The 129,383-nt window shown below is 40.3% G+C and overlaps 1 protein-coding gene across 1 annotated transcript; it reads left to right on the forward strand.

The window, feature by feature from the left end:
- The first annotated feature begins 21,592 nt into the window (after nt 1-21,592).
- Nucleotides 21,593-116,169, forward strand: LOC139446526 (guanylate cyclase soluble subunit beta-2-like). The gene is made up of 17 exons (XM_071227829.1): nt 21,593-21,692; nt 22,151-22,240; nt 23,614-23,687; nt 44,293-44,366; nt 45,955-46,108; nt 51,939-51,995; nt 91,242-91,315; nt 96,910-97,010; nt 97,630-97,813; nt 99,093-99,169; nt 101,411-101,911; nt 102,951-103,125; nt 107,901-108,046; nt 109,952-110,100; nt 113,421-113,567; nt 114,469-114,623; nt 115,869-116,169. The coding sequence occupies exons 1-17, from the start codon at nt 21,593-21,595 to the stop codon at nt 116,167-116,169; spliced, it is 2,559 nt and encodes an 852-aa protein (XP_071083930.1).
- The last annotated feature ends 13,214 nt before the right edge of the window (nt 116,170-129,383 follow it).

Genomic DNA, 129,383 nt, shown 5'->3' on the forward strand with positions numbered 1-129,383 from the left:
TACGGAAATAACCTTTTTAAAGTGATAAGAAAACTGAAGGTAAAGTACTGATGTTCCTAGACATTCATGTACTAACAAGTGAATTATTGTGGAGAGTTTGTTTTTTCACAACAAAGGACAGCGCGAATGGGATATCTATCATGGGGTGTTCTTGTAACAAATGACTGTTGTTCAGTAACTGTTAAAAAGCGTTACTTCTTTCAGATTTGTCTGTAAATATATAGGACTCGACGGGACACTCCAGTGATCTATATTGTGAGCAACGATTCACCCCGTTCGGGTACGATGACATGAACTGAGCCTGATCTTTTTGGTCGTCTTCTACAACGAGCAAAGGTAGCTTGGTTATAATTCTAGCCCGAATCCCCACGTGGTCGAGTCTTACGACCAGCATATGTTGCTGGGGACCCATTCCAACCCGGAATCTTCACGTGGTGGAGTCTTACAACCAGCATATGTTGTTGGGGACCCATTCAACCCGGGATCTTCACGTGGTGGAGTCTTCCGACCAGCATATGTTGCTGGGGACCCATTCCAACCCGGGATCTTCACGTGGTGGAGTCTTCCGACCAGCATATGTTGGTGGGGACCCATTCCAACCCGGAATCTTCACGTGGTGGAGTCTTCCGACTAGCAGATGTTGGTGGGTACCCATTCCAACCCGGAATCTTCACGTGGTGGAGTCTTACGACCAGCATATGTTGCTGGGGACCGATTCCAACCCGGAATCTTCACGTGGTGGAGTCTTACAACCAGCATATGTTGCTGGGGACCCATTCCAAACCGGAATCTTCACGTGGTGGAGTCTTACGACCAGCATATGTTGCTGGGGACCCATTCCAACCCGGAATCTTCACGTGGTGGAGTCTTGTGACCAGCACAGGTTGCTTTTTTTCGAACCCTTTTTCTAACCCGGAATAGGCGACTATGCCTGTCGTGCGAGGCGACTAACGGAATCGCGTGGTCAGGCTCGCTAACTTGGTTGATGCATGTCATCGATCCCAATTGCGTGGATCCATGCTCATGATATCAATCACTGGATTGTCTGGTCTTGACTCGATTATTCACAGACCGCGCATATAGCTGGAATATTGATTATTGCGGCGTTAAACAACAAACAAACCAAACCAAATTTAACCCAGAATAACCGAACTCCTGCTAGCCGGACAGACACTCTATACACCACGAGGCGGGTTTTAGAGGAAGCGATAGGAGTTAATTTAAGGAATCCTTTAGGAAACTCTATCCACTTGACCAAAGACGTGGTTAGGAAATAGTTAAACCTTAGATATTATTTCAACATTCAAGGTACATAATTAATTTTTCTTGTAATCAATGTTAATTCTACCCAAGTTTATTGACGACTCAGCGTTAAAAGCTGTAGGTTAAACTACTTGACTAGACAGCGCTTCAACCACTGAGATACCTTGGTAGAGGATTTAAACCACAAGGCTAGCCCACTAGATAGAGGAGCTTACGCGTAAACCTCAAGGATAGCGCAGTATAGGAGCCAGCGCTTAAACTCATGGTTAGCCTTCAAGAGGAGCCAACACTTAAACCAATAGCATTGTCGCACTATAGGAGCCAAAGCTTAAAAAAACAGAATACCGCACAAATTAAGCCAAAACCTAAACCACTAGGATACCCCACTCAAGGAGCCAACACTTAAACTACAAGGCTACCCCACTAGAGGAGCCAAGACTTAAATCACTAGGATACCCCATTAAAGTAGCCAACACTTAAACTAATTGGATACCCCACTAAAGGAGCCAACACTTAAACTACAAGGCTAGCCAACAAGAGGAGGCAACATTTAAACCACTAGGATACCCCATTAAAGGTGCCAACACTTAAACCACTAGGATATCCCAATAAAGTAGCCAACACTTAAACTACAAGGCTAACCCACAAGAGGAGTCAACATTTAAACCACTAGGATACCCCAGTAAAGGTGCCAACACTTGAACTACAAGGCTAGCACACTAGAGGAGCCAACATTTAAACCAATAGGATTGCCGTACTATAGGAGCCAAAGCTTAAAAACAACAGAATACCGCACAAAATAAGCCAAAACCTAAGCCACTAGGATACCCCACTCAAGGAGCCAACACTTAAACTACAAGGCTACCCCACTAGAGGAGCCAACACTTAAACCACTAGGATACCCCAGTAAAGGTGCCAACACTTGGACTACAAGGCTAGCACACTAGAGGAGCCAACACTTAAACCAATAGGATTGCCGTACTATAGGAGCCAAAGCTTAAAAACAACAGAATACCGCACAAAATAAGCCAAAGCTTAAACCACTAGGACACCCCACTAGAGGAGTCAATACTTAAACCACTACCATACCCAACTAAAGGCGCCAACACTTAAACTGCTAGACTAGCCCACTAGAGGAGGCAACACTTAAACCAATAGGATTGCCGGACTATAGAAGCCGAAGCTTAAATCCCCAGAATACCGCACAAAAGGAGCCAACACTGAAATCACTAGGATACCCCATTAAAGTAGCCAACACTAAAACTAATTGGATACCCCACTAAAGGAGCCAACACTTAAACTACAAGGCTAGCCAACAAGAGGAGGCAACATTTAAACCACTAGGATACCCCATTAAAGGTGCCAACACTTAAACAACTAGGATATCCCAATAAAGTAGCCAACACTTAAACTAATTGGATACCCCACTAAAGGAGCCAACACTTAAACTACAAGGCTAGCCAACAAGAGGAGGCAACACTTAAACCACTAGGATACCCCATTAAAGGTGCCAACACTTAAACCACTAGGATATCCCAATAAAGTAGCCATCACTTAAACTAATTGGATACCCCACTAAAGGAGCCAACACTTAAACTACAAGGCTAGCCAACAAGAGGAGTCAGCATTTAAACCACTAGGACACCCCATTAAAGGTGCCAACACTTAAACCACTAGGATATCCCAATAAAGGAGCCAACACTTAAACTACAAGGCTAGCCAACAAGAGGAGGCAACATTTAAACCACTAGGATACCCCATTAAAGGTGCCAACACTTAAACAACTAGGATATCCCAATAAAGTAGCCAACACTTAAACTAATTGGATACCCCACTAAAGGAGCCAACACTTAAACTACAAGGCTAGCCAACAAGAGGAGGCAACACTTAAACCACTAGGATACCCCATTAAAGGTGCCAACACTTAAACCACTAGGATATCCCAATAAAGTAGCCATCACTTAAACTAATTGGATACCCCACTAAAGGAGCCAACACTTAAACTACAAGGCTAGCCAACAAGAGGAGTCAGCATTTAAACCACTAGGACACCCCATTAAAGGTGCCAACACTTAAACCACTAGGATATCCCAATAAAGGAGCCAACACTTAAACTACAAGGCTAGCCAACAAGAGGAGTTAACATTTAAACCACTAGGATACCCCATTAAAGGAGCCAACGCTTAAACCACCAGTGGCAGGATACCCCACAGAAGGTGACAACGCTCAAACCACTAAACTACCCGACCAGAGGATGAAATAAAACGTAATTCGAGGAAATACAATTGTAAACTTGAGGTTTGATATGCCTAATTACAGGCCAAACAGGCAACCATTTATTATCTGGACGTTCATTAACCATGTTAAGTGTGTCTGGCATCTCGTGAACATATCATATAGACGTTATTTTGTACGAAGACTGCAACTACCAACAAGACATAAAAACTCAAAAGGATATTTAATTGAGAGAGTAAAATGTCAAAAAAGACAATTCCATTAGATCGTCTGAACAACGATTAAACAAATTAGTTTAAGTCCATATGTTGCTCTCTAACCATGAATCTTGACCCTTTAAAGGGACGTAACAACCATTAAAAAAGTAAAGCCGATCTCTTATTTGTTCTAATAAATGTTTCGTCTGTATGAAACAGAACATTCATCAATGATGTCTTTTTCAAAATTTATGTGATTTCATTATTTTCCATTGGATATAATAAGCGTTGAACGTCTTTGACATAACATTTTAAAATACATTAAATAGCAAAGCTTTTTCCGATTGTTCTCAAAGCTATTCGAGCAGCAGCAGCTACGTTTGAAGCGACTGCCACATTTGATTGATTGGTTCCACAGGGTCGGCAGAAATAAAACAACCTCCTCTTTTTATCATTAAACTCTTCTTTTTTTAAATTCCCTCTGTGACTCGAATGATGGCCGTAAGAAGATTGGACATGGTTTCATCAAATGACAGATTAGGAATTCCAGAATTCCAGAATTCTAATTATCTGTTAAGGGTCAATAGTATTTCCAAAAGATTTACAATACGTCTTGGCTTCGTCAGTATATTACTAAAATTACTAAATTACTTAATACGTCTGTCGCAAACTGTAATTGGAAGAAGTACTACTGTTGTAATCTTATTAAACATTTAGGGGGTAGGGATGGTGGAGGGAGCGGGGGGCTTTAGTGATGGGGATAGGGGGAGGGATGATAATATAGGGAGAGTCAGCTTTTTAGAATAAAACTGAGATTGCATAACTTTTGTTTTTTTTATCTAAATCATCCATTCAATCAGCAGGTTTAAAATATTAAACATTTCATTTTATATATTGGTATAGCTGGAATCAATGGAAGCTGCTTCTAGCAGAGATTTCGTATAATTATTGAAAGTGTTTCGTCGCTATTCTACATGTATTATAACCTCACGTGAACAGCAGATGAAAAAACATTAATTAAAACAAATAGTATCTGCTTTTCAACTAATGGCATTTCGATCTTGAACTATATATTCCCTTCAAGTACAAACATTGGGGAATATATAAATTGCCGAAGGAAAGTGTTTAGAGTGAGTATGGTTTTACGCCGCTTTTAGCAATATTCAAGCTTCACAATGGGCTTCACATTGTACCCATGTCGGGTGTCGAACAGGTGTCCTCGGCGTGACGCGCGAACGCTTTAACCACTAGGCTACCCGACCGCCCCCATGTTAAATTAGAGGGAAACATAGAACCCTTAAGTAGCGTTTGGTGATCGCTCAAACCTACTTAGCTTGAAGAATGTTCAGTCTTTTTTTTCGCCGTTAACGACTCAAAGGTCGAGGTTACCCCTAAACGTAATAATTACAAAATGAGTTCGCAAATATTTTTTTTCTTTCACATTGAACAACATGGGGAGCACTTTTTCCTTTCTTTAATTTCTTGTAGTATATGATAATTTCACAGTTGTGGAATTAACACCAATGAAATGTCTTCACTAGTCTGTGATTGCACCCCTCCAGAAATATGTGTATTACAATGTACTATTGTTCTTACTTGCTTTCTCTCTACTTCATGTGCCATTAACATGTGAGTTTTGAGATATTAACATATATGTTTAACAGTCCCTATGTTGACAACACACGCGTAAAAACGACGTTCATAAAGATATTGACGTTACGTGTTGTATGAGTGGCGTGTTTACTTTCACTAATTGTGTTTTCAAACCAAACACTGCAGTCTCTCCTTTCTCCTTGTCGCATATATTGCGCTCATTAAACCTCGGGAGATCGGGTCGTTGATATCTTACCATCCTCCTCATAAAAACTCCCGCTAATGTCCACAGAGTATGCCCATAGCACCGCTCGATACGGTCTGATTTTATATGACGCGGAGGTTAGAATTTCAACATCAGCTGCTGTGTGGTCATTGACGAATGACGAAAACCATGTGTAATATGCTTCCTTAACTCATGAAACAGCAAAAATGGTTTTGCAGTTTGAGAGGGTCTGAAAATTAATAAGCAAGAGCTGACAGATGAATTTTAGGTTAATGCATATCAGTAGGAATGGAAATTATGTCACTTCTTCTTTGCCCAGTGTATCTGGTTTATAACATATTTTGGGATTGGGTAAAGGTTCTACAACTTTGGACACCTTCTCCCAGATATTTACACCATTGATTTACAGCGTGTACTTAACATGAACAAAAGTTCTTTGTATTACGTATATAACTCTGTACATAACCGATTTCTTTAGTGTACCTTGTTCTGGTTAAGCCCCTTTTCCATTGAATATCAAAATAGGATTAGTCGGTGTATTTTCGGCTACACTGCTTATATTTGTGAATAAAACGGTCTCTTTCCTCATTTCACAAGTCACATTCAAATAGGGGGCACGGGTGGCCCAGTCGTCTAAAGCGCCGCGATTCGCTGTGCAGAGTTGCGTCCCTTGGGCATGCCAGAAACATATGAATGTGGGTTCGAATCCCGGTTCGCGCCGATTATGTTTCTAGGTTTGTCAGCACCATACCCGTGCTCGTGGGTTTCACCGAAGTGGTAAACGTCTGAGACCTGCATCACTTCGGGCTTTCCTCCCACATTAAGCTGACAGGCCGTGATATGACTGGAATACTGTTAAAAGCGGCGTTAAACTCACTCACTCACATTCAAAGAGAAAATGATATGCATTTTCACATTTACTACCACATAAACATTCTGCCGTGTCTTTAAATTCTATTCTTCGTAAATCATAATTTAAGTTATTAACCTCTTTTCTTAGCTTAGTGTGTATAATAATATGTTTTCTATGCCCAAAAGAGAAGTACAATGGGGCCTGTTTGTCATGAAGAGTCTATCCCACAACCGTCAGTGCATGGCGTTGAGGACAAACCAGCTTCAAATCACTTATGGGTAATGTGACGTGGCATTGACGTTGTTCCAAATGATACACAGCCCACTGTTTAAGAGCTACTTCTCTTCAAGCTATAAATGATACTGTTTATGTTAGAGCACGGAAACGAAGCTTCTCTTTGTAGTTACAAGATTGTTCCACTTACCAACGAAATGCCCCTGAAAATCCCTCGATGTTGCCACTAGCGTTAATCCCGGAAGGCTCATCTGGAATTAGCAGGACTCAAACTTACCCCCAAAGGTCACAGAATGTTCGTTTGCATCCATTTTTAGCATCAAGGACATCTGGATTTCTGCCTAACTCTGACTTCACAGGATGGATATATTTTGCCGTTTTGTTATTTGCGATGAAATGCTAGGGAAGTATAGCGTGATAATCAACATAAATGTCCGCGTTATGAAGAGTTCCTTCCATTAATTTAACAATTATGATTTAACATTTCATTAACAAGTCATGTTTGTAGTATTCAGTAGTTGTCAATTTAGACATGGGTGTGCATCAGTTGCTTGCGTTATCCACTGTCTTCACCAGCTCTAATGCTTAAATGAACTTGTCACTACACGTTTACCAGGGCCCACTTCCACAAAGCGATCGTAGCGCTAAGATGATCGTACCTCACATTCTTAAAACAATAGGCATATGGAAGTCGTTGCGCTACGATTGCTTTGTAGAACGGGTCCTGCTCTGGATGAGTTGTGACCAACAACAAAGCAAAAAGTGAAGGTGCAACTAAAATTGTCACAAATGTTGATTTTGGAGGGTTTTTCTCAGAAATTTGAAACTTTTTAACCCTACTTGATATTCATGAGATGTTGGTAAAAAAAACAGTATGAACATGAGGGTGAAAATACTTCTGCTGTTGACTTTTTTGAAATTGTACAGACATAAACATTAACTTTCACCAGAATACTTCACCCGAAAAATGCGACACTTCATGTGGAACAAAAGGTGTACATATTCTACGTCGCCTAATTCAAGAATATTGAACAAACGTTTGTGTACATGTGTACTTTGTCTGTATGTTTATGCATTTGTATAGCATTATGCTGTATGTTATGTTCTTAATGTGTATACAATTGATTATTAATGTCTGAATCTGTGTCTAAGGCATATGGCTGATATATTGCCAATGTGACTATAAATCTTAACTCACTTACTCACTGTGTCTATTGGAGTATTACAGCGTTACTTTATTACAAACAAACCCCATGTTACCTGCTTGGCCATTCGTTTTCTTCAAATAGTCTCAATCGTCTCAACGCCCCGTCATTAATTAAACGATCGGCGTTGTTTATGGACTAAAGAGAGAACAGATACCGCCTGTTCTATCCCTGCCTTATCTCTCTTAAACAGAGTAAGAAGGAAATGTTTCTATATAAACTAGCCCCAAGAATTCGAACAAACTGTGTTCAACAAATATGTTAAATAATTGCCAGTTAGAATCACGTCATTACGAGAGACACAGACAAGTTTGAGAAGAATCCAACAGGTATGCAAGGGGCCACATTGTGTGACGTCACGGACAATGGAACGATCACAGGTAAAACCATAGTTGTATACACCAGATCATCCGGGCCACCAGTTTCTTTCCTGTTTGAAAAGACCATTCTTTGGACATAAGGTGGATAATATATAGATGTAAACTTCTTCATTTTGAGATACACAACGTTTCGGAATAAATGTTTACTGCTTTATCAGGTGGTGAAGGAGTAAGCATATACTCCGAAACGTTGTGTTCCTCATAATAAAGAAGCTGACATCCATATAGTCTCTTCCTTATGTGTATCGCTACTAAATGCCTTTCAAAGACCTCATCCTTTGGACATTCCATCGTTCAGCAAATGAAACATCTCAGAACCAACAATTGCGAATTACCACAGAAAGACCATTTCATTACTGATGTAACATATACTAAAAGACAACTACTTCGGGGCATTCATTTGTAACGATGCCAGCACAGGACTGGAAAACAGTTCAAGGTATGACGTGTATAGAACTTTTAAGAAGCTTACTCAGACAGGAAAATACGTATCTATATTAACATCAAGAACGTCCAGGTATTCAGTTTAGTCTGGATTGTTAGGTCTCATGATAAATGAAGGAAGACATATATCCACTGAAACATCGAAGAGAAAATAAGAAGATGAAATATACAAAATGAAATTCATTTACTTTTGTATGTCCTTACTGTTGTGATCTAAGTTTATACCAGAACTTTATTATCCTGTACCTGCTTTTATTTCTCTTTTCTCTTCAAAGAGATGATGCTGTCAAATTAAAACTGGCTATATATGTTAAAAAACGCAATTTCTCTCAGAAAAGAATGTTAAACATTAGTATATATCCAAATATGTAAAACTAATTAAAAATAAATCATTTGTATATGGGCCGGAGGCTTTACATGCAATAAATATCTTTGACTTTGACTCGTGTCACCCATCTCCGCAACAGGCATCGTGCCACCATGACCACTGGTAAGCTCTGAACCGCCTACAGCAGCATGACATTCGACCACAATGCCCACAATGTCTGAGCTGAAGCCACGTCCGACAGCCCATAGTCTGATGAATGCCGTTTCAGCATTTCTCGCAGTGACGTCCGTCACCGCGTTTTTAGACGTTGCACCTAAGCAACTTTCCTTTTCTTTAGTTAGTATAGTTGCATTTGTACATGAAGCCTGAATACACTGCAGACACATGAGACATATTTCTCTGTTTCTATCGTAATCGATATATCACAAACCAAGAAAAATGAGATCATTTGAAACAGATTCACCCACGATGAATCAGCAACCATTAAGCCTCGGAATATAATGTTTGACAGAAATTGCAAATAAGACGCCGACACTGATCTTTAACGTGGAACTCTATGTCCAAGTGTCTGTCAAATCTATGATTACCTTAGAAGCATGTATGTTGAGGTGACCCAGGTCTCTGTTCCTGAAGGGCAAAGGTCCACAATTACGCGAATACTTATAGGTTCTCTTGAATTCAACAGGCAAACGGATCGTACACAATTATTATGTCATGACTGTTTACTTGTTTGGGGAAATAATGCATCCCATTGAATATTTTAGAATGTTTGAATGCAATTTTCATTCCATTTCTCTTTCTCTGTTTTACCATAAAGTTCATTAATAAATGTTACAAAATGTGTTAAAAAGTTAAAACTAATTTTGCCACACGCACACACACATTATGCTTGTTCAAGTAAAAAAATGGCACAAAAAAGGGTGGTATTCAATATACTCCGGACCAGTGAAGATTCCGGGATAGAATAGGTCTTCGGCAACCCATGCTTGTCGTAAAAGGTGATTATGCTTGTCGTAAAAGGCGACTAACGGGATCGGGTGGTCAGGCTCGCTGACTTGGTTGATGAATGTCATCGATCCCAATTGCGTGGATCGATGCTCATGATATCAATCACTGAATTGTCTAGTCCAGACTCGATTATTTACAGACCGCCGTCATATAGCTGGAATATTGCTGAGTGCGGCGTTAAACAACAAACGAACCAACCAACCTTGTGTCTTACGACAAGAATAAATTGATGGGTACCTTTATTCTTACCATGCTCATGATGTCAATCACTGAAATGTTTGGTCCAGACTCGATTATTTACTGACTCGACTTATATTTAATGGTGATATTTAGTGAGTAATAAACACTGCTTATGATAATTTTATAGTCGGCTTCGTATAAAGGACGCTCATTTCCGTTGAGATTTCTTAGGATTTTGGAAATGGTTTTATCGCAAGTATTTCATGATACACACACACACACACACAAAATAGCTCACGGCGGTCCGTGTTTAATAATGTTCACTGCGGACTAGCTCGATGCCACACAATTCGCCATTTCACACAATTTAACCATCCGATCCCCCCGTCATAAGGCTTCTTGTATACTTGTATATATAACAAAGATAGCAGCAGCAATAATAATAACAACAATAATAATAATAATAATAAAATAATAATAATAATACTAATACAATAATAATAATAATAATAATAATAATAATAATAATAATAATAATAATAATAATAATGTTTATAATATCACGCTAAATTCAATACGTGTATAATAAAAACAATTATACCCTAGCCAGGGCAACATCTTGTAATTCATGATTTTCATTCTCAGCCTTCTGGATAGTATACAGTATACTACCGATGAATATTACGGATTTATTTATTCATCTATCTTTCCATATATAGATCCACCAATATCCATTTTCTTTTTATCACTATAACGACTATTGATAGATGGTGTTTACTTCACATCAAACTTATACAGACCCCAAAAGGAAACATAGAACAATTACCGATTCATTGAACGACATTGGAAACAAATGGTTTTCACGAAGGAAGAAAGTAATTCATTCAATCTCAATAATAACAATAAACAACAAATGCCATGACGGTACCTACCTATCCTTTCCCACATGTCCTTGACGATACAGTCACAAACATCCAAGCATTGCACATCTGATCGGAACAGTGAGTCGTGTCTCTCGCCTCTAGCGTCCTTAAAGCTTCCGTCTCTCGGCAGGGGTGCAACCGAACAACTGGTTCCCAAGCGTGACGTCCATATACGTACGATGTCTCTGCCTTCTTCAAATATATATGCGCGTTTCATTAACATTTACTGTGGCAACAAGTACGACTATCCATCAATACACGATCCGTGTTGGCGTGGGGAATAACGTCCAAGACAGACCCTCCGTGAAATAGTCTTGAGCACGTTGAGCTTAGTCGTTGAAATGAACTAATCGTCTCCGACCAGAGTATATGTCCCTCGTTATCCTCCCCATGCAAACATCCAGCTGTTTGTACTGATGGACACACAGTACCTGGCACTGGGACGTTATTATCACGTTGTCATACTCTGTTCGTCATTTACCTTATGATTAATATGGCGTGTACCCGATGATTAACGTGGCTTAAAGTCGGGTGAAGAACACTAGAATCAAGCAATATTTCAGACAAATCATCTCCTCTTCCAATATGCCCTTTGTAAAATTGCCGTTGAGCCTGGCTACCGTTCCCCTTGTGGGCGTCTGTTGTTACGGAGACGCGTACGGCAAATGACGTGCACGTGTGTGGACGCGTGTGAATCTTGTGCCATGGTTTCAGTCGCCTACTCTGGTTGATACATTTATATTTTTAATTGATGCTATCACATTATAGAGGAAAAACATGACGTGAAAGGTCGATAAACGGAAAAAAAACAAAAGTAATATTCATGTGTAAATTGATGTAATAACTCTGAGAAAAGGCCGTGGTATGATGTGTACAACAGAGTAATGAAAATGGCTTAACGCCGCGTTTAGCAATGTTCCAACATTACAATGGCAATGGACACCAAAAGTGACTCCACACATTGTATCAATGTTTGGAATCGAACCTGGGCCGTCGGAATGACCGTTTTAACAACGGGATTACCCTACAACACACATGTAGACCTATTCTAACCCGGAATCTTCACGGGACGGCCAAATAGTGAACAAAAATATTAAGTGGGGTCGGTAACCAATATTGTTGTGATAGTAAAGAAAATATGAAAACATGAAGCCATTGTGTAATACGTACAACGCGACCTGGTTAATCAGGACAAAGTGTATAATGACCATGTTTTTAAAGCCCTAGCTCCCTAGGTGCACGTGTCATTTAGCCGGCACATTTAGCCGGTATCCAAATATTTATTCATGTGATGAAAATTGTAACATTTAACAAAAACGAAAATACGACCGAATTAAGTATTCTACTTTGACAGAAGAATGTAATTATTCGGACTTAATTTCAAGCGACCATTCACAAACAACGAAGATATTAAACCGAGTTGCCACCTCATAAACGGAAATGAAATAGATGTGGGGACCGCATACAGTGCAAAAATTGATGATATGATTGATAACGAAACAGAAAATAATGATGTTTTGTCGAATTGTTAAAAGTTGTATATCGTGTATGAGGAAACCCGTTTAATCCGCACGTCGTAATTCCAAATTCATTACCTTACTATGGCATCCTGATGTGAAAACATTTTACCTCGCCAATAATCCCTGGGAAAGGTTTGTTCATGCTGATGTAGCGTTACACAATAATCACACACCACTCCAGCAGCAACAGTTTGTCGGGAAAGAATATGTGTTAATGTTGTTGTAACAAGTGTAGTTGTTAAGTTAGTTGTTTGTTTGTTGTTTAACGCCGCACTCAGCAATATTCCAGCTAGATGACGGGGGTCTGTAAATAATCGAGTCTGGACAAGACAATCCAGTGATTGATATCATGAACATCGATCCACGCAATTGGGAAACGATGACATGCAACATCCAAGTCAGCGAGCCTGATCACCCGATGCCATAAGTCGCCTCTTACGACAAGCATAGTCGCCTTTTACGGCAAGCATGGGTTGCTGAAGACCTATTCTACCCAGGATCTTGATATACCTTGATGCCGTACTGTTCCAAAGCGAGTGATGGAGTGTCTGGGCGAGTGAGAGTGTGAATGACTGAGTGAGCGGGCGAGTAGAGCTTTTCACCACTAACACCAACACCGGCGCACCAGAAATTGGCTCATTTATTGCCCCCATGTAGGGATTGGAACACGGGGTTTCGGCATGACGAGCGAACCCTTTAACAACAAGGCTACCCAACTCCCCTCTTAATGTTACAGGGGCGGTCGGGTAGCCTAGTGGTTAAAGCGTTCGATCGTCACGCCGAAGATCCGGGTTCGATTCCCGACATGGGTACAATGTGAGAAGCCCATTTCTGGTGTCCCCCGCCGTGATATTGCTGGAATATTGCTACAAGCGGCGTAAAACCATATTCACTCACTCACTTAATGTTACAGATCAGTCTAAGGATTGCCTAGCACACGTTACACACTGCCGTAGCACAAAATCAATGGGAGCTAGGATATTAGCGTTGGTGATATATATAGCCGGAATAGGTCGCATACAGACTTTCGTCTTCCACAACCGGATGACGTCCCGAGCGATCCTTCTAATCTTTGGTGATGGTGACGTCGAGTCTGATCTGGCCTTCGATCGCCGGCCGCGCCACACCAATAGACGGTCTAGAGGGGACTTGCTGTTGCCCTGCCTGGCGCTCGGCATTAGGCAACGTTGGAAATACCTGCCTGCCTGACCGTCAGAGACATGCTATTTTCGTCTCGGGCAACTTTTAGAAAATATAAGCCCTATTCTCGTGTTGATTTTTAAAACGAATATATAAGCTTGTGGATATAAATTTGTTTGAAATTCATGACAGGTGACACGTAAACTGCAAATACAGCTCAGCGACTCATATGTTACTCACGAAATCTTACTGTAACCAATGTTAGCGTTTGGGAAAAATGCGTGAATCTCTTGGGTGGACTGCTACAACTCCTCAACAGTTCGTTGTACGCGTATGGCATGGCAATAGCGAGGCCGACAAAATGTTGTGTTGATATTGAACCATTTAACCTGACTGTGATTGTATTACTACGCCTCAAAGTGAGATTGACCAATCAGAGAGCAGAACTAGTCAATATGAGCCCGTATACCGTAAGTAGAAGTCGAAGGTGGTTGACACTGACCTCATATGAGACCGTATTTCGTCAGTAACAGCCATTTTGGATTTTCCAATACCCACTTCGCATATTTCGCGTGCAAATTCTCGTACAGAAATTCGTTAGTCGACACCGTTTGTTGTCTAACATAATTAACTATGAGGTGCAAAAACATTAATTTTTAAAGAAACCATGTTTGTGACTTTATTTATAAAAAAATGAAGAGAATGGCGGTCAATGATTTACAAATAGAAACGTCATAGAACTATAGGAAGACGTAACAGACAAGAAACGTGACACAAATGACGTCACATAGCAATAGAATAAATAGCACCCCCTCGTTAGGGAAAGGCGGACTGCTGTCGAGTTATAGTCCTGCACCATGACCGTGAAATATATTTATTTTATGAAAAAATAATAATCTAGAAATACATACAAAAGCAAGTCTGGCCAGCTCAAGCTAGCTCTATTCCACAGCACAGGGAATTGTTTTAATTTTTAGAGTCAAGAAGGATATTGTGTAATATAAGATTTTAGAGACTAAATGTTAGTTTAGTCGGGTTACAGTGATCCGTTGTATCGGAAACATATGTTCTGGCCCTGTCAGTTATACCGGTTTAAAGTGTCTAGTTTTCAATTTGACATGTGCGATAAAGATACCAGATAGTGTCAACTTTTCGGCTTAATAAATTCGTTACGGTGTCTTTAGTTGCTGTATACGGTTGTCTGCTTACTTAACATGGTACCATAAAACGGCAACTAAGACACTACTACTAATATTGTTTGCATAGATTTGATTCCATAAATTTACAAAATTTCGCCTGGCAACTTTCTTTACTTTCGTGAGTTGCCAGTCCGACTGTCTGTGACATATTGTGAATAGTCAACATTGCATGTATTTAGGTGATAAGGACTTGTCGACTTTGATTCAGTGTTCTCTGTCTGAGTGGGGTATCTATGTTAAACTGGGGCATGGTTTATCAGTGGGCGAGTAGTATAGAATAAATTAGTCGGGACTGGTATACGTCTGGCCTAGCTACTCACGAACACTTCATCTACTCCGCATCAAGAATAAGGTACCCAATTGGATATATGGTCGTGTGATCTTGGTCTAACAGTTTATTTGAGTCATGCACGTCGTCTACAAGCTAGGAGATTGGACTCTCATAGTAGGTGGGTAATCCTGAGCTGGTGTGTAAGTGTGTTGAGGGGGTGGTGGTAAGATTCTCACCAATAACATCTTTCTTTGAGTGATCTGACAATGTAATGTAATAAGACCTTTCGCATTATAACAGGAAATGCACACCCTGTAACACATGAGTATTTGAATTGTTTAGTTTGCAGTGACACAAAAGGAATGGGTAGCGAAATACGTGTCAATTATGAAATATGTGAGGATGCTCATTTGTGCTTTTTTCAGGGGCAAGTGTACATGTTTTGACAAAACTAGCCAATGAATGAAGGTTGCATGGAATACAATTCTTTGAGCCAAACCTCAGAATAAAACAATATTTTATTTTTGAAACTTCCCGTGAAGCGACATACCTAGATTGGAGGTATAAATATGAGAAGATTGATAGTAGATATGTATGTTTGTAGTACACAACCGATATTGTTACTCGTGTTTCAGAATTGTCATCCCCTGATAGTCTATACAAAGAAAAATTACTATCAAGAAGACCCGTGAAGATCCAGAGTAGAATAGGTCTTCAGCAACCCATGCTTGCCGTAAAAGGCGACTATGCTTGACGTAAGAGGCGACTACCGGGATCGGGTTGTCAGGCTCGCTGACTTGGTTATTGCATGTCATCGTATCCCAATTGTGTGGATCGATGCTCGTGATATCAATCACTGAATTGTCTGGTCCAGACTCGATTATTTACAGACCGCAGTCATATAGCTGGAGTATTGCTGAGTGCGGCGTTGAACAACAAACAAACAAACAAACAAAAACTGTTGTCTTTGTGTTGTTTAACGCTGTACTCATGAGTACCATTTTTACTCCTATTGGGATGACTCGGCCAGGGGATCTCTTCTGATAGACGCTCTACACACAAGACCACAGAGGCGTTCACAATCAATTGCGATGCAAACCACCAAACCACCAGGCTAGATCACCCATCTATTTAGTTGGATCTTACTAAAAGCACACATGTAGGATGCTGGAGACCCTTTCTCTTACCGGTGTCCACGCGAGGTAGTTGACGGGTACAAAAGCAGCTGATGAAAAGGTGCATTTAATTGGTATCTATGTATTGGAAATTGATTACAGTGGGTGACTGAATGTTTTACGCTACAAACAGGAGTAGTGAGCGAGTTGGTTTAAACGCTACTTTTAACAGTATTTCAGTTATATCGCGGCGTGTAAGCATACTGTGGGAGGAAACCCCGTAGTGATGCAAGTCTCAAACGTTTTTTCTTTGGTGAAACCAACGAGCACCGGTAGGATGCTGACAAACCTAGAAACATAATCGGAACGAACCTGGATTCTGGCGTGCCCAAGGGACGCAACTTTGCACAGCGAAAAACGGCGACTGGTTTGTGTTTGTTTTCCTTAATTGTGTGTGCTCTGAAATAGATTTCATCATGTTTGATAAGCAGTTGTTCTGATATTGAACGCAAACATTTCTAATGGGTTATTATCAGCAATTGTAATAACCATTGATGCGTAGGCTGTCCATATATCGATGGACGATTTCAAAAGTACATTTTGTGTGCGAAAAAGGCTTAATTGAAAAGAGGTATCAATAAGAAAAAGCAAACCTCTTTTTAACCAATCAGAACCAAACATTCTTCAATGTCATGGTAGAATTCACATGGGATTGCCACACGTATTCATTAATGATGAGAACACATTTTTCTATGGTAGAAACCATGCTGTCTAGGACGTCTTGAGTGTGTTAGGCGATTGGACACACACACGAATTAGCCAACGAAACAACAACTTTACGAACAGTTTAAGAATGCTTCAAATAACATTTCCCACATCACATTATCGAACCAGACTAAAATTTGTATGCTTCAACTGTCCAGATAGAATGTAAAAATGTAGTTGCTTTTGGGAACCCATCGCTGCCTGAGATTATCAATATTTTGCCTGCCATGCCACTTTCATGCGCATCTATTTAACAAGGCGTCAAATTCATGTTCACTTTCTTTACAAACTACACATGGTTTCGGAATAGAGTTTAATCTTCATAATAATATTTCAAAGAGTTGAGCTGGGAGGAAATATCTGTCAAGCCATGGAACTCCATTCATACCTACAAATACCTTTTCATACAAATGCCACACTTCACTAAAATGATAGTTGGGTTTCTTTTTAAAAAAATGCCTCTGTATGACCTGTCGTCAGATCTGCTAAAACGGTGTCATTAGTGGAATTCCTTAAGTGTCAAATTGTGACGGTCTTACACAGCAACAGGTCAGATTTGTAGACAAAGCCAAAGTTATACCTAGCTCCTCCTCCTTTTGGTTGTAAATCCTCACTGATACCTCAAAATATACTCACACGCAAAAGAAAGGCAAGCGGTTTTAAGCAAATAGGTAACACACTCGGAACTATAAATTGATACGAGTTTTAGCATGTAGTGAAGCCTGATGGTGTTATCCATATTTTTGGTTGCATTTTGGAAGCCCCGAGTAAAAACGCAACATAAAAAACGAATCGCCAAAAGGCACCATTTCAATGAATATGTGGGTATCATGCACCCATTTCTCGCAAAATCGAAAATGCGCGAACTGTCACGAACTGTAGTGGGTATAAAACTGTGGCCGATTCTTGGACCTACCACTCCTTGGTCAACAATGCCACGCTTAACTCAAATTCAGAGAAACCAGGCTATCGACGTTTGGAAGCTCCAGAGTCTGTCCGAGATGTTGACCGTCATTTTATTGTCAATATGACCACAATTTACCGTCTCCTTCATCGATACAATGCTACACAGACCACAGATTACCTTCCTCGGAGCGGTCACCACACCTCGACAAGATCGGCAGATTACCCGTCAACACCAGCGACATCCGATCCTAACTGCAAGTGAAAGTGCTCGACAGACCATAAGGAACATATAATCGACACATTAGCCGGGACACTGTGATCCGACGTCTCCGTTCCAACAACCTCACATGTCGCCGACCAGCACGTCGTCCTGTTCTCCAACCACAGCATCGACAAGCACGACTTCAGTGGGCACAGGGTCATCACAATTGGCGTCATCGTGAGTGGAAGCGTATCATCTTCTCTGATGAAAGTCACTTTTGTGTCTCCCATGCCGACGGAAGAGTCAGAAATTGGCGGCGTCGAGGTGATCGTTTCGCTGACAGAAACGTTGTGGAAAGGGATCCATGGGGTTGACCTAGCGTCATGATATGGGCAGGAATTGGACTTAATGCGAGACTTGGACCCATGTGCTTTCTGAATGTTGGTCAAGGTCGGGGACACGACGTCACCGCTCAGCGGTATATCGACCAAGTGATCAGACCCCACGTTGTTCCATTTTTTGCACAACATGAACAACACACTTTCCAGCAGGACAACGCTCGTCCCCATGTTGCCAGAGATACCATGGCCTTTCTGCAACAACACAACATCCGTGTTTTACCGTGGCCAGCCCTCAGCCCTGATCTGAACACCATCGAACACTTGTGGGATGAGGTTTAAAGGCGTCTGCACACTGTGCGCCCAGTCCCTACAACTGCCGATGACCTACGCACAGCTACTCTGGATGTGTTCAGGAGGATCCCTAGGGCCTTCACAAATCGCCTGATCCACTAAATGTACAGGAGATGTGTGGCAGTGATCAATGCTTATGGTGGCCACGCCAGGTATTGGCATTTTGGGTATTGACCCGAGTGAGTGAGTGAGTTGGGTTTAACGCCGCTTTTAACATTATTCCAGTTATATCACGGCATATCAGCTTAATGTGGGAGGAAAGCCCGAAGTGATGCAGGTATCGGTGAAACCCACCGGTATGGTGCTGACAAACCTAGAAACATAATCTGGATGAACCGGAATTCGAACCCACAATCATAGGTTTCTGGTGTGTCCAGGGGACGCAACTCTGCACAGCGAATCGCGGCATCTTTTTTCAATCTTGCCCTATTAGTATTTCTTGTCTTTACTGTTAAAAATAAATAACATGTATACTGCATACTCGATTTGCGTTTCTTTTGCGTGTGAGTATACAATAAAATACAAGGTTGACACCTCTAAACTTTTAAGGTTTTAATGTCTCAAATACAATGTAAGTTTACTTCTTTCCTTGATAGGGTGATCACTTGTGATTTTAACAGGCTACAATATCACATGTGTCCTCAACGGGATGACGAGGATGGGATCTGTTCATGTATGAGAAACAGACAGACAATAGTTTACTACTGTCTCACTTCTCTACATACATAAAACAGCTTTGTACAACTTGACATAGATAGAATGTACAGAACCATTCAATAGAATTATGAGAGACAAATTATCAAGATTTATACACAATTGCTATAAAGATGATACAGTAAAACGTCATGTACATAAAAGATGCTTTCTACGATTAATAATTAAAAAGCAGACTTTGGCAAGTATAAAACACATACTGGAATCACTGAAAATTAAACAAAGTTTGTCGATATCAGGTATTTCTAAAAGATTCTAAATTTAGCAATACATTCATTAGTTGCCCTGTATCGTCATATAATACGCAGTGAAACAAAACATAGACCTCGTCTACTACGCTGTGATAACAGTGAAAACATGTTCCATCATCGACAGGTATACCTTCGTACCGACCAGTATCCTCTCGAAAAAGATATAGTTTCCGGGCATCTTATTTGAAACATTGTATTCTGTCCCATATACTTGCTTGTAACATCGGTACATTCTCAATTTATTTAGCCAATTTCGCCCCTCTTCTTTTCTTAACATATTAACTGGTAACATATTCATTCATACGCCATTGTTCCACCTGTGTACAAACAGAAAATTCATCTGTAACGCTTGTTGTAACACAGATGTCCTAAATCCATATCACTAAACCTCTTTCTTACCCTACCATTCCAAATTTTACAACCATTTACAGCGAATCTATCAGCCCAGTTAAACACATTTTTTTTTAACCTTCTTGACACATTGAAATGGCATTGAAATGGATTGACAAATCAACTATTTGAACAACTTTGAAGGAATAACCAACTGTACCTTCTATGGATGATGGTACAATCTGACACATCATTTGAAACGACCATGATAACATTCCACTGCTTCTCTCAAGTTATAAATGACATGAACTCCTCCACACGTATATCGACCAAAATGAGCCAGACCACCACACACGCCAAATTATCCAGTGACGTGACAGGAACCAATCTGTAGAAATAATTGGTTGAATAAGTGAGACATTTTCAATTGTAGATTATACATGCATTCGGGGCATACATCACTGTCAGATAAAGCCCAGCAAGAGGTATCAGACTGCATTAGAGCTGAAATGTGGCACTTTATTACAATTGACACGCAGGTGCATTTTTCTTTATTGTTGTTGCTACATGTCTGTCTCTGACTGACATGTAATAGTTGTTCTGCCCTTATCAAGCATAGTTTGACCTCTTGTATTGCTTGTGAAGTGAACAATTACCTAATGGTACAGATAAATGATGTGCTACACTGATGTTAGGACAGGTGGCTAATCACAGAATAACGAGTCATGGTGAATCACGGACTGAATGTCACGGGAGGAGACTGTTCTTCAATCCATTGCATGAATAAGTATTAAGCGAAGTGTCATCTCTGTGGTCTTGTGGTAGAGCGTCCGCCTGAAATTCATGGGTTCAATCCCCGGTCGCGTCGTACCAAAAGACTTCAAACGATGGTACTTATTGTTACCCTAAAGGGCTAAAACAAGGACCTGTCGGCTTGGAGTCAGAATACTGTGTCTGAGTGGGGTATTCATGTTAAACTGCGGCATGGTATCTCAATTGGCTATCACTATAAAATCCATACACACACACATACACACGTTCACACACACGTGCACATGCACGTCGCTACATAAGTGCAATAATCATGGACCATAAATCCTATTTCATTTCACTTTTGTGTATTGGGCAGGCTTGAACATAATCGTTTGGAAGTAATCGCTAAAAACAGTAACCTTATTTTCAATTTTCATTGTATCTTCAAGTTTAATTAATTCAAAATTCAGTTTGTTTTATGTCCAAAATTTAAGTTTGTTGTATTTGTAAAGTGGAAAGACGTTCTTGGCAGTTAAAGGTTGTATTTCTCTGGTTCAGCAAACTGAATTAGTGGAAATGTTACTTTTCAATGGCAAATAACTGACACGTTTCTTCATTCCATATTGCATCATCAAATACAGTGAAAGGGTGTGAGACACCGAGAAATGGAACAGGACAGAGATATGGCCGGGGTATGCGGCAGAGACTGGGGCAGGGGAAGGGACAGAGACAGAGATAGAGTCGGGGACACAGACAGGGGAAGGGGTAGGGACAAGGAGAGAGACAGGAACAGAAGCGGGGACAGGGACAGAAACTTACAGTGAGTGAGTTTGTTAAAATTTAACGTCGCATTGGCATTATTTCAGCCATATAGCGACGAGAACAAGTTCATATGTACACGAACGTGTCAGGAATACAAAGACACATTAAAAAATAAATAAATTATAAAACATATTTGGGCGTAACGATGTAATTTCTACATATCTTAAAACACAGGCTATAGGCCCCCAGTAACCAAAGCTTGGCAACCTCGCTGGGGATCATGGTAACTGACGGTGCCTCTGCTTCCTGCATGATACCCCAGCATGATTTACGTATCACTTTAGCCACTGGTGGTTGTGCAAAATACTTGCCAATATTAAAAGATGCTCAGCAATAAATGGGCTTAAAATACTGGTCAATGATGGTTACATAGATTATGATAGAGATTACGTGTCACACAGGAGAAGACGTAGACAGACACAAGGATGCGGGGACAGGGACAGGGGCAGAGATAGAGGCGGGGGCACGGACAGGGGAAGGGATGGGGAAAGGTACGGGAACATATAGAGAGACAGGGACAGGGACAGAGGCAGAGAGAAATATAGATACAGGGACTTGACAGGGGCGGGGGCAGGGACTGAGACAAGTGCAGTTTAGGACAGCCGGTTTGTAAGTTTCGATGCACGCTCCCACCACCTAACTGGTTCCATGTGAGTAACTGTATAACCCTGAGATCGTTCTGCGTAAGCTGTCAGTTATCTGTCCCTCCCTTTGTACCATAAAATACAGACTGACATGTGATGGGCTGAAGAAGTGCTGAAGAAATGCCAACTCCTGAGCCAAGGCCCAAGCACTGGTATATACCCAAACTCCTGTTGACATAGAAACCACCAATCTAGTAAAAGTCAGAATGAGGAGCTGTCTCTGGCCGTGTCTGGAACCTAAGAAAGTTCTAACCCAACCCCTCTCCCCCCCCTCACCACCCCCCCCCCCTCCCCCGCACATTCCTGAACAATTACATAACCTCTAGCTGCCCCTAAGTCATACATCGTCGTGGGGTTGGCCGGCAGATCACTGTTGACCCCTGGGTGTTTCATTTTACAGCTTTTAGCTAATTGATGCCCATGTCTACATCGAACGTCTTTCCCCTGCCACGAGAGATGCCGCCTTTGTTCCCAATATAATTGAATCAATCCATTTATCATGGCGGGGATGCGGGCAGGTCTCGATCTCGCTGTGCCATGGAAGTCGACGAGCTAAATTGATTAGTGTGAATCTTGGTAAAAGCTGGCTGATTGCTGTAAACACCTAACGTAATATCTTACATTGGTGCTGCAGTCGTCGGCAATCTTGGTTGGATTTGCAAATCAAACACGGATACGTTTGCACACCATATCTGGTCATCTAGATGGCCACTTACATCCGGACTGGGTATGCAATGCAGGCTTTCTGTCTCAGTGCCTGTTTGTTTGTTGCCATACTCAATATTCCACCTAAACCCATGTTTGATGGTGGCTAAAAATGAAACAATCAAGAAATCCTTATTCGATGGTGTATTTGATCCGGATATCATAGGCGACATTACATGCATTATATCAAAGAGCATCTCACAACTGGTTTCATTCTCAAGGGACATGGGGGTCGCAATGTCACAGTACACAGAAATGAGCAAAGTGAAGTATATACTTTCAAGTGCATACTTTCTTTTTACCCGGCTATTGATATGACGACAATCTGTGAAAATCGACTATGGACTCGTGATTGACAGTGATTTGTGATCATAATCTGATACGTAATTACAGGCAATTACATAATGAGCCAATGTAGGGATTCGAACCTGGGACGTCACCAGGAATAGCAAGCGTTGACGACTCAGTCCTGAAAAAGAGTTTTCGTGATGAAGGCGTAAACTATTTTTGTCCAGACTCAGAGACGTTCATTCAGTTTGAATCTGGAGCTAAGACAAATTCAACAGAAGTACGTCTGCATGTTGTTGAGGTATGTCTATCATGGCATTATCGTACACAATGTGGACTGTCATGATCAGTGACCAACAGGAAATTGATCATTGCTCACACCGTCGACCACTGGTTTGTCTGGTGCAAGCAGTATTGCAGGCAGCAGTGATTTTGAGGAAACCATTTTTTTCCTACACACCTGCGGATGAGAAACCCATTTGATATAATTGGTATCAAACATATGTCTGCGATCCAATTCCAGGTCCGTGACTGGCTGCCTACTCCATGGTTCTGACCTGAGGATTATCCCTGATCTCTGAGAAGTTTTTCGCACTTCGGCCGAATTCACCCATGTCTGTGTCGAAACTTTAAAGTTTTCGAATGCGCTCTTATCTTATCTAATTTGCATTATCATCATCGCCTTGATAATCCAGATATAACGAAAAACAATTTGTTGAAGAATCACACTAGGTATAAGTAGTTAACAGTAAGCCGGATGATGTCACTCATGACCGTCGTGTTACGTATTAATGCACAACTGCAATCATGAGAATAGACCAAAAATGCATTCGATGCTAAAATGGTTTTGTTTGGTGTGTTTGTTGCTTAACGCACTCAGCAATATTCAAGCTATATGACGACGGTCTGTAAAAATAACAGAGTCTGGACCAGACAATCCAGTGATTGACATCATGAATATCGATCCACTCAATTGGGATACGATGACACCAATGAATGAACCAAGTCAGCGAGCCTAACCACCCGATCATGTTAGTCGCCTCTTAATGCAAGCATAGTCGCCTTTTACGGCAAGCATGGGTTGCAGAAGACCTATTCTACCCCGTATATTCACAGGTCTCGATGCTAAAATGGTGCCATGTCAGGGTGTGTAAGAAACAGATAACTGCACTCGTACCTGTCAAATGCCACGCACCATCCGATCAAATTAGTCGCTTCTTAAGACAAGCATAAGTTGCTGAAGATCAATTCTCCAAGCAATTTAATTCATGGAAAAGATTGTCCCGAGCCTCTGTGCACTTCTGATTCATGACCTTTATAATGAATATCGTAAGATTTCTGTTTAAGCACTCTGGGTTTAGGCTTGGAAGGTTAAACCTATTTTTTCAATATGGTCTAATCGTTTTTGTCTTTCTTCCATGCATTGAATAGTCGTAACACCCGTACGCTTTTGCATTATTTATTTGGAGAATAAGCATAGTCGCATAAGGATTTCATCAACGATTCTGAAACGGGATTGCAGATTCAAAATTCTCGTTCGGGATTTACATCAAATGGTACAGGGCCTTTGACATCCTTGCCAGGAATGTTAAAACTACGTGACTTGAAAGCAATATCAGAGCATGTGTTAAGGAGACATTCCTCTATAACCTGCATGGCATCATTAGTGCAGTATCCCGTTCATCAAATAGGGACACATATTGTCGCAAAGGTCTTCTTTCTTGTCTCCTTTGTTTCTGGATGATTTAACTTCCGTATGGTCTCAACGTAAACTTCAAGGGAAATGTGGAAATGACATTGTGTAAGAAATACGTCATAAGCATTGTCCATTATACCATGGCATAGAATCGTCGTGTAGCTCTCGCAAATAACTTTTCTTAAGTCAGATCCGTACATGTGTCGGTGTCTTTGTTTCAGATGTCTTGGAGCATTCATGTCCTTGGAGGAGCATTCAAGTTGTTTTATGGTGGACATGTTGAGGCGTTTCCTGATTTGGCGCATTGGTGAGAAAAGTGGTGTCCGGTGCGGGGCTCACGTTTTCGTTGTGCCGTATGTTCCTATGTTGTTTTTGGTGAGCGATTGTCTTTACCTTTTCGTGTGTTTGTAGGGGAGGCCGAAATTAGAGCTGGATAAGTTCTTTTCGCCAACACCTGGGGCAAAGACTTATTCATTTTGACTCAAACACATGCTTACTGAATTAGTCGTAATCGGAGAATGGATTCTGCCTTCAGTTGAGATTTCACAGTATAATGGACATTTCATTTTCGCTTTAATTTAAGCAGTGTCACGAGATTGAGGAAGTATGTTGCTCATAAAATAATATAGACTATATGGACAGATGTCACAGCCACACCGAACCAACCCAATCTCCCCCTCCCCCAATTCCACACACAAACCCTTATCAAGGTCTCGCAATGTGATGTAATTGAAATTATGTTACAAACAGAGGCATTAAGCCCTACTCGCTCACTCACTCGACTGCGACAACTACAATTGACCATATCTGAATGAACAATAATCCACGTTTGCATTAATGATAAAAGGTAAGGTGAAAGCAAATATTTTTCACAATAGTTCATGTTTGTTGGAAGATTAACTTGAAAAACAGTTGCTGCAAATAAAATAATCAATGTCTTGGATGTATAGTTGAAAGGTATTCAGAACGCTGGAACTGTTTTGTTGTATGGTTAATGACAGGTAACTGTCTTTCGCACCAGGTAGTGCGCCGTACTCTCGACAACATCAATCAAGTCATTAAACCATCTCCTCATGATTCTCAAGTGAATTCATTTCCTCATTAGTCTCAAGTGACTTCATTTAGAAGCATTTAGAAGTTGGTATGATCAAGGGATCTGAACAACGGAGATAGTTCTATGGATATGCAACTTCGATATTACAATGTATGTCCGAGGTTTTGGTGTAGATCCCAACACCGTTATCAAGCAAGTGATGAATGGAAATGTTAAGTAGGAAGGGTGTTATCCACATGTATGTAACACACGACAGATAATAACCAGCCTCGATTTTTAAACGAAAGTGATTGAGTTAAAATTTATAGTCACCTCAGCAATATTCCAGCCATAACGTGACTGGAAAGTATTATACATAAATAACATCTTAAAACCTAAAATAAGTACAATGTCACAAAGTCGTAAATAAAACTAGTAGTAGACCATTAAAAGGTCATAACCATAACTCTCAGTACATTACAAAACAAAGTCGCCAGTAACTGAAGGTGGATAACCATACGAGGGACTATGGGGGCAGTACAATTGTTACCTCATTGGACACCAGAAGGATTTGCATATTCCCTTCAGGTGTTGGTGAGTATTGACTAATTTAGGCGAACATTAAATAAACACATAAGATAATACGACTTTGAATGACGTTTTTTACATATCCACACCTGGGGACAATCATTTCACACTAAATCAATCTCAGTTGTCAAATATCTTTTATTTTAATACACAAAACACATAAATCAATCAAAAGTTACCAAAGAATGTATTTTGCTTTGAAAAACAAATAATGATATGAATGCTGACCTATTTGATAATATCCCTTGAAGGTGTTGATTTGAATACTTATCCTTTGTGATGGACTAATCAACACAATCAAGCAGGTCATGCAGGACGGTGATTTCCTAGTCATAAGGGATACAGTATATCGGCTATGGCCAATACGACATCGTAGTAAAATGACCTCTGTAAATCTGGACTGACAACCCATGTTGTAACCGACAGTTTGTTTAATTTCATGTAATCTATGTATACCCACCTGGGTGTCCCACTTCTTGTGCATTAAATCTCGTCACCGGCTTGTAATCGCTGTTTAGGATCAGATGTCACAGATGTTCTGAAAGGTGCTTTAGCTGCAACATCAGCCATTGTGTTACCTATGATTCTAACATGCCTGGGTAACCAACAAACCCGATGTCATGTTGGCCAGTAGCAAGGTCAAAAGTGGATTTTTGCAAAACTGATTTGTAGCAGATGAAGAACAAGAAAGGGAGTCTGGAAATATAATAACTTGATTATATTTTGATTATTTACAAATGTGTTCTAATGCTCTTCGTTGACTCGGACGTACAAAATTGAATAGTAAAATAAATTAGGTGATCTGTTTCAGATTTCTAAAGCATAGGTAATGTTACCTAAACCTCTGGCTTTACTAACTGCCATGGTTTGAGAAGACAAAAGCTTTATTTTCAAGATTTATTCTAGAAGCAGAAATATCAGATTTTATTCTTATTCTTTATTTTTTATTCAAAGTGGCGAAATAAGATATGTTTTGCTATTGCAGAGTTCCTCGTAAAGAGGATTAAAAACACAGTCATACGCTGGATTGGATTCAGTAGAATGCAATTTAGAAATCAACTGCAACGATAATGTAATGCAACGTTGTTTAGGAGACGGATCACCGGCCTCCACATACAGGCTGTGAATCGGCGAACTTTTGAAGGCTGCAAGAAAAGCCTTAGGCCTTGGTGATGAACAAAATCGTGATTTTTTTTTCAAATTACCTTTCCAAGCCTCACAATAAATAATGAATGATGGAGCCGTAATCACGTTTAGAGCGGATCAGTTCTCTGTAGAATCGGAGGAGGGTTTTCTGATTCCCCCATTCCTTTGAATTTGAAACAACCATCAATAAATCAAGTGCCTTCAAGCATTTAATCTTTAAGTATTTTTTGTGGGACAAGAAAGGTCAAATGGTGATCGAAAATAATACCCTGAAACTTGGCTTCTTTTACAACTTTAAGTTCCGGATCTTTGTGCTTTTTATATTTTCTACAAAAATGTGTACATAGTTTCTCTTTAAATCCGTTTCCGTTGCAAACTCAGCTGGTCAATGAAATAGGTCAATTATTGGCGGAATCAGTATAATTACGTCCAGGTGTAGGTTCAGTTGTAGCATCTCGCCATGAAGGAAATTCTTCTGACGTCCAGATTTCGTCAAATATTATCAAAAGGGTTTCTGAACATAATTGCGGTAAACATTTGATTATGTATCTTATCAAACCCTGAAGCAGTATATACCATGGGGCATGACCACGGACTTTTAATTATGGAACTCATGAATGGAACATATTTGATCATAATCTTTTTCATTTCTTGCTGTTGTTTGTATTTTCAGGTATATTTATCAGTTAACAATTGAACTCCATTTTTAAGTTGGATGCCAGATGTACTTCCCTTACCTTAAATTTTCTGAATCATGTGCCCTACTTTGGACCAAGGTCTACGTGAATTTATTTCGGAAACATTTTTATGCAAAGACTAGCATTTGTTTTCTTGAAAATTACCGCAGGACTTTAGCATTTAAAATTCGGAACCTATTTAGATTATGTGGCATTTAATGGCTACTGTTCAGCCTCTTTCCTGCAATCATTAATAACGTTAAGCCATGGTTTACGTGTGTGAGCATTCGCAGAGGACTTCGGAATACATCCATCGGTTAGTTAGGATCATCAATACAAATATCATGTTTCTACTTGCTAGTTCAAACAAATTCATGTAAAACCCATTTGGCTAGAGTAAAAACCCATTAAGATGAAGGTGGAACATCAGATGTCGTTACAGATGGAGTGACCATTCTTAATCATTTAGTAAATAAGAAGAATCTTCAACTGACAAGTAAGTGTCAGTTGCAGGATGTAGATATGTGTGAGAACTTTCATTAAAAATTCATAAATCGTTATTTAAGAAAAACGCATCTGGTAATATATTCTTTGTATTGCCGACTGCTGACATTACTACCCCAAAGTGGGTTATGGCCATTCAAATCTCACATGATAAGGAGCTGGTCATAAAGCGCCTGGAGATAAGAATATCAAAGAGAATTTATCGGAGAAATACATAATACACTTAAAGTAAACGCAATGTTCAATGTTACAAATACTGTTCTCCGTGTGGTATTCAATATACACCGGACCCGTGAAGATCCGGGGTACAATAGGTCTTCAGCAACCCATGCTTGCCGTAAAAGGTTCCTATACTTGTCGTAAAAGGCGACTAACGGGATCAGGTCGGTCAGGTTCGCGGACTTAGTTGATGCGTGCCCAAGGGGCGCAACTCTGCACAGCGAATCGCGGCGTCTTACACGACTTGTTTGTGTTTGTTTTCCTTAATTGTGTGTGCTCTGAAATAGATTTCATCATGTTTGATAAACAGTTGTTCTGATATTGAAAACAAACAATCCTAATGGGTTATTATCAGCTACTGTAATAACCATTGATGCGTAGGCTGTCCATATATCAATGGACGATTTCAAACGTACATTTTTTGTGCGAAAAAGGCTGACTTTAAAAGAAGTATCAATAAGAAAAAGCATACCTCTTTTTAACAAATCAGAACCAAACATTCTTCAATGTCATGGTAGTATTCACATGGGATTGCCATACGTATTCACCAATGATGAGAACACGTTTTTCTTTGGTGGAAACCATGCTGTCTAGGACGTCTTGAGTGTGTTAGGCGATTGAACACACACACGAATTAGCCAACGAAACAACAACTTTACGAACAGTTTAAGAATGCTTCAAATGACATTTCCCACATCACATAATCGAACCAGTCTAAAATTTGTATGCTTCAACTGTCCAGATAGAATGTAAAAATGTAGTTGCTTTTGGGAACCCATCGCTGCCTGAGATTATCAATATTTTGCCTGTCATGCCAGTTCCATACGCATATGTTTTACAAGGCGTCAAATTCATATTCACTTTCTCTACAAACTACACATGGTTTCGGAAAAGACTTTAATCTTCATAATAATTTTTCAAGGAGTTGAGCTGGGAGGAAATATCTGTCAAGCATTGGAATAAAATTATGAGAGACAAATTATCATAAGATTAATACACAAATGCTATAAATATGATATATTAAAACGTTATCCACATAAAATATGCTTTCTACGATTAATAATTAAAAAGCAGTCTTTGGCAAGTATAAAACACATACTGGATTCACTGAAAATTAAACAAAGTTTGTCGATATCAGGTATTTCTAAAAGATTCTAAATTTAGCAATACATTCATTAAAAAGAGTTGCCCTGTATCGTCATATAATACGCATTGAAACAAAACATGGACCTCGTCTACTACGCTGTGATAACAGTGAAAACGTGTTCTATCATGGACAGGTATACCTTCGTACCGACCAGTATCCTCTCGAAAAAGATATAGTTTCCGGGCATCTTATTTGAAACATTGTATTCTGTCCCATATACTTGCTTGTAACATCGGTACATTCTCAATTTATTTAGCCAATTTCGCCCCTCTTCTTTTCTTAACATATTAACTGGTAACATATTCATTCATACGCCATTGTTCCACCTGTGTACAAACAGAAAAGTCATCTGTAACGCTTGTTGTAACACAGATGTCCTAAATCCATATCACTAAACCTCTTTCTTACCCTACCATTCCAAATTTTACAACCATTTACAGCGAATCTATCAGCCCAGTTAAACACGTTTGTTTAACCTTCTTGACACATTGAAATGACATTGAAATGGATTGACAAATCAACTATTTGAACAACTTTATAGGAATGACCATCTCCGTCTGAAATTCATGGGTTCAATCCCCGGTCGCGTCATAACAAAAGACTTTAAACGATGGTACTTATTGTTACCCTAAAGGGCTAAAACAAGGACCTGTCGGCTTGGAGTCAGTATATTGTGTCTGAGTGGGGTATTCATGTTAAACAGCGGCATGGTATCTCATTTGGCTATCACTATGAAATCAATACACACACACACACACATACACACGTTCACACCGAGAAAGGGAACAGGACAGAGATATGGCCGGGGTATGCGGCAGAGACTGGGACAGGGGCAGGTACAGAGACAGAGTTAAAGTCGGGGACACAGACAGGGGAAGGGGTAGGGACAAGGAGAGAGACAGGAACAGAAGCGGGGATGGGGACAGAAACTTACAGTGAGTGAGTTTGTTAAATTTAACATTGCAATTTGCATAATTTCAGCCATATTGCGACGAGAACAAGTTCATATGTACACGAACGTATCAGGAATACAAAGACACATTAAAAAAAATAAAATTATAAAACATATTTGGGCGTAACAATGTAATTTGTACATCTAGGCCCCCAGAACCAAAGCTTGGCAACCTCGCTGGGGATCATGGTAACTGACGGTGCCTCTGCTTCCTGCATGATACCCCAGCATGATTTACGTCATCACTTTAGCAACTGGTGGTTGTGCAAAATACTTGCCAATATTAAAAGATGCTCAGCAATAAATGGGCTTAAAATACTGGTCAATGATGGTTACATAGATTATGATAGAGATTACGTGTCACACAGGAGAAGACGTAGACAGACACAAGGAGAGGGACACAGGCAGGGATAAATGCGGGGACAGAGACAGGGGCAGAGATAGAGGCGGGGGCACGCACAGGGGAAGGGATGGGGAAAGGTACGGGAACATATAGAGAGACAGGGACAGGGACAGAGGCAGAGAGAAATATAGATACAGGGACTTGACAGGGGCGGGGGCAGGGACTGAGACAAGTGCAGTTTAGGACAGCCGGTTTGTAAGTTTCGATGCACGCTCCCACCACCTAACTGGTTCCATGTGAGTAACTGTATAAACCTGAGATCGTTCTGCGTAAGCTGTCAGTTATCTTTCCCTCCCTTTGTAACATACAATACAGACTGACATGTGATGGACTGAAGAAGTGCTGAAGAAATGCCAACTCCCGAGCCAAGCCCCAAGCACTGGTATATACCCAAACTCCTGTTGACATAAAAACCACCAATCTAGTAAAAGTCTGGCTGGTAACAACAGCCGTGTCTGGAACCTAAGAAAGTTCTCACCCAACCCCTCCCCCCCCATCCCCCCCCCCCCCCCCATCCCCCCACCCCCCGCGCCCCTCCTTCCCCCGCACATTCCTGAACAATTACATAACCTCTAGCTGCCCCTAAGTCATACATCGTCGTGGGGTTGGCCGGCAGATCACTGTTGACCCCTGGGTGTTTCATTTTACAGCTTTTAGCTAATTGATGCCCATGTCTACATCGAACGTCTTTCCCCTGCCACGAGAGATGCCGCCTTTGTTCCCAATATAATTGAATCAATCCATTTATCATGGCTGGGATGCGGGCAGGTCTCGATCTCGCTGTGCCATGGAAGTCGACGAGCTAAATTGATTAGTGTGAATCTTGTAAAAGCTGGCTGATTGCTGTAAACACCTAACGTAATATCTTACATTGGTGCTGCAGTCGTCGGCAATCTTGGTTGGATTTGCAAATCAAACACGGATACGTTTGCACACCATATCTGGTCATCTAGATGGCCACTTACATCCGGACTGGGTATGCAATGCAGGCTTTCTGTCTCAGTGCCTGTTTGTTTGTTGCCATACTCAATATTCCAGCTAAACCCATGTTTGATGGTGGCTAAAAATGAAACAATCAAGAAATCCTTATTCGATGGTGTATTTGATCCGGATATCATAGGCGACATTACAAGCATTATATCAAAGAGCATCTCACAACTGGTCTCGTTCGCATGACGTCTAAAGAGACATGGGGGTTGCAATGTCACAGTACACAGAAATGAGCACAGTGAAGTATGTACTTTCATGTGCATACTTTCTTTTTACCCGACTATTGATATGACAACAGTCTGTGAAAATCGAGTTTGGGCTAGTGATTGACAGTGATTTGTGATCATAATCTGATACGTACAATAGGCATTTACATATTAATGAGCCAATGTAGGAATCGAACCTGGGACGTCACCAGGAATAGTAAGCGTGCTGACGACTCAGTCCTGAGTTTTCGTGATGGCGTAAACTACTTTTGTCCAGACTCAGAGACGTTCATTCAATTTGAATCTGGAGCTAAGACAAATTCAACAGAAGTATGTCTGCGTGATGATGAGGTATGTCTATCATGGCATTATCGTACACAATGTGGATTGTTCAGGATCAGTGACCAACATGAAATTGATCATTGCTCACACCGTCGACCACTGGTTTGTCTGGTGCAAGCAGTATTGCAGGCAGCAGTGATTTTGTGGAAACCATTTTTTCCTACACACCTGCGAATGAGAAACCCATTTGAGATAACTGGTATCAAACATATGTGTGCGATCGAATTCCAGGTCCGTGACTGGCTGCCTACTCCATGGTTCTGACCTGAGGATTATCCCTGATCGCTGAGATAAGTTTCTCGCACTTCGGCCGAATTCACACCCATGTTCGGCCGAAACTTTAAAGTTTTCGAATGCGCTCTTATCTTATCTAATTTGCATTATCATCATCGCCTTGATAATCCAGATATAACGAAAAACAATTTGTTGAAGAATCACACTAGGTATAAGTAGTTAACATTAAGCCGGATGACGTCACTCACGACCGTCGTGTTACGTATTAATGCACCACTGCAATCATGAGAATAGACCAAAAATGCATTCGATGCTAAAATGGTTTTGTTTGGTGTGTTTGTTGCTTAACGCACTCAGCAATATTCAAGCTATATGACGACGGTCTGTAAAAATAACCGAGTCTGGACCAGATAATCCAGTGATTGACATCATGAATATCGATCCACTCAATTGGGATACGATGACACCAATGAATGAACCAATTCAGCGAGCCTAACCACCCGATCATGTTAGTCGCCTCTTAATGCAAGCATAGTCGCCTTTTACGGCAAGCATCGGTTGCGGAAGACCTATTCTACCCCGTATATTCACAGGTCTCGATGCTAAAATGGTGCCATGTCAGGGTGTGTAAGAAACAGATAACTGCACTCGTACCTGTCAAATGCCACGCACCAACCGATCATATTAGTCGCCTCTTACGACAAGCATAAGTTGCTGAAGATCAATTCTCCAAGCAATGTAATTCATGGAAAAGATTGTCCCGAGCCTTTGTGCACTTCTGATTCATGACCTTTGTAATGAATATCGTAAGATTTCTGTTTAAGGCACTCTGGGTTTAGGCTTGGAAGGTTGTACCTATTTTTTCAATATGGTCTAATCGTTTTTGTCTTTCTTCCATGCATTGAATAGTCGTAACACCCGTACGCTTTTGCATTATTTATTTGGAGAATAAGCATAGTCGCATAAGGATTTCATCAACGATTCTGAAACGGGATTGCAGATTCAAAATTCTCGTTCGGGATTTACATCAAATGGTACAGGGCCTTTGACATCCTTGCCAGGAATGTTAAAACTACGTGACTTGAAATCAATGTCAGAGCATGTGTTAAGGAGACATTCCTCTATAACCTGCATGGCATCATTAGTGCAGTATCCCGTTCATCAAAAAGGGACACATATTGTCGCAAAGGTCTTCTTTCTTGTCTCCTTTGTTTCTGGATGATTTAACTTCCGTATGGTCTCAACGTAAACTTCAAGGGAAATGTGGAAATGACATTGTGTAAGAAATACGTCATAAGCATTGTCCATTATACCATGGCATGGCTTTCGCAAATAACTTTTCCTAAGTCAGATCCGTACATGTGTCGGTGTCTTTGTTTCAAATGTCTTGCAGCATTCATGTCCTCAGAGGAGCATTCAAGTGGTTTTATGGTGGACATGTTGGGGCGTTTCCTGATTTTGCGCATTGGTGAGAAAATTGGTGTCCGGTGCGGGGCTCACGTTTTCGTTGTGCCGTATGTTCCCATGTTGTTTTTGGTGAGCGATTGTCTTACCTTTCCGTGTGTTTGTAGGGGAGGCCGAAGGTAGAGCTGGATAAGTTCTTTTCGCCAACACCTGGTGCCAAGACTTTTTCATTATGACTCAAACACAGGCTTACTGAATTTGTCGTAATCGGAGAATGGATTCTGCCTTCAGTTGAGATTTCACAGTATAATGGACATTTCATTTTCGCTTTAATTTAAGCAGTGTCATGAGATTGAGGAGTTATGTTACTCATAAAATAGGATAGACTATATGGACAGATGTCACAAACACACCCAACCAGACCAACCTCCCCCTCCCCCCATCCCACACACAAACCTTCATCAAGATCTCGCATTGTGATGTAAGTGAAATTATGTTACAAACAGAGTCATTAAGCCCTACTCGCTCACTCACTCGACTGCGACAACTACAATTGACCATATCTGAATGAACAATAATCCACGTTTGCATTAATGATAAAAGGTAAGGTGAAAGCAAATATTTTCCACAATTGTCCATGTTTGTTGGAAGATTAACTTGAAAAACAGTTGCTGCAAATAAAATAATCAATGTCTTAGATGTATAGTTGAAAGGTATGCAGAACGCTGGAACTGTTTTGTTGCATGGTTAATGACAGGTAACTGTCTTTCGCACCAGGTAGTGCGTCATACTCTCGACAACATCAATCAAGTCATTCAACTATCTCCTCATTATTCTCAAGTGACTTCATTTCCTCATTAGTCTCAAGTGACTTCATTTAGAGGCATTTAGAAGTTGGTATGATCAAGGATCTGAACAAAGGAGATAGTTCTATGGATATGCAACTTCGTTATTACAATGTATATCCGAGGTTTCGGTGTAGATCCCAACACCGTTATCAAGCAAGTGATGAATGGAAATGTTAAGTAGGAAGGGTGTTATCCACATGTATGTAACACACGACAGATAATAATCAGCCTCGATTATTCAACGAAAGTGATTAAGTTAAAATTTATAGTCACCTCAGCAATATTTCAGCCGTAGCGTGACTGGAAAATATTATACATAAATAATATCTTAAAACCTAAAATACGTACAATATCACAAAGTCGTATATAAAACTAGTAGTATACCATTAAAAGGTCATAACCATAACTCACAGTACATTACAAAACAAAGTCACCAGTAGCTGAAGGTGGATAACCATACGAGGGACTATGGGGGCAGTACAATTGTTACCTCATTGGACACCAGAAGGATTTGCACATTCCCTTCAGGTGTTGGTGAGTATTGACTAATTTAGGCGAACATTAAATAAACACATAACATATTATATGATAAGGAAAGTGGCAGTAATATAACGACTTTGAATGACGTTGTTTTACATATCCACATCAGGGGACAATCATTTCACACTAAATCAATCTCAGTTGTCAAATATCTTTTATTTTAATACACAAAACACATAAATCAATCAAAAGTTACCAAAGAATTTATTTTCCTCTGAAAAACAAATAATGATATGAATGCTGACCTATTTAATAATATCCCTTGAAGGTGTTGTTTTGAATACTCATCCCTTGTGATGGACTAATCAACACAATCAAGCAGGTCATGCAGGACGGTGATTCTCTAGTCATAAGGGATACAGTATATCGGCTATGGCCAATACGACATCGTGGTAAAATGACCTCTGTAAATCTGGACTGACAACCAAAGTTGTAACCGACAGTTTGTTTAATTTCATGTAATCTATGTATACCCACCTGGGTGTCCCACTTCTTGTGCATTAAATCTCGTCACCAGCTTGTAATCGCTGTTTAGGATCAGATGCCACAGATGTTCTGAAAGGTGCTTTAGCTGCAACATCAGCCATTTTGTTACCTATGATTCTAACATGCCTGGGTAACCAACAAACCCGATGTCATGTTGGCCAGTAGCAAGGTCAAAAGTGGATTTTTGCAAAACTGATTTTTAGCAGCCTGAAGAACAAGAAAGGGAGTCTGGAAATATAATAACTTGATTATATTTTGATTATTTACAAATGTGTTCTAATGCTCTTCGTTGACTCGGACGTACAAAATGGAATAGTAATCTGGTAATCTTGATGACATCGTCCTGGATCCAATGATAGTGTTGCTGGCTACGGCGTCCCCATCTTTAGATGCATCTGTAAATATTGATTTGTATGTATTGTAAAAGCTTCTAAACTGATTACATTTTTGTTGATAAATTAGTTGATCTGTTTCAGATTTCTAAAGCATAGGTAATGTTACCTAAACCTCTGGCTTTTCTAACTGCCATGGTGGAGAAGATAAAAGCTATATTTTCAAGATTTATTCTAGAAGCATAAATATCAGATTTTATTCTTATTCAAAGTGGCGAAATAAGATATGTTTTGCTATTGCAGAGTTCCTCGTAAAGAGGATTAAAAACACAGTCATACGCTGGATTGGATTCAGTAGAATGCAATTTAGAAATCAACTGCAACGATAATGTAATGCAACGTTGTTTAGGAGACGGATCACCGGCCTCCACATACAGACTGTGAATCGGCGAACTTTTGAAGGCTGCAAGAAAAGCCTTAGGCCTTGGTGATGAACAAAATCGAGATTTTTTTTTCAAATTACCTTTCCAAGCCTCACAATAAATAATGAACGATGGAGCCGTAATCACGTTTAGAGCGGATCAGTTCTCTGTAGAATCGGAGGAGGGTTTTCTGATCCCCCCATTCCTTTGAATTTGAAACAACCATCAATAAATCAAGTGCCTTCAAGCATTTAATCTTTAAGTATTTTTTGTGGGACAAGAAAGGTCAAATGGTGATCGAAAATAATACCCTGAAACTTGGCTTCTTTTACAACTTTAAGTTCTGGATCTTTGTGCTTTTTATATTTTCTACAAAAATGTATATAGTTTGTCTTTAAATCCATTTCCGTTGCAAACTCAGCTGGTCAATGAAATAGGTCAATTATTGGCGGAATTACGTCCCGGTGTAGGTTCAGTTGTAGGATCGTCGCCATGAAGGAAATTCTTCTGACGTCTAGATTTCATCAAATATTATCAAAAAGGTTTCTGAACATAATTGCTGTAAAACATTTGATTTTGTATCTTATCAAACCCTGAAGCAGTATATACCATGGGGCATGACCACGGACTTTTAATTATGGAACTCATGAATGGAACATATTTGATCATAATCTTTTCATTTCTTGCTGTTGTTTGTATTTTCAGGTATATTTATCAGTTAACAATTGAACTCCATTTTTAAGTTGGATGCCAGATGTACTTTCCTTACCTTAAATTTTCTGAATCATGTGCCCTACTTTGGACAAAGGTCTACGTGAATTTATTTCGGAGACATTTTTATGCAAAGACTAGCATTTGTTTTCTTGAAAATTACCGCAGGACTTTAGCATTTAAAATTCGGAACCTATTTAGATTATGTGGCATTTGAAGGCTACTGTTCAGCCTCTTTCCTGCAATCATTAATAACGTTAAGCCATGGTTTACGTGTGTGAACATTCGCAAAGGACTTCGGAATACATCCATCGGTTAGTTAGGATCATCAATACAAATATCATGTTTCTACTTGCTAGTTCAAACAAATTCATGTAAAACCGATTTGGCTTGAGTAAAAACCCATTAAGATGAAGGTGGAACATCAGATGTCGTTACAGATGGAGTGACCATTCTTAATCATTTAGTAAATAAGAAGAATCTTCAACTGACAAGTAAGTGTCAGTTGCAGGATGTAGATATGTGTGAGAACTTTCATTAAAATTCATAAATCGTTATTTAAGAAAAACGCATCTGGTAATATATTCTTTGTATTGCCGACTGCTGACATTACTACCCCAAAGTGGGTAATGGCCATTCAAATCTCACATGATAAGGGAGCTGGTCATAAAGCGCCTGGAGATAAGAATGTCAAAGAGAATTTATTGGAGAAATACATTATACACTAAAAGTAAACACAATGTTCAATGTTACACATACTGTTCTCCGTGTGGTATTCAATATACACCGGACCCGTGAAGATCCGGGGTAGAATAGGTCTTCAGCAACCCATGCTTGCCGTAAAAGGTTCCTATACTTGTCGTAAAAGGCGACTAACGGGATCGGGTCGGTCAGGTTCGCGGACTTAGTTGATGCGTGCCCAAGGGGCGCAACTCTGCACAGCGAATCGCGGCGTCTTACACGACTGGTTTGTTTTTGTTTTCCTTAATTGTGTGTGTTCTGAAATAGATTTCATCATGTTTGATAAGCAGTTGTTCTGATATCGAAAACAAACAATCCTAATGGGTTATTATCAGCTATTGTAATAACCATTGATGCGTAGGCTGTCCATACATCAATGGACGATTTCAAACGTACATTTTGTGTGCGAAAAAGGCTGACTTTAAAAGAAGTATCAATGAGAAAAAGCATACCTCTTTTTAACCAATCAGAACCAAACATGCTTCAATGTCATGGTAGTATTCACATGGGATTGCCATACGTATTCATTAATGATGAGAACACGTTTTTCTTTGGTGGAAACCATGCTGTACAGGACGTCTTGAGTGTGTTAGGCGATTGAACAAACACAAGAATTAGCCAACGAAACAACAACTTTACGAACAGTTTAAGAATGATTTAAATGACATTTCCCACATCACATAATCGAACCAGTCTAAAATTTGTATGCTTCAACTGTCCAGATAGAATGTAAAAATGTAGTTGCTTTTAGAAACCCATCGCTGCCTGAGATTATCAATATTTTGCCTGTCATGCCAGTTCCATACGCATATGTTTTACAAGGCGTCAAATTCATATTCACTTTCTCTACAAACTACACATGGTTTCGGAAAAGACTTTAATCTTCATAATAATATTTCAAAGAGTTGAGCTGGGAGGAAATATCTGTCAAGCATTGGAATGGAATTATGAGATACAAATTATCATAAGATTAATACACAAATGCTATAAATATGATATATTAAAACGTTATCCACTTAAAATATGCTTTCTACGATTAATAATTAAAAAGCAGTCTTTGGCAAGTATAAAACACATACTGGATTCACTGAAAATTAAACAAAGTTTGTCGATATCAGGTATTTCTAAAAGATTCTAAGATTTAGCAATACATTCATTAAAAAGAGTTGCCCTGTATCGTCATATAATACACAGTGAAACAAAACATGGACCTCGTCTACTACGCTGTGATAACAGTGAAAACATGTTCCATCATGGACAGGTATACCTTCGTACCGACCGGTATCCTCTCGAAAAAGATATAGTTTCTGGGCATCTTATTTGAAACATTGTATTCTGTCCCATATACTTGCTTGTAACATCGGTACATTCTCAATTTATTTAGCCAATTTCGCCCCTCTTCTTTTCTTAACATATTAACTGGTAACATATTCATTCATACGCCATTGTTCCACCTGTGTACAAACAGAAAATTCATCTGTAACGCTTGTTGTAACACAGATATTCTAAATCCATATCACTAAACCTCTTTCTTACCCTACCATTCCAAATTTTACAACCATTTACAGCGAATCTATCAGCCCAGTTAAACACATGTTTGTTTAACCTTCTTGACAGATTGACAAATCAACTATTTGAACAACTTTAAAGGAATGGCCAACTGTACCTTCTATGGATGATGGTACATTCTGACTCATCATTTGAAACGACCATGATAACATTCCACTGCTTCTCTCAAGTTATAAATGACATGAACTCCTCCACACTTATATCGACCAAAATGAGCCAGACCACCACACACGCCAAATTATCCAGTGACGTGACAGGAACCAATCTGTAGAAATAATTGGTTGAATAAGTGAGACATTTTCAATTGTAGATTATACTTGCATTCGGGGCATACATCATTGTCAGATAAAGCCCAGCAAGAGGTTTCAGACTGCATTAGAGCTGAAATGTGGCACTTCATTACAATTGACACGCAGGTGCATTTTTCTTTATTGTTGTTGCTACATGTCTGTCTCTGACTGACATGTAATAGTTGTTCTGCCCTTATCAGGCATAGTTTGACCTCTTGTATTGCTTGTGAAGTGAACAATTACCTAATGGTACAGATATATGATGTGCTACGCTGATGTTAGGACAGGTGGCTAATCACAGAATAACGAGTCATGGTGAATCACGGACTGAATGTCACGGGAGGAGACTGTTCTTCAATCCATTGCATGAATAAATATTAAGCGAAGTGTCATCTTTTATTACAGGCACATTTCATGGCGCGATAAATGCATTGTTTCTTAAGGGGTACTGGGTATTATCATTGTTAAATTCATTATTATGTAGAGTGTTTTCTTACGAAGTGACCATCTCTGTGGTCTTGTGGTAGAGCGTCCGCCTGAAATTCATGGGTTCAATCCCCGGTCGCGTCGTACCAAAAGACTTCAAACGATGGTACTTATTGTTACCCTAAAGGGCTAAAACAAGGACCTGTCGGCTTGGAGTCAGAATACTGTGTCTGAGTGGGGTATTCATGTTAAACTGCGGCATGGTATCTCAATTGGCTATCACTATAAAATCCATACACACGCACACACGTTCACACACACGTGCACATGCACGTCGCTACATAAGTGCAATAATCTTGGACGTTAAAATCTATTTCATCTCACTTTTGTGTGTTGGGCAGGCTTGAACATAATCGTTTGAAAGTAATCGCCAAACACAGTAACCTTATTTTCAGTTTCCATTGTATCTTCGAGTTTAATTAATTCAAAATTGAGTGTGTTTTATGTCCAAAATTTAAGTTGGTGTATTTGTAAAGTGGAAAGACGTTCTTGGCAGGTAAAGGTTGTATTTCTCTGGTTCAGCAAACTGAATAAGTGGAAATGTTACTTTTCCATGGCAAATAACTGACACGTTTCTTCATTCCATATTGAATCATCAAATACAGTGAAAGGATGTGAGACACCGAGAAAGGGAACAGGACAGAGATATGGCCGGGGTATGCGGCAGAGTGAGTGAGTGAGTTAAGATTTATAGTCACATCGGCAATATTTCAGCCATATCGTGACTAAATCAAGTTGGACAGTAATAATACATAAGAGACATTAAAATCTGTCGACAAAGGACAGTAAAAACACTAGACCATCACAGATGTAGATTGTAAAACTAGCATAACAGAATAAAATTTGTAACAATTCATAACAATACACAATAAAAATGGGCTATAGATCACCAATAGCCAAAGGTAGGTCACCATACTAGGTACCATGGGGACTTACGATACTTCTGCTACCTACATGGTAACCCAGCAGGATGTATGCGGCAGAGACTGGGACAGGGACAGGGACAGAGATATAAAATTTAACGTCGCATTGGCATTATTTCAGCCATATAGCGACGAGAACAAGTTCATATGTACACGAACGTGTCAGGAATACAAAGACACATTAAAAAAACAAATTTTATGAAACAAATTTGGGCGTAACAATTTAATTTGTACATCTTAAAACACGGGCTATAGGCCCCCAGTAACCAAGCTTTGGCAACCTCGCTGAGGATCATGGTAACTGACGGTGCCTCTGCTTCCTGCATGATACCCCAGCATGATTTACGTCATCATTTAGCAACTGGTGGTTGTGCAAAATACTTGCCAATATTAAAAGATGCTCAGCAATAAATGGGCTTAAAATACTGGTCAATGATGGTTACATAGATTATGATAGAGATTACGTGTCACACGGTGAGAAGACGTAGACAGACACAAGGAGAGGGACACAGGCAGGGATAGATGCGGGGACAGGGGCAAAGATAGAGGCGGGGGCACGGACAGGGGAAGGGATGGGGAAAGGTACGGGAACATATAGAGAGACAGGGACAGGGACAGAGGCAGAGAGAAATATAGATACAGGGACTTGACAGGGGCGGGGGCAGGGACTGAGACAAGTGCAGTTTAGGACAGCCGGTTTGTAAGTTTCGATGCACGCTCCCACCACCTAACTGGTTCCATGTGAGTAACTGTATAACCCTGAGATCGTTCTGCGTAAGCTGTCAGTTATCTTTCCCTCCCTTTGTACCATAAAATACAGACTGACATGTGATGGGCTGAAGAAGTGCTGAAGAAATGCCAACTCCCGAGCCAAGCCCCAAGCACTGGTATATACCCAAACTCCTGTTGACATAGAAACCACCAATCTAGTAAAAGTCAGAATGAGGAGCTGTCTCTGGCTGGTAACAACAGCCGTGTCTGGAACCTAAGAAAGTTCTCACCCAACCCCTCCCCCCCCATCACCCCCCCCCCCCCCCCCCACCCCCCACCCCACCACCCCCCGCGCCCCTCCTTCCCCCGCACATTCCTGAACAATTACATAACCTCTAGCTGCCCCTAAGTCATACATCGTCGTGGGGTTGGCCGGCAGATCACTGTTGACCCCTGGGTGTTTCATTTTACAGCTTTTAGCTAATTGATGCCCATGTCTACATCGAACGTCTTTCCCCTGCCACGAGAGATGCCGCCTTTGTTCCCAATATAATTGAATCAATCCATTTATCATGGCTGGGATGCGGGCAGGTCTCGATCTCGCTGTGCCATGGAAGTCGACGAGCTAAATTGATTAGTGTGAATCTTGTAAAAGCTGGCTGATTGCTGTAAACACCTAACGTAATATCTTACATTGGTGCTGCAGTCGTCGGCAATCTTGGTTGGATTTGCAAATCAAACACGGATACGTTTGCACACCATATCTGGTCATCTAGATGGCCACTTACATCCGGACAGTGTATGCAATGCAGGCTTTCTGTCTCAGTGCTTGTTTGTTTGTTGCCATACTCAATATTCCATCTAAACCCATGTTTGATGGTGGCTAAAAATGAAACAATCAAGAAATCCTTATTCGATGGTGTATTTGATCCGGATATCATAGGCGACATTACATGCATTATATCAAAGAGCATCTCACAACTGGTTTCGTTCGCATGACCTCTAAAGGGACATGGGGGTCGCAATGTCACAGTACACAGAAATGAACACAGTGAAGTATGTACTTTCAAGTGCATACTTTCTTTTTACCCGGCTATTGATATGACAACAGTCTGTGAAAATCGAGTTTGGGCTAGTGATTGACAGTGATTTGTGATCATAATCTGATACGTACAATAGGCAATTACATATTAATGAGCCAATGTAGGGAATTGAACCTGGGACGTCACCAGGAATAGTAAGCGCGCTGACGACTCAGTCCTGAACAAGAGATTTCGTGATGAAGGCATAAACTATTTTTGTCCAGACTCAGAGACTTTCATTCAATTTGAATCTGGAGCTAAGACAAATTCAACAGAAGTACGTCTGCATGATGTTGAGGTATGTCTATCATGGCATTTTCGTACACAATGTGGATTGTTCAGGATCAGTGACAAACAGGAAATTGATCATTGCTCACACTGTCGACCACTGGTTTGTCTGGTGCAAGCAGTATTGCAGGCAGCAGTGATTTTGAGGAAACCATTTTTTTCCTATACACCTGCGGATGAGAAACCCATTTGATATAACTGGTATCAAACTTTTGTCTGCGATCGAATTCGAGGTCCGTGACTGGCTGCCTACTCCATGGTTCTGACCTGAGGATTATCCCTGATCTCTGAGAAGTTTCTCGCAATTCAGTCGAATTCACCCATGTCTGTGACGAAACTTTAAAGTTTTCGAGTACTCTCTCACCTTATCTAATTTGCATTATCATCATCACCTTGATAATCCAGATGTAACGAAAAGAATCACATTAAGTATGAGTAGTTAAGAGTAAGCCGGATGGTACGTATTAATGCACCACTGCAATCATGAGAACAGACTAAAAATGCATTCCATGCTAAAATGGTTTTGTTTGGTGTGTTTGTTGCTTAACGCACTCAGCAATATTCAAGCTATATGAAGACAGTCTGTGAAAATAACCGAGTCTGGACCAGACAGTCCAGTGATTGACATCATGAATATCGATCCACTCAATTGGGATACGATGACACCAATGAATGAACCAAGTCAGCGAGCCTAATCCTGTTAGTCGCCTCTTACGACAAACATAGTCGCCTTTTACGGCAAGCATGGGTTGCTGAAGACCTATTCTACCCCGTATCTTCACATGTCTCGAGGTTAAAATGGTGCGATGCCAGGATGTGTAAGAAACAGATAACTGCACTCGTACCTGTCAAATGCCACGCACCATCCGATCCCATTAGTTCCTTCTTACGACAAGCATAAGTTGCTGAAGATCAATTCTCCAAGCGATGTAATTCTACAGTAATGTAATGCACAGAAAAGATTGTCCCGAGCCTCTGTGCACTTCTGATTCATGACTTTTGTAATAAATATCGTAAGATTTCTGTTTAATGCACTCTGGGTTTTAGCTTGGAAGGTTGTACCTATTTTTTCAATATGGTCTGATCGTTTTTGTCTTTCTTCCATGCATTGAATAGTCGTAACACCCGTACGCTTTTGCATTATTTATTTGGAGAATAAGCATAGTCGCATAAGGATTTCATCAACGATTCTGAAACGGGATTGCAGATTCAAAATTCTCGTTTGGGATTTACATTAAATGGTACAGGGCCTTTGACATCCTTGCCACGAATGTTAAAACTACGTCACTTGAAAGCAATGTCAGAGCATGTGTTAAGTCAACGTTCCTCTATAACTTGCATGGCATCATTAGTTGAGTATCCCGTTCACTAGGGACACATATCGTCGCAACAGTCTTCTTTCTTGTCTCCTTTGTTTCTGGATGATTTAACTTCCGTATGGTCTCAACTTAAACTTCATGGGAAATGTGGAAATGACATTGTGTAAGAAATACGTCACAAGCATTGCCCATTATACCATGGCATAGAATCGTCGTGTAGCTCTCGTAAATAACTTTTCTTCAGTCAGACCTAAACATGTGTCGGTGTCTTTGTTTCAGATGTCTTGCAGCATTCATGTCCTCAGAGGAGCATTCAAGTGGTTTTATGGTGGACATGTTGGGGCGTTTCCTGATTTGGCGCATTGGTGAGAAAAGTGGTGTCCGGTGCGGGGCCCACGTTTTCGTTGTGCCGTATGTTCCCATGTTGTTTTTGGTGAGCGATTGTCTTACCTTTGCGTGTGTTTGTAGGGGAGGCCGAAGGTAGAGCTGGATAACTTCTTTTCGCCAACACCTGGTGCCAAGACTTTTTATTATGACTCAAACACATGCTTACTGAATTTGCTGTAATCGGAGAATGGATTCTGCCTTCAGTTGAGATTTCACAGTATAATGGACATTTCATTTTCGCTTTAATTTAAGCAGTGTCACGAGATTGAGGAAGTATGTTGCTCATAAAATAATATAGACTATATGGACAGATGTCACAGCCACACCGAACCAACCCAATCTCTCTCGCAATGTGATGTAATTGAAATTATGTTACAAACAGAGGCATTAAGCCCTACTCGCTCACTCACTCGACTGCGACAACTACAATTGACCATATCTGAATGAACAATAATCCACGTTTGCATTAATGATAAAAGGTAAGGTGAGAGCAAATATTTTCCACAATAGTTCATGTTTGTTGGAAGATTAACGTGAAAAACAGTTGCTGCAAATAAAATAATCAATGTCTTGGATGTATAGTTGAAAGGTATTCAGAACGCTGGAACTGTTTTGTTGTATGGTTAATGACAGGTAACTGTCATTCGCACCAGGTAGTGCGCCGTACTCTCGACAACATCAATCAAGTCATTAAACCATCTCCTCATAATTCTCAAGTGACTTCATTTCCTCATTAGTCTCAAGTGACTTCATTTAGAGGCATTTAGAAGTTGGTATGATCAAGGGATCTGAACAAGGGAGATAGTTCTATGGATATGCAACTTCCTTATTACAATGTATGTCCGAGGTTTCGGTGTAGATCCCAACACCGTTACCAAGCAAGTGATGAATGGAAATGTTAAGTAGGAAGGGTGTTATCTACATGTATGTAACACACGACAGATAATAACCAGCCTCGATTTTTAAACGAAAGTGATTAAGTTATAATTTCATCTCAGCAATATTTCAGCCATAACGTGACCGGAAAGTATTATACATAAATAACATCTTAAAACCTAAAATAAGTACAATATCACAAAGTCGTATATAAAACTAGTAGTAGACCATTAAAAGGTCATAACCATAACTCTCAGTACATTACAAAACAAAGTCACCAGTAGCTGAAGGTGGATAACCATACGAGGGACTATGGGAGCAGTACAATTGTTACCTCATTGGACACCAGAAGGATTTGCATATTCCCTTCAGGTGTTGGTGAGTATTGACTAATTTAGGCGAACATTAAATAAACACATAACATATTTTATGATAAGGAAAGTGGCAGTAATAAAACGACTTTGAATGACGTTGTTTTACATATCCACATCAGGGGACAATCATTTCACACTAAATCAATCTCAGTTGTCAAATATTTTTTTTATTTTAATGCACAAAACACATAAATCAATCAAAAGTTACCAAAGAATTTATTTTCCTTTGAAAAACAAATAATGATATGAATGCTGACCTATTTAATAATATCCCTTGAAGGTGTTGTTTTGAATACTCATCCCTTGTGATGGACTAATCAACACAATCAAGCAGGTCATGCAGGACGGTGATTCTCTAGTCATAAGGAATACAGTATATCGGCTATGGCCAATACGACATCGTGGTAAAATGACCTCTGTAAATCTGGACTGACAACCAAAGTTGTAACCGACAGTTTGTTTAATTTCATGTAATCTATGTATACCCACTTGGGTGTCCCACTTCTTGTGCATTAAATCTAAGCACCGGCTTGTATTCGCTGTTTAGGATCAGATTTCACAGATGTTCTGAAAGGTGCTTTAGCTGCAACATCAGCCATTGTGTTACCTATGATTCTAACATGCCTGGGTAACCAACAAACCCGATGTCATGTTGGCCAGTAGCAAGGTCAAAAGTGGATTTTTGCAAAACTGATTTTTAGCAGCCTGAAGAACAAGAAAGGGAGTCTGGAAATATATAAAAATGATTATGATTTGATTGTTTACAAATGTGTTCTAATGCTCTTCGTTGACTCGGACGTACACAATGGAACAGTGATCTGGTAATCTTGATGACATCGTCCTGGATCCAATGATAGTGGTGCTGGTTACGGCGTCCCCATCTTTAGATGCATCTGTAAATATTGATTTGTATGTATTGTAAAAGTTTCTAAACTGATTACATTTTTGTTGATACATTAGTTGATCTGTTTAGGATTTCTAAAGCATAGGTAATGTTACCTAAACCTCTGGCTTTACTAACATGGTGGAGAAGACAAAATCTATATTTTCAAGATTTATTCTAGAAGCAGAAATATCAGATTTTATTCTTATTCAAAGTGGCGAAATAAGATATGTTTTGCTATTGCAGAGTTCCTCGTAAAGAGGATTAAAAACACAGTCATACGCTGGATTGGATTCAGTAGAATGCAATTAAGAAATCAACTGCAACGATAATGTAATGCAACGTTGTTTAGGAGACGGATCACCGGCCTCCACATACAGACTGTGAATCGGCGAAACTTTTGAAGGCTGCAAGAAAAGCCTTAGGCCTTGGTGATGAGCAAAATCGAGATTTTTTTTTCAAATTACCTTTCCAAGCCTCACAATAAATAATGAATGATGGAGCCGTAATCACGTTTAGAGCGGATCAGTTCTCTGTAGAATCGGTGGAGGGTTTTCTGATCCCCCCATTCCTTTGAATTTGAAACAACCATCAATAAATCAAGTGCCTTCAAGCATTTAATCTTTAAGTATTTTCTGTGGGACAGGAAAGGTCAAATGGTGATCGAAAATAATACCCTGAAACTTGGCTTCTTTTACAACTTTAAGTTCCGGATCTTTGTGCTTTTTATATTTTCTACAAAAATGTATATAGTTTGTCTTTAAATCCGTTTCCTAAAACCGGTTATTATAAAAGCAGATGCCCTTCCAATAACATTCATGTTTTTGCCACAACATATTACAATAATCCACAAAATAGCGGCCCATCAATTGAACTTATTTTGGAGACTTATTTTTATACAAAGACTAGCATCTGTTTTCTTGAAAATTACGCAGGGATTTAGCATTTACAATTTTGAACCTATTTAGATTACAAGTTAAGACTATAAGTTCAGACTCTTTCCTGCAATCATTAATAGTGTTAAACTTTGGTTTACGCGTGTGAGCATTCGCAGAGGACTTCGGAATACATCCATCGGTTAGTTAGGACCATCAATACAAATATCATGTTTCTACTTGCTAGTTCAAACAAATTCATGTAAAACATATTTGGCTTTTGTAACATCCCATTAAGATGGAGGTGGAACATCAGACGGTGTTACAGGTGGAGTGACCATTCTGATTCATTTAGTAAATTAGAAGAATATTAAACTGACAAGTAAGTGTCAAATGCAGGATGTAGATATGTGTGAGAACATTCATTAAAAATTCATAAATCGTTATTTAAGAAAAACGCATCTGGTAATATATTCTTTGTATTACCAACTGCTGACATTACTACCCCAAAGTGGGTTATGGCCATTCAAATCTCACATGATAAGGGAGCTGGTCATAAAGCGCCTGGAGATAAGAATGTCAAAGAGAATTTATTGGAGAAATACATTATACACTTAAAGTAAACACAATGTTCAATTTTACAAATACTGTTACAGCTTGAAGAGGGGCATTAGTTTTGTTTGCTTGCTGGTTAACGCCGAACTCGGCAATATTCCAGCCATATTACGGCGGTCTGTAAATAACCGAGTCTGGACCAGACAATCCAGTGATTTTCATCATGAGCATCGATCCACGCAGTTTGGATACGATGACATGCATCAACCAAGTGAGCGAGCCTGATCACCCCATCCCGTTAGTCGCCTCTAACGACAAGCATGGGTTGCTGAAGACAAATTCTAACCCACAAGCTTCAGAAGAGTGGTATTACCCCTCATTTCTTAAGTAATCATGATAACTAAATTATATGCTAAACCCAAATTATTATACCAATGCTTAGCACGTCTGCCCAGCTCTTCCTCACATGACTCATTAACTCATAATTTTATGAAAATGAACAATCCATGCAATGAGTTTACTCAGAGGTTGTTTATTTAATCCTTGTAGCCGCAATCACTGTATGGATTGTAATAAAACATGGTGACCAACAGTATGATAAAAACTCAACAAAAGTTCCTGTGACACAAATATTTTAGTGTATTTATCAAACAAGTAAAGTTTGGTTTTCAATATTGTAGCACATGTATGGAATCAAGTCACAAAAACGCAACTGCTACAGAAAAGCATGTATTCCATGCAAAAGTTGACTTTCATGCAAGCCCCAACCATTTCACTACCCAAGAATAGGTATAAAAACATGTGCGTTAACGGGATTCCATATGCATTGTTTAGCATCGTGCTGACAACAACCACTCAGAAAAACAACAAAATTACTCAATTATTCAACATTACGAAATGCCACGCCTGTCCGAAAATGAGCCATTGGTAAGCTTGAAGCAGGATCGAGTCAACGTGATGTTGCAAGACAATTTAACGTCCACAGAAACACCATCTGGTGTTTATGGCAACGTTGGCCACAGACGAATGCAGTCAGAGACCATCTTCGGAGGGGCAGGCCACGCGTAACCAATAATCGACATGACAACTGGATTCTAACAACACACCTACGAAGTCGGTTCCAGCCAGCAACAGTGACTGCGAAGAGCATCCCTGTCCTTCGACGAATATCATCACAAACCGTACGTCGTCGACTTAAATGTGCAGGGATTGTCGCAAGAAGACCCGCCAGACGTCCCATTTTGACAGGAAACCACCGTCAAGCACGTCTACAGTGGAGCAGACAGCGTCTTCGCTTGACGGCCATGCAGTGGGGACAAATTCTATTCACTGACGAGTCTCGTTTTCACCTCAGCCACAGCGATGGACAGATTCGAGTGTACCGACTTCGAGGTGAACGTTACGTCAATCATTGTGTCATGGAAGAAGATCGGTTCGGGGGCGGCAGCGTTATGGTATGTGAATGGATTACAGCAAGACAGAGGACCCTTTGGATAGTTGTAGCGGGAAATCTCAATGAACACGGATACCGCGACGAGATCATCGGCCCTGTTGTTCTACCGTTTTTGGGTCGTCATGGCCAGGCATGACCTTTCAACATGACAACGACCGGCCTCATATTGCTCGACTTGTTTCGGATTCTCTTCAACTAAACAACGTGAATGTCATCCCCTGGCCGGCTCGCTTCCCTGATCTCTCACCAATCGAGCACATGTGGGATGAGATGGATCGGCTCCTTCGACGTCAACAGACACTCCAGACCTGTCAGACCTATTACCTTTGTGCCTGTAAGGTATGCTGAAAGTTTGGAGTCAGCATGGACTGCTGTCAAGAATGTGTTAGTTATTACCATGAACGTCTCCTATGAATATCTTTGGAGAAGTAGACTAAGCCCCCATCAACAAACACAATATTAAACTTGTTCCCGTGAACTAGTGCAAATCGGAGGATCTCATCTCTTTGTTCTTCGGTGTGGTCTGCAAATGCCCCGTTAACTCTGATCGCGTCGTCTCCTCCATTCATGAATGCCTACCAATGCTGTCCTCACATATCGAACTGTTCTTCTTCGTAAACAATGAGGTTTCAGGCAAACTGTCAGCTCTTGTATCAGTCATATCCAAACTGGACTCTTCTGGGTAGTGTTGGTCACTTCTGCAAAGTTCACAAGTAAGTGAGGTTCACAACATTTTTTTCACATTTTAGCTCAAGCACCCTTCTTTTCCTTAGTCAAATTCTGCCTGTCAGCTGTCACTTTAGGAAGTATTTAAGATCTGTACTGAGACAACAAATTATTAAAGTGCTTCTCTGTTGCAGCTTGATCAGACAGTGAACATAGGATTTTTAGAGGATTTGATGTCCAATGTTTTGTTGGTAAGTATCGGCTTCCTTTGACGTTTTCTTTAAACACCTGTCGAAGTCTAAAAGCACCATTTTGAAGGTATCTAGCGTTGTGATACTTGACTCATATGCCATATTTCTGAATCCTGACTACCACAGATTTCCTTCATCGTCAGCCACATGATAACTACCAAAATACTACCATGTAGCCATTGTCATTGCAGGGCGATCGGGTAGCCTAGAGCTTAAAGCGTTCGCTCGTCACGCCGAAGACCCGGGTTTGATTCCCGACATGGGTACAATGTGTGAAGCCCATTTCTGGTGTCCCCCGCCGTGATATTGCTGAAATATTGCTAAAAGCGGCGTAAAACCATACTCACTCACTCACCCCATTGCCTTTGCTGCCGGTAATACTCCAGCTGCCTGCATTTGTGACAGTCCCAGTCGCCTTGTATTCCAATTTCTAACAGTCAATTCCTTTGGCATTCAATCAATGTCGTTTCTTTTTCCAACATTAAAAAGTGCAACAGATTTGTTAACCCCACTCATACTATCAAATATCAACTTATAATCATGCTACTGAGATACACAGAGTTCTGTCTCTGGTCTGAATATTCTATTGTCGGAATCATACAGTTCAGGGCGGTCAGGGGCGGTCGGGTAGCCTAGTGGTTAAAGCGTTCGCTCGTCACGCCGAAGGCCCGGGTTCGATTCCCGACATGGGTACAATGTGTGAAGCCCATTTCTGGTGTCCCCCGCCGTGATGTTGCTGGAATATTGCTAAAAGCGGCGTAAAACCGTACTCACTCACTCACTCAGGGCGGTCACTTTGCAGATCTCCAGTAGCCTGCTCAAGATAGCTACAACTCGATTTCAGCTTTTCAGTCCACTTCAACAAGTCTGATATTCTGTCAGAGCTTTACTACAGTTCCAGTTTCATAGATGTTCTTTCGTTCCTCAAGGAGGATGTGTTTCTTAATCGATTGTACTCTTGTTTGTACATCAGTGGGTTTGTGTCTAATTTCTTAGTTGGTCAGGTCTACATTTGCCCTTACCATTTGCCAAGGTGGTGATGACAAAGGTTTGATGCGAGCTATATCTTGAAGGTAAACTTTGGCAGCAGAAATTGCAGATTTCATTCTTATTCCATGTGGTGGAATAAGAGATGCTGTCTTATTGCAAACATCTACGTAAAATGTATTAAATACGAAGTCAAAAGCTTGATTTGACTGATTGGAATATAATTTAGTGATGTATTGTGAGGATAATTTCAGGGATAGTTCCTCTGCTTCCACATACCTACTATGAATGGTAGAAGTTCTCAAGACTTCAGGACAAAGCCTCAGGTGATAATGATGGATGGTATCTAGATTTTGTAAATTACTTTTACATGCTCTACCACAGACGATGGAGTCGTAATCAAGTTTTGAACGGCTCAGTGACCTGTACAAATGTGAGAGGGATGTCTGATCCCCTTCTCAATTTGAATAAGAAATAAATGCAACAAATCGAGTCTCGTCAGGGATTTAAGGTTTTTAACATGTGGTATGAACGTTAAATGGCTGTCAAAGATGAGTCCCAATCTAGAGGAGCCACACAAAAATAGTTCAGGGTCCTTATGCAGCTATTTTCTGCAAAAATGTATACAATTGTATTTTATTTACAAAATTTAAACCCGTTTTCAAGGAACCACTTGTGAGTTTTCTTTAGACTGCTTCTCTATTCTATGACTTCGACCCTAACACATTTCTATGTTCAAAACATGAAAAAAGCAATATTTTCACCGACAATCCACTTATCGAAATCAAACCTTGCACTTCACCTTTCCTAGTTGTGTAGACTGTGCCCCCAATTGAAAAAAAATCCATAAAGTAGTTTTTAAGTTATAGGTCGCACAAATGCTGAAGTAAATAAATATACTATGCTCGATACATTAAAAAAAATCACATTATTTTCAGAAAATAACATATCACAATAAATCTTGGCACTGTACCTTTTCTGTTTGTATCGAAACCGTTCCCTAAATTTGAAAAGAATCCATGAAGCAGTTTGCTGGTAAGAAGTCGCGCCAATGTTTCAGTAAAATACTTTTAAGTGAAAAAATTAAAAAAAGCTGTACTTATTCAGAAAATACAAATATTGAAAACAAACTTCGCACTGCACCTCTCCTATTGGTCTGAAGACTATACCCAACAATCAGAAAAGAATCCAAGGAGTAGTTTCAAAGTTGTAAGTCGCACAAATGTTGAAGTAAAACATTCTGAGTTCACAACATATTCTTTTCAGAAAATACACATATCAAAAGCAATCCCTGCACTGCACCTCTCCTATCATCCTATCAATATGGAAACTATTCCCTACATTAGGTTGTCCAAATAATGTTCTTGGAGGGACGGACAGACGACATTCCTTGGTATGACTTTATACCCCTGCCCTTTTTGGCCGGGGGTATAATAATGCTACAGACAAATAAAATCATCTTACAGTGTTAACCCACTCGGACTTGCAACTGCCTGTCAGTTAAAAAATGACATGTGAAGACGTAAACGACCTCTCAAGCCAAAGTCACGTAAATCCTTCAAAATGTCATGCTTCCAGGTAGTACTGTATGCTTTCTCAAGTTCGAAGAAAATTGTTACGACGTGTTTATATACTATAAAGCATTTATAATAATCTTTCTACACTACTAATCATCAATTGTACTTCTATATTTCCGGAATATTGAATATTTGTAATAAGATTATTGGTTTCCAAATACCAAACTAATCTATTGTTAAACATTCGTTCCATGGTTTGCAAACTCAACTGGTTAAAGATATAGGGCGGTAATTTGAGGGACTCAATTTATAGGCTGGGTCTTTATGCCACGAATTGGGAACATTCCCTGACGTCCATATGTGGTCAATTATATCTAAAAGTGTCGCTGGTAGTGATGCAGACAAATGCTCCAGTAATTGATTGTGGATATTATCTTCACCCGCTGCTATATTATAAGATTGCCCAAGAGCAGTATGAAGCTCCTGTAATGAAAACACTTCATTGTAATCTTCACAGTTATTAGAATCAAAATTCGCTCTTTTTCTGTTTTTTTCCGATATCTCTGAAACTCAGGGACATAATTTGATGAGGAAGAATATTTGGCTAGAGTCTCGCCAAGTTTATTTGCAATGTCAGAGTTATCAGTTATTAAGGTGGTGTACAGACGATTTTGAACCTTTGCCTTGGACATGGGTGTGCGTGAAATAAGTTTGAAATCATTGTTCCTCCAAGTTTTGCGCTTATTCTGTTTAAAAGCAGGTCATGTCTAGTATTGTCCCCCTGTGTAACAAATAATCCTATCATAATCGATGTAACTATCATCAACCAGCCAACTCATTGCTGAGTATTCTTAATATTGGCTAGTATTGAGGACAACCACCAGTAGCTAAAGTGACGTAAATCCTGCTGGGGTATCATGCAGGAAGCCGAGGTACTGTAAGTCCCCATGATCCGCAGCGAGGTAGCCCAGCTTTGGTTACTGGTGGCCTACAGCTAGTGTTTTAAAATGTATAGTTTTAATATTGGGAGGGGGGTAATTTTCGTTAGCGACAGGTATTTGTTTTCTGTCACTGCTTCCAGAACACGCAATGATTTTCTATGGAAGGTAGAGCCGAACTATTAATTGTATAACTACACTTATTATGGGAAATGAACCATGGACCCGTGAAGATCCGGGGTAGAATAGGTCTTCAGCAACCCATGCCGTAAAAGGCGACTATGCTTTGTCATAAGAGGCGACTAACGGGATCGGGTAGTCAGGCTCGCTGACTTGGTTGATGCATGTCATCGTATCCCAATTACGTGGATCGATGCTCATGATGTCAATCACTGGATTTTCTGGTCCAGACTCGATTATTTACAGACCGCCGTCATAGCTGGAATATTGGAATAGTGCGGCGTTAAACAACAAACAAACAAAACACGTCTAGCGAACACTTGTAGTTAAGGAATAGATCCTGAGGACAAACGTATTCTTCAATTTATCAGGAACAAATTATCTTTTTACAAATATTCGAGCCCACCCCAACATCCAGTCACAGCTGCCTCTTCTCCACAGACCTATTTTGGAGCTCAACTGGTTCTGTTTTAATGCAGTGGAAGCTGTACTCTTCCGACATGTAGGTATGTATGAACCATGATGATGGCACTCAATCCCACACGTCAAACCACGCATTTGTACACGTGACTAAAGGTGTGATGAAGTCCCAAATGATACAGTGTCATTTATGCTAGACCAAAGAAGCACATGGCAATGTCTTCTTACTTTAACTGCAACCTATTTTAGTCGCATATCCTCTATAATTATGGCACAAAATTGGAATCTCATCCTGTTGCAAACATGATACACTATTAACCAAAATAAACGCCTGCAGTTTCACGTGTATTGTAGGAAAAGAAAGTTGTAAGCTCTATTACATGTTGTGTAAATTTTTTTGGGGGGGTTTGAATTGTTGATACAGCAGATTGATTTTTGTATTAACAACGTATCTATCCTCATATTCTATTTTATCAAGGCTACGTGTTTAATTTTGACATATTGCTTAGGCTTTCGCAACACTGAAAAGTTCTCTTCTCATCTAAAGATTGATTTGAACAATAAAACAAAAGAGAGGTAATCTGGAATATATGAGTGAGTGAGTGAGTTAAAATATAAAGTTAAAATCGGCAGTATTTCAGCCATATCGTGACTATCAACTGGTATACAAAAATACATTTAAACTGTAAAAGTCTGTCAACAAAGGACAGTAAAATTACAAGAATATCACAGATTGTTATTTAAAACTTGCACATAACCATACAAATATATCCCTATATATACGAATATGTTATAACAAAAGGGCTAAATATCGCCAATAACTGAAGGTAGATCACCACACTAGTGGCCATGGGGACTTACAGTTCTTTTGCAACCTGCATGGACCCCAGTCGGATTTACATTATCCCTTCAGGTGGCGACAATTTTTTACACATTTAGCCAAACATTAAAACAACACCTATTCTTCGATTAAAAACGTGGTAGTAATAAATATACTTCGATTAGTGTAGCCTCTCAAGGGGGACAATAATTTTACACTACTTCAACATCCTCCGAGGGCACAGCCACAAAAATCAAATTTATTTTACCAATAATAAAAAACACTTTATTATGTACAAAGCATATAATTCAAAATGTATGTAAAAATTCAGTTTCGTTAATAAAAAAAACGAGCACGGATATAAAAAAGATCCTTTATGGGTGAAACCTTGAAATAATGGTTAAAAAACGTAGATTTCCCAAGTATCGTGCTGACTCAAATATAGCCACTTAAAGTTTATATTTTTCGGATATGAAGTCTGTAGCTTTTCTATAGCAGTTTAGCATATCCTGAAGTAATACCATTGTTGACTGAAAATAGCGAAAAAGAACATTAGGCATAAGACCTTGAGAGTACTTCATGTCAGTTAGGAAGCGACCATCTTCTGGGGTAGCTGACATAAGCTCACCATGGAACTTCTTACCGGGTGAGCTGTAAATGCTATCTTGCGACATATTTTATGAATAAATCGTATTGGATTGTGAATAGATTTCGCATTTGGAAAAACATGTTCGGAAAGTAGTTCTCTGCGGACAGACCGACAGACGGGCTGACACGCTGATTCCATTATGACCCCTAACTTCGTTGCGGGGCTACAATGAACTAATAATCTGATGAAAAGATATTCACGAGTTTTTTCGAAAGGAATTCATAAATAGATATTTACTCATTTAGATGTTTGATACCTGTAAATTACAAAATGGCGACTGTGGATTCTTGGATTTCTGAATGAGGTTACAATACTGTACGTTGTGCTTATCATCCACACCATTTTCGTAAAGAGCACTTATTAGTATGGTAAATAGTCTTTCGTCCACCTGTAGGTTTAATTATCCAAATTTCGACCAATCAGAGGATTCCATACCGTTGGAATTGTAATACAATGTGCTTTGTGTGCAAAAATATATCGAACAACTAAATTTCGACCAATCAGATACCTCGGTTATATTGCCATGATGGTAAGAAAACCTATTAGGTTGAGTCCTGAAATACGTTGTATCTAAATAGTATTTTCCAAAATTGAACGAAATCTCTGAACATCGATTAATCAGCTCTGCAGATGCCCTTTCCGTTTCCATGGAAGCAAGGTAGTAACGTAAATAAACGTCATATTGTATAGTGTCCCTAGATACAACTTTGAACCAAGATTTAACAAAATCGTCAGTTATGACCCATAAAGAAAACCTGTAAATAACGACCAGGTTGTCGTTGTTGAGAGGTTGTTGGAATATGAAAGGTGTAGTGCACTTACGCAAGTTCAATGGCTCTACTTTTTGTTGTTCCTGAGAAAACGCACACAGTTGATGGAACCTATTACGATTAATTAGTCTTCACCTTAGTCGGTACTTGTAGGCCACGGAACTTTTTGTACAAACGAAATACAATTTAGGTGCAAACAGTATAAAAAACAACACATTCCTTTGCATTTTTATTTTAAAAAAGCCGTTTAATATATACTCTTCAAAACAAGAAACTTGACACTGACTTTCAAAATGTAATATAATGCGATTGTTTCAAAATAGGACACAGAAACCATAATTGAAACACTGTTTGAAGATCAATGTACACAATGTTCAAAACATTAATCGTGTCACCTAGACAGACACACGTACACGATACAGTAAATGTCACAGGGGTACAGAAAATGTCGGTATGGGTTGTGCCCACCACGTGCATCAATCACCGCTTGACACCGACGACCCATAGATACAATCAAGTTGTCAATAACACGCTGTTTGGATGTGCTGCCATTCATGCTGAAGTGCATCAAGAAGCGCCGGAAGTGTTTGGGACGGTGGATTCCTTCTGCGAACGCGTCGAGCCAACTCGTCCCGCAGATGCTCAATCGGTGACAAATGTGGTGACCGGGCTTGCCAAGGTAATATCTGGATTTTGTTGCGCTGTAAGAAGTCCTGACAAACACGTGCAATATGCGGTCGAGCGTTGTCCTGCTGGAACTGTCCGCCATGAACGTTGACGTGAGGGAGAACGTAAGGCTGTAGGATCAAGTTTCTGTAACGCACACCTATCAATGCACCTGCCACATGCACGAGAGGCGTCCTACCACCGTGATGAACTCCGGCCCATACCATGACACTCCCGCCGCCAAATGGGACAACCTGCTGCACACATTTGGGGGCTTAACGTTCATCCCGACGTCTGTAAACACGTGCGCGCGCATCAGCACGTGTGAGAAGGAAACGGGACACGTCAGTAAACAGTACATTTCTCCACCTTGCACGTGCCCATCTTATAACCCTCTGTTGGCACCAAAGCAGACGTTCCGCCAGATGACGTGGGGTCAATACATGACGTCGAACAGGTCTTCGTGCAAAAAGTCCAGTCTCCCTCAGTCTGTTGCGTACCGTTTGATCTCTTCTGCGTACCCCCAGGGATCTGTGTGGTTTTAGACGTGGCTGTGGTAGTGCGGTCTCGGAGGTGTCGCAGCCGAATGTATCGATCTTGTGCTTGGGTTGTCACCCTTGGTCTTCCTGACCTTGGTCTGTCGACAGCTCTGTTGGTGTTGTTGTATCGGGTCCACAGTGCGGAGATCGTCTGTCTGGATACGCCAAAGTGCCTGGCCACTTCTTGCTTAGTTGCTCCAGCTTGTAATCTCCCAATGGCGTTGTTCCGTTGAGCTGCATTCAGTCTTGGCATTCTGTCACCGCCTCTACTGCCGTTATAAGGACTGTATGAACAGCCGTTGATGTGGATTTTTATACCCATTCAGCAGGGGGGCCTGCATGCCTAAATGCAGGATCCTGTGCTGCACGTTTTTTACAGGCGGTTGCGTTTTGATGAAGCTGTAAAATTGATCCCCAAATGCTACGTTTAAGTGCTTTGCATGTGTTTTTGCGAATTTTAGACACATCATCTTTCTGTTTGACTTATTTGGTCCACATTTAAATCTAAATATTTTAGATATTTGGCAAAAAGTGGTTTTACATCTATGTCAAGTTTCCTTTTTTTTTGAAGAGTATAATTGCATATTATCAAAGATGGATATTTTCGTTCTTACAGTATTGGCGTAAAACATGTACTTTTCTGTATTCATATTGATAATAGGGTCTTGCGATGACAGTAGTGCATTAAACTTCAGAATATTTGGAAAGATGTAAAACCTTTGCCTCAGATGGCTATAACATAGAAACATTAACAAAAAGTGATATTCATTTTCGATATAGTTTAGGTTACAAACTTTACATTTTCTAAATTCACCAGTAATATTGAACTGAACCGAAAACGAGTCCTGAGTATATATTTACAGTTATACTACTCAAATAGTTCTCACATGAAATGAATAAAATGAAATGAAACTGTGCACAATAAGCCATTTGGGGATTTTACTAGGCCAAACAAACAATCAAATCCATGCACTGAAACCAAACATACTTTTATCCAACAGAATAGCATAATGAATATCCATGCATATGTTATCTGTATCGAAAATAAATAACACGTCTCACCAGTGAATGTTTTACCAAAGGTATTCCCCCCGAACTTGGACCTTTTTGTGGTACACTAAAAAAGTTTATATGCTGGAAAAATGTCAATAAAGTATTTTTTTTATTGACTATGTTTTATATAAAGCAACAATGTCATGTTCAGATACAAAAGAAAAAAGACAATCTCGGACAGTTTGATGGTTAAATCGTCTCTATTCCTTGCAATGTAAGATGTGCTTTTGCATGACTTTGACCTTAACGGCAGCACCCGCTCCTGATCCACAGTTGACGATGTTCCACTTGAGTCGCGATCTGCGACTAGAGCCGACAACTGACGCTCATCACCTTCCAGAGTAGAAGCTGGCATGTCCTCAATAACCAGCCTGCCATTCTTATAATAGCCCCTCTTGTTCTCAGATCTGAGCAAAGTCTTTTTTTATCGTAAATGCTTATCGTAAAATACCAAAAAATAACTGCTTAACGTACATAAATAATTTACTGCTTATCGTCAAATGATTAAAATGGTCAAAAACTATCTGTCTTCAAGACCCAAATGCCTCGCCACAGAAAGCAGGCTGCGCAACTGACGCAGGGGACCAGTCTATAATGTTAAGCGATTGAGATTTTACCAGGTTTTAAAAATATGAATTGTCAGGATGAAACGAAAGCAGAATTATAAGTCCCATGTCCCTCCATGGCCGATTTAGGAATTTTTCGCGACGATTGTATTCGAAAAAGAAGAAAAATTACTGCTTAATGAAAAAATACCCTAAATTTTACTGCTTACTGCTTATGGGACCCACCCATCAGGACCCTCAATCATATACGGTTGGTGCATCTACGGAATTTATACCAATCTGGCCACATTAACAGCTTGGGAAATTCCTGGGTTGAGACCAATTAGTGTCAAAACCGTACACAACTATTGAGGGAACCCAGTTGTGCTCCAGTGTCACCGTCAGGTAAGCTTAGCTTGGTTTAGACAGCATCTGAGGTGCAGCATACAAGATTGGGTCAGTTCACTATTCACAGATGAGGTTTCATCTGGACAGCTCTAAATGTCTTGCCAGGGTCTACAGGCGTCCAGGGGAACGTTTTATCGACGCTTGCGTTACTCAGAGTCGTCAGTTTGGAGGTGGAAGCGTAATGTTATGGGTTGGAATCACAATTCATGGGAGAACCATTCTTGATGGCAATTTGAACGGCGAACTCAGCCAGGACGACATCGTTCGAGATCATTTTCTACCCTTTGTGCAAATGCACGTGGCGGCAGGATAATGTCCGCCCACATGTTGCACGCGTTGTAACCAACCTTTTAGGCTGCATTGGTGTACTGTCATGGCTGGCTATTTTTCCAGACTTCTTCCCACATAGAACATGTCAGGGATGTGATAGATCGACGCCTACGACAGGATCAGAACCAGGCGATAACTCATTTGGGCCAATCTTTCGTTCACATTTGGAACATCCCAAAGTCTGTTTTCAAATATCTGGTGTTTAGCCTGTATGAACGCAAATTGTGATCACACCCGACAGTTACAATGTATATTCAGTTGTTTCATCACCCCTCTTTTAGGGCATGTCACTCTGTCTCCTGTTACCATGTATGGGGTCTGTCAATGATTTTGTTATGATAAAACATTGATCCGACAAATAACCAAATATTATGGTGTTATTATTAATACAGTAAACTACGGTTATAACGAACACAAAGGGACTACTAATTTTAGTTCGTTATAACCGTAGTTCGTTATAAGCATATATACAGCATAACTACAGCAAATATTCGGGATCAATAAAGTAAGTTCGTTATATCCGTCATTTCGTTATAAGCGTGTTCGTTATACCCGTATTTACTTAACATAACATTTCCACCACTAAATATGAAGCACAGTTGTTTTTCCCGCAATTTAACGTTAACAAACTATTTGGGATATTAGCACACGTGTTCTTTTCTTAACTTGAACACGTACGTTGTTTGTTGTGGTGTTTCTGATAGATGGCAAGTCTGATTAATCAGCTGATAATAGCGCACGTGACAACTATAGTAATTGCATGATGTTCACGTTTGTTCAACAAATCAATTGCCTCAGATAACAATCATCTTCCCGAGGCAAGCGTGTCCGCTAGCCTATATCAAAGCCAAGTTTCTACCCTTGCCACACCAAGGCCACTTTTTTTGGTTGGACCCTGGCGCCACTTCGTCTGTCTCGTATAGCTTCACAAAGATAGCGACTGCGATAGGTGACGACCTAGTCGATCAGATAAAGAAAACATTCGCGATTTCATCCCCGACACAAAAACAAAGGCCATCGTTGGGAGTTTAAAGATGCAAAAATATATTCGTGTCAACAAAGAGCGGTAAATCACTTTTATACGAGGGTATAGAGGTATACTAGTCGTGGATGTTGATTTTGTCAACAGTTCTCTGATTGGACAATCGATATGTGCGATTGTCCAATCACAGTAGGCTTGATGTTTGTTTTCGTATTTGTTTGTTTGTTTGTTGAAATAATGAGCATCGATCCTAGTAGTTGGGATACGATGACATGCATCAACCAAGTCAGCGGGCCTGACCAGCCGATCCTGTTAGTCGCCTCTTACGACAAGCATAGTCCCCTTTTACGGCAAGCTGACGGGTTGCTGAAGACCTATTCTACCCCGGATCGTCAAGGGTCTATTGCTGATTGCTGCGTTAAACAACAGATAAAAATAAACAAATTTGTCTGTATTTTGATGGTGTCTGTATCTTACAACGTGACTGATAAAAAATGAACTATCTACGTCTCTTACGGGGCATGGGTGGCCCAGTCGTTTAAGGCGCCGCGATTCGCTGTGCAGAGTTGCGTCCCTTTGGCACGCCAGAAACCTATGATTGTGGGTTCGAATCCCGGTTCGCCCCGATTATGTTTTTAGGTTTGTCAGAACAATGCCCGTGCTCGTTGGTTTCACCGAAGTCGTAAACGTCTGGGACCTGCATCACTTCGGGCTTTCCTCCCACATTAAGCTGACACGCCGTGATATAACTGGAATAATGTTAAAAGCGGCGTTAAACCCAACTCACTCACTCACTCTTACAACATTTTAATATTAGATGCGATTGATGCTCGGGAAGCCTAAATTTGTTGCTTTCATGCCACCGAGATAGGGATCTATAGCAGCATCCCATGTGCGGGACCGTGGGCGCTCGGGTTGCCCCTCTTCCGTCAACACTATTGATCTCAACCGTGCTGTTTCTACCATTTCCAATTACCATCCACATCCGCGATATCCTACATTGAAGACCTCCCTTTCTCCCCTCAGACACTAACAGTTTAACATATTGAGGAACGTCCAAGGTTCAAAACGTTCTATTGTTGACTCAAATCCATAGAAAAACACATTAGATGTTTTTATTGGCACCATTGTCATCCCGGCACCAACCCTCTGACTTCTCCGTCTGTTGAAGACTGGGACGGTGTCAAAAACATACATGTTGATTATTTTGTTACCAAAATGGTGTCAGGTGGTGATTTTGACTTTTGGTTACCACAGAGGCAGTTCGAGCCCTTACGTTGAAATGGAGTTTAACGTCACGTCCAAGATTATTGCACTTATATAGCTACGTGCATTTACGTGTGTGTGTGTTTGCGTGGCTGCTTGTACTAGTCCGGACCGATGCCGATTTATAGTGATAGCTCACTGAGATACCATGCCGCAGTTTAACATGGATATCCCACTCAGACACAGTATTCTGACTCCGAGCCGACCAGTCCTTGTTTTAGCCCCTTAATGCCGAGCGCCAGACACGGTAACAACAAGGTGCTTGGTATATGTACAAGTTGTCAACATTTACAACATCATATTTACCAACTGGGAGGCATTTGAAAAAGGCCAAAAAGGCCGAAATCCCGTATAACAATTTTATTGGTCTGGTTTCAGGAGAACGTAGAAATACAAGGACCCTCCAACTGAGTTATTTCCTCACGCCTAATAGTCTCTTATTCAGTTTGACCTTCAGAGAGACCTTAGAATACACATACCGTTGCTAGGTAACGGATGCCTGTTTATGGCCCTTACTTCGTTGTCATTCAGTTTCGCTCATTTGGCATTTCAGGTCCACACTGAACTACGTGGAACGGGTGTGGGTCAGCTGGGATTCTTGTTAGAGACAAGATATCATTTCATTCCTTCAAAACATTTCTTGCACTGAAAACACTATTTTCTCTTAGATTTCAGACGAACAATTTGATACTTTCTTGACAAACTTGTTTCAAGACATCCAACGCGTGCATATTTTTAACAAATGTTGTTTTGCAAATCGTTTTTAGTATTTTCAGCAAAAACCTGTTTAAACATCTGGCAAACTATCCACTTCCAACACACACACACACACGCAAACGCACACACACATACGCACGCACGCACACACACACGCACGCACACACACACACGCATACGCACGCGCGCACACCAACACTCTCCGTCATCCACGAACCTGGTCCCCAGGATGCTTGATGAACAAGGTTTCATGGGATGAAATTGACAAATAACACAGGTACGCTGAAACCGCCTTCATTTGGACTCCCATAACTCGATTTATTGTTAATCGGAATCCGGTTGTCCCAAAGGAATTCATGCTAACGGGGTCCACAGTTTGTCAACTATTAACCCCTTAACACATATATGTGCGTCAGGTTATTGTATAAAATACATACGGTCCCATCCGGACCTTGTGTTTATGGTATGGTGTTTTGAATAATCTCACTATTCATTTGATATAATTGTCAACTTCAACTGAAACCCATGACCCGCGTTAGACGCATGGCACACGCGTGTGCAACGAGTGACCCACGCGTGCTCAACCCGTTTGCAACCCGTTGAGCACCCGTGTCACATGCGTGTTATGCGCGTCCTCAACGCGTTTTAGGGGAATGAGCTTTTAGGCAGTTGTGTACCAAAGGAATGAATGAATAAATATTACATTTCGCCGCATCAGCAAGTTTTGAGTTGTTCGCGTCGAGAACAAGTTGCTGAAGATTCCAGCATATGCACCGCCAATGGAAAGAACTTCAATTTCAAGATTAACTCTTGGGAACACGTTGACAACATTTGCCCCTGTAAGCGATCATCAAACAAAACACGTAATGGAGTTGTATGCCTGTTGTGTCCACCCTTCGAAACTTATAAATTACCACGAGGGATTTCAACACAACCCCCACGCAATGCAAATACCGACGATGTTTACAGCACACTTTCTTTCAAAGTGTGGGTCGATAACACCGCCTTCAAGTTCGTACTGAAAACACGTTGTTTTGACATTGATTCTCGGGAATCAAAATGTAGGATCGGTCAAATATTTGAGTTCTGTCTTGTAAGTGAGATGCAAATGTCTCAGCATCGTCAGCCTGGAAAAGAATTAATTTACGGCGTGTGCTTTTACAAATAAAACACGGTGACATGAATATTCCACGTGATCGGGAATATGCAAAACCATGAATGTGATAGGTGATATAGATACATGCATTAACTGAATGGCCCAAAAAGTCAATACGCCCACCTCATCCATAGCCCCCTGCCCCAAAAGAAGAACCCTTGACTGAAAGATTTAGCTCTATCCAAACTTTCCACTCTAGAAAATAAGCGATTTCCCAACGAACTTGGCTTGGAAATGTTGGAAGAGTTTTGAAAAGGTTGGGATTATCTTGAACAGTTGCCATACCTTTGCGTGTGTTTGTGACGGGTGATGCTAGTGGGGAAGGATACGCTCACGTTTTCGCGAACAACTGGTATCGTCACTATTTGATATTGCACATGCTCATGATAATCGTTATCGACACTGGTTCACCAGAGATGTTTTTTTTATTAGGAAAAGGGTTTAGTCGCTCTTATTTATTTGGAAACAATGTAAACATGTTTACAGTCCTTTTCTTTATTTCTATTTAGACATTTTGGTCATGTCAATTTTTCCAGTCCTTTTCTTCATGTTTGCATGGAGTGAATGCGTGAGTGTGGTTTCACGCCGCTTTAAGCAATATTCCACCAATATTCCACCAATATCACAGCGGAGAACACCAGAAGTAGGCCTCACACATTGTACCAATGTGCGGAATGGAATCCGGGTCTTCGTTGACACAAGCGAACGCCTCAACCACTAGGCTACCCCTCTTTACATGGAACCTCCAACTCTTCCTTAATTTGGCATTTATCTGAAGATAAAACCTTACCTACGCCAATTAGCATGTTTTTCATGTCTTGTCAGTCCCTCCAGGAGATGCTGCCATTACTGCCTGTAATCAAATTTTGCCCACAAATTCACGACAGCTGTGACTGCACCAAAGATAGCATCACTAAGTTTGCCAATTATACCAGGGGTATTTGTAAACGTATTCCAAGAGATGGGAAAATAAAAAGACTAACTGATTATATTCCAGACATGCCTGAGGGCGACAATGCAGAGTGTATGATTTTGTATTTAAAAACAAATAACAACCTTGTTTTCGTGTTCTTAGAAAAATGGTGCATCGTGGTTTAAATGGGATGTTTATCCCGATATTCCCTAATCGAATTACTAGCTCGGTAAACTTGATCTGAGAGTTTGATGCATAGTGTTCAATAATTGTGATGGCTCTTCAAGATTGGTTTCTCAGTTTGCCTTAAAGGGATACATCGAGTGCTCTTTTAAGCGCTGTTTATCCGACAAGGCTTCCATTATGTGCCATTTTTAGCGACACAGGGCTGGTTCTTCAGCTACAGTCCTGGGCCCGGTTCAACAAAACAGTCTTAGCGCTAAGACGATCTTAATTCCCATACTCTAACACAGACTTACAACAGTCGTAGCGCAACGATCGCTTTGTGGAACGGGTCCTGGTAGTTGCTGTTCTGAGCAGAAAGGCGAGGTGAGGTAAAATAGGGTTTAACGTCGCGTTCAACATTATTGCGATTATACAACAACGTACACGTGTGTGTGTGTGTGTGTGTCTGTGTGTGTGTGTGTGTGTGTGTGTGTGTGTGTGTGTGTGTGTGTGTGTGTGTTCGCGCGCTAGTCCGGTCTTATGCCGATTTTATACATCTTCCCGAGGCAAGAGAGTTAACTGACTTTAAAAGTCCAGTTCCCACCCTTGCCGAACTAGGCTGGATTTACTGGGTTTACTGGGCTCGATCGTAGCGCCACCAGTGGCTATTACGAGTAATGTCCTTTCTATGCCTCTCCTATTGACCAATGAGATTCCATCTCTCGTATCACTAGCATTTGCTTCAAACAAAACGGTGGCGCCCAGTCAAGACGATCTGATCGATAATCAAGATCTACAGTGTGATAAAACGAGTCTTACATCGCGAAGTGCATCAAATCACGTGAGCACCTTGATTAAAAATAGGAAAAGATTTAGAAAATATTTTGTTGACAACGAGTTAGCGGTGCACATGCTTTGCAAATCCTGCAGTCGACCGAACTATGCATGACAGTTTACGAACCGGATTTCGATTTCGGTGCGCGATTTTGATTGGACTATGCATAGACTCGTTAGTCCAGCCAAAATGTAACTCCAAAATACCAGCCTAGTTCGGCAAGGGTGGAAACTGGACTTTACAGTCAGTCACTTGCCTCGGGAAGATGATTTGATAGTGCCACCCCACTGAGACACCATGCTGCAGTGTAATATGAATACCCCACTCAGATGCAGTATACTGACTCCGAGACGACCGGTTCTTGTTTTTTTTTACCCTAATGCCGAACGCCAGGCAGGGCAACAACAGCTATGATCGTTGAACGTCTTTTGACATGGCGCGGCAGGGGGTCGAACTCCGAACTTCCGTTTCGGGGCAGGCGCCATATCCAAATACCACGGAGGCGGTGTGCAGAAAGGAAAGTCCGAAATGACGAATTTATGTCACGTTTTATTTCAGATCGTCCAGCCTTGGGTGTCTTTCGATGACTCCCTCTCAAGTAAACAGGGGGCACGGGTGGCCCAGTCGTCTAAGGCGCCGCGATTCGCTGTGCAGAGTTGCGTCCCCTTGGCACGCCAGAAACCTATGATTGTGGGTTCGAATCCCGGTTCGCCCCAATTATGTTTCTAGGTTTGTCAGCACCATACCCGTGCTCGTAGGTTTCACCGAAGTGGTTCACGTCTGAGACCTGCATCACTTCAGGCTTTCCTCCCACAATAAGCTGACACGCCCCGATATAACTTGAATACTGCTAAAAGCGGCGTTAAACCAAACTCACTCACTCACTCAAGTAAACACTTCTTAAACAATAATGACATGACAATGACTGTATGCCATATGAAAAACTATTTAATTTGGAAAACAATACAAATGCATTTATGTAGAATTAACAGGTATATAGTGAAATATATCAACATGAAATATCATCGTTGTTGCACGTTGAAGATTTTAACAGAGGAGTAAATTTGTTTGTTGGTGAACAAAAGTTGTTTGGTCAGTATTAAAACATTCAAGGCCTAAGTTAAGCTTTCAAAAAGTGTTATGGTAGACATGTGGTGGATGAAGTTCCTATTTTGACTTGTATCATTTGTTCCCGTGTATTTATTTTCAGTTGAACAATTGACTTGCTTTTGCATGTGTTTGTGACCTTTGTCACAGCTGGGGCAGGAGACACGAGTGTTTCGGCGAACACCTGGTGTCTTCACGTTTTGGACAGGGATTCATAGGCATATGCTTATGATCTAGTCGAAATCGTACCATGGACTCTGCTGAGATTTCTTATCACTATGGAAATGTGGTTTTCGCTTTAAATTCTACTTATTTTTATTGTTTTGTATTATTCCAAGCAATATGTCTACCGATACCATCGACCATGTATGGTATAGTCTAACCAAGGATAGTATTTCGAGCCTGGGACTCGAACCAACGATCAGATCAACTGGCCCTATCATGACGATTGGTCGCCCCTCTTCGCAACCAGCTGGTCCCGTGAAGATTCGGGGTTGGAATTGGTCGTCAGCTACCCTTGCTTGTCGTAAGAGGCGACTAACGGGATCAGGTGGTCAGACTCGCTGACTTGGATGATGCATTTCATCGTATCCCAACGATGCTCATGATGTCATTCCCTGGATTGTTTGGTCCAGATTCGATTATTTACAGACCGCCTTTATACAGCTGGACTCTTGTCGAGTGCGGCATTAAACAACAAAACACACAAACAAAACAAAGACTTCAGTTACCCTTTTCTGTGATGCCATATGTAGGTTATAAGTGCTGCAATATCGTATAATCGGGTTGTGACGAATTCCTCCCCAAGCTATCCAAGCAACGGACCGATAACAAGTCAGACACTTCACACCGCATCGTCGATGAAGGTGATTTCAGCCAGAAACAGTTAAACTTTAATTAACAGCAACAGAAGGACCCACAGCAGTCATTAAAAGAGACGACAGACAACTCTAAGCCTCCAACAACAGCAACCCCTAGTGCCATCGGGCACGATTATACATGAAACACGATAAACAAACTGGCAAAAGACACTAAGAGAGGTGCTCCTGGGCACGGGGAACGGATTGGTGGCTTTCCCAGGCTGGAGGGTTACAGGGGGTATTGACAATATCATAATACTTTGTCATTAAGCTGCAAGTAGGTGAGAGGTCTCCAAAGCTTGTTAGTGGTGGCTTGCCGGAGGCAGCCTCTGTGTTGCAGCTGTTAAAGGGTGAGAAGGGTTCGACATCCTCATCACGAAGGGAGGTGAGGAACTACAAAAACATCCTCTCAGGAATGGGTTGAATGAGCTGTACATACGTGAATACGTACAACCTAAGCATTGGCTATGTTAAGTTAGGCTTTGTTAATTTAAATGTGTAATATGTTTGCAGGATACACAATGTCACACACCAAATACTTGAATTTTGTAAACTTCGATCTTTAAATGTCCTCGCTGTCACATGAAAGCTGCAGGGGTGTCCCAGTCGTCTAACGCGCATCAAATCGTTGTGCGTCCCTTGGGCGTTCCGGAAACCTAGTATGATGGTGACATGGGTTCGAATCCCAGATCCGCCCTGATCTTGCTTCCAGGTATGTGAGCATCGTGGATTTCATCCAAGTGGTAAACGTCTGAGAACTGCATCACTTCTGGCTTAAGTTTCCTCCCATTTCCAGTTGACAAGCTAAAATACTGTTCAAAGCTGCGTAGAAGAGAGAGAGAGAGAGAGAGAGAGAGAGAGAGAGAGAGAGAGAGAGAGAGAGAGAGGACGAACTACAAACAGACGAACTACACACAGTTACAGCCCACAATATCGACTAGAGGGTATTGCTCTTGATATCGCTTTGAAACGTTTAGCCAAACCAGAAACAGACTCCACTAAAGACCGCATGATCTTGAATTTGAAATTTGAGAACAAGGGAATTGATGCCTTACATTTAGGTAACAATAAGACTTATGACATTTCCAAATTCGACGCATCAATGACAACAATGATGTCGGATGCAATTCCCTATTTTGACTTGTACCATAAGTTCCCATGTTTGTTCAGGTGAACAACTGACTTGTCTTTGCGTGTATTTGTGACGAGTGACGTGGGGGGGGGGGGGGGGGTGCAGGATACGCTCACCTTTTCGCGAACACCTGGTATCATCACTATTTGATAGTGATTCAGAAACACTTGCTCTTGATATCGTCGGAATCGAGATTCGAGATCGAGATTTCTATTGAATTTGATTTAAAGAGTGTTGTCGCTTATATTGTACTTATGTGATATTTTGGTTGGAATTGATTGATTGATTGATTGAGACTACTCCCGTCGTCCGACTGAAAACCGTTCGCCTCCTCTCGTGCCTTTCCGTACGTTGCACGTTTGTGCCGGAAAGTCACTGTGGCCACAAGTGTTACCAAGCTTGATCGAGTTGTCGCCCTTTGTGTATACACGTACAAGCTCCTTCCCAGCGCGTGACACCTTCGTAACACTCTCGGTAACATCGCTGCCACCAGTGTGGGCGCGGCCATTACAAGAATCTTGAAATTTGGCCTCTAACCCCAAATGTAGTAACATTCATACTTTTGTGTATGTCTTTGGGAATGCCATCATAGTGAATTTTGAAAAGATTTACGACTGACCATGTTTTCCAAATGAATTTACTTTGTTGTTTGTATCATCAGATTGGTTCGAGATTGCAGACTAACGGAAAACCAACCAACTTCTCCCTTACATTCTTACTATATCAATAACATGATAGCTTTTATAAAATAGAAATTCAAATTGACAAACAAAGAAAGTAATTTAGCAGGGGTAAGTGTATTTGGCGTCACGACAGTCGTCACTTGTTTGTAAACATAACGGTCATTCGGTTGCGAGTTCAACTCCAAGCATGGTTGGGGTTACCTATCACAGTGGGGAGTTTTGACTGGAGGCAGCGATGGTATAGAGAGCTCCGCGAACGAACTATCGCTGTGAGGAGCTTGATACACGTAATGATCAACGACGTATATCCTGTCGAGGTTTGAATCATATCGTATTTCGAGGCTACGAGCATTGGTTTCCGACAGATGGACGTATCTCGCCCAACCAACTGCATCGCCTATGAACACAGAGACACCCGTACCCCTGTACCGGTATTCCATATCGAGGTTAAAAGTGCTGCAATATTGTATAATCGGGTGGGGATGAATCCTCCTCAAGCTATCCAAGCAACGGACCGATAACAAGTCAGGCACTTCACACGGCATCGTCAATGACGGTCATTTCAGCCAGAAACATGTTGCCATAGTTTTCTCCAACTTTTCGATGATAAAAACAAGATTGCGTGTCCAATATTTACACTATAGTCGTTTGAGAGAATAGTAACTTTACATTGTAAATCTACAAAGGTTGGTTGATTGATTCTGAGCCTCACATAGAAGAAATTGAGTAAAAGGGAAAGCTGTTGTTGATGCTACATGATATCACAGAGGTATGTCCCAAAAAATTGAGTCAATTGAGCAAATTGTTTTCCTGTGACAACACAGTAAAATAAGCAGCAATCTCATTAAAACCAGACCTTAGTTCTCGCTACCGCTAAACAAAGATCTGAGGACATCCCATTAGGGGTCACGTCAGAACGACCTTTCATCAGACCAATCAGAGCGTCGCTTACCAGATCATGAAAGCGACAGTCGGAATGTGATTTCTAATCATGCAACCACGGGGTGTTCCGAACGATAGGTACGGGTTTAACGACTGAATTCATGCAATCTAGACCATCTATTACCGATTCCAGAATGTTCTTTTTCAGGTGTCATTTTTTTAATCGAGAATTTGTCAAAATATATTTCGAAGCGTTGTCGCCAATTTAAAATGAGTGCCGTAAAGCACGAGAAAGCTGCCTTCTGATTGGTCATTTCATTGGTAGGTCAGAGTTCGCGCTAGGTCGGTCTGACGTGACCCGTAATGGGATGTCCTCAGATCTTTGTTAAGCGATAGCGAGAACTAAGATCTGATTTTAATGAGATTGAATAAGCAGAGGCCTGTGTCCCCTGGAAAGTGGACATTTTTGGATTATGCAGTGGTCAAGTACCAGATTTCAGTGAAACAAAAAATAAAGTTCGTCTCTATTCCTGTTTGAGTGATTTAGTGTGGTTTTACGCCGCTTTCAGCAATATTCCAGCAATATCACGGCAGTTGACCCCAGAAATGGGCTTCACACATTGTACCCATGTGGGGAATAGAACCAGGGTTTTCGGCGTGACGCGCGGACGCTTTAACCACTAAGTTACTCCACCGTACCTCTTCCTGTTTGAAGATGATGTACTTGCTTGTGTACAATGTCATATATGCCATCAAAGTCAGCCACCAGTCAAATACACTTACAGTAGTACACGCTACAGTGTATCCTCTCTGCTCATCTATACAACTACTGAGTGAGTGAGTGAGTTGGGTTTAACGCCGCTTTTAACAGTATTCCAGTTATATCGCGGCGTGTCAGCTTAATGTGGGAGGAAAGACCGAAGTGATGCAGGTCTCAGACGTGAACCACTTCGGTGAAACCCACGAGCACGGGTATGGTGCTGACAAACCTAGAAACATAATCGGGGCGAACCGGGAGTCGAACCCACAGTCATAGGTTTCTGGTGTGCCCAAGGGACGCAACTCTGCACAGCGAATCGCGGCGCCTTAGACGACTGGGCCACCCATGCCCCCTCTATACAACTACACATCACGCACCCTAACGCGAAATAATCAGTGAATCGAGTCTTCAGTCACCATTGATGTTTAATATAGATCATGAATTGCGCTTCTTTCGGGTTTAAAAGAAAGAAACAAGAAATGGTTATTCGATGGTGATTTATCTGATACCTGTATCATAGGTAGGTTATGAACCTGCAGTCTGCAGTGTTTCGGTGACTGTTTTCAGTCTTTTAACGTTGTGATAACGTCTGTATTTTTATTATCAAGTAATTTTTTCAAGCTGGGATTGTGTCGTTAAAAAATAAATTGACACAGAAAATTCTTGAATTAAATATTTGTTCTTCAGATTGCTGGAAAAAAGGAAGGTGTTTTCTAAAAAGAAAATTTCAAAATCCCAGTTCCCTCAGACTATCAAATGGTCGGTCCCTATGATTTGTCAACCCCGGACGACCCATGTTCATCAACGTTATAAACCTTCAGTCACGTCATCCTATTGTTCTCTGGTGGCGTTAAATCTCACAAACAGGGACGCTGTAATGTCCCTGGGATTTTATAGGATATTCAAGTCATATTTGCTATATAATGTCTTAAATAACCGTTGGAATTTATCTAATGTCCAGGGTATTTTATTTATACAACTTCGGTTCAGATCATAACATGTTATGAAATGTAAAATTAAATGATATATAATTTCTTTATATTCCAGAGGATGGAACACGCAACCTTCGTATCTGTAGCCCAATGAATGTACCACTAGGCTACAGAGCGCTGGTAAATGACAATGTTTTTAGGATGTCCTTTTCAAGATCCGTATGCCAGCAACAGATATTTTACGCCCGTTTCCTAATGTTCATGGAAAGTATGTTAGAAACATGAATATGTTGATAAATGTTGTTTTAAGTTTCTGTTCATAAGTTAGATAAAACACTTGCTCGCGGGTTGTTATGATATTTAAAACCCTTTCCCTCGGAAAATCCCTCGGGATGCGGGTTTTAAATATCATAACAACCCTCGGACGTGTTTTATTCTATACTTAGCACATATGCATGTTGACTCATTTGCGCCAAATTAAGTTGACCGAAGTTGTCCATACCTACTGAAACTCAGGGATGCGGATCTCTGCTTAGCAGCCTCCAGTTGACGTCTTCGTTAAATATAATTAGTTTCATTCATTGATTTAATCATTAATAAATTCATTTTATTGAATATAATTAACAAGGTGTTGCTATTATTTATAAAAACTGATTTTCGTCAAGGAAATGTAATTTACAAATACTTGCAACTTTTAAAGATGATTTGGCATTTATGATGTTCTACGCGTTGTTGTGAAGTTTCTTGTTTAACATGGTCTGAACAGAAAAGATATAATGGCATCTTTGTCAAGCAATGAAACGCGTTTTAACCTCTTACAGTTGCGTGTTTTGGCAATAGATCTGGCTGTTGTGTTATTACTTACTTACTTACTTACTTACTTACTTACTTACTTACTTTTTGGTTTGGTTAGTGGTTTGCTGAGTACTTTTTTGATTTGGCTATTTGAGTTTAGATATAGGTTATGCCATTTTTTGGTGATCTTTTTCTTGTTTACGCTTTTAATTTCTGATTTTGAGATGGGTAAGTTTAAGCTTATTTCTGGGATTTTGAGGGATAGTTTAGCTGCCTTATTGGCGTTTTCATTACCGTATATTCCTACGTGGGCGGGTATCCACAAGAAGGTTATTCGTTTGCCTGCCTTAGTTAGGTCGTTGGAGCTTCTAGAGTGAGTGTGATTCCTTTTCCTGGCAGGCATTTTGTAGTGTCTCTAAGGTTGTATAATATGCGTTCTATTTCGGGTTCTGTTCTGAGTTCTCCGTGGTTGAATATAATCAGTCAACGTTCCTGGAAATGCGTAGGTACTGATGTGTGCAGAAAGTGGCTCCAGACACAAAACAAACGTTGTCAAATGAACTAGACAACAATGCGCCTGTAAAATATAGATCATGGGCTGATTCCACAACTGTTTTGTCCAATGTAACTTTTCAATTCTCCGGTTAACAGCCGAGGTGAAATATTTACTTTTAGGTGCACGGATCGGGTGGTCACGTCGCCTAAGCTCAGACGGACCCAACATGGTGGATGCGTGCGTGCGTGCGTCCGTGCGTGTGTGTATGCGCGATCGATGCGTGTGTATACAAGTTCTGACTAATGCGGTTTAGCATTAGTAGCTATCTGAGATATATGTACCGAAATGTTAAAATGGAAACCCCACTTAGACACAGTTTACTGACCGCGACCCGTCCAGGGCCCTGTTCCACAAGGCAATCGTAACGCTTAGGTGATCGTAACTCCCATACTTTAACATAGGCTTACAATAGTCGTTGCGCTACGATCGTTTTTTGGAACAGGGACCAGACCTTGTTTTATGCGGGCAGGGTAACAACAAGTACCATCATTTAAAGTAATTCGGTATGACACGGCCAGGGGATTGAACCGCCGACATCCCCTCTCTATACTTGTGTTAGGCGCAGCATCCACTAGACCTCGGAAACTTGGAAATGTTTTATTGGAGTAATCGTTTTCAGTTATCGATGAGTCTACTCATGAAGATAATTGTCAATTGTAACCTCTCCATGCAATATAACAAAACACACTTATTATCAAAGGGTAATATTCGATAATCCCCTCACTGATGTTACTAATCCGATTTTAAAATACCCGATTAGTATTGTACCTGTGAGGATTAGCTACAGGTATAAAAATGATTTTTAAAAAGCTTATGACTGTATCGACAAATGTCATCTTCTCGAGGCAAGAGAGTTAACTGACTTTAAAAGTCCAGTTTCCACCCTTGCCGAACTAGGCTGGAATTACTGGGCTCGATCGTACGCCACCAGTGGCTATTACCAGTTATGTCCTTTCTATGCCTCTCCTATTAACCAATCAGATTCCACCTCTCGTATCACTAGCATTTGCTTCAAACAAAACGGTGGCGCCCAGTCAAGATGATCTGATCGAGAATCAAGATCTATATTGTGATAAAACGAGTCTTACATCCCGAAGTGCATCAAATCACGTGAGCACCTTGATTAAAAATAGGAAAAGATTTAGAAAATATCTGTTGACAACGAGTTAGCGGTGCACATGCTTTGCAAATCCTGCAGTCGACCGAAATCTGCATGACAGTTTACGAACCGGATTTCGATTTCGGTGCGCGATTTTGATTGGACTATGCATAGACTCGTTAGTCCAGCCAAACTGTAACTCCATAATACCAGCCTAGTTCGGCAAGGGTGGAAACTGGACTTTTATAGTCAGTTAACTCACTTGCCTCGGGAAGATGACAAATATTTTTAATGGAGCAACTAAAAGGATTATTGGTATCAGTGGAAATACGTTAAAACCATTTATGCAACTATATAAAAATGCTAACAGCTCTGTTCGGGTACATTGGTAATATTCTCCATGGTTTGATGTAAAGTATAGTTTTAAACAGAGCTGTTTGTTATATACCCTGCTTTTTAATTTGTATATTGATGATCTTATTGTAACAATTACACATCTGTCCATGGGTTAAATATTGGAGATTGTAAGGTTGGTATTTTAACCCATGCAGATGATATTGTTTTAACCGCTCAATGCGAAAATGAGCTTAATGTGATGCTCGATTGTCTGCATAACTGGTGTGTATCAAACACAATGATTCATATACAAAGTCAAATCTAATGTTGTATAATTTAGGGCCACGTCGGTTGCTAGAACCATTGTTTTATTTGCATGTGTAGATCGTTATAATTATTTAGGCTGGCTTTGAACAGAACACTTATATTCTGGCCGTATTTCAAAGGCTGTTCGGCAGACAGCGCGCTCGGCCTACTTATAACAAAATATACTGAACAACAAAAGCTCCTGTGACACTGATAAGATTTAATGCAAAGTTATGTTTTTTATCAAATCTGAAACAATTTCGGTTTACAACAGATATAAAGACTCCTGTGAGTGTTCAAATGGTTTAATTTGCCATACTGACTTCAGAAAATGCGTGATTTCATTAAAAAAAACATGATCATGCCAAAATGTCATTTTACAAATCAATGGCGTGGTGTGTCCACCTCTGGTTGCGATGCAAGCAACACATCGTCTCATGGTCCTGTGGGATTCCGTCCATATCTGCAGGAGCATGTTTCGAAGTTCCTGGAGTGTCTGTGGAACACATGGTTGACGTCGAAGGCGCCGATCTATCTCATCCCACATGTGCCCGATTGGTGAGAGATCAGGGGAGCGAGCCGGCCAGGGGATGCCATTCGCGTTGTTTTGTTGAAGAGAAGCCTGAACAAATCGAGCAATATGTGGCCGGGCGTTGTCGTGTTGAAAGGTAATGCCTGGGCCATGACGACGCAACGGTAGAACAACACAGCCGATGATCTCGTCGCGGTAGCGCTGTCAGTTGAGATTTCCCACTACCACTATCAAACGGGTCCTCTGTCTTGCTGTAATCCCATACCATAACCCTGCCTTCCCCGAACCGATCTTCTTCAATGACACAATGACTGAGGTAACGTTCACCTCGACGTCGGTACACTCGAATCCGTCCATCGCTGTGGCTGAGGGGAAAACGAGACTCGCCAGTGAATGGAACTTGTCACCACTGCATGGCCGTCAAGCGTAGACGCTGTCTGCACCACTGTAAACGTCCTTGACGGTGGTTTCCTGTCAAAATGGGACGTCTGGCGGGTCTTCTTGCGATAATCACTGCACATCTGAGGCGACGACGTACGGTTTGTGAAGATATTCGTCGAAGGATGCTTCTTGCAGTCACTGTTGCTAGCTGGAATCGATTTCGTAGGTGTGTTTTTCGAATCCAGTTGTCTTGTCGATTATTGGTTACGCGTGGCCGGCCACTCCGATGATGGTCTCTGACTGCATTCGTCTGTTGCCAACGTTGCCATAAACACCAAATGGTGTTTCTGTGGACATTAAATTGTCTTGCAACATCACGTTGTCTCGATCCTGCTACAAGCATACCAATGGCTCGCAGACGCTCATTTTCGGACAGGCGTGGTATTTCGTAATGTTGAATAATTGCATATTTTTATTGTTTTTCTGAGAGGTTGTTGTCGGCATTATGCTAAACAATGCATATGGAATCTGTTAACGCACATGTTTTTATACCCATTCTTGGGTAGTGAAATGCATGGGGCTTGCATAAAAGTCAACTTTTGCATGGAATGCATGCTTTTCTGTAGCAGTTGCGTTTTTGTGACTTGATTCCATACATGTACTACAATATTGAAAAGCAAACTTTACTTGTTTGAAAAATACACTAAAATATTGGTGTCACAGGAACTTTTGTTGTTGAGTATAAAAAGTCCCGGGTGCCGTTGTACAAAACAACCTCAGCGCTACGACTGTCGCAAGTCTATGTTAAGATATGGGAGTTACGATCACCTTCGCGCTAAGATCGCTTTGCACAACGGCACCCTGGTGTGCTACATCTAACCTACTCTAAGTTGTATCATTCTATGGTATGGGCTACTGTTGAATATGGTGTTGCAATTTGGGGCACTTATACTTTTTCTTGTATTAATGCCGTTCATAATCCTGCCATGCGTTTGTTTTAGGTTTACGCAAGTGTGCACCGAAAAATGGTGTTATCGGTGATGTTGGATGGTCGGTGTTGATCAGTGAAGAAGTGTGTTGAGACTTTATAGACGCTTGTATAAATCAAATTGCAATAACGAAACTGCCAATGTTTTATTTGGAGTAATGTTTTAGCAATAAAGAAAAACGTAACTGGAATTATATAGAGTTCATGTCAAACTTTGTGATCTTAATCTTGCTCATTTTGTAAATATAAACGTTGATTGTCATATCCATTATGTGGTTTTATGTCATTTCATTTACATAATCACTATCAATCAATCCACCTTCAAGCAGCCAAAGAAAGGCCTCACCAACAGCCTACAGAAAGAACACAAGACCTTACTCAACCAACTTCGGGACACCCTCCACAAAAATACTCATCACCCCTCACCAAGCCACCTTAAGCCCATAAGTCCATACAAACATAACAAAAATCATAAACACGACGTCAAAGCCTGTCTCCTAGTCTCCAGAGACACTGTTCACTACAATACGGCCCAGTACCTTGCCCGCCTCCTTGCACCTCTTGGTAAGACTGCTAAGTGCTTTGTGGCAGATTCGTCTGAATTCTGTAAGAAGATCCACGACACCCAACAACCAGGAACCTGAATCGACCTGTTCACTAATGTACCCTAGGACGAGGCCACTGACATCATCAGAAGCCGCATTGAAGAAATCCAGCCACTCGCCTAACAACTGACTGCATAATCCGGCTCATACACTCCTGTATCAGCTCACCATACTTCACCTGGAGAGATAACATCTATCAGCAACCCCATGGGATCCCCACTATCACCTTGATCACCGAGATATCTATGACCCACTTTAAAGAAAGGCCTGCTAAATTCGTAACCTCAATACACTTGACGTGTTTTTGGTTTGGTTTGGTTTGTTGTTCTACACCGCACTCACCAATATTCCAGCTATATGACGGCGGTCTGTAAATAATCGAGTCTGAACCAGACAATCCAGTGATTTACATCACGCATCCACGCAATTGGGATCGATGACATGCATCAACCAAGTGAGCAATCCTGACCACGGGATCCCGTTAGTCGTCTTTTACGACAAGCACAGTCGCCTTTTACGGCAAGCATTGGTGCCTGAAGACCTATTCTGACCCGGATCTTCGCGGGTCCACTTGACGTGTATGTTCTTTGAAAAAATGGGGTTTACTGTAAAATCTTCCAATCCTTGTGTAACTTATATAATAGAGATAGTTTACCGTAAAATCCCCCAATCCTTCCTTAACTTAAATAACAGAAAGAGTGTACATTAAAATGTAAAATATTATAGTATATAATGTCTACATTTCACGTCGAACCACTTTGGGAATCACAAAATCAAATCGAACAGATAAATCATCCCAACATCTTCGAGTGTGTGCGCCCCATTCAACGGGAACAGTCAGCAAACGCTAGTCGACGGAAGGCTGCCAGTCAGAAAGAGAAAATACCGCAACATCGATGCTCGCTTGCTGTCGCTGAACGAAACGTTAATGAACAATATACTCTTTCTGACATCCAGCACACACAGAACATGTGTCCGAACTGCTTCACCTTTAATAATTATCTGTACAGTTTTTGTATTTGCCTAAATCATTTATTATTATTTATCGAGTCTGGACCAGACAATCCAGTGGTCGACATCATGAGCATCGATCCACGCATTTGGGATATGATGACATGCATCAACCAAGTCAGCGAGTCTGACCACCCGATCCCGTTATTTGCAACTTACGATAAGAATTGGTTGCTGAAGACCTGTTCTACCCCGGATCTTCACGGGTCCATTGTACATGAACAGTAGAACCGGTGTGACGCTGGTCTATGGGTTATTCACCATGTTGAAAGTAACAATTTCAATAATATTTTTTTTTACACATTTTGAGATGGAAAGATATTCAGGTGATAAATTAACTTTGGAAAAACATCTTTTGAAAATGTGTTCTATTCTGAACATACATATTGTGAATGGAAGATTTGGAACTGACTATCAAATCGGTGACTGTACATTTATTGTACATTTAGTGAGTGAGTGAGTGAGTTTGATTTAACGCCGCTTTTAACAGTATTCCGGTTATATCACGGCGTGTCAGCTTAATGTGGGAGTAAAGCCCGAAGTGATGCAGGTCTCAGACGTGTACCACTTCGGTGAAACCCACGCGCACGGGTATGGTGCTGACAAACCTGGAAACATAATCGGGGCGAACCGGGAGTCGAACCCACAATCATAGGTTTCTGGCATGCCCAAGGGACGCAACTCTGCACAGCGAATCGCGGCGCCTTAGACGACTGGGCCACACGTGCCCCTATTGGTCATTTAGGGTGTAGTGTAAGAGTGTTATGGTTTAGCATCGAATGACATGTTCCCCGATGATGATGAATGTCTCTGTAAAAAAAACATGAACGGTGCCATTATTTAAATGCGTTCAGAAGAAACTAAAGATAACTCGTCACCTATTAAGTAAAACAAAGTTTGCAATGACATCAGATAACTGTGTGGAATCAAGAAGAACCAGTTTGCACAATGTAAAAGGAGTGACATAGAAAATGCAGAAGCGGTAGACTCTAAACGTTTCTGGGACATCATAAAACGTGTGTCTGGACGACCGCAACGACCCAACCCTATTGATATACAAGACTTGGGGAACTGTTTCTCGTCGCTGAATTGTGAATCAATGGGTGTTTGGATAATCTTGGTGAGGTGGGGGACATAGTGACATGTCAAGGTTATGTGCATGAACTGACAATTGTCAAATTAGAATCCCAAATCGCCAGATCAGAACTTTTGGAAAGCATCAGTGCCAAGAAACATAATAAATCAGCTGGCGTTAGCGACATCTATGGAAGTCATTGTACAAACATGGTTTGAGTGCTAGAATGGGTGACATGTTAAATCCATGTACAGTAATGTAAAGGCTTGTGTTCGTTCAAACAACAGAGTATCTGGTATATTTGTTGCTTCATGGGTGTGACGCAAGGGCGTATGCTTTGTCTCTTTTTGTTTCAGTTTTTTCATAAACGAATTGGTTACTGAAATGGAACAAAATTGTCGTTTTGGTGTTAAGTTACATCGAGAATTTATTTATATTTTTCTACTTCTATTTGCGGAAGACATTATTGTGTTTGGCAATACTGTCAAGAAACATACAAATTAAGTTGAATATCTTGCATGATGACTGTTGTAAATGGAAAATGCCAGTCAATCTATCGAAAACAAAATTAGTTGTTTTTTCAAATATAGGGGAGGTTAATCACGTTAGGAAAAAATGGTATTACGGTGGAAATGCGTATGAAGTAGTTACTGGATACAGTTATCTTGGCTTGTATTGTAGCAAGAGATTACTGAGGTCGATTGCTTAAATAATATTTCAATTCAGGCAAGAAAGGTGGTCATGGCCCTGTTAATTAGTATACATTCCTTGAAATCATACTTGCCTCACTTTTAATTCAAATGTTTTGAGGGGTTCGATCCCCGGCCGCGTCATACCAAAAGACGTTAAAAGATGGTACTTGTTGTTACCCTGCCTGGCGCTCGGCATTAAGGGGCTAAAACAAGGACTGGTCGGCTCGGAGTCAGTATACTGTTTCTGAGGGGGTATTCATGTTGAACTGCGGCATGGTATCTCAGTGGCCTAGCACTATAAATCGGCATCAGTCCGGTCTAGTACAAGCACACACACACACACACACACACACACACACACACACACACACATATTTTTTTAAATATGTTACGTCAGCGGTTAAAACTTTTTTCAGGTTTGGCCATGTGATCTATGCGAAAGCCCCCATATGGCTTATTATGCACAATTTAAAACATCCATTTCATGTGAGAACTATTTGAGTAGTATAACTGTAAATAAATTCAGGACCACATTGACTCGTTCTCGGCTCAGTTCTCACAATTTAGAAATTGAACGTGGACGACGTTTCAATATTCCCGGTGAATTTAGAAAACATAAAGTTTGTAACTTAAACCATATCGAAAATGAATACCACTTTTTGTACATTTGTGTATGTTATAGCCATCTTATATTAGGCAAAGTTTTAGCTTAATTCTTATCCATACATGCAAGATGTCCGAAAGGCTTCCGTCTTTGTACGGCGTGCGTCATCTGTCATCTGCGAAATCTAGTATTCACAATCCATGTCTTACTACCGGACATGCTAAACCGTTTTGGAAAAGGTATAGACTTCATATCCGAAAAATAAAAACTTTAAGTGGTTATATTTGACTCGGCACGGTACTTCGGAAACCTACGGGTTTTTTTAAACCAAACATCATTGCATTGGAATTCCTGTCGTTTGTAAACTATGATTCTGGTGTATGCTTAACTGTTATGTCCGTAATACTGCAACAAAATGTCAATTGTTTTATGCCTAAAACACTGTTAATGGACCATTCTAACAACCCACCACCATCCACAACTTGGTCTGATCTGCTTGGGCTGAGTCCTCCTTTCCGTCGTCACGATATTAGGATAGTAACGAGGCTACCCTGCAGAGTATCGAAAAATAACCTTTGTAAAACAGTAAGTTTGATAAAATTCGGTTAAAAGGGTTAGGAGTCATAAACCCTTTTATGAAGCCTAAACATAACAACCAGGTGGTCGTTGTTGAGAGGGAATCTAAAATGGTTAGTCATTTGCACATCTAGACGATCAATTAAATCTGCGAGGTTTCATGAAAGTTCGATAAGTATTATTTCATACTGATAACCCTTAATGTAAAGAAATACCATCTGTCTATTAAGAGTTGTAACGCAGCATCTAAGTCTCAAATCACCAAATAAATAAACAATCAACCAGCTCATACAACACAAACACCTCCCTTAGTCCTTCCCCCCATTGGCTTCCATTCCAAATCTCCAAATTTCAAAATTACTATATAAGCAACAAGTAAACTCCCCTCCTGGGTTGCACCTAACCCCTTTTTTTATTTCGGCAAATACAATAAATGGCCTGGCGGGCCCGTGTGCGACATACACTTACAGTCGGAAAGCGGACGTAAAATCATAAGGATATGCCCCAGACACTGGCAATCAATTTGAAGTTTTAAACGGCTTGGTTAAACTGTAAATATACTGAGTCAAATTAAAAATTTCACATTTTTCAAAGTAATACCATTTATGATATACAACGGACAAATGTATCAGAGAAGGTGATTTTTAATCATTAATGTCCAAAGAAGGATTTTAATTAACGGTGGTAACCATAATTTGTTCCAAGCACCTACGGTATCGGTAATAACATCAACAGTTTAAATCATAAGTCCAAAGCACGAGAATCTCATAGCACACAAGTTCAGTAGCGTGTATGGCTACCATGTGCGTTGACAACTGCCACACAACGCCTCCGCATGGGCCTTGTGATGCTTGTGAACACATGATTGGGAAGACGACGCCATTGTTGTTGCAAAATGGTGCCAAGATCTTGCAAATTCTGTGGTTGGTTCTGGAGAGTGCGCAGACTTCTGCCAAGAGTTTCCCAGACGTGTTCGATGGGATTGAGGTCGGGAGACCTTGACGGCCAGTCCATGACGTTGACTCCTGCATTCTGAAGGAAATTCCTTGTCACAATTGCTGTGTGGGGTCTGGCATTGTCGTGTTGGAAGATCAAACCGGGTCCATGTGCTGCCATAAAAGGCAGGAGTTCTGGTGCCAGTACCTGGTCGCAGTAAGCAGCAGCGTTGAGGTTGCCACAGAAAGCACCCCACACCATGACACTTCCGCCTCGAAATCTGTCAACTACCTGTACACAACACTGGGCGTAACGTTTATGACGGCGCCTCCACGCCCTCGCCCTACCATCAGCAAATCAAAGATTAAATCGGGATTCATCACTGAAGACGACTTGATTCCAATTCCTCTGAGTCCATCATAAGTGTCGCTGTCCCCACAATTGACGTTGGCGTCTGTGTAATTGAGTCAGAATCGGCCTGCACTATGGCCGTCGTGCTTGAAGGTGAGCAGTTCTCAGACCCTTTCGAACAGTTTGCGCACTCAGTCTACCCTTAAACAGTTCATTTCTGGTTGATGTAGCCGTCAGAAATCGGTTAAGGAGGTGACGTAAGACAATCTGACGATCCTCTGCATGTGACGTCATACGTGGTCGACCTGGCCGAGGGCGATCAGCGGTGGTACCCGTTTGCTGTAGACGCGTCTGTAAATCATAAACAGTCCGTCGACTACAACCCATCGTCCTTGCGACTTCAGCTACGGACGTTCCCGTCTGCAACATGCCGATGGCACATTCACGTTGCACATTTGAAAGGCGTGGCATGACAAATGGCCGTAAAGACTTTTGTTTTCTTGTTTTTTTCTCGTTTTGTTAATGACTGCTAACAAGTATGGCTGAAAACACGTGCGGTATTATGGCCACGTGACCAGTTGCACGTGAAAAACCACTTTTGCCACTATAGTTTTGATCGATTCACCTGCACAAAAACGGGTGTTATCTGAAGTCAATACGTGGCCATTGCTGTTTAAATACACAATAAGGGCCCACAATGATAACTGGTCAAAATGTTAAAACTTTAGGATTGTGAAGTTTTTAATTTGGTTCAGTATATGTTTATTTTCACTGAAGTTTGTGAGTTGGTGCTCACTGTTTGTTTTTACAAGTGGGTTTAGTAGGCTTCGTTAACATAACCAATTTGTTTCGCAAGTGAGTAAGCCAATTAAACATAAACTTTAAGCCCTTTGAAGTGTATGTACTTCATATTTTAATGTTTCACAGTTTGTTGTCACTGATATATTCACTGAGTAGATCTTTTTAGTCGCATAGCTAAATTCATCCGAGTTGTTTTTGCTGAAATTGGTAGCCATAAATCTTTGCAACAACAACAAACGTTTACTTTGTATTTCTCTTTAAGGTCATTGCTATGACATATTGAAGGTACAAATGGAGATTTATGGTGACACGAGGCAAGAGACTTACGCAAGTTATGCAGAAAAGGACATATTAGTAGATAGTGATATTCGTCAGCTAAGTCATGTTTATTACAGTTACTACAAAGTCTGTCTTACCGCGGTATATTTTCCCATCGCCCCTTTTCTATTGGTAATGTATGGTTTGTGGATCTTATTTTAGTAATCGGGATACTGAGTCTTGAGGGTAACGATAACAGATGATTTTCTAACAGGATTGTATGTTTGGGTATTTGGTTTAATACTCCCTTGGGGGAGTTATTTGTCCAACGTGTCCAAGTCTGGCTAAACCGATCAATGATACGTTGTTTAATAACACATTTTAATACATTTATATTGGGCATGTGTTGTTGGGTCCATATAAAACTAAGGTCTAATCCATCAACTACTCCTTTAACATATTCGAGCCAGCTGTAGTTTTGGTTACAGGAGTCTGCAAATAGTACATTATACACAACAGTACACAATTTCGTTGGTTTATTACAAGTTATATCAGACCAATATGTCAACATTCTTTGTTTAATGAAATCAGTAAGAGGGGTTCTTCCCAGCTCTCCGTATAACAAATAGTGGGATCTGTTTTATTTACCCTTAGTATATATTTTAAGAAATCCGTGTGAATCTTTTCTATCATATTTAGTTTACCAAATCCCCAAATTTCGAACCCATTTGTTATTGTAGGCACGATTGTTTGATCAAATATTAATAACTGGTCGTCTATTGGCAAGTCAAGATTACGTTTTTGATATATAATAAGTGCATAGCTTTTCTAGCTTGAGCTACTAACGACATCTTTGCTGCTAGGAAATTTTCAGTTTGTTTAAAACCAGACCCAAACGCTTATATTGATCTACTACTTCAACAACATTATCGCCTATCCTTAACACATTATTGTTCTTTATTGATCTGAATACAACCACCTTAGTTTTATCAATATTAATATTTAACTTCCATTGTTTACAATATTCATAAAAAAACATTCATATTATTTTGAAGGTCACAGGCGTTGTCTGCAAGTATAATAGTACCATCTGCATGTAGCAAAACAATAATATTTTTACAGATTCTGTCTACTTCATCTTCCGATATAACATCAATACCTTTACATATTTCCTGTTGTAGATATTCATCAAGGTCAATTAGGTACAAGGCAAAGAGAATTGGCGATAGATTTTCCCCCTGTCTAACTCCAATATCACTAGAGAAAAACGATGAATTTTCACCATTAACAACAATAAACGACTTTATGCCTTGCTACGTGTTGAATATGATCTGGAAACGTTTAACTTGTACATTTGTTTTTAATAATTTTTGCCAGAGTCCAAAGCGCCGAACGTTATCGAAGGCCTTAGAGAAATCTATAAATGTACAAGTAGTTTCTTTTTGTGTGCCCTGAGTCATTCAACGAGGGAGTGCAATACGAACATATTATCAACAGTAGAATATCCGTGTCGAAATCCTCCTTGTGAATCTGATAACAAATTATTATTGTCTAGATAATTATTTATTCTTTCACTTAAAATAGAAGCAAACAATTTACCGAGGCAGCTTAAAAGAGTAATGGGTCGATACTAGTTCGGGCCTTTACGGCCACCTTTTTTGTAAATAGGTTTGATCAATACGAGAAGCCATTCTTCTGTTAAGATGCCTGTATCGAATATAATATTAAATAACTGCGCAACAGGCGGTGTGATCCGATAACTGTTAAGACATCTTAGACTGGCGTCGTGACTATTTATTCCTTTGTAGATTATACTACCATCTGCGTATTTAGATCTGGTCAATCTGTGCGGCTAACTTGTTTATATTGACCTTCCAGACATACTCACGCTATGTGAGATTTGCCCGTAACTGCTGGCGTTAATCCTTAATACTAATTATAGGATTTGTTTCCGACTTTGTTTGGTCAAGTGTGTGATCTGCATCGTCATAATTGAGTATTGCTTAATTGGGCCCCCTCGTGTTTATAAATCATTAAACTATTGGTTGGTTTATCTTTGTCAGTGCGCCTGATTGATTGATTGATTGATTGATTGATTGATTGATTGATTGATTGATTGATTGATTGATTGATTGTTTGATTTGAACTGACTGACTATATATTTATTTATTTATTTATTTATTTATTTATTTATTTATTTATTTATTTATTTATTTATTTATTTATTTATTTATTTATTTATTTATTTATTTATTTATTTATTTTCATTCATTCATTCATTCATTCATTCATTCATTCATTTATTTACGAGTCTGGTGATGAGGCTTTACAGTAGCTTAGGAGGCGTAGATGCACAGCTCGTTCAGGTAAATGGGGATTAGCGTCTCGTTAGTAATTATAATATTATGATTATAAGTCTGTTATATGATTCCAGCCACTCACACGTCATGGCTACGTGGTCATTAGCCTTTGGAATTAATGTTCATTCGGACAATGGTTGTCCTCAGTCGGTCACTAACAATCACCACTAGTCGGCCAGCATCAGACAAAGACTGACCCCATCCAGCCTCACGGGCCCAGGCCAGTGTGTAGTGGACCGTCATTGGATGAGCATCCAGAGTCTGACCACAGAGTTGTTACTTTGTGTAGAATTATACAAGGTACTACGGACATTGGGTTTACTGTTGGGGACATTACAAACACTTTCATATGAAGCAAGCTGAAGTTTGTATACATAAACACAGTATTGGAATCTGTCGAGAGATGATGTTCGTTTTTTGAAAGTTCAGAGGAAAGCGTCAGTGACTGTGAAAAGAACGCAGTAAGTAATTGTCATTCAATTTAATTTCTCAAGTTTACCCATTTTCCAATTGTAAGTCATCACTTTACCTACACTTTGTTTGCTGGCGATCTATAGCCAATTTTTAAATTTTGTTGTTGAATAAAACTTTCTTCTTTGAAATGTTCTCAACTAGTCAAAATCGAAACTGTGATAATCTAGGGTTTTAATTCAATATATAGGTATTTACTATAAACGTTCTCGTCACGATGTGGCTGAAATATCGCCGATGTGACGTTAAGTTTTAACTCATGCAACCCATGCTTGTCGTAAGAAGCGACGAACGGGATTGGGTGGTTAGGCTCGCTCACTTGGTTAATGCATGTCATCGTATCCCAATTGCGTGGATCGATGCTCGTGATGTCAATCACTGGATTGTCTGGTCCAGCCTCGATTATTTACAGACCGCTGTCATATAGCTGGAGTATTGCTGAGTGCGGCGTTAAACAACAAACAAACAAACTGATTGTACTTAGATGAAGCGTCGAAGCTTTAAAGGGTGTATTCAGTCAAATGTAATACTTGTATATCACATACTAAGTACAATGAAGCACTGTTAATGTGGACAGTAAATTTACCAGTGAAAACATACGTTTTAACAGATGTCCTGATTGAGGAAACAATGGTACGTAGAAGTCTCCCTTCAATTACACAAATGTCTGGAATGTTTCTATAACTGACTTTATTGAGGGGGCGGTCGGGTAGCCTAGTGGTTAAAGCGTTCGCTCATCACGCCGAAGACCCGGGTTCGATTCCCGACATGGATACAATGTGGGAAGCCCATTTCTGGTGTCCCCCGCTATGATATTGCTGGAATATTGCTAAAAGCTGCGTAAAGCCATACTCACTCACTCACTCGCTCACTCACAGATAGTACTTGTTGTTACCCTGTCTGAAGCTCGGCATTAAGGTGGTAAAACAAGGTTTGGTTGGCTCGGAGTCAGTATACTGTGTCTGAGTGGGTATTCATGTTAAACTGCGGCATGGTATCTCAGTGAGCTCGCACTATAAATCGGCATCAGTCCAGACTAGTACGAGCAGACACACACACACATGCATGCACGTCGCTATATAAGTGTAATAATCTTGGACGCGACGTTAAACCCCATTTCACCTCACTCACTCACTCACCTTACCTCATTTATTTCAGACAAGGAATGACGATTTCGTTCTGCGACATGGTAATCTGTGACATATGACAGTGCGACTCACTCCTTGACTAAATCAATAGCCAGTCATCCTCACATCTATGGTTGGAATACCCCAATAGCTAAGTTCCCGTGCACTCAACAGACAAGATAAATGGTAAGTGCAATCTTATGTTATTTTGATCAGATCACGTAGAGAAGCGCATTCTTATGGCATTTAAGAAATAAACAACGAGCACGAGTCGTTTATTTCTTATATGTGATATTAACATTGTGTACAGCCTCTTTAAGTATTTTAGTAAAAAGTACACGTTTTAAACATATCTACCCGTATTAAATAATGATCACCCCCTGAATAGAATCAAACCGCGGCAATGTCGGACAAGTCTAAGTTAAGAACAGGGGGGTTAAATCGTGTCTATCCCGCATGTTTCACGTCGATTATCTGTACCTTTTCTCCCAATACCGATTATCATAAGTCTCCCACTTTTGGGCGCGATCGTTCGGCCACTGCCTTCATCTGCGATGTCGTGCTACATCTATGGGGAACAACTCACTAAGACACTTCCCTCTAAAAAATAACATCGTCCAACTTAGGACGTCATCAAGTTGAGAGAGCATTTTCGAATCGCCGGAAATGACGTCATGATAGAACAATGTTTTATCGTGAAATAAACCACGCTTCGTTCTCCATTGTATCCATTTATCGCGTAGCTATCTTATATTTGTTTATAGATCCGACACTAACCTTATACAAACGCAATGCATTGCTTGCCCTTTTCGTGAACACTTGGTGTTTTCGGTGATTTACACTGATCCGTGTGTGTGTGTGTGTGTGTGTGTGTGTGTGTGTGTGTGTGTGTGTGTGTGTGTGTGTGTGTGTGTGTGTGTGTGTGTGTTTGTGTGTGTTTGTGTATGTGTGTTTATGTTCAGTTCAATCATGTATATATGTAATATGTACAAGCAAATTTTTGTGTTTATCAAATATTTACTTCTTTGCTGCTGAAACGTCCGCTTGCAGTTTTATATTGCATGTACGATATATAATTGGACTGGTTCATGGGTTTGTGAGTTCATCAAAACATGCATCCAAAATTTCATTTTGAGTTTGGTCTACATGGGATACTGGTGTTTCTTTGTTCCAGTACGGCCAGATTCATTGTGTGGTCCGAGAATTGGTGCAGGACAAATTTAGCAAAGAAACATGGCAGAAAATTCTGTAAGTACAAAGTGTCATGCTCTGCATATAAGGTCTACCACCTTGTAGTTTTGAACATCTAGTCCATATTCTGGATCCAAAAGTTAATGCTGAATTATGTTTGTGTTATGTTTTTTGTTGCACTCTGTGTCTTCAAACAGATAAAACAAACATAACAGGATTGTATACTCCCCAGGGAGCCGATGAGCATAGCTTATTGCATGATGGTGATGATGCAAGCTTTAATTAAAAGGGTAAATTATAACCGCGTAATGGTAAAATGGCAAGGTATAGACCAGCGATTAATTTCAATGGTGTAACGTTAACACGACGCAAAGTATGTATAATGTGGCACTTTTGTTTGAGATTTATTGCATATGGATGCTTCAGAAGGCTACGCCGTCACAGAGGCTAAACACGCGGCCAATAATCCATTAGCTTTCATCGCCTTATCTCGTATTAATCACTCACTATCAGACGAACACGCTTTTGATATTGACCGAGAGGCAAGAATTACACATGATGGTACGCCAGAAGCAGCCCTTAAAGAAACCACTTGACCCCGGAAAGCACTATCAGAATATTCATCACTGTATAATAAGAGGTATGATAAGATTCAACTTTCTAACAGTCAACTTTCCCTTTAGAAATTATTTCGAACAATATTTCAAAAGCTTCATCCTTTGGTGTCCACATTCACAACTTTTGAGGTACAATCGAGCATGCTCTTACTACGACTTGCTCATACGACTTGCTCAAAAGTTGTTTGGCCAGGGTTTGAAAGATTCAAGGCCTCAGTAAATCTTTCAAAATATTTTATGGTGGATATGAGGAGGACAGTGACAAAAATATGTCCAGTGTTATTCTTTGTTTGACTTGTACTATATGTGTCCGTGTTTTTTTAGGTGAACACTTGACTTGCTTTTGCATGTGTCTGTGACAGGTGCCATCGATGGGGCAGGATACGCTCACCTTTTCACAAACACCTGGTATCACTATTTGATGGTAATTCACAAACGATTCTGCTTTTAGCAGAGATTTGTTGCAATGGAAATGGTTTTGTCGCTTTTAAGTATCCTTTTCTTGTTCTGTGCATATCCATAAATCTTGCACAAATCATGTTACATGGAATAAAGTATCGCTGAAGCGCTTTAGTATTTCTCATTAGGTTAACGAAGGACAAAGCATGTTGTCATGGGCTTGAAATAATCTACTAGCTTAGAATGCGATATAACGGTAATTTGTTGCCCCTACATTGACTGCTTATGGCAAAAGGGTCATTCGTGTTGGCACTTTGGCTGTTTGGAACCACACTGTCCATTTGTTTGTGTCATTGACTCTTCACGACATTCCAATTGAGCCGTAATATGGCAGCATAGTGTCATGTTCTGTGATGGTCGTTGTTCCTGATCATCCACTGCTATCAATGAAGTCAACTACCGCGGTACTGATGTATACCTGGTGCATCACTTCAGTCACCTTGGACAGGGGTCATGAAGGAGCCACACAACAAGGTGAAGCAAACACTCATTAGCTTACTTGTTACTTCCATTATCCCGCACGTCCTTGTTTCTTGTAAACATTTCTACATATGACCATATGTTTCCCCAGATGGTCACAAGTACTGATTCATATCGTATGATGCAAACAAGCTGGGGAATCAATTAAAGGGGTAGTCGAACTACTACTTCCTTGGAACACTTAAACATGCCATTTGAATTATGTATTCTGTATAAGAGCATCTCACTTTTTAAACATAACCAAAAGCGTGTCGTTTTTTTCATGGAAATATTAGTAAGCTGTGCTCAGCTTTTTTCGAGGCGTATGTATGTAGTGTCGTTACTCAAGATTTTTAGTTTGTGGATTAAGCTCTAATCCCAGTTGTTGTTGTTTTTTTGTTTTGTTTTGTTTTGTTTGTTTTTTTTTGGGGGGGGGCACGGGTGGCCCACGAGGGCACGCCAGAAATCTATGATTGTGGGTTCGAATCCCGGTTCGCCCCGATTATGTTTCTAGGTTTGTCAGCACAATACCCGTGCTCGTGGGTTTCACCGAAGTGGTAAACGTCTGAGACCTGCATCACTTCGGGCTTTCCTCCCACATTAAGCTGACACGCCGTGATATAACTGGAATACTGTTAAAAGCGGCGTTAAACCCAACTCACTCACTCACTATAATCCCAGGGTGTGTTTTGTCATGCTCGCATGATTTCATATATATACTCAATAGTTAGTGCATGCGCGAGCGTGTGTATGTGTGGCTGCTTGTACTGGTCCGGACTAAGGCCTAGTGCCAACTGAGATACCATACAAGAGTTTTAACACGAAACCGTTCGCCGACCTTCCGTTTTCTGGTTAATCACACTCGAATATTTACAGGCAGTATTGACATTGCCGCGTAAAACAAACATAATGTACATAATGTAAATAGAACTAATACACGGTTACCACTTGGCATGTCATTTAATTTTTTATTATATTCAAGAGTAAATATATTTACCTGTCCGTTGAAACTTTGACCAGAGGCATGTATGACAGGTGGCTGAAATGTTCCGTGCCCACCAATTATGGACTGCCTTGATACTGATTATTTGTTTTAACAAAATCCCCTTCGAGGTTAACACACTTTTGCCCACGATACTGGAGTGCCTGGATTGACCAACGTTGCTGGAATGCCTGGATTGACCAACGTTGCTGGAATGCCTGGATTGACCGACGTTGCTGAAATGCCTGGATTGGCCAAAGTTGCTTGAATGCCTGGATTGACCAACGTTGCTTGAATGCCTGGATTGGTCAACGTTGCTGGAATGCCTGGATTGACCAACGTTGCTGGAATGCCTGGATTGACCGACGTTGCTGGAGTGCCTGGAATGGCCAACGTTGCTGGAATGTCTCGATTGACCAACGTTGCTGGAGTGCCTGGATTGACCAACGTTGCTGGAGTGCCTGGATTGACCAACGTTGCTGGAATGCCTCGATTGGCCAACGTTGTTGGAATGTCTGGATTGGCCAACGTTGCTGGAATGTCTGGATTGGCCAACGTTGCTGGAATGCCTGGATTGGCCAACGTTGCTAAAATGCCTGGATTGACCGACGTTGCTGGAGTGCCTGGAATGGCCAACGTTGCTAAAATGCCTGGATTGACCAACGTTGCTGGAGTGCCTGAATTGACCAACGTTGCTGGAATGCCTAGATTGACCAACGTTGCTGGAGTGCCTGGATTGACCAACGTTGCTGGAATGCCTGGATTGACCAACGTTGCTGGTGTGCCTGGATTGACCAACGTTGCTGGAATGCCTGGATTGACCAACGCTGCTGGTGTGCCTGGATTGACCAACGTTGCTGGATTGCCTGGATTCACCGACGCTGCTTCAGCGCTTCGGTCCCAGTGTTGAAGAAGTTTCCTCCTGGTGATGTACAAAGTCTACCACACAGAAATGACGTCATCATCATTTGCAGTCCTTTCGTCAAGTTTGGGAAGAGGTAGGCTACGTATGTAGCCTTGATATTCTCACACAGCTGCCAAAGAACAGTAGCAGATTAATGGCCATGCGTGAGGTAGTCAACCAGTAAGATTCCTTGGGAATCACAGAAAACCAAAGCCATCACCTGACCATCTTCGTCGGTGGAGACGTTAGATGTTATCACTGCTTTGCAGATTGCTTAGTCTCTGGCTGATAGTGGTGAACCGAAGATTCATACATGGTTAGACATAGCAAAACCATGTAGATCTGCTTCAAAAGACGTACATTCTGACGAGAGATGAACCTCGAGCTTTCTCATCGAGAGTCAGAAGCCTTGGAACCCAGGGTGCTGAAACCGTTGTCATGCCGAGGACATTCCTTAGAATGTTCTCAACTGTCTCATGATTGCTGCCTACTGCATTGTGGAGAGCTGTCGATCATCCAGGATCATTCAATGTATTTTATATACATTTTGCATGGTGGTGGCAGATTTTGCTGAAGGCCTTCCTGTTCTTGTATCGTCTTCGGAGCTCTCTCTTTTCTTCTTTATTAGAGATTTTAGCCATGCTGGCGGCCATCTTGGATTTTCTACCACCAGGAGGCTCTGCAAACTATATTTGAATTATATACGTCTCTACTGCAATTCATTCCGGATGCATGAGTATGTATTGATACCATTAGAAAGTTCAGCCATGTTGGCGGCCATCTTGGATTTTCTACCACCAGGGGGCTCTGCTGAGGTGGATCCATATCCAAAAATGTTCGGAATGGTTCAACGTATAAGTGTGCCAAGTTTGGTGCTTTTAACCCAAAGTTCACAATTTTAGCCTTAACCGCCCCACTATTAACCCTGCTGCAGTCCTCTTAAAGTGGTAAAGGAGCATCAACAAGGGACACCAGGACCCTAAAATTGACAACATGTCCGCTCGGATGGCTCTTGTACTCAGTCCTTCCAACTGGAATTATTTGATCACAGCATGGAAGTTAATGTTGTCAATTTTCATCAATAGAGAATACTGTAAATCTTTAGCCAAAAATGCGACTCAATATAAATGCGACTTCCTCTAGTACCTAGTCACTTTAATGTCTGCTGAAATATACTCCGAGTAGTGTGCTTGTTTCAAATGCAACCGCAAGCATGGGAAGTATTGTGCTTAATGCATGCAGATTGGTAAGGGTGGATTGTACCTCATTCTTAACGAACATGTCCTAAGAAATTCAGCTTGGTTGAAGACTTGATCATATGCAAACGATTTATCAGTTCTTCTTGAAAACCTCTAAACCCGGCTTATTGGACACAATTTAGTCGTACCTTTGAGTATGTTAGAGGTCCAAACTATGCATAGGTTGCTGGAGACCCCTATACCTACTGGGAACCTCCACTGGTTTTCTAACATGAACATTACATAAAAGTGAATTGAATAGTTGAAACAAATGCACTCGTCGTAAAGTTGAGAACGTCTTATAACAAAAATATATCTTTGGTTTCAGACACTTGGCATGCCACATTTGCAATAATAAGCAGATACTTGTCTCAAATCATCATAGGCAAAGACTTTGTACTCAATCCATACTTGTTCCAGAGAGGAGTCTGGTCGTGATTTACACGACCATTTCTTAGTCTTCTTTGTACTCATGAACACATTTTCGGGTGAATATTTTATACGTGGTATGTCCCTTTCATAAGATACAGACGTTGACTCATGAAAGATTTAGAAACAACACGATTTCTAAAAGTGTTCCTCCGTTTTTTTAATATCATACATTGTTGTTTGTATTTTGAATCGGGTCACATTACTTAATCCTTCAAGTCTCACTTTCACAAAGGGCGGTCATTTCATCGCCTAAATCTACCCTGAAATAGGGCACACCACTTACACTTGAGCAACATCTTCGTACAATACAATTTGAGGTGGCACATGGTCGAAGTAAACATCTCAAATTGTGTTTCCTCCATCTGGATGCAATATTTCCTAGTTATTGAAACATAACTACTATAGGTTCTACCCATGGATTGTTATCTGAACTGATTTAGTGATCGGAAGTTTTCTGCAGCATATTTCAAGGAATGTGTTGAAGGAACACTTTATGACATTCTGAACGCCAATTGTACATGAGTAAAATACGATTATGTATCAATCCATATTTGTTCCAGGAGGGAGTCTGGTCTTGATGAACACGACCATTTCTTAGTCTTCTATCGCTATGAAGATAAGCTCACCTTCCAACTCATCGGGGCAGTGTCTAAAATTTTAGGTGAGGTTTGGATATGTACATTGTATCTTTCAGATAGGAACCCTTTAACCCAACATCACGACCAAGGTAAGAACTCTTTCTTTTATAAATAGGGATATCATGATCAAGGACCCAGACAGATTTGCGAAAATTTCTGAGAATACAATAATAAATTGTAATATATATCATTACATAGATAAATAACATATGATCTACCAACTTCATGATGTTATATAAACATAAATCAATAATGAATACTTAAATAGGTTATGGTATCTACAAGCTTCGAGATGTGACATTATTAAAGCCAGTAATAACCACATACAGTGATCGTGATTTGAGGAAGTGAGTGAGTGAGTTGAATTTCTTGCCACTTTGAACAATATTTCAGTTACATAAAGGCGTGTCAGTTTGTTATGGGAGGAAAGCCCGGAGTGATTTAGACGTTTATCAGTGTTGAATCTACGAACTCGGGAATGGTGCTGCCAGAATTCGAAACCACGATCACTGGTTTTAGGCACGCACAGTGAATAAGAAGAAGCAGCAATGGCAGTATAACGGTTGTAAAGTTACAGTATGGCCTTGTGGGCAGCTTGGACCTGGAGAAATTTAGCCCTTTATGGCTTCCTCTGTCTACCAGGTATGTCTTTGGAGGCGGTGTTGGAGGTGTTTGGTGACTACTTCGTCATCTACTGCCTTCGTCATGGCTACGACAAGATGCTAAAGACACTGGGAGGGGACATGAAAAGCTTCATCCAGAACCTTGACTCACTCCATTCCCTGCTGGCTTTCAGCTACAAGAACATAGAAGCACCATCCTTTAGGTGAGTAGGTTCATCTTTGGCTGCTGCACTTCGGTGTTCGCCGCCTCTGTGGCCTTGTGGTAGAGCGTCCGCCCGGAGAGCGGAAGGTCCGGGGTTCGATCCCCGGCCGCGTCATACCAAAAGACGTTAAAAGATGGTACTTGTTGTTACCCTGTCTGGCGCTCGGCTTTAAGGGGCTAAAACAAGGACTGGTCGGCTCGGAGTCAGTATACTGTGTCTGAGTGGGGTATTCATGTTAAACTGCGGCATGGTATCTCAGTGAGCTAGCGCTATAAATCGGCATCAGTCCGGACTAGTACAAGCAGCAACACACACACACACACACACACATACACTTAAATACTGTTAAATATCTAATACAGTATTCATTAAATGTTGGTTATATATATATATATATATATATATATATATATATATATATATATGATACTGCATTCTTTAAATGTTAATGAGTTCCTAATACAGCATTCCATAAATATTGGTAAGTATCTAATACAGCATTCTTTAAATGTTGGTACGTATCTAATACCGCATTCCTTAAATGTTGGTATATATGATACTGCATTCCTTAAATGTTTGTACGTATCTAATACAGCATTCTTTAAAAGTTGATACATACGTAATACAACATTCTTTGTGTTGGAATATGATTATCTAATAGAAAGTCCTTAGATGTTGGTAAATATTCAATACAGCTTTCCTTACATGTCGTTTTACATCTGACACAGCATTGCTTTAATGTTGGAACACATCTAACAAAATATTCTTCAAATGTTGGTTAGTATCTAAATCTAAATTTAAATCATTGGACATCATTATTTGCCAAAATCCTTTTTCATTTTCAAAGAAATTAATTTAAAATATATATTTGAAAAAAATCTTCAAGGTGATGCTTAGAATATATTAAGTAACTACTATGATTACAAATGTGTGGACCTGGAAGCGAATTATATTGAACAGTAATTAGAAACGCATAAATTTGAAGAAAGAACTGTCTGGCAAGCATTATGCAAATGGTGATGACGTTGTGGCGGGAGGAAATTGTGCACCACCGGGTGGAAGCCTTCTACACATGTGTCATACAGAAACTCCAGCATCGTTGAATTGTGTGGAGACCTCGGAGGGGACTATGTTAAAACATAATTAGCAAATCCATCTACGCAGTCCATCAAAATTAGGCTCAGCTTTTTTCAGCCGCCCTCGGAGTCAGAATACTTGTGTTCTTAGATACCCGTAGTATATTCACCGCGCTACACGTGATCCATGTTATTGATTTCAGATGTGAATCTCACCCTGATGGCTCTCTCATGTTGCATTATTATACAACACGACCTGGACTCTACCCCATCGTTATAGGTAAGTGGTTCTTATGAAGGATTCAATAAATGTCTGATTAGTCTAGAAACAGTAACGATGAATTATATCTGTTCTTTCCCCATAATCCACCATGTTTTGCATAGGGCTAGGATTGTACAGAACCTCTGAGGGTTGAAGTGATGATGTAAATACCGCTTTGGGGTCATGTAGGATTGGTTGGTTGGTTGTTTGGTTGTTTTTTTGTTTAACTCAGAAATATTGCAGCTATTTGACGGCGGTCTGTAAATAATCGAGTCTGGACCAAACAATCCAGTGATTGATATCATGAGCATCGATCCGAGCAATTAAGATACGATGACATGCATCAACTAAGTCAGCGAGCCTGACAACCCGATCCCGTTAGTCGCCTTTTACGACAAGCATAGTCGCCTTGCATGGGCGGCAAGCATGGGTTGCTGAAGACCTATTCTACCCCGGATCTTCACGGAGTAGGATCATGTAGGAAACAGAGGTACTGTAAGTAAGTACGTGTAAGTGTTTACTATTATTAATTATCATTACTAATCACTGTCACACTGTCCGGTTATTACGAACTCAAAGGGACCACTTATTTTAGTTCGTTATAACCGTTGTTCGTTATAAGCATATATACAGCATATATACAACACATGGACGGGACTACAAAATAAGTTCGTTATATCGGTCAGTTCTTTATAAGCGTGTTCGTTACAATCGTAGTTTATTGTATATGCTCAAATGAGATCGAAATCATACATACAGTCAGTTAATGAGGCTGTACATCTGGACAAACAGAATGACAGCTGATTACAGAAGAAACCAACGAGCACGGGTATGGTGCTGAAAAACCTGGAAACATAATCTGGGCGAACCGGAATTCGAACCCAAGCATAGGTTTCTGGTGTGCCCAAGGGACGCAACTCTGCACAGTGACTTGGCAACCCTCACAGAAATCGACTTTGTCGTTGACTAAACTAATCCCCAATAAGCCATGGCGATAACGTCATCATGTGTTGGTAAGCACCAACAGCGATACATGATTATATACACATGTACATATATATTATGATGTTGAATATTTGTTGTTGCTGCACTCGGCATTATTGCAGCTATATGACGGCGGTCTGTAAATAATCGAATCTGGACCAGGCAATCCAGTGATTGACAACATGAGTATCGACCTAGTTAAAAGGGATGCGATGCCATGCATCAACCAAGTCATCAGCCGACCACCCGATCCCATTAGTCGCTTCTTACGACAAGCATGAGTGGCTGAAGACCAATTCCATCCCGGAATCTTCGGGGGACTCATATATACATCATACACTATTCATAGCAACAGATGTATGCAAAATGTTCTGTTTGACTTTTTCAGTTTTACTTAACAGTTGCACAATAAATCAGGCCAAATTTCTGAAATCAATGTTAAACGCAGCACAGTCTCTCCTATACTGTCTGCATTCAGTGGACCATAACAATAATGTTAACGGTGTCCATAGTTTTAATGCAGTTATCTGTTATGAAGTAATCGAATGTACCCATCCTGGCGTTCGGCATTAAGGGGAGTTTCTGCGTGTGTCCATAACAAACTGTATTATGGCTTCCATGCAAATAAATAATGTTCCACCTGGTAATGCATATTGACCATCCAGAAATGTTCTTCCGCACATTGGAGAGAAACAACTGTCTGCATTCAGTGGGCCATAACAATGTGAACAATGTCCAAGATGTTAATGCAGTTATCTATTATGATGTTAAAATGTAATCGAATGTACCCATGCTGACGTTCGACATTAAGGGGATTAAAGGTGTTCGTAAAGGAGTGTGTCCATGACAACATCATGTCTTACATGAAAATAATTACTGTTCCAAATGGTTATGCATATTGACCATGCAGAAATGTTGCCTCCCTCCCTGTGGCATTTAACCAAATTCACATGAGCAATTTGTTGCATTATTTTAACAAAGGTAATACTTTGTTGAAGCCACTACTACTAAGAGTAATGCGCTGTTTGCTTGTTATTTAACGTCACTGCTGTAATATGACGTTTTGAAAAAGAATCGTGTCTTGACCAGCCAAACCAGTGATTGATATTATGAGCAACGATCCACACCGTCCGCGTACGAGATCAGCTCGTCATCGAGTCTGACCACTCGATCCATTAAGCCTCCTCTTACGACCAGCTATTGGTTAGTAGGGACAAATTCTAACCCGAAATTTATGGAAACAGTAGTGACATCATATTGTATCCTATATTCCAGGGTCCATACGGGCCGTTGGCCGAGAAATCTTCAAGCAGAAGGTGGATATCACGGTACTGGAGCAATCAAGGGAGGTTGTCGATGGCAGTAAGACCCAGGAGCACACAGTCTTCAAGGTCATTTTGCACAAAGGGCTGAAAAATGAACGCAAGAGTCCCAAAGGTCAAGAGGAACGTTTGTCCTCCGGAAACATGGAGGTCGCTGTGCCTACAAACATTTCAGCCTTTCATCTGAATGCTGGTCAATTCTGCTCAGCATTCCCATATCATATTATATTCGACAAATATTTGAAAATTCGACAGTGTGGAGTGATGATTCACAAACTGTGCCCTGTTCCTATCCGAGAAGGCATGGCGGTTACGTCCTTGTTCCGAATAATCCACCCTAAAATGAATCTGTCCTTAGCGAACATTCACAAATTTATCAATGCGGTGTTTCTCCTAAGTGTATCCCCAGATGAGTCAGAGAAGGAGCGTGACAACAAGGCAGTGGTCCTGAAAGGTAGGCGAACTCATGCTGACCTTAACCACCAGAGAGGCAGTGATCAGTTTCTTGTAGGCTGCGAATGGGCTGCACTGTTATAGCATTTACTGTTCTCCAGTATTGAATTTAAGAATCTAGCGTGTAGTTTGTTCATGACGTGACATTACTTTCGCCAAAATTACCCTCGGTAGGGTAATGTGTAATAATAGCTATATAATATTTATGATATTGCCCAACACATTCGTCATTAAGGACATAGCATTTGTGCATGCGAACCTATAACCAAGGCACAGAGTTGTACCACATCTTTTGGTTTTGGGGATGTTGTAAATCCTGCTTGTGTCCTTGCAAAAGGTAGCAAAAGTACTTTAAGTCCCTATAGTCCCCAGTATGGTGAGTGAGTGAGTGAGTTGGGTTTAACGCCGCTTTTAACAGTATTCCAGTTATATCACGGCGTGTCAGCTTAATGTGGGAGGAAAGCCCGAAGTGATGCAGGTCTCAGACGTTTACCACTTCGGTGAAACCCACGAGCACGGGTATGGTTCTGCCAAACCTAGAAACATAATTGGGGCGAACCGGGATTCGAACCCACAATCATAGGTTTCTGGCGTGCCCAAGGGACGCAACTCCGCGGCGCCTTAAACGGCTGGGACACCCGTGCCCCCAGTATGGTGATCTGCCTTTAGTTGCTGGCGATCTATTGCCTCGTTTTTGTATAATTTTGTCTCGTAACTATTTGGTTGTCGTCTATTGATTAAAAAGACCAAGCGTACGTCGCGAACTAACAGTGGAACCAGTTTACCGGTGTTATCCTTAGATTATTGCTACGAGTCATTTGTGACTTATTGGGACGTTACATTATAACTAACTCAATCATGGGTGATTTTTAAAAGAGTTTCGCGTCAAGACATTCATGCTTATATATTATCTGTGTGACAAAGTACATCAGATTTTTGTAATTATTTGATTAGAAAACCATACTGTCTTTTGAAAACAAATCTTCAAAAGAGAGTACTTCGCGGAAAGAAGAGAGTGAATATTGTTGTTTGTATTGCAGGACAGATGATTTGGTTGGAAGCGTCTCATCATATCATCTTTATTGGATCCCCTCGCCTCACAAGCCTCAACGAACTTATGGCAATGAACGTCTACCTGGCAGATATCCCCCTGTATGACGTCACGCGCGAGCTTGTGCTGCTTAATCAACAGAGGATAGCTGAGATAGATATAGCGTGAGTAAATAATAATAAGCAAATTCTTCATTTAATGAGTTTGTATACACTATGTACCTCCATCACACCATCTTCCCGAGGCAAGAGAGTTAACTGACTTTAAAAGTCCAGTTTCCACCCTTGCCGAACTAGGCTGGATTTCCTGGGCTCGATCGTAGCGCCACCAGTGGCTATTACCAATTATGTCCTTTCTATGCCTCTCCTATTGACCAATCAAATTCAACCTCTCGTATCACTTGCATTTGTTTCAAACAAAACGGTGGCGCCCAGTCAAGACGATCTGATCGATAATCAATATCTATATTGTGATAAAACGAGTCTTACATCGCGAAGTGCATCAAATCACGTGAGCACCTTGATTAAAAACATCAAAAGATTTAGAAAATATCTGTTGACAACGAGTTAGCGGTGCACATGCTTTGCAAATCCTGTAGTCGACCGAAATCTGCATGACACTCAACAAACCGGATTTCGATTTCGGTGCACGATTTTGATTGGACAATGCATAGACTCGTTAGTCCAGCCAAAATGTAAATCCATAATACCAGCCTAGTTCGGCAAGGGTGGAAACTGGACTTTCATAGTCAGTTAACTCACTTGCCTCGGGAAGATGCCATCACACCTGAATGCATTGGGCCGATATACTTGGTAGCGGTAACGCGTGTTTGTTTTCAGTCAGGTTATGATTTGTTTGTTTGTTTGTTGTTTGCAGCACTCGGCAGTATTATGGTTATATGACCAAGGTCTGTAAAAAGACCAGACAATTCAGTGATTGATATCATGAGCATCCATCCACGCAATTGCGATACGATGACATGCATCAAGCATGTAACCGAGACCGCCCATCCGATCCCGTCAGTCGCATCTAACGCCTTTTTCGGCAAGGATGGGTTGCTGATCATGAAGACGTATTTTAACCCGGATCCTCACGGGTAGTCAGCTTATGATGCCGTGTAGAACTCATGGAGATCAATTGAGCCCTACTTCCTGCATGAACTTTGTACTAACTCTTCAATTATGTGAGTGAGTGAGTGAGTATGGTTTAACGCCGCTTTTAGCAATATTCCTGCAATATCACGGCGGGGGACACCAGAAATGGGCTTCACACATTGTACCCATGTCGGGAATCGAACCCGCGTCTTCGGCTTGACGTGCTTTAACCACTAGGCTACCCGACCGCCCCCTTCAATTAAGAATGTGTAGAGTGGAGGCTACAGGGCTATGGCACATGTAACACGAGAAATATTGGCGATATAATCCGAGAAGTCTGTCCCCCGACAGATAGATAATATATTAAAAAAGTCAAGTCTAGAATGAAATGTCAAGCCTAGATTGCCCAAGCTCTTAAGGCTTGAACTGGACTCAATTTGAATTTTACATTTTATTTAGTGGATGTATGATATGAATGAAATAACTTTTTTTCTGGGACTAAATGTGAGTTTGTAATCAGAACACCAGCTTGTTTTCCCCTTGCCTGAACCAGGCCTTATCTCGAGTCGTTAGAAATGACGGATTTATAACGAAGTGACCCTTTCTTTGTTTGCTTGCTTGTTGGATGTTTGGCGTTTGGCGTTTGACGCCGCAATTTTCCAGCTATATGACGCGATCTGTAAATAATCGAGTCTGGACCAGACAATCCAGTGAATGACATCATGAGCATAGTCGATCCACGTACGTGGGATATGATGACATGCATCAACCAAGTCAGCGAGCCTGACCACCCGATCCCTTCTTATGATAAACATGGGTTGCTAAAGACCAATTCTGGTCCAGGCTCAATTATTTACATACCGCCGTCATATAGCTGAAATATTGCTGGGTGCGGCGTTAAACAAGAATCATCATCAACAACAACAACAACAAAAACAACAATAACAATTGTTCACCTGAAAAGAAAAACACGGGAACATATGATAGAAGTCAAAATAGGAACTGCATCCACCACATGTCTACCATAACACCTTTTGAAAGCTTAACTGAGGCCTTGAATGTTGTAATACTGACCAAACAACTTTTTTTCACCAACAATCAAAATGGCTTCTCTGTTAAAATCTTCCACATGCAACAAGTATGATATTCGATGTTAATATTTCGTGTTTGTTTACTTTCCATCAAAAATGGCTGTATACATTCTTTGCCCGACTGTTTATTTCATTTCCTAGCGTCCATGTAGGATGTTGTTTCTCTCCAACGCGGGGAAGAACATTTCTGCATGGACAATATGCATAACCAGTTGGAACAGTATTTATTTGCAGGGAAGCCATGATGCAGTTTGTCATGGACACACTCCGAAACTGACACCTTTTTAATCCCCTTAATGCCGAACGCCAGGATGGATACATTCGAGTACATCATAACAGATAACTGCATTAACACTGTGGACACTGAACACTAACATTATTGTTATGAATTCCACTTCCACCGAATGCAGACAGTATAGGATAGACTCTACTGCGATTAGCATTGAATTGACACAGAATATAGTTCACAGATCGACATTGCCTGTTATGAATTTCTACTGCAGTTGGAGACAAGTTTCATTGTCTCTTTAGATGTGTATCCCTTCTCCAAAAAGAATTGATTTAATTCCTAATAGATTTATCATCTGGCTAAATCTGTTAAAACGTGTAAATTAGTTGACTAATGCAACGTTACGGATTTCAGAAATTTGGCCAGATTTATTGTGCAACTGTTAAGTAAAACTGAAAAAGTCAAATAGAACATTTTCCATACATCTGCCACGTTGCTATGAATACTGTATACTGTATATATGAGTCCCGTGAAGATTCCGGGATAGAATTGGTCTTCAGCAACCCATGCTTGTAAGAGGAGACTAGCGGGATCGGGTGGTCGGTTGCTAACGAGGTTGATGCATGACATCGCATTCAGCAGAACTCTTCTGATAGCATCCAACTTCACCCTGAAACTATAAAGTTATTTCAATTTTCTTTTGTTTGCCGATGATATGGTAGTGTTTTCAAGCAAAATACCTGGACTACAAATGCAAGTTCATCACCTGTAATGTTATTGCATAGAATGGAATTTATCTGTCAACAAGAATAAGACAAAAGTTACTGTTTTAAAACTTATGGTACACTAGCCAGAAGAGAGAAATGGTTTTATCAAGGACATTCATTAGATGTTGTATCGTTCTATAAGTATTTAGGTGTATATTTTACAAATAGATTGTCATGGAAGATGTATGCTAACCAAGCTGCTGTACAAGCTAAGAAGATCCTAACTGGAATTCTTCAACATATGAAAGTTCTTGGAAATATATCCTATAATACATTCTTTAAGATTTTCGATACAAAAATAAGCCCCTTTTTGTTATATGGAGCAGAGGTTTGATTGATATAATTATAGAAAAAGTACATTTATATGCCTTCAAAAGAGTCCTTGGTGTGAAACCTAGTACGTCTAATCTAATGGTCTATGGAGAATGTGGACGATACCCATAAATTATGTTTGCAAAGTTAAAGACGATAAAATACTGGATTAAATTAGTTAATATGCCTGCAACTGGATATCCAAAGAAATTTTATGACATGTTATTTCTCTGATCAACAAGGACATACTAGTTGGGCATCTTCTTTTAAGCATCAACTTTATTCATGTGGTTATGGTAATATACGGACAGGACTGGATACGTATATACCAGATAATTTCATAGATGCTTTCACTCAGACCTTGAAGGATGTGTACATTCAAAATTGGCATGTTTCCTTATCAGTATCAAAGAAACTATCAACTTATTCCCTCTTTCAAAACAACTTCTGAGGAGAGCAATACTTGTTAGATGTGACACTAAAACATTTCGAATTGCACTTGCAAGATTCAGATGTAGTTAACACGAACTCTTTATCGAGACGGGAAAATATATGGAGATCGTGAGAGAACACAGAATTTGTCCGTTTGGTGATTTAAACACTGTAGAAAATAAATACCATTTCTTACTACTTTGTCCGTTGTATGCTGAACTCAGAAAATAGTTCATTGATAAATATTATAACCGTTATCCAAGTCTACAGAAATTTGTTACATTAATGTCAAGTCAGAATGTAGTGATAACGAAAAAGCTGTCAATGAACATATTGCATGCTATGAAGCTCAGAAGCTCCTAATGTGTTACCTTATAAATGTATATGCACCCATTACTATGTAGCATGTGCTATAAGCCTATGGCCTCGTATCCCTATTGCGTAGGTCAATGTTCATGATGTCAATTAGTGGATTGTCTGCTCCAGAGTCGATGGTTTTGCAGACCACCGTCATATAGCTGGAATATTGCTGAGTGTGGCGTTAAACAGCAAAAAACAACAACATACGAACACAACATATGAGGTACTACTAAGCAATTTACAATTTCGATGCCTACTTGCTCAAAAACCTTTCCATAGAGTTGCCCAAAAGTTTATATGCAGGTTTCCGGAAAGATGGAGCGCGTATGCACATTTTATTTTAACCAACATGACTGAAAACCATTTGGCACAATATTCACATTATGGGGAACTTTATCCACGCCACTGTATTCCTTCGCAATTTTATAAAGTGACATAAGTGAATGGAAATATGTGTCCAACTCTGATTATTTTCATTTCGACTTGACACTATAAAGAGATGTTTTACCTCGTTTGTGTCGGTATCGTACATACCATATATTATAGATTTAAAAGTAACACGCTCGCCAGAGCCTCGCATACCACTATTTGTATTCCAAATACGTAACCACACTCAGCTGATAATCCGTATGTACATGTACTTCATCTATACAGCAAGAAGTTGGACGAAACAACAGCAGCGTTGAAGCGGACGTCCCAGGCGTTGGAGATAGAGAAGCAGAAGACGGATGTGTTGCTGTATCAGATGCTGCCACAGAAGGTTGCGCATCAGCTGAAGAACGGCAGACAGGTGGAGGCAGGTGAGACAACATTAATACAAAGTTCAACAATAAATCAACCTGTTGTGACAAGGGACTTCCTGATGGAGATTGAACGGGCGTTTCCAGCTAATGCTGATCTTATGCTCAGTGCGAGTGAGTGACTGTGGTGGTTTTACGTCGATTTTAGCAACATTCAACCAATATCAGTGGGCTTTAATAAATTTACACTTTGAACGCTTTAACCAGTATCAACCACACCGTCATCTAAAGGTAATGTTTAGTGTAGATAATTAATTGGTTAATTTAATCCCCCCCAACCCCCATCACCAATATTGTCGTATTGAATGGAGAGCCATAAGCATTTGATGCATTGCAATTTGACTTTATCAATCATGGCGATGGTAGTCGATATATGTGGTCCCCTCTGACAAAACTAGGCCGATGCTTTCCATTTCTTGGGTGAATCGCACCATGACGTTAGAAGGGAAACATGACTTCCCCAATGAATCGCTGAAGGGGATTATTCATAAGAACCTTGTACAGATCAACTAATCTGGTCTGCATTCATCAGCTGGTGTACATAACGATAATCTCGTTTGGTCCTCGCTTCTGGTAATTATCAGCGCTTGAAGGCTCATGTATTAAATTACTTTCATTTGCCTTGAAAAGCGTGAAATCCATATGTAGCAGGGCGTGGAGTCATCCCACAGATGACAACCTTACCTTGTCAGCTTGCTTACAGGGTTAATCTCTTTCGTCATGTTGACAAGCGTCCGACCTCTGATCAGAAGGTCCGTGGTCCGTGGTCCGAATTCAATCACGGAACTTTTTTTTGCCGCTACACATATAATATAAATAATGAGTTTAAGACTGCTACTTTCCACGTTTGATGGTTTAGAAGGCCACACTTACAACAACACCTATTTTCTGTAGCGGAAGGATCGATCAAACTCGCGCATGTGTAAAACGTGTGGAAGGTGTTTGAAACAGGGTGATAATGCTAAGAGGCACGCAATAAGCAGTCACTCTTTCAAGTTGATTGTTTCCGTCGTTGTTGAAGGTTTCTGGCCTGGTTCAAGACTCTGAAAAGACTAAATTTGCCCATTTTAAAACAGAAACATTTTCAATCATTTATGTATAAAATAGGCTGAATTTGGCCATTGACGTTAATCCTCCACCTGCTATAAATATGTATCTTATACCATGTTCATTATTCAGTCTTGCATGACAATGACGTAAAGATATATGCCGAAACGACTTTAATACGGTAAAATAAAGAAATTGTTATTCATATAAATTGTGTCCACTTTGTCATCCGTCAACTTCTAAGAAATTCCTATCAAACAACTTAAAGCATGTCTGTCGAGTTGCACTAAAGAATTATGTTATTCTCAGATAATTCAAACGTTTTGATTTATTGAAGTGTTCAGACATAAAATACATCATGATTGGACGATAAGATATACTATATCAGTACGTGAGATACCAAACTATTTCTTACAACGTCTTTCATGGGCATTTCGTGTGACAAAATGAACATACTTGACTTTCCGTTCATTTTTTAGAAAGGTTCACCTGTAGAGGTTTTCTCAGATATTGACGCAGACGGGTACCGTATCGGAGTCATAGATGTTATTTTGATAAGATTGCAGAAAGCCTGAAGAGAACTTATTTGACTGATTCCGGCATCGGGTGGTCAGGCTCGCTGATTTGGTTGATGCATGTCAACGATCCCAATTGCGTGGATCGATGCTCGTGATATCTATCACTGGATTGTCTGGTCCAGACTCGATTATTTACAGACCGCCGTCATATAGCTGGAATATTGCTGAGTGCGGCGTTAAATAACAAACCAACCAACTTATTTGACTTTTCAAAATTTCTTCAGAAACAGCACCTCCATGTCTTGTCGACTGAAACAAATGGTGTTATTTTCTATTTCAGAGAAGTTCGACCAAGTGACAATTCTGTTCAGCGACATCGTGACCTTCACCAACATGGCTGCAGCCTGCACGCCCATGGACATCGTCAACATGCTGAATAACCTCTACCACCGCTTCGACAAGAGCACCAATGACCATGATGTTTACAAGGTAGAAAAGCCATTGGTTTATATTGCCGCTAGTGATCATGAGTTGGTTCAGTTATTTCACGGCGTGTCAGCTTGGTGTGGGCGGAAGCCCGGAGTGACTGATGGAGGTCTTAAACGCAACCCAGGATTACGGGTGCTGAAACATCTCGGGCATTAAGTGGGTGAATCTGTGATTCTGCCTCCTGGATGGTTATGACGGGACTCGTCTTGAGGTGTAAGGCGGAACCCACTAGTACGGTTATGGTGCTGACAAACCTTGACACATGTATCAGGGTGAATTTGGAATCCTGCATCCTCGACGAAAATGAAGGGACTCGTACGTCACAACGATCTTTCCTCCCACATGAAGTTGACCCGTCGTAATAAATTGAAATACTGTTGAAGATGCGTCATTACCAACTGACCCACTCACAATTAAGGTGATGGGTAGCCAAGATGTTAAAGACTTTACTCATCACGCCTAAACTTCGGGTTTCACTCATCATATGGGAGCAATATGTGAAAGCCCATTCTTGTTGTTTTGGTACGGCTGGAATACAATGTATGCTAAAAGCGGCGTTAAACCTTTTTTGGAATGTCATGAACCCGTCTGCATATGCGACTTCGTGGTTAAACAAAACATTACTCTATTTCATTTCGATATGGCTGGCAGAAAGACCTTCTGACTTAAATCTAACAAGTCACACGCCCACACTGACATAAGATGACACTTCAATGGTGATTATATTTGAAAGATGCTTTGTTGAATTAAAGATGAAGGTGATTATATTTCAAAGATGTTTTGTTGAATTAAAGATGAAGGTGATTATATTTGAAAGATGTTTTGTAGAATTAAAGATGAAGATTCTGCTATTACGATAATCAATCAAATGTGTCAGTTCCCAAAATGGGATTCCGTAATGTATCACACTTACTGGCATTCGTAAGGACTATAGCAATCGCTAAAGTCGCTTTCAATGGTTAGTCAATTTGATTTTGCTCAAATAATAGCTTGTACTAGGAGACCACTGAAGAGACCACTAGGGGAACACACTCAGATCATGGCGGGACGTGCTGAGAAATAACGTGTTGCAGATGTGTTGGTCGTGCGTCAAATATCTTACGTTGTGTGTTATGTGCCCTTTGGAATTTGATCAATTGAAGACTTTGGATTTCGAAAATAGCAGCGCCAACGACACGAATGGGATTCACACATTGCTCTGATATGCTGAATCAACCCGTGTGTACGGCGTGATGAGTGAACGTTTCAACACATTGGCCACCCACCACCCTTAAGTGTGTTAGGTGAGTTGGATTGACGCCTTTTGGGTATGCCAGAAACATATGATCGCGGTTTCGAATCCCGGTTCGCCCCGAGTATGTTTCTAGGTTTGTCAGCACTTTACCCGTGCTCAGTGAGTTTTACCGAAGTGGTAAACGTCGGAGACCTGCATCACTTGGGGTTTTCCTCCCACATTAAGCTGACACGCCGTGATATAACTGGAATACTTTTAAAAGCGGCGTTAAACCCACTCGAGGCATTATCATTTACAGAAGCCCGAGGTCTAGCATTAGCTGACGAGGAAGAGGCGAGGCTAAACGGACCGGGGGCTTCTGCTGATTCAATGCCCTGACAAATACTGTTACCCTTGTATAGCTCTGGGCGGAATACTGTTAAAAGCGGCGTTAAACCCAACTCACTCACCCACTCACTATTTTGGGAAACCTATATTTTGCATGAACACCAACACCACACTTACTTCGTCCTCATATACGGGGCGGTGGAGTAGCCTCGTGGTTAAAGCGTTCGCTCGTCACGCCGAAAACCCGGGTTCGATTCCCGACATGGGTACAATATGTGAAGCCCATTTCAGGTGTCCACAGCTGTGATATTGCTGGAATATTGCTTAAAAACGGCGTAAAACAATACTCACTCACTCACTCACGCACCTTATATAGCTCACATGGAATCTGTCCTTAGCATGATCGTAACCCAAGAAAAACCCAAGATAAAAAATCAACAACGTATGGTAAGTATCTGTTATACACACCCAGAACACAACAGAGGTCAGTGTACGACTGGCTGAGAAAGACGTAATCAACCATTGAAAACGTCACTATAGTTTCTTTGTTTGTTTGTTTCACGCCGCAGTCAGTAATATTCCCGCTATATGACGGCGGTCTGTAAATAATTATGTCTGGACCAGACATTCCAGTGATTGACATGAACATCGATAGAGGCAATTGGGACACGATGACATGCATCAACCATAGTCGCCTCCTACGGCAATCATGGGCTGCTGAAGACATATTCTCTACCCGGATCTTCACGGGTCACGTCAATTTAAGCCGCGATTCAGCTTTTATCGACTCTGGCCAGTGTTTTTTTTCAGAGTTTGCTGGATATTGACATTTAAAGGAAGTTTGACGTCTGTCTCAACGTTCCACGGCTGAGGACTGTTCCACTTCACCCGCTTTTCGATTAACACTCCATACAATCTATTGCGCGTGCCCTCATCCACAAATCGCTGTCGTTTTCCTCTAAATTAAATCTTAACTTCATTGACCCATATATCATCAGTTGTCTCGTGAGTCACTCGCGATCGCTTGATCACGCGAGTCGACAGAACCGTGTCAGATGCCGTGTCTGTTTAGATAGGTTAATATGCAAATTACCTTTAACAGGGGACAGCACTTTGCCTGATAACGCGTGGGCCGTTCCACGGGAATTCTATCAATTATAGCTATAATTTCTAAATACAACACGTATTTCTGTAAAGTAAAAGAACTGAAACTGTAATTTTGGTATATTTACATACACAAAGTACACCTAAAACAAACAAAGGAGGGATTATTTTACCAATGTACTGTACGTGTTGTCACACACACATTCTTAGAGGGTTTCTTGTATTTTAACACAAATCATTGACGAAAAAGCCCGCTACAATGTGTATGGAGTAGAGTCATTTTGAGACCATCGTACAGCAACGATGTGGACAGTTATAACGGCTCTGGTTACCACTGTATATATATATAACAAATTTACACTGGTATGTGGTGCGAATCCAGAAATGATCTTTTTGTCTGTCAGAAGAAGGTTTCATGGTGGTGGTATCAAAGCACGAGACATAATCAGTGCTAGTTTGGGATAAGAACACACACGGCAGAGGGTGTCTGGGACTTCAAAGGGACGCAACTCGGCACAACGAGTTGTGGCTCCTTCACCAACTGAGCCACCTGTTTACCCGTTATGGTAGGAGTCAAATACTACTGGAATGGTGGAGGACACTAAAGTCAAACTCTACCATCCTATAATATAATCCATTGTGTTGCTGTGTTTAGGTAGAAACCATTGGCGATGCCTACATGGTGGTGAGCGGAGTTCCGGAGCCGTCCACCAACCATGCCAAGTCCGTCGCCGACTTCGCCATGGACATGGTGCAGGAAGCCGCCACAGTCAACTCCCCTGCAACTGGGAAACCTCTACAGGTAGGAACGATGTCTCCTGTCAACGACGTTTTTGCGAATTTAATTTATTTTTCTATATTTTCAATAGTTTTTATAGAATACTTGAACATCGACTCCTCAATACGTACGTAGACATTACTAAGTTATTTAGATACAATGTATTTCAAGAATCAAACATCGCCGATTCATTACGTGTTCAAAATACCAGTACGCTCAAGGGGCACATTCATATACCGTTGCTGACAGAGATAATTATAAGATACATTTTCAGGCAAAAACACGAAATTTAAAACTCTGTGCTTTTCTTATGCGAAGTCTGTTTCAAGATTTCTGTTGAATATTAAATCATTTTTAAAGCGCCTGATATAGCTCATGGCGCAATATTACCCCGGATAACGGATCAGTGCTCATTGAAAATACATTCTCAGCTCCCTGGGGAGTATACAACCCAAGCCGCCTGGAAGGTTTTACATTCACATTAGAGTAATCATTATCATCGAAGCACCCATGTGACATTAAGTCCGACGTGGGAATTCCGGGTTAGAATTGGTCCCCAGCAACCAATGCTTGCAGTACAAGGCGACTTAATGAATCGGGTTGTCAGGGTCGGTGACTTGGTTGATGGCGTGGGTCGTTGCTGAAGTCATCATATGAATGTGCCCCCACCACCCATTGTTAGTCGCAAGAGGCAACGAAGTTGGAACCCGTCGAAATTCTGGGTTAGAATTCGTCCCCACGATCTATTCTTGTCATACGAGGCAAAGCGAGTCACTCAAACGGCGGGGAACGTTACAGAACATCAATCATTGGATTGTGTAGTTCACACTTGATTATTTACAGGCCCGACTACACTTACCTTTATTTAATATTGATGAATTAATCAACAAACGAGCTAAGACATTAACTCCTTTTTGTCCTCCAGATCCGAGTTGGGGTCCATACAGGCCCCGTGGTGTCAGGTGTCGTCGGGATGAAGATGCCTCGCTACTGCCTGTTTGGGGACAGCGTCAACACGGCATCCAGGATGGAGAGTCATGGCGTCCCGGGCAGGATCCACGTCAGCCCCACCACATTCAGGTACCACGTGGTCGACATTTTTATCTACGTATATGAGAATTGGGTATATGTGTCTTGTTAACTATGCACATGTTTTATTTAAACGCTGGAACGGGAAGAAAACTGTTGTTTGTGGTGCGTTTTAATGAAAAGTAACTTTATTTCATCCCTCCCGATGTCGATCTATGTTGGACATATTTTCATTATTCAAAATTTGAGACACAGGGGAATAAACAAAAACATATTGTAGTCACGATATGTTTTTAACATAACCACACCTTAATCGTATCTGTTAACTGTTCATCTGGGAGTGGGTTCTCTAACATCTTGCAGTCAGTGTCAATGTTATATGGCGAGGCTTGCCGTCATTAGTATGATTTTAAGTTGATCCCGAGTTCTGTACATTGAACATGAGCTTTTAACACTAACATCTTCGGTCGAACTGAATAATATGTTTATGTAGATATGTCTTACGTTCAGAGTCAAAATATGGACACACAAAAACGTTATGATATTCATTTTCAATATTGGATTACAAAGAGTACATTTACGCTCTGGCAGGGATAATTTAAATTCCTTCAATTGGTAAATAGTGCGGAGTAATCCTTCAAAGAGTACATGTAAGAATAAGGCCAAATGATTTTATTTGTCCGTTGTTCAATATACGGCAAGTTGCACCTTTTGAGGAATTTGAAATATTCGCCCGCAATGTTGCCGATCGTTATCAACTGGGGAGAAGAAATAAAATTCTGTGTTAGCCATATAGAAGACATCCTAACCTTACATTGTTAATGACTGACACGATTGGATTGTGTGGGCAATAGGGCAGAATTGGGTTCGAGTGGTTTGAATGACTTGGTCCTCAGTCAAATGTTATATATTACCGAATCCTGGAAATGATTTGTCTAAATGGTTCCAACGCCAAGACCAGTGACGTGCCCATGTCCTCTCTCCAAAAAAGCGGACTCAGAAATTGCGGCTTCGAAAGTTTGTTTTCATGTGTGTTAGGGACCGACCATTTGATATTCTCCGAGGGGGAGGGGGGGGGTTGTAATCGAGATTAGATATTTTTATTTACTTATGGCTACCAAAAAAGTATTTTTTTCTTTTTTAGAGGTATGAGCCTATATGGGTTTTTTTAAAGAAATATGAAGCACCTTGCCACAATATCATTTTTGCGGATGGACATTTCTTCTTAATCAACAATCTGAAATATAATTATTTTCATTAAAAGGTGCAAGTTAATCAACTGACCATTGTTTCCAGATGTATACGAAACAACGGCTACCAGTTAAAGAAACGCGGACGGATTCAAGTAAAGGGTAAAGGTGAAATGACCACGTACTTCCTCGTGGGCGACGAGAACCGCAGAGTTGTAGAACCAGATGACGACTTCACCAGTCTCCCCGTTGACGCGGACTTCTGTTCGGATTGTGAAGAAGTGACGTCATCCGAAAAAGCTATGACGCCGAATTCTGACGTCAGCGAAAGGCCCATAGCGTCATCAAAGCCCGGATCGGGGAGTAAGATGCGGGGTCAACAAAGCAGCACATGTGATATATCATAGCATAACGGAATATCAGGCATTCTTTATTCGGTACTGAAGAGGTAACAGACCTATTGTCCACCTCATACATATTTATTTTTGGTATCTAACAAGCTCTATTGCATCTTGCTTTTTAAAACTCCTACGCCTCTGATCAACATAGCAGTATTGGTCATATTTTTGCATCAAATATTTTGAAGGAATTCCTATGTTTGAGTATACTTCTTAACATTGTGTTTGTTTGTACTGATGAATATTTTGCATGCTTAGACCATTTTAGAGTGACCAGTGATGTAATCTCAAAACATTAATATTTCTCTTTGTGAAACAATTTCCCTTTTTAAGGACAATGACTGTTGACTTTTTATCTCTGTTGTCTCTTTGTTTCAATTCATCAAAATAACTTTCAAGCATTGGTAAGTGATATGATGTCATTTGCAAAAAAATAACAAGAACAGGATGTCATTTTAGGATGTAAAATCAGAATGTAATATCAGGATGAAAAGGAATGTCATGGGCACAATTATCACGGATTTGCGGAGCTAATTTATTTATGAAAAAAGGTAAACAAAAAAAGACTTAAAATGCAACCCTGTCTGACTCCTAACTAACACAGATAATTCCTAAACTTCATGATTATTATTTAAACATAACTTTAGGTTCTCATACACACCACACCACGTGTTGTGCTATTTTTTTAGTGATTCATAAACACATGCACATGATATAGTAGGAATCGTAAAATCGATTTTCTTAATAATATGGAAAGGGTTTTGTCGCTTATATTTTAACGACATAACATATTTCAATGTACAGAATCAAACGCCTTCGAAAAGTTGACAAATAGTTAGGTCTTTGATAGGCATTTAGAAGTAAGAAGAGACCCGTGAAGATCCGGGGTAGAATAGAACAGTCACGTTGTAAGATACAGACACGATCAAATAAAATACAGACATATTTGGGTTTTTTAATTTGTTGTTTCACGCAGCAATCAGCAGTAGACCCGTGACGATCCGGGATAGAATAGGTCTTCAGCAACCTAGACTTGCCGTTAAAGGCGACTATGCTTGTCGTAAGAGGCGACTCACGGGATCGGGTGGTCAGTCTCGCTGATTTGGTTGATGCAAGTCATCGTATCCTAATTGCATGGATCAATGCTCATGGTATCAATCACTGGATTGTCTGGTCCAGACCCGATTATTTACAGACCGCCATCATATAGCTGGAATATTGCTGAGTGCGGCGTTAAACAACAAACAAAGGAAAGAAGTTGGAAGAACAGGAATACATGACAACTTTTTTTCGTTTTAACTTTTTTAAAAACAGCAGCATATTCTTTGTAACGTTGAATTCTGTTACAGACAATAAAGAAGTTGTTATCCATAACAAAGTGTCATCTTTTCATGACAGTTGTGCATCTTTTGTTTGTAAATTTTTGCACAATGGTATTGAGACTAAAGATATGATCGGCTGTATCTAAGTCTTGAACAGCCTTGAGCTTAATCTATTTTTTCCCTTCAATCTGCCCAAAAAACCAGTCTTTGTTTCTGATGAAGGTGAATATTTTGCCACATACACTCAGAAGACTGAATCAGGCAGCATGAATATCATTATTGATGATAATTTATTACATTTTGAGTTGGGTTCACATGAACAAGAACAACGTATATTTATGTGATAATCAATCATCACTGTTCTCTGCATTCTGTTGTGGTGGATGTGTATCAGGTCATCTGTTATATGACTTCATGACTTCATATCCCACCAGAATTACTTTATGCTAATCGTTATATGCTGCATATTTGAATGTGGTCGTATGCTGAGAGTAAGGTATTGTGTTTGAAGATCTTAGATAACCAGCGTACATATTCAGTTTTTAAGCTTATGAGGGGGTGGGTGTGGGGGTTGGGGGTGGGGGTGGGGATGGGTGGGAGGTGGGGTAGAGGTTATTTAAAAAATAATAGCAATATTTTCATTTTGATTTACAGATGTTTATCAGAGATTATATTATCATTCTATTAATAAGGATCGGCTTATCACATTCAGTGACCTGACTGATTGCACTTCAATCTACCCAATGACGTTGATCGGTGCTCATGCTTTCAATCACTGTTTTTTGTATAGAATCGATTATTTACAAGCTGTCGTGACTGACCAGAAATAAAGACTGCGGCGTTAAACAACATTCTACCACCCGGAAATTGTAGATAGAAATATAAAATGATACTTCATATCATGTGTGTCTTTAAATGTTAAAAATATATATTTTATATACATATACGTATACAGCTGTTGACGCACTTGTTCAGTTACAGTAATGTAAATAAACATTGACAATGTTACTCTGAAGGAGCAAGTATATTGTTGTTTGTTATGGCCGTAGAGATAAGGTACAATTCAAACTCGTTAAAAGTTTGATAGTTACCCCTCAGTGTGAAGATCAGACGACACCCTAGAAGGTCTTGAGCACCCCTTGAGCAAAGTTTGACAGAGCAAGTGGTCGTTTTAAGTTCATTTTCAAGTTACAGAAATTTGATATGCCGTTCTGAATGCTTTGCTCACCTCGTCTCTGACTGGCTTATTAGAAGCTTTAAGTTACAAATGCGTATTAGTTGGCGATCATATTAATGGCAGGTATCGTGTAATGGCAGGTACACGATGCGGATAGCTTGGTTCGAAGCAGCAATGCATACCTATCATACATTTTTGCCCACCTGTGGACCTGTTAATCCAGAAGCCTCACCTTCCGGACACCGCTGAAAAGGCTTACAGTATGAACAAACAGTTCGTACCCATGAGTTAATAATCTGGACGACTTCAGGGTTAACGGAACAAGGAACAGAACGGAACAGAACTTTAATTGCATTCAGACTTTTTCCAAGGGAAAGCGAAGGTACATGTCTATAGACGTTGCCGTAAGGGCAAATAATACATGGACTTTAAAAAAAATAAAAATAAAATAAAAATAATTACGACGAGGATTGGTAATGCTACAAAATCTTTTATTTGTGTTTTATTTACACAGTTGGTTTGGGCAGCTGCTATGAAGCAAGTGACAAAATATGATTATGTTAGTCCTCTAGATATTTTTGATAAATTGCATGAATGGTTATGATCCGGGATAAAATAGGTCTTCAGCAACCCATGTTTGCCGTAATAGGCGACCATGTTTGTCGTAAGAGGCGATTAACGGGATGGGTGACTTGATTGATGCATGTCATCGTATCCCGATTCCATGGATCGATGCGCATGATGTCAATCACTGGATTGTCTGGTCTAGACTCAATTATTTACAGACTGCCGTTATATAGCTGGAATATTGCTGAGTGCGGCGTTAAACAACAAACAGACATGGGTTTTGATTAAAATTAGAATCAATTAAATTTTGTTAAAGAAGAAGTTGTATCCATGAGGCGTATTCTCTCCTGTTATGTGTGAGGCACATTTCTGGTGTCCCCCGCCGTGATATTGCTTGAATATTTCTAAAAGCGGCGTAAAACCATACTCACTCACTCACTCACTCACTCACTCTCTTGTTATGACACTTGGTCTGTTTTGTTTGTTTTCCACTTATCGTTTTACTCAGCAATATTCAAGCTATAACCGAGTTTAGACAAGACAAACCAGCGATTGATTTATATCACGTGGAAGTGGAGAGAGTTAGTGAGTGAGTTGGGTTAAAGCCTCTTAGAACAATATTTCAGTTATATGACTTATGTGGAAGGAAAGCCCGACGTGTATTAGACGTTAACCGTGTTACCGGAAGTCATGAGATCTACACAGTACAGTGCGTATTCCAAAAATTCTACCAACGAAAACTCTACAAGAAGATATTTGTTTTGTAAATTGAAGAAGTTGAAGAGTAGAATAACTACATTAGTGAAATAAACTCTCAATTATATTGTAAACTGTACAACTTTTGAGTACACACATTTCGCATGAACGTTTGCATTTCGAGGCGCCATGTTTTCAGGCGCATTAGTGAGATGGCGCAACCTCGATTTTCAGTACTACACGCCTACCCTTACGTCAGTCTTTGTCAGTTATCATGGTGTTTAGAACACATGAGTACTGTCATTTTTATTCTTTGGCTGAGTTTCTAACTTGTGTTTCTGACAGTTTCACTATTATTATATTTTACATTCATTACACACGTACATGTATGTACCGCAAGTATCCATCTACTGGTATCTGCTCAAATTATGTTTACGTGTTCCCCGATCAGTGGATCCGTATGCATTACAGCTATCATTCTCAACTCCCTGGGGAGTATACATCCCAAGCTGCCTTTCATCCACCTCATATATCAGGTACCCATTCCCTGCTGAGTGAACAAACGCACATTTCAAGTAAGTCACTTGCCCAGCACTTGTGTTTCGGGTGTATCAACGTATTTAGGGTAAACAATGGCAGAGTATGCTTGAACATGAATGCTACAAAGTTAAATAATGAGTTATGGAAGGAATATTTTGCCATATTGGAGATAGATGGTGTCGTCGATGAGAAGGAGCTTAACGTACATGGAGCTGCTACTGCATTTATCGGGAATCTCTAGACTAACATCTAGTCTCTGAAATGAACACATCTTACATAAAAAAAACAGTTGTTCAGTTATCTTAATAAAAATATAAAGGAGCCCAGTGACTCTCTTCATTTTCAGATCTAGACTTGCCAAACATTATAGACTTGCATGGGCTGTATTTGATAAATATTTGTATCAGGGTCTGTAAGACAGACTAGGGAATCTCATGTTAGTCAGTATGCCATACCTTACCCCTTACCTGGTGATAAGGACACGTATGCTTGGACTGTTGCTTCTTTGAATTAATACTTTATACATTGTATCAGAAAGTTATAGGTTTATATGTAGAGTACAGGGGTCTGATGAACCTATAGATGTCTTTTTGATAGAGTTATTTAAGCTCCTTATCATTGAGACATGCGAGTTTGGTGTTTTACACGACGAAATGCTTTGTGATCAGAAGTGTGCATCTAAGCAGCTAATAGAGAAGTTTTGTTACAAGATTATTTTTCGTAGGAAACCCCTATCAAAATGTTCCTATGTGGTGGCACTTGAAAATAATTTTATAGGAATTGCAGGCAGTTCAGTAGTCAATAGAGTGGATTCTAGCAACCACAGTTGGACTCAGTCCTTAACCCTTTCACGGTAGTTGAAAGTGGTAAATCAAGACACGGTAGACAGACTTCTAATTGATATTCGTGGCAAAATTCTAAGCCGTTTATGAAAGGTGAGGGGAGAAACCCTGAGTAAAATTCATGAGCAAGGTGGAAGACAGAAATTACATTTAGTCTTTGTGGAAGTTTGTGACTCAGCTACAGATTTCTTTTCTGAAGATTGTGATTACTTGAATTAATTCGACTCATCCACTGTTTTGAATGTTAACGGGAAGAGCATTGGCATGCAGTTTGATTGTGGAGCCGATAAGGATATCAGTTCATCATGAACCCAAGATAGGTTATTCAAGACATTCCTACGTGCTCATACGAACAGAAGGTTTAAAGGTTATGTCGAGGAGAAACTACTTGGGCTGTTTTTAAAAACAACTATTTTGTGTACTGCTGTCAAACAAGTTGATAAATAGAGGTTATCACGCGAGTGTGTTTGGGTTAGTAAATATACTGCATTAGGAATACACTTTGTATGTAGCGAGCCTAAAACATAGTGTTTATTCCAAATACGGGATATTAACCATCCCCAAACACACTCGCGTGATAACCTCTTTATCATATAATGTCATTCTGTGCTTGAAAATCGCTTTCCCTCTCAAACATTACCTAAGCATTGTTTTCCTGGAATGCGCGCATTAATATTTATTACGTCACTGGGTAAGTGATGTGTCGGTCTGACAGTGACAGTAGCCAATATAGTTCCAACTGAAATCTGTTTCTTATACAGTAGCGAAGCAGCATATACGCAAAACAACAATTGTTTTTACTTGAATTTCGCGGCAATCCATCGGTCTGTCCGCTAGAGTAACTGCCCTTTGTCAAAGGGAAGCTACTCTAACCCTAGTCTGAGACGTCACGGCCACGGTCAGACGTTGTTGACAGTCGGTCTGTCCTGTCATAACGTTAAGAAGTGCAATCGGATGTACACACAGCGACACAACGAAAGAAGGTAACAATTCAAACATATTTCGGCCAAATCCAACTTTTTTTAATTTATGGAAAAGGTTTCAAGCCGCAGAGGTCTCCAAGCACAGATATGGCTACTGATCCCGCTTGGCTAGGCCTAGTGCCCTCGCAATTCTCACTCGATTGCCGAATGACAAGGGCGACGCCATGTTTGTTCATAAACACTGAAAGTAGTCCCTACTTGACCTTTGATATTTGCATCTCTATCCGCATATGACCCCAACGAATATCGTTTTTATCCGTAGGCTTTAACCTGCCGCGAAACCTACACATTATATGATAATAGAATATATGTCATGGCTGGTAATAAAGTATTTTCGGGTAGGACGTCTTTACAGATCATGACGTATACTTTCTGAATATTTCTTCTACTGAAAATTCATTTGTTTAAAGAAATTGAAGATGTGGTTGATGAAATTGGTATAATTAACGGTTAATACTCAAGCACGGTCAATTAATATGTACCACCCGTTGCTCAACCCCCTGGTCATTATTCTATGACAGAAGCTGTCCAGTCAGACACCGTATTATTGATGATGGTAAAGACTGTTTCATATTGGGTATTTATCATTCATTGAGTTCCTGGGGGCACGGGCGGCCCTGTCGTCTAAGATGCCGCGCTTCGCTGTTGCTTCCTTTGGGCATGCCAGATACCTATGATTGTGGGTTCGAATCACGGTTCGACCCAATAATGTTTCTAGGTTTGTCAGCACAATACCCGTGCTCCCGGGTTTCACCGAAGTGGTAAACATCTGAGACCTGCATCACTTCGGGTTTTCCTCCCACATTAAGCTGACACGCCGTGATATAACTGAAATACTGTTAAAAGCGGCGTTAAACCCAAATCAATCACTCACTCACTCATCATCACGAAGTCAACAAAACAGTGCTGAGGGCAGGATTTCCTATTCCTACGACAGATGAAACTATACAATCCATGAAATCTGCTAAGCTCTTTGCTAAACTTGAATGTAAATGGAGGTTCTGGCAGATAGTACTGGCAGATAAATGAAAGGAATTGACATATTTTGTGTCACAGAGCACGAGGATGTTACAGGTTCAAGACAGTATCGTTTGTATCCTACATGTGTAAAGATCAGATTTTACTTATATTGCGCTTTTTTATCTTCATGATGATAATAAACAACAATAAACTTGGTCCTCTAGAATGACATTGTCTATATTTATTCACATTTCTATAACTGTACAAGTGCGTCAACAGCTGTATATTGATATGTACATAAAATGTATATCTTTAACATTCAAAGGCAAACATGACATAATGTCGTGTCATTTTGCATTTCTATCTACAATTTCCGAGTGTTGAATGCTGTTTAATGCCGCAGTTGGCTTAACTTCAGCTAGGCCATGGCAATTATCGAATCTACACTAGGAAAACCAGTGATTGAAAACATGAGCACCGATCCACGCTATTTGGTAAATTGACTCGCAGTCAGCCACGCCACTGAACCTACATGTAATAAGCCGTTTCTCATTAGTAGGCAGTTCAATACTCAGCAACAAATCTGGCCAAGGGGAGCCACCGGGTTTACATTCTGAAAATAAATACCCACAGATTTACGCATAGAAGGACTACATCTAAGTGAAACATGTTGATCAAAGCAAGGGGATTGTTATTGAGTATGGTTTTACGCCGCTTTTAGCAATATTCCAGCAATATCACGGCGGGGGACACCAGAAATGGGCTTCACACATTGTACCCATGTCGGGAATCGAACCCGGGTCTTTGGCGTGACGAGCGAAAGCTTTAACCACTAGGCTACCCGACCGCCCCCCCCACAAAAAAAAAAAGGCGAGACAGTATGCATATGCAAAAAGTGTGCTCATGTGGAATCAAGATGCAATCGTCAGCACTCGCTTCGTTCCGCAACCAGCAAGAACATTCCCCCCTATCGATCAAAGTTCGAAAACACGACAGACCAATCACAATGCGCAACTTTCAAATAATTCCTCCTTAATGTTTTAGTTTATAGGTATAGTTACCACGTGACAGCCACAATTGTGTCACGACACTATACATATATTTAGAGTGTCCCTAAATGGCAACCGTTATATATTAGGAAACTACCTATGTACAAAGCAAAGGCGGTACAACAATTTGACACGTTTTTTGCTATGCCCGTTTGCGTGAAAATGGAACTAACTGGGTGAAAAGGTATTGATCAGGGACACAGGGATTGTCCCGGAATGACACACAAGTGGTCACGAATGTATTAATGCGTAGGGTTAATGAGATCACGCATGGCGAGAAAAGCTGAGACCTAACCCTGAAGCAGGTCTGTAATCTGGTAAAAGAAGATATTTTGTTATGGCTAATATTCACAAGAAAACTTCAAGACACAAAAAAATACTCTCACATTTTCCAAAATCGTTATCTAAACCTCGCCTGATTGAACACAATTAGAGATATAATAAAATCTGTGATATCCATCCTTTAAAGGGGCTAATAACATCACGAAAAAACAATCATGACAATGACAGCACTGACCTGAATGTTCTGTTCGTGTAATGAGATGGCCAAGTTGCCAGTATTTTCATGGAATAACAATCTAAAGCATCGATATGAGCAGGCATTTTACAGAATCTCAGAACAAAATCATAGTCTGAAATAATGACTTTATCTCCACTTTGGATGATTTGCTCTCAAATTATGCACTTCAAGGACAAAGCAAATCAGCTTCATAAGAAAATGTTATAATAGTCAAAATGCAAATAGTGCTATTTTTTATACGTGCTTGCAATCTCTAAAGCATCCCTCTTCACTAACAGGCTTAAAATGTGAGTACGTGTGTACATAGTGTTCATGTAACATCTTCAAATCCAATATTTCTCTCACTATACGAAAACCATGTAATGTGCACCATCACAGAAAGGACGATTATGACGTAATTCTGGAATGATATGACCTCATGTTACATGGTCATACAATTCCATCACATCTGAATTTCTAGTTAAATGCAGAACAATCACATGAATGTTTGTTGTTCTAGTAAATATGAATCAAAATTAAAATTTAACAAATTATCTTAAATATTGACATTAATGTTCCCATGACAATGCTACTTCCTTGCATGTATGGAAAAGAAATATTGATAGTGTATTATGAAACAAACATATTCATACGCAGTGAACAGTCCAGACTTGAAATCCTTTTTCAACAACTCTTTCAACCAATCAGCTTGCAGCACACATTATGGTTATACAAACAGGTATTGAACCAGGCCGTGATTATAAACGCATAAAGTGTATACATGTCAACAATGAATGTCTTAAGCTCGCCATCTTTACATTATGAAGGGGGCCGTACAGGAACAGCTGAAATCCGTATAACATGCATCATCCGTATAATCCATGCGTAATTACTGCAAGAAAAGACTATGGATGAACATTTTTATCAATAAAAAACAACATAATATTCTTCCCCTTCCGTATTAACGAGGTTATAAACAGGCATACATTTTCGTTATTTCGCCTAAGGGAGCACGGGTGGCCCAGTCTTCTAAGGCGCCGTGATTCGCAGTGCAGTGTTGCGTCCCTTGGGCATGCCAGATACCTATGATTGTGGGTTCGAATCCCGATAATGTTTCTAGGTTTGTCAGCACAATACCCGTGCTCGTGGGTTTCACCGAAGTGGTAAACGTCTGAGACCTGCATCACTTCGGGCTTTCCTCCCACATTAAACTGACACGCCTTGATATAACTGGAATACTGTTAAAAGCGGCGTTAAACCCAACTCAATCACAATTTCGCCCAATGCGGAGTTCTATGTGCAGCACTTATTATGTGTAGCACTTAATACGTGTGGTGTTCTATGTGCAGCACTTGATATGTGAAGCACTTAATACGTGTTGATATGAGCGAAACACAGGCGATTCGGACTGTAGATGTTTACCAATGGTCCATGGGCGATTCTGACTTTCTCACCAGCATGTGTTTATGAATGACTATTAATAGTAATGAAAAGGTTAGGGTACTCTGCATCAACGCTGGGACCAGTCACACATAAATAAAAGCGACAATACCCTTTCCATATTCATATGAAGTCTCTGCCCAAAGCAAAGTCTATTGTACAATTATGTATTATGAGCATGCGTTCATGAATCACTTTTCATAGTGATCATACCAGGTGTTCGCCTAAAGGTAACCTTCCCCACCGTCACAAATACATGCAAAGGCAAGTCAAATGTTCATCTGACAAAACAAGGGACCATATGGTACAATATACAAGTCAAAATAGGGAGTCGAATGGGACATCATTCTTGTCACTGATGCGTCCCATTTGGAAACACATGGTCATGGGTTTGGTGCTGAGAAACCAGGGGTCATACTCTTTAAGAGATCAAATGGCAAAAAACATTCAGACTGAATTTGGGATTCAAACCAGAATTCAGCGGATACTACACATAGCAAAATGTGAACTCCCTTTAGGTTGTTGTGTACTGTCCTGGAACCATGTCCAGGTATAACCGTGTGCTTCTAGACACAACCATGGCTTATAATGATGGACATCTTAACTGACAGTTATTATCAGTGCAGCGACCGTGTTGTAGGTTACAGTTCTTTAAAAAATCTTGGAAAGTGCCAATACGATAACGTCACGTATATATCATTCTCCATTGGCTTTGGTGTATATTTATATAATATTTTGTACATTATAATATTTATAAATATTATCCTGAGGTAATCATTCGTTGTCTGAAGAATCATATGATAGATATTAATGATATTAATACCGTCTTTCATTTTTTCAAACGATATATACAAAACATATATAATAAAAAGAAATGTATAGTTTAGATATATCTTATCAATTTTGGAAACAATATCTAGCAAGGTAATGTTTTAAAGGAAAATGTAAACTACAAATAAGATCAATAAGAACAAATAGTTCAACAAAACACTTTCGACAGATGTAACATATACATAACCGTATTGCAGCAGAATTCTGATTGTTTTATACCATGCCAAAGTGAATTGTTTTATACCATGCCAAAGTGAATTGTTCATAGTATACCAAAGTGAATTGTTTTATACTATACCAAAGTGAATAGTTTTGTACCATGCCAAAGTGAATTGTTTCATAGTATACCAAAGTGAATTGTTTTATACCATGCCAAAGTGAACTGTTTCATAGTATACCAAAGTGAATTGTTTTATACCATGCCAAAGTGAATTGTTTTGTACCATGTCAACGTGAATTGTTTCATAGTATACCAAAGTGAATTGTTTTATACCATACCAAAGTGAATTGTTACATAGCATGCCAAAGTAAACTACTGTGTTTTAGCATTACAGAGAAACCAACAAACAACACGTATAAGTAAACTTTGTCCATCACACAAACTGAGGAAGTATGTCGTACAACATTAAGAGTTGTCATCTGTACAGAAACACAAGTACAAAACACTAATTCTTTAATCATGTACGATAAGTTATCGTCCATTCATTCCATCAACATGGCTCTTGAATATCGTTTTTGCAGAATAATCAAAATCAAATACACCATGTGAATGAACGATACTTAATTTACAATTCAGCATTTGTAACTGTGTAAATACTAAAGTTGAAAAACTTAAAAAGATATCTCAAAAGTTAGATCGAGACACTTGAGTATTCAGTATTTATTTCACATGTTATATGAACCTCATGTCTGAGATGTCATCGCATGAACAGGACCGTCAGCGTAATGGGTCTCTAATCACCGGGCAGTTAGATATATGAAACATCTCTTAAATACCAAATAGACTTACTATTTTATGTTGTTTCGTCTCCATGTTTTGGTCTGTGGTCAGTGAACAAATAAAACATGAAAATACATATGGTTTGCTACGACATAAAAACTATTTCGGAGTTCATTTGTTGAAATTATTCATAAAACTTTGATATGTAGCTACAACTTACAAACGAACTGTGTTGAGATATAAAAGTAAGGATAAACAAGAGATAAATTAAACAAACATTGATTGATAAACTACAAAATAGTCGTTGATAACTAAATTTCCTATTCTTCTAATTATAAAGACTGACCATGAGTCCAAACACACAAATCACTACGATACTTTTACTGAAGTAATGTGCATGTACATACAAACAATATGGGAGAACTAAGAAACACTTTAACAGGTGTCTTGTATCGGTACATCTAGGACTATCCAGTGTATGATTTGGCTATTATGTTTTCACAGACAATCTGCGCCTATTCGCTACCATTGCTTCGTTTTGCGCCCGTTTCGAATAGCACGACGCCAAATATTGCCTTCCAATCAAATTACTCTCTTGAGCGAGATAAATTCTATTCTTACGCTATAGTTTGACTCGTACTCTGGACTTTGCATTCAACACAGATTTCTGAGGATCATGGAATGTTTTGGGGCGCTGGTATTTCCGAATAGTACGAGTGGTGAATAAGATGAGAGTATTTATCACAATTAAATGGAGACCTACATGCAGGACACTGGATAATCGAGGTTGGTATTGGCATCTCCCGTTTGCTGCTGACCACGATGCAAATAACAAATTACTCACAAAATATAAATTAAATCAAGAAACAGCTCTTCCTACATGACAACTAAAAAATGCACAGATAAGACTTAAGCTGCAAGATGTTAAAGTACACATTTGTCCACACCGTCGCGTACTAGTCATATTTTGTTTATCCTTGTCCTTTAAAACAACACTAGAAAAATGACCTTTCCTCACAGAAACATATCCATGAGCTTCAAATATGAATTCTAAGCAGGTTATTCTGAAGTTTGACAGTAAGTCCGCTGTTGGAAAGTGGTAGCGGTTTACTGATTTTCTGCCAGCACAGTGGGTTTGTTTTCATGCCTTTCTCATGGTCAATACTTCACGGTCTTATGAACACTGGACTCCCCCAGCACCCATGAATACATGAGTCCACAATGCACAATGCACAAAGTAGTGACGAGTATCTATATTAATGAGCCATCAGACGTTTATAATTCATAGACGCCACATGAAATCCGTACAGACGCGAACAATGCAATTGGAATAAATATATCCTAAGCCAGTGGCACATGTTCGATACGTTGTCAAGA

Source organism: Haliotis cracherodii, unplaced genomic scaffold (genome assembly GCF_022045235.1).
Source record: "Haliotis cracherodii isolate W230 unplaced genomic scaffold, xgHalCrac1.p SCAF_6, whole genome shotgun sequence".
NCBI lineage: Eukaryota > Metazoa > Mollusca > Gastropoda > Lepetellida > Haliotidae > Haliotis > Haliotis cracherodii.

Excerpts from the sequence above, each read along its gene's own strand:
- LOC139446526 (XM_071227829.1), top strand. The coding sequence starts at position 21,593 with ATGGAACAGGACAGAGATATGGCCGGGGTATGCGGCAGAGACTGGGGC. Across the intron at positions 97,011-97,629 it reads GGCAGTGTCTAAAATTTTAG|GTATGTCTTTGGAGGCGGTG; the intron begins GTGAGGTTTGGA and ends TCTGTCTACCAG. Across the intron at positions 97,814-99,092 it reads ATAGAAGCACCATCCTTTAG|ATGTGAATCTCACCCTGATG; the intron begins GTGAGTAGGTTC and ends TATTGATTTCAG.